This window comes from Dendropsophus ebraccatus, chromosome 2 (assembly GCF_027789765.1).
Source record: "Dendropsophus ebraccatus isolate aDenEbr1 chromosome 2, aDenEbr1.pat, whole genome shotgun sequence".
Taxonomy (NCBI): Eukaryota; Metazoa; Chordata; class Amphibia; order Anura; family Hylidae; genus Dendropsophus; species Dendropsophus ebraccatus.
In genome coordinates this window covers 158,979,311-159,123,489 of record NC_091455.1, presented here as the reverse complement: position 1 = coordinate 159,123,489, position 144,179 = coordinate 158,979,311, and the positions used below count along the sequence as shown (strand labels likewise).

The 144,179-nt window shown below is 43.5% G+C and overlaps 2 protein-coding genes across 4 annotated transcripts; one reads left to right on the top strand and one right to left on the bottom strand.

Moving 5' to 3' along the window:
• The first annotated feature begins 40,478 nt into the window (after positions 1-40,478).
• POMGNT2 (protein O-linked mannose N-acetylglucosaminyltransferase 2 (beta 1,4-)) lies at positions 40,479-61,007 on the top strand. Of its 3 annotated transcripts, none has more exons than XM_069960391.1 (2): positions 40,479-40,599; positions 58,888-61,007. In XM_069960391.1, the coding sequence occupies exon 2, from the start codon at positions 58,952-58,954 to the stop codon at positions 60,686-60,688; it is 1,737 nt and encodes a 578-aa protein (XP_069816492.1). In that variant the 5' UTR covers positions 40,479-40,599; positions 58,888-58,951; the 3' UTR covers positions 60,689-61,007. The 3 variants fall into 3 exon arrangements, with proteins under 3 accessions (XP_069816492.1, XP_069816490.1, XP_069816491.1); XM_069960389.1 differs by lacking the exon at positions 40,479-40,599 and adding an exon at positions 57,201-57,285; XM_069960390.1 differs by lacking the exon at positions 40,479-40,599 and adding an exon at positions 57,374-57,416.
• Positions 61,008-70,912: 9,905 nt separating this feature from the next.
• Positions 70,913-117,464, bottom strand: GASK1A (golgi associated kinase 1A). Its single transcript, XM_069960388.1, has 5 exons — positions 117,117-117,464; positions 104,064-105,461; positions 75,755-75,877; positions 75,101-75,204; positions 70,913-72,361 (listed from the first exon to the last, which is right to left on the bottom strand). The coding sequence occupies exons 1-5, from the start codon at positions 117,117-117,119 to the stop codon at positions 72,157-72,159; spliced, it is 1,833 nt and encodes a 610-aa protein (XP_069816489.1). The 5' UTR covers positions 117,120-117,464; the 3' UTR covers positions 70,913-72,156.
• Between the last annotated feature and the right edge of the window lie 26,715 nt (positions 117,465-144,179).

The following is a 144,179-nucleotide window of genomic DNA, read 5'->3' as shown; positions in this document are numbered from 1 at the left end:
AAAAAAAAAGTACAATTTTTTAAATTTGCAGATCCATAAAACTACAGGCCGTGTGAATAGTCTATTTAAAAGCAATGGGCCCTAAATTTGTCTGTAATCCACAATTACCGACAAAATATTGTATTATATAATAGTGGGAGTCCCTCTTTAAATTAATAAAAGTGAAAAAAAAATAAAAAAAAATCTTTATCCATTAAAAATCCAAATCACCCACCTTTTCCCAGAAATAAAACGTGATCCCTGATACAGTGCCATAGGTGGAAAAACAGGTCAAATCTTGGCGAAGCTTTTTTTTTTTTTATAGGTTTTATTTATTATTTTTTTTATAAGAAAAACAAAACAAAACTACCCAAGTTTCGATCCCTGTATTCGTTATGACATGTATCATAAATTTAGTATGTCATCATGTAGTGAGGAAATTTGTGAAAAAGCATTTTTGCCCTATAAATATTTTTTCTGGCTTTGTAATATAATACATGGTAAATAAAATAAAAGGTACAGTACAACAAAAATGTTATGGGTCTTAGAAGGCGTGGAGGAAAGAAACATATGTGTATACGAGTGGTTGTAAATGAGTTAATAACTCAAAAAAATTTTTATGAACTTATTTTACAATTTATTTATTTTTTTAAATGTGTTTCAGCTAAATCTCTTACTGATTGCATGGTTTTCATTTTAAACCACAGTCACTACTGGACAACTGTGAAACAAGAAAAACATTGCCCTCTTCAGGTATTTTGTAGAATTACAATAACAAACATTTATAAAAGCATTTTATTACAATTGAGCACAGAAATTGAGGACATGTAGAGAGAAATCTGCCAAAGAAGATGAAGTAATATAATCCATTAATAGACAAATACAGTACATTGAGGGACCTGCCATAGGGATGTTTTTACCTTTTTGCAGATTATGGGGTTAATTACCTTTATTCAGGATAAGGATTTCAAGACATAAAACAAATCTTATGTAAACATGAGCCCACCTAATAACATACGCTCACTAAGAATACAGTGAGTCACAAATAAAACAGCAAGAGGGGCTATAAGACCATGTTTTCCCTGAAAATAAGACGCTCTCCTAAAATAAGACACCCCAACTAACCTACCAGCTAGCCTAAAGTAAGGCATCCCCCCCCCCCCCAAGTAGGGCCAACTGTTGGCATTCGCTGCCACCCAGGACTCAGCTAATCCCCTCGTGGACCTTCACAGCCGGTGGCATAGGCAGCCTGGTCCATGGGCCCCTTTGTCCTCTGCACGTCCTGATGCACAACGCCACGTGTGCCGCCGCCTGTCCTGCTGGGGTATATGAGCATAGTATAGATTAAAAAAAATTTAAATGATGACATGGGAAGTTTGTTTATTTTAACTTTTTTAACTTTTACTTGCCAATTATAGAGAGTGGCTCATAGAGGCAGCTACATAATCTGGATCTAAGGATCCTATTAGATCTCTTTTATAGCGGTAGGTTTTTCTAACAAGGTACACTTTTGCTGGGTTTACACGGAGGGATAATTCGCCCAATCGTACGATTAACGATTTCTAAGTAACGATTTTTCTTTTATAACGATTAGCGTTTAGATGGAACGATATATGGTACAGAAAATTTTTTTCCGATCGTTTTGCGATCGCTTAAGCCTATCTCGCACATAGGAAAAATCAGTGAACGACTGTTTACACGGAACGATCAACGAATTTTTTGCAAACGACGAACGATGAATCAAGAACCTGTTAAAAGATCAAAATGAACAATTTCTCGCTCGTCGTTCGATCGTTCGCTGCGTTTACACGTACGATTATCGTTCAAATTCGATCATTATCGTGCTAATTCGCACAATAATCGTTCCGTGTAAACCCAGCATTAGGGTCCATTTACACAGAAAGATTATCTGACAGATTATCTGCCAAAGATTTGAAGCCAAAGCTAGAAACCTACTATAAACAGAGATCAGGTCATAAAGGAAAGCCTTAGAGTTTTCCTCTTTTCAAATCCATCCCTGGCTTTGGCTTCTTTGGCAAATAATCTGTCAGATAATCTTTCTGTGTAAATGTAAATGTCCCATGGTATTTAAAAAGCCGTAGAATTTTTCAATTTACAATAAATGTGGTTTTTTTTCTTTTGCATTTACAGTACATTTAGTGCATAGTCTTCATAATTTGCAGTACACAGCCTTTGGCTACTTGCTATGCAGTTTGATCAAGGTTGGACTATTTACAATAAGCCAAATATCTTGTTACACATACATCGGTTTCTGCCGCAAGTAAGATACTATGATTTTGTGGTAGGCTGTGTGGTGATAATAATATATCTTAGAAGGACACTCTCCTGCAAGCTGGCAGACAGAGATAAATTAATATTTCAGAACAAAATTAACATTTTAATTGATCCAGAGGAGATGTAGCTTTTCTACTCTCAGAGATTACTGCACAAGCCAAATGAGAAAAAAAAAAATCACAGGCAAAAATAAACATGGGGTTACAATGTGAAGGGGATGGATTAATCACATCTGCAGATACTGTCTTCCTGTTAGTGAAGCAACAATTTAGGCTGATAATTAAAGAGCAAAGCCCCAAGATATACTTTTATTTCTAATACTGCAGCAACAATAGTCTAGACAAACGACCAGTCTCAAGGCATTTTACAATTTCAAGGAAAGCTATTGGCAAGAAGAGAGCAGGTTACTGTGATAGGAATGCAAAATAAGATAGAGGAACAAATAACTCTGCCATTAAGAAGAAAACTAGTGTACTCAATCTGAATAGACCAGAAAAGAGAGAGATTTGGGACATTGACAAATGATCTTCACAGATGATACTTGTATGTTGAATTCTTTATAGATCATAGGAATCAACAATTTGTATTTTTCAAAAATCCCCATCATGCCTGAACAGCCAAAGCTTTAGATTTATAACATCTGGAGGTCCTGAGTTTGACAAGTGTGAAGTAGATCCATGCGTTAATGAGAAGTGTGCTTTTATAAGGATATGTTCGCACACAGAGTTTCATTATAATAATAATATTTATTTGTATAGCGCCAACAGATTCCGCAGCGCATTCATTGCGTTAACACACTAAGGGTGCCTTCACACCTACCGGATCCGCAGCGGGTCTCACTTCTGCGGATTCGTAGCGAGAACCGCTGCGGATCCAGTACCATTCACCCCTATGATAGCACATACTCGCAGCGGGATTGACATCCCGCTGTAAATATGTGCTTTAACCCCCTGCTGTCCGCAGCCCCGCCGTCACATCCCCCATCCCCGGCCGTATCAGCCCATCCCCGCCCGCATCCCCCTATCCCCGGCCACATCCTGCAGCCCGCCGCCGCCCGCATCCCCCCTCCCCGCCCACATCCCCCATGCCCGGCCGCATTCCCCCATCCCCGGCCGCATCCTGCAGCCTGCCGCCGAGAGCATACATTACCTGCTTAGTGGCACGGCTGCAGTGAGGCTCCCGGCTCCGGTCCCGCTAAGCTGATCTGAACGGGACCGGAGCCGGCAGCCTCACTGCAGCTGCGCCGCCGAGCAGGTACTGTATGCACTCGGCGGCGGGCTGCAGGATGCGGTCGGGATGGGGGGATGTGGGCTGCCGGGTTAAAGCACATATTCACAGCGGGATATCAATCCCGCTGCGAGTATGTGCTATCATAGGGGTGAATTGATACTGGATCCGCAGAAGTGAGATCCGCTGCGGATCCGGTAGGTGTGAAGGCACCCTACGGTTGGACGGCAATGACGCTTGGACGGCAATGACATACTTATTTACTGCAATAAAGTGATGCAGCACTCCAATAAAATGATTCATTACTGCAATTAAATAATGCAGTAATGCAATATGAATGCATGTATCAACACCGCCTAAAGGATGTCTCTTTATTGAAGTGATCAATGGGGGGTCTCAGCACACAAAACCATACCAATTCAAAACTTTGGACAAACCACTATGACATAGTATTAAGAGACAGCATCCGTCAGTGTAAATCCTTGGTGAAATTTATTTATATACACAAAAATTCAACCCCAGCAGGGTCTTTATTAAAGTTTGATAAAGATCCTGCTGCAGTCAAAATGTTGCTCATGTGTATATGGCTTTACCAAGGATTTACATTAAGTGATACTGTTTGAATTCCTTTATACTATGTTCTATGGCCTCCTGTTGGGATTGAAGGCTTGGAAGCGTACCTGTTGGACACTGTGACATGTCTGAACACCTGTTGGTATATCACTATGACATGTCAAAAGTTCAATAAAACGATTGCGCATTGTAAATATGGAGTAAATATGACCTTTTCATTACTTCTTTTCTGTTTGGATTAGTTAACAAAATACATCAATTCTGGTGTTAGGGTGTGTTCACACTGAGTAAAATAGGCAGAATTCTGCCTGTGTTGGTGTGTCATAGCATCTCTATGGGAGAGCAAGTGCTCCTCCGCTCTCTGCTCACAGAAGTGACATGTCACTTCTTTGAGCGGAGAGCGGCGGCAGCGGAGGAGCGCGCGCTCTCCCATAGAGATGCTAAGACACACCAAGACAGGCGGAATTCCGCCTATTTTACTCAGTGTGAACATACCCTTACTATTTTTTTACAGAATTCCCCATGCTGGATAAATAATGAGATATCTTTAAAGTTCAGGTCATTGTGGACGTGGCAATATCAATGCTGGCAGGTGTGGTGTGATTATTTAAAGAAAATGTACTCCTAGTACATTGTTTTTATTTCTTTTAACTTGAACAGACTGGCGCCGACACGGGGAAACTAGTGCTGCAGTGCTTTTTTTGAACTGCCGCCTGGTTTCCACACACAGCGCTGGTCTATTACCGAGCACCGACCAACATGAAGCACTGGGGGCGGGACCGCCGGCCCCCAAAGTGGCAAAACACCCTTCCCTCTGTAAACTGTCTAGACCTGAACAATCGGCACTCCCACTGCCTAAAGAAGTAGGATGCAGTCCTAGGGAGTCCTGGAAAACATGGATACAGCCAAAGGCGTGCCTTTCACGGAGAGAACAAATTATTAAAAAATACCAGATCAGATGAAAATAGAAAAACAGCTATGTATTTGATATAGCAATAATTCACTGGAAAAGTGGACTTACTCCACTTTGGGGGAAAAGCTAGTATTCGCTATCCTATCACCCTCCCAGACTCCTATAGATAGTATACAGCCAAACCGGTATGGGTCTAAACAATAGTGTGGTGTTCCACTGCGGGTGTTCCTATCCTTAAACCCCTCATAAAAGTCTGTACTTGTTTGTGGTCTTATTGCAGCAGTTGTATTACCAAAGATGACCACTAGATGTCGCTGTATGGCTGTATAACTAAGGTCCAGAAGTATCTCAAGGCTTATTTCTTGTCCAGTAGGATCACTCCTTTCTTCTTATCCTATCCTCTCTTTCTTTTCCTCTTTTCTATTGCACCCTTTCCACCCAACCACAGCGCTCCACACACGCTGATTAGGAAGTTAGTCCCTTCGATGAGGGAGGAGTTTTTAGCCAAGCTTTTGTGGAGAAAGGACACAGCTTAGATAGCTTTCCACCATGGTTCTACCTCGGCCCTGGCCCTCTGCCAGGTCCCCTCCTTCTTCTTCAAGTATTCTTCTATGCACTCCGACATCCCAGTAGAGCACATTACTACTTGGGTTGAGACTCTCACGGCACTCTCCTCTCTACTACCTCGGTACAACTTTATCAACTGTATTACATCCTACTCAGCACTTCTCATACATATCTGATGGTTCTTTGTACGTGTATTTATTGGAACTGTATCAAGTGTATTTCAAGATATGTTGTATTACCTACTTCACATTTTTTAAAAAATAAACCAAGTCAATGTTATCACCTGAGTCTGTGATTACTCGCTACCACCTGCACAGCACTTACACCGCAACCTTGGGACATTTCCCCTTTCTGTGGGTGGCTGGTCCTACCACCATTCGGGAGGGTTACTACAGTGGCGGATTAAATGTACCCTGGGCCCCGGGCTGTCCACTCAACCTGCCCCCCCCGGTCAATCCGCCCACATTACAATCCACTACTGCCCCCCCCATGCTGTCCCCAATAAACATAATGTTTGGTCCCTTGCTGCACAGAGGATGTCAGGAGAGGAGGGGGCTGATTTTATAGAGGAGGTCACAGCAGCACAGAGGATGTCAGGAGAGCAGATTGCTGATCTTATAGGAGAGGTCACAGCAGCACAGAGGATGTCAGGAGGAGGGTGCTGATCTTATAGGGGAGGTCGCAGGGTCCCAGCAGCACAGAGGATGTCAGGAAAGAAGGGTGCTGATCTTATAGGGGAGGTCACAGCATCCCAGCAGCACAGAGGATGTCAGGAGAGGAGGTTGCTGATCCTTTAGGGGAGGTCACAGCAGCACAGAGGATTTCAGGAGAGGAGGGTGCTAATCCTATAGGAGAGGTCCCAGCAGCACAGAGGATGTCAGGAGAGGAGGGTGCTGATATATATGGGAGGTCACAGCAGCACAGAGGATGTCAGGAGAGGAGGGTGCTGATCTATAGGGGAGGTCACAGCAGCACAGAGGATGTCAGGGGAGGAGGGTGCTGATCTATAGAAGAGGTCCGAGCAGCACAGAGAATGTCAGGAGAGGAGGGTGCTGATCTATAGGAGAGGTCCGAGCAGCACAGAGAATTTCATGAGAGGAGGGTGCTGATGTTATAGGGGAGGTCACAGCAGCACAGAGGATGTCAGGAGAGGAGGGTGCTGATCTATAGGGGAGGTCACAGCAGCACAGAGGATGTCAGGAGAAGAGGGTGCTAATCCTATAGGAGATGGTCCCCCTCTCCCCCCTTATAGATGGTCCCCCTCTGCCCCCCCCTATAGATGGTCCCCCTTTTCCTTCTCCCCCCTCCCTTATAGATGGTCCCCCTCTTCCCCCCCTTATAGATGGTCCCCCTCTCCCCCCTCCCTTATAGATGGTCCCCCTCTCCCCCCTCCCTTATAGATGGTCCCCCTCTCCCCCCCCCCTTATAGATGGTCCCCTTCTCCCCCCTCCCTTATAGATGGTCCCCCTCTGCCCCCTTATAGATGGTCCCCCTTTTCCTTCTCCCCCCTCCCTTATAGATGGTCCCCCTCTTCCCCCCTTATAGATGGTACCCCTCTCCCATCCCCTTATAGATGGTCCCCCTCTGCCCCCCTTTTAGATGGTCCCCCTCTGCCCCCCTTATAGATGGTCCCCTTCTTCCCTCTGCCCCCCTTATAGATGGTCCCCCTCTGCCCCCCCTTATAGATGGTCCCCTCTGCCCCCCCCATATAGATGGTCCCCCTCTGCCCCCCCCTTATAGATGGGCCCCCTCTCCCCCCTCTTATAGATGGTCCCCCTCTGACCCCCCTTATAGATGGTTCCCATCTTGCCCCTCCCCCTGTGCACAGCAGATAACACAAAAAAAAACAAAAAACAGAACACAACTCACCTGCCATCTGTTCCCCAGTCGAGCCTTTCGCCTCCTGGTCTGTCCCCGGCTGATGCGCGGCTGCCGGGGGTGTCCCGTCCTATCCCCAGCAGCGCGCGCATCAGAGAGATCCCGTGCACCTGTGGCTGTGAATTCCGGCGCACGCTGCCGGGGATAGGACGGGACACCCCCGACAGCCGCGCATCAGCCGGGGGACAGTACAAGAGACACTCAGTGGCGGATTATAATGTGGGCGGCGTGGCATGGGCCCCCCCAGAGCCTTGGGCCCCGGGCGGCTGCCCAAACCGTCCATATTATAATCCGCAACTGGGTTACTAAACCCCTTTGGACACCTGTGACATAATCGCAAGGGACCCTGCAGCAACCCAACAGGACACCGACCACAGGGGAGAAGTGCACAACCAGCCTTACTACTTAAAAGCAAGCATGCCATCACAACTGTGTGCCCACCTGGCACTGGCGTCACGTGACAAATCCAAAGGTCCGGCTGTATCCCGGTCATCCACCACAGTAGTGGCGTCACACTTCCATCTAGCAAGTGACCGGCCGTCCTACCGCTACAACATCATCCGGGGGCATACCATAATAGCAACACCTTTATAAAGCTAAATGATCAACAAACATGTATATCCATACAGGAATACTTACAGATCTGGACCCCGGCACTTATGTATCGCGGGTTGGATCGGAAGTTACCTATTTGTTGAATCTATGCGTTCCATCTATATCCAGTGCTTTGAACCAACTCTGTCTGGCCCTTGAGAACCAGCTGCTGCTCACACCAGGCTTATGCCTTTTAGTAAAGCCAGCTAGCCTTGTGCTTCTCACATTTACAATTTCTTCAGAGCAGGTGTAGATTTTTGCATGGTTTACCCCTTTAACCACTTTTACTTCAACAAAGTTCAAAATTCTTACATGCCGCCAAATAACGATCTCCAATCTTTTATAGTTGGGACTAGGGCCTTATTCACACGTTCAGTGTTTTTTATTTTTATTTTTTGGCTCATTTATTCTTCCTGTTATCCACCCATACAATCCGCTAAAAATTATGGACTGTTCACTCATCTGTACCTAATTTACGGATTGTACAGAGAGAGTCTGAAAGGGGATCTGCACTAGGACATGTCCTTTTTAACCCCTTCAAGACAGAGCCCTTTGATGCACAAAAGTCCGGGTCAAAGAGCCATAGCCCTTTTATTTCTCCACCTACAGGGCTGGTTGGGGTGTCATTTTTTGCGCCATGATCTCTAGTTTTTATTAATATCATATTGGTGTAACAGAAAAATTTTGATTGCTTTTTAAAAAAAAAAAATTATATATATAATTTAATAAAATCAGCAATCCTGGAGCAATTTTCTGTTTACGCCATTCACCGTGCAGGAACAATAATTTTATATTTGAATAGATCGGACAATTCCGCACACTACGATATGTAATATGTTCATTTATTTATGTTATTTTTATTTTTATAATGGGCAAGGGGGACTTTTATTGGGAGGGGGTTATAAGGTTTTTTTAATACTTTTAAAACTTTTTACTACACTTTTTTTACACTTTTATTTACTGTAAAAGATGCAATCATTAGATTGCATATACTGATCTATGCTATGCCATCTGGGAAAGCAGGGAATCAGTATTACAGGAATCGGTATTACCGGGGTTAGCGATACCTGGCAATAATGACAATTCCTGTAATAGTTAGTATTTAATTAATAAAACAAAGTTTTGTTCTAAAGTTATTTTCGTTGTTCGGTAGCTTAATTAAAACGAATCCATGCTTTTGCAATTAAATATACTGTTAAGAAAAAAATAAATATATAAATAAATATGTGTATTTATTTATTTACAGTATATTTAATTGCAAAAGTATGTATTCGTTTTAATTAAGCTATTGAACAACGAAAAGCACTTTATTAGAACGAAAATGTGTTTTATTAGTTAAATATTAACTACTACAGGAAGCTCTATTCCCGGCAATACATATTGCTAATAATACAGCTTAATGTATAAATTAATACTTTACTTTAATTAAAACAGCAAATGTTTCTTCTAATGATGCTATTTTTTTTTAATCATAATAGCAACATTAGAAGAAACATTTTGATATGTATGTCCGCTCAGCTTATTGGCTAAGCGGACATATAAAGAGCCAGTCCCATCACACTAAGCTCCGTGTGTCGGGGACCGGCGAAGAGAGAAGATAGAAGAAAGAAGATAGAAGACATGAGTGAGTAGAAGCTCTCCCGCCCCTGCACTGTACCCACCCCAGCAAGGAAGGGGAATCACTTAACCCCTTCCTTGCTGGTATGGGTGCAGTCTGACATCAGTCTGGCCCCCAAGGGGTTAAGTGTGGACCCTTACTTAACCCCCTGGGGGCCAGATTGTTCAGTATGGCACCCAAAGGGTTAAGGGGGGTGCAATGGTGTTACTAGGCTGCTGTTGCTTGGTTTTTAACCTGGCTGGTTATGAAAATAGGGGGAACCAAGCACCAGCAGCCTAGTAACACCATTGTTTTTGGCCCTCCCCAGCCTTAATATTACCAGCCTGCTGCCGCCCAGTCCAGGAGCGCCAATTTTGACGCTCCGGGACCACTGGCACCCGGCTCTTCCCAGTACCCCTGGTGAACAAAATAGAAAAGGACAAATTATAAAAGACAGAGAGGGACCAACATGCAAGGAGACCCTCACCTGATGAGGTTGTGCTGAATGAGAGGCACAACACTCGTAATGGCATATACAATGGACCGCAGCCACTCCCGCTATCCAAAGGAATGAATTGCACAAAAACACCTCCAACACCAACCAAGCACGGATCGTGGGGCGCAGGTCCAATAGAATAAGGATATGTAGTATAAAATATATTTATTGAGATTCGACGCGTTTCGGAACCGCACCGGTTCCTTTCTCAAGAGTCATAATAGTACACGCAAAAAAACACAGTTCATATAAAAGAGTTAGGGATATGACATCAGAATATAGGGGAGGAGGGAACACACCCACTTAGAACAGGTGGAGCAAATCTCTATTATTAAGACAAAAGTGTAACAATATATATAAAAATACACTGATAAAAACACTATATCTAGAGACATTATATACAAAAATAATTTAAATGAATAAAATGCATAAAACAAATTTATTTATTATACTTTAGTATTCTCTATTATTTCGTTTAAGCCACCTGGTGTCAAAGAACACATCCTAAAAATCCAGTAGGATTCCCTATTTATAAGTTGTTTATATCTATTTGGTGTAAATTCTGAAATTTCTTCCAGATTAGTGAGTCTTAAAGTGCTGGGGTCAGAGTTATGTTTGAGAAAATAATGTCAGAATAAAATATGTAACAGGGTGCCTTCACACCTACCGTATCGCAGCAGAAAATCCGCTGCGGATCCGCAGCAGATTTAACTAAATGAATGAACACAGCATCAAATCCGCACTTACAAATCTGCTGCGGATCCGCAGCGGATTTGTAAGTGCGTATTTAATGCTGTGTTCATTCATTTAGTTAAATCTGCTGCAGATCCGCAGCAGATTTTCTGCTGCGATACGGTAGGTGTGAAGGCACCCACAGGAAAGAATTTTTTATGTTAGTGCGATGTTTGTTCATGCGGGACCGCACAGTCTGAACTGTGCGGCCCACATATTATAGCTGACATGGACATTCTAAAAGGTAGATAACAAATTGAGAAGAACAGGAATATGTGTTATGAACATTAAAAATCTCCTTCGTCACTGATGACTTAAAATTTGGTGATGGAATAGTGGAGATCCAATTGCAACACAAACATTGCAACGTATGGTACTGATAGAATTCATGTTTGATCCCACACTGTCGATATTAGCAATAGTGTTACGAAGTTTACCAGGGGCTAAATTGCTGCGTAGAGTCTTAGTTCTACAAAAAATTACAGTAGGTTGTCTCGGGAGAATAGGTTTTAAAACTGGATCGCTTAAAACAATATTCCAATGTTTCATTAATATCTTTTTAATTTCCTGTGTGCCACAATTATACTCCGTAATTAGCGCTGCACTGAATTTATTGTGAGTGTCAGACTTTTGATGAGTTTTTTGTTTATTATTCATTTTATCTATAATCTCTTTTTGCGTTGTACTTTTATTTTTATTATAGACACTAGAAAGCAAACGTTTGGGATAACCTTTATTAGTAAAACGGTCATATAAAATTTTTGACTGTTCCTGGAAATCTGTATCTAGAGTACAATTCTTTCTAATACGTTGATACTGTCCATAGGGTACATTCTTAAGCCAATTGGGGAGATGGCAACTTGTAAAATCCAGGAAACTGTTAACATCTACCTTTTTGAAAAAAGTAGAAGTCTTAATATTATTAGACAGTACATCTTTGCTTATTATTAAATCTAAAAATTCTAAGCAGGTATCACCATAATTAAGAGTAAATTTAATACCCCACTTATTCCGATTTAAAAGTTGAACAAATAAAACCGCATCTTCTTTGGTCCCTGTCCACACCATAAAAAGATCGTCTATGTAACGACGGTAAAAAAATACAAACTGTTTGTACATGTCAGATACTGCAGACTGTGTGATGAGCTCTTCCTCAAAACGACCCATGAAAAGATTGGCAAAACTAGGGGAGAAACGAGAGCCCATCGCACAGCCTTTGATCTGACGGAAAATGTTATCACCAAAAGCAAAAGCATTGTGTTCTAAAATAAAACGCATACCACGTAAAATAAATGTGGATTGTGACAATGGTAAAGAAATATCATTAGATAAATAATAATGTGCCGATTTTAATCCCAGTTCAATATCAATATTAGAATAAAGCGCTGCTACATCTAATGAAATAAAAGCAAAATTTGTAGGTAAATGAAGAGACTGAAGTTCAGAAATGAGTTGCGTTGAATCTTTTAAAAACGACGGTAATTCACAGACATATTTTTGAAGAAATAAATCAATGTAGTGAGAAAGGTTGCTAGTGAGAGAGCCCACCCCCGAAATAATAGGTCTACCAGGTGGTTTACTTTCAAACTTGTGTACTTTTGGCAAATAATAAAAATAAGGAAAATTGGTATTAGTAACTAATAAAAAATCTTTTTAATTTTTATTGAGAAATCCTTCACTTATTGCCTCCTGTATCAAAGCATTGTAGGCAATGGTATACTCATGGGTAGGAATGCTATCAAACTCGATGTAGTATTCAGTATCTGAGAGTATTCTATGAGACTCTTCGAGGTAGTCAGATCTATTCAGTAAAACAGTCCCACCACCCTTATCAGCGGGACATATTATCAGTTGTTAATTGGATCTAAGGGTGTTTAAAGCTGTTCTTTCACCCCTAGTTAGATTATCCTTGTGACTACTATTATAAACAACACTATTGATATCTCTTAAATCATTGAGTACCAATGACTGGAAAGTCTCAATAAAATGACCTTTGCTTTGTAAAGGATAAAAGTTCGATTTATTTTTAACCGAGACATGTGAAAAGGTATCTAAAGGGACATCAGTATTAGAAGGTAACGGTATGTGGTTAGTACATTCTTTTAAACTAAAATGACGCTTGAGAGTTAACTTACGTATAAAATCATTAATATCTAAAAAAAAGTTTAAAATTATTAGGATATGATACCGGACAAAAAGATAAGCCCTTATTTAGTAGACTTATTTCATTTTGATTGAGGATATGAGAAGATAGATTAAATAATTTCATCGTACCTGGCGATTCAGTGGATGAAGATTTTAACACAGGTCTATTTTTCCTTTTTTGTCCTTTTTGTCTAATCCCTCCTCGGCAGCCTCTAGGTATGTTTTTCTTTTTCCTTTTCCTTCTGACTGTGGGAGTGATAATGGTTTCGGGATTTTCTGAAAGAAGTGTGAGATCTTCTGTGTCTGGCTGTTTGAGATGTGTGGAGCATGTAGTGCAGCCTCCACTAGTGCAGGTCGGGAGTCTAAAAATCTGATGTTGCTGAACAGTTTAGAGAAGAAAGAGTGGTTTCTGAGACATTATCCATCTCTTGCAATAGGGAGGTAGATGGAACCGGATTTTGTGAAGGTGTGCCATATACAGAGAACTCGAATACTGTATCTGTATCTGAAAGTATATCCGATCCTGAAATAGATGAGATCACAGGAACCTTAAGTGGATTTATAGTATTAATCACTGTGGGAAGGGATGGCTTGCCTATGTCTATCTGAGTGCATTCTAACTCTGTTTGAATAGAGGCAATGAATGGTTCTGTTGTAATGAGAGATGTGTTAGTATGCAAGGGAACAGTACTACGTATAGTGGTACACGGAGCCGATATATTGCTATTACGTGTGAATCGTGACCGTGAGAAAGGATGCATTGCATCTCCCTTAACCCTTTGGGTGCCATACTAAACAATCTAGCCCCCAGGGGGTTAAGTAAGGGTCCCCACCTAACCTTTTGGGGGCCAGACTGATGTCAGACTGCACCCATACCAGCAAGGAAGGGGTTAAGTGACCCCCTTCCTTGCTGGGATGGGTGTTGTGCAGGGGGGAGAGCTTCTACTCTACCTTTAATGTCTTCTATCTTCTCTCTTCTATCGTCTCTATTCTTTCTTCTATCTTCTCTCTTCGCTGGTCCCCGACACACTGAGCTTAGTGTGACGGGACCGGCTCTTTATATGTCTGCTCAGCCAATTAGCTATAACTCAGGTACGTAATTATGGATTTTAACTGTATTACAAAATGTGCAAATTAGGCCTCAGTGACAACAATATGTGTTTTCATTTATTTGATAAATGTCTCTTTCCAACATACAAATAAAAGAATTCTGCCTTTAAAATGTCTCAGGCTTAAAATCTGATATTGACTGGGAACAGAAGAATGTGAGAGATGTTAATAAGAAAAGGAGGTTATTGTGCAATGTAATTAAGGATCTATCTGAAATTACACAATCAAAGATTTCTAAGCACATCACATCAAGCAATCAAACTTGACGTAACCATTTTATTTACATAGCAGCTTGATTTTTTAAATGTATTTGTGATAGGTAGAAAAACTGTTGTTTAATATCAAATCCTCCTTATTACTTATATAATATAAAAATCTCCTTATTACTAGCTAGCCTGATCTCATATACAGCCATGCTCTAGCTGACAGAAAAGATTTACAAACTAGATTAATGCTTCCACCGATAAATGTCTCTATGTAATCCTTGTTTAGTACTCTGCCTATTATTTCATTGAATTCCTAGTATTTATTAGTATTTATTAGTGTTTAGCTCCCACTAAAGACTATCCCCAAATGGACATGCATGTGTCAGTAAGCTTCTTTGCCTTACTGGGGATCAGTCCCTCTGCCTTTTCCTTTAGCGGGTGACTGTCCTGACTGAAAAAATCCACGTCGTAGACTGGCTAAGCCAGGCCCACTTGGTCACTGCAGCAGGAACCTGTTAGATTGTGTTACGATCTGTTATGATCTGGTTACCCCACCTCTTGGGTTCAACACTGCATCCTAGCTAGTTAGCTCCTAGCATAGAAAAAGAGGTGTAGTCCCTGTTCAGGGCTCTGGCCTAAGCCAGGCCCGCTTTGTCACTGCAGCAGGAACGTGTTAGCTTGTGTCTGTCTCTCATACATACTAACTAAACACTGACTCCTAACAGGAAACCCCACCTTTTATAGGGTAGTGTGAAAGGAAGTAGGAAAGAGAGAGTGTAGTGTTGTACAGAGTGTCTGCTCCAATAAAAAATAGCTTAACCTTGCCACATAGACTGCAGCTGTGCACTGGAGGAGTGAGACATCTAGTGGCTGCAGTGGAGATCGCAGCTGAAAACACTTGGTGAGAAACCTGAAAGAATCACTTTACCTGGGAGGTATAAAGGTTAGAGAACCACTTGTGGTGGGATACTACATAATGAGCTAGTCAATGTTATTTACTTCATCTGTCTGTGGTTTTAGTTTTATGGTTCACTGATGTGTATAGAAGACATTTAACATAATTTCAATTGAGATATGGAACAAAACAAAGAGATAAAGTTTTTTTTTCAAGATTATTGTCCATTTAAGAAGTACAGTTAGATCATTAGACTTTATTATAACTGTGATTGCTTCCATTACACATTTGGCATGTAATCTACAGAAATCCAATATGGTCAATGTAATATTAAAGTAGACTGGCCATGGATTAGGTAGAGTGCTATCACCCTTCCTGTGCTTAAAGGACAACTCCCGCGCTAAGGAAAAAAAACAAAAAACAATCAGAAACCTAGCTTTTATACTTATCATCCCTCCTGAGCTGTCACTGTTTGGATTTCCCACTGTCTGTGTACCTTCTGATTTCTAGTCTTGTTCTTCATTTCTTCCTTGCTTCCTGGTTTCAGCTTCCCATGATGCACTTTGGCTGCTGTGACAAGCCAGCCCCCTGCTGTGACACCGCAAGTGCCTGCCCCTCCATTCACTACAACTCCCATCATACACTAAACATGACCCCCTCTCTGGCTCTCTTCAGTCAGGCTGCTATATACACACACTGAAGCTGCACACACATACTTTCACCTCACTGTAGTGTACATTCTGCAGGATTAGGTCAGGGCAGCAGGGGAGAGATAAGACTGGGTCTGTGTAGCTGACATGCCGGGAGTGAGGAGAAAGATAAGCAAGTGACATCACTCACTCACTGAGTCCACTCGGCAGCAGGAGGGAGTATGGGGGAGGGGGTCCTGTAGCTGGTTATGTGCCGGGAGTCAGTCACCAGTCATTATTGAGTTGCAGAATGACAGATGGCTTACAGTTGCTCAGCCAATGGGAGCTGAGCAAGCAGAGTCACCTGACCAGGCAGGGGAGGGGGAGGCTGGTGTGACAGGAGCTAGCCCAGCCCTCCTGCTGATGACTCATCGTCACTAGAAGGAGCTGAGAGAGCAGCCTGGTGACGACAGTAATTAGGTATGAAGGAGTTTCTTACACTTCCTGGTGGGGGGTGGAGGGGGGAAAAGACAGGGAAGGAGGACAGACAGGTGATTGAAGTATATTACAGTGTTATATAACTTTGTAATGTGCTTCAATTACTGGGAAAAAGTTTTTCATGGGAGTTGTCCTTTAACACCTTTCTTGTAGTCCTTGACAATGACGTTGGCCAGCTTTGTTGTACTTCTAACCATCTGTCTGGTTGTTTATGCACAATTATAGGTTTTGTGGTTGACATTTTTTTAAATGTGGCTTTTAATGCACCACTAGACAATGCACTCAATACCTTTATTATTTACCATAGGCCAATGTGCATTCCAGCCTTTCTTTTGTTGGAACTCATTATTTAGTATTACCACGAACAGTAAAAGTAGCTAAGGGTGTCTAATACCCTGTGGGCTGCAGTAGGAGCGACCCTCAATGCAACATCACAGTGTGGGGGGGGAGGGGGGATAAGGAGACTATGGCCCCAATCTAGGTAAGGAGAGGGGGCCCATGAAGGCCCGTCTAGATGATACTGTCCACTGAGAAACTAAATTGATTCTAGAGAAGAAGGAACACAGAGACACGTTTTATAAAGGTATATATTGATTGTGCTGTATCTAAGCTTGTGCATGGTGCTGAGAACAGCATGTAAAGTAAGAGGGGTGACAATATCAATTTGAATAGGTGGCGTCTCTCACCCAATTATACTGCTACTCTAGGTGCCACTGCAACGATTGTCAGATCTCCATTTCTGTGCTCTCCCTTCTCCACACCGGCAGTGCTCATCAGTTTTCTCCTTTGGGCCATGCCGTTTCCACCTTCAGAACTATTCTTGCTCTGTTATGTGATTGCCCTACAGCCAATAGTAACAGTGGTTCACACTCTCTTCTTCCTTCAAAGGGCTTTCACTCAATCTTCTCCAAATCTCACTTGTAATTTTAAATACCCCCGTAACTTGTAATCCTTCTTAGTTTTTACTACAATCGTCAGCAAAGTATACAGTAAGGTTCTCCGATGCTTTCTTTTACTTTTTTACCCATGATAATAACAAGCACACCAGCACATAGAACACATGGGTATTTTTACAATCTATTACTTCACCGTTGCATATATATATATATATTTTTTTTGAATGACTATTTATTTTTTTCCAAAATATAACAACTTCTAGAAATCTTAAGAATCTATCGCAAATTTTACGTCCCTCGTATAAATAAAACACCAACATTAAATCCCCTCCCACGCTGAGCAGGAAGGCCAAAAAAAAAAGAACTAAGTTAGAACATGTGCTTATTGCCCCCTGATACCCCCCCCCCCCCCCCGATAAAATTTTTCATATAATGTACAACACCTCCCCCACTGGACTCTACTTGGAGCTCTCGGTGATATCCAATTGCGAACCAACAGTAGTTTCACATAAAAAAGTACCTAAGTATCTTATTCTTCTTCTTGTTAGGAATCCTCAACGTGGTCGTATCTCCCAAGATGGCTAAGTAGGGAACTTCCGGTAATTCCATCCCCACTTCTTTCTTCAACTTATCATAAACATAGGACCATAATGGTGCCACCTCCCGACATTCCCACAATAAGTGGAGAAAACCTGCCCCCATTACCCCACAGCCTGGACAGCTATCTTCCACCCTTTTCTTAGTTTTCGCTAAAAAGACCGGGGTGTAATAGAGCTGATGAATTATGTTAAATTGTATTAATTGATGATTACCAGAGCCAGACACTTTTTGGATATTTTTGTAGATAATCAGCCATTCCTCCAACCCCACTCCCGCCATCTCCTTTCGCCATTTTTCTTGACTCTTAAAACACCACCATTCCCTTTACTAAGCCCACCATATAGGGTAGAGATGCACCTCTTCTTAATTTCTTGAGAGAACGAATTCCACTAATTAAGGGGTGCAGTTTAACCATCTGACCCTTATCCACTCTAGACCAGGAACCCAGGGCCCCCCTTAACCTTGCATATTCCATCCACGCACTCTCCGGAACCCTAAATTCCTTTTTCAAGACGTCCCAATTATAATTATAATTTCCCCACAGCGGGGCAAAGCCAAAAAGTCTATTCACTCCCAACACCTTTTTTACTGCTTCCCAAACTTTTATCAGACCGGTGGCCATATGCCAATCTTTACATCTATCTTGTTTTAATATACTTGCTTCAAGTTTCTGGAATATATCCCCACCATGGTCTCCCCCTACCTCTCCCACGTGGTCAAAAAACTTACTGTTACTATTTCATGAAAGCCAATATAATTGGGACGCCAAAAAATAAATCTTCACTTCCGGTAGACCCAATCCAACTCGATTCGAATCCCTCTGCACCCTATAATCAGAAAATAAACATGGTCTTAATCCTTTTGAAATAAATTTCTTTCCCAAAAATTGGGGCAGCACCAAACAAAAATAACAATTTTGGAAGAAAAATAGACTTAATTAATATTACCCTGTCCAGCCTAGACAATGGCAGTTTAAGCCAGATCTCAACTTTCTTTGACAGTTATTCTACCATTGGGCAAATATTAAGACGATTAAAATCCCCAATATTTTTAGATACTTTTATACCTAAGTACCTGAAGTTCTCACCTGGGCCTAGTTGTTTTAAGGAAGGAAAACTAAAATTAACACTAGGATTTAGGGGCATCAGTATAGATTTAGCCAAATTGATGGCCAAGCCTGACAACACACCCACTTCCCTAATCAGTTTCATTATTCTAGGAATAGCCACCGTCGGGTCCTTTAAAAACAGCAGAATTTCATCTGCGTACAGTGACACCCTGTCCCCTTCGCCCTCCGCCCCAAAGCCTAACACGCTAGGATCTTCTCTCAACTTTATAGCTAGAGGTTCAATACTAAGGGTGAAGAACAAAGGGGAGAGGGGACACCCTTGATGCGTACCCCTACCCAGGGGAAAAGCATCAGTGGATCTACCATTAATAAACAGAGAAGCCCGCGCCTCTCTATATAATAACTTAATCAGCCCCACAAATTTACAGCCAAAGCCAAACTGTCTCAGCACCTCCGAAAGGTATTCCCACTCCACCCTGTCAAACACCTTGGTAGCATCTAATGACAGGATGGAGTGGGAGCAAGGCTCCCTTGTCAACTCAATGTTCTCCCAGAGCCGTCTCAGGTTGTGCTTCGCCATACGACCCGGTATAAAACCACATTGCACTATATGCCCAACTACCCTACTGAGTCTACCTACTAAGACCTTCGCAAACAATTTTGCATCAGTATTTATGAGAGATATGGGCCTATATGCATCATACTCCAATTTGTCCTTTCCTGATTTAGGGATTAACACTATTGACGCTTCTACCATTGAATAGAATGCTCCAGTACTTTTTGTAGTGCGGGAAGTAGAGTTTCTCTGTGCTCTTTATAGATCCCAAATGGAATCCCATCACCCCCAGGAGAAAACTCCCCTTTGATGTGTCTAATGCTTGTACATGCTTATGTAGAGTGATGGGGCCTTCCAACATCTCCCTTTGGCTATCGCTAATCTTGGGCATTGTAACACCCCCCAAAGAGCCTAGTAAGCTCTTCTCTGCACTGGCCTACTTCAGATTTGTAAATCCCCGTAAAGTAGTTCCTAAACACCCTTGCAATCTCCTCTTCCCTATTTATAATCTGTCCCCTCTCCATCCTGATTGCCTCGATCGCCCTTTTACCCTCCTGATGTTTTATTATGGCCATTAATCCTCTATTAGGGGATCCTGACCCTACATACCTTCTAGCCCTTACAAAGGCCATCTGGTTCTTAACCTTTTCCAATAAGAATCTATCCTGTCCTTATTTAACCTATCTCGTGTCTCTAACGAACTAGATCTAATATATTCCTCCTCTACTTCCCCTAACTTCTCTTTTAATTCTAATTCCTTCTGCCTAAACCCTTTTTTAGTTCAAGAAATAACACAAAAATATAAACCCCTTATAGACCCTTTAAAGCGTCCCACACCACTTAAAGTGCCCCAGTTAATTTCCCAAATCTCTTTAACCTCAATTCTAATCTTCTCTTTATTCTCGATAAGACTTAACCAGTGCAGATTAATTCTAATTGAACGTGTTTGCTAAACCTTCCCTGTGCAAATTTTTATTAACAAAGGTGAATGATCTGAGAGACTACGCTTAAGATACTTAACACACTTAATTTTCCGTGCCATGTTCTCATTCACCAACCCCAAATCTATTCTAGACATTACACTACTGGATTTACTCCAACATGAAAATTCTTTTTTTTTACCGTATTTTCTCCCTCCAATAATCGTGTAGGCCCATCTCTCTCATCCACCTGGCAAGGAAGACCCAGAGGGCTTCTTCATAGGTTTCCTAAGCCTAAGTCTGTCCAACTTCTCATCAACCACAGTGTTGAAGTCCCCTGCCACTAAAACAGGGCAGTCTTGAAAATCCCTGTTCAAACCTGAACAGGGACTCCAACACTGTGGGATCAAAAGGGGGAGGAACATAAACAAATGCAAAAATACAAATACCCTCAACTTTACAGTGAAAAAAAAACATACTGGCCATCCTGGTCGATCTTCTCTTGCAGAACAAGCCAATTCAGGTTTTTATGAATCAAAACTGAGATACCGCGGGAGTAGTTAGTATAAACTGAGTGATATTGCTCTGACCACCCCAACCCATTTAATTTATAAACACTTTCTCTCACCAGGTGTGTTACCAGTAAGCAAACCACCCCTGGTAGGTAGTTCTTAACATAATTCATCACCCCCTGCCGCTTGTTTCTGTCATTAAGGCCTCTGACATTCCAGACTATGACATTAAGGGCCATTCACTACCAGTGTCCAAATAAACAAAAAAAAAAGCCACCCCCTTGCTCAGCAATTTCTTTCAAGGTACCAACCAGTTTCCTCCAATGATAGTTAAATAAATAAGTTAGTTGGTCAGGTAAATAGTTAACTGATTAGCCAATAAATAACTTTATCTTCTGCTCAAATAAACCAAAAATCTGGAAGCGGCATACAAAAGTTTCTGTCCCGGACTCCTCCGCGGGCTGCAAACACCTGTGCCGAGTCCCAGACCCTCTCTCACCGGGTCTGAGACACGGAACCTCTGCCTGCCGAGTGCTGGGCCCCTCTCCGCGGGACTTGCTCACTTAGACAGAGATTTTCACAGTCACTCCAACTAACTCCGGCCACCATTAGTAGGTTAGTATAAACAGTGCATGCACACGACACACTTTACCCTCTTGCAGCTTTACAGGGTCTTCAGTGTTTGCCATCCACAAACACCTCGTCCTGGTGCAGTCTCGGCTTCCCCTCTCACCAGGTCAGTGTCCTAGCACCTCCAGCTGTTGGCAGGCAAACCTCTCTGACTGGCCTCGCCACCTGGTCCTACTCATCAATCGGCACAACGTGCTCTCTGCAGCGTGTCTCAATGCCGCTCTGTCAGCCAATGTGCCGTCACAGCACTATAGCGAGTCCTCATCTTTACCTCAGGGCGTCTGGCCGCTTTACTCCACTCACAAATGCAGACGCTCCCAGCACTTTCACGCCACGTCCCCGCTGCAGCACCTTTGACGTGCCCCTCAGTAAACGCAGCTCCACATAGCCATAGCTTCTATGCTGGGGGTGTCCCTTCACGCGTAGTGGCACGGCTCCGACCCGCCAGGAGAGAACCCGCACTCCCCAAATCTTGGCCGACTCAGCTCAATTAGCCTTCCAACTCCACGCAGGGTTGGTCATAGTACGTATGACATGCGCAGGATCCTTCGGAGAGCAAACGGAAGAAGTGCACCTCAGCCTGACCTCATGCTCCTCCTCTCTGTACTAGCCAAACATGACTCCACCGTTCCATATATACATACAAGTAGCAAGTAATACCTCAACACCACAACATAATGACTACCAGTGGTGTCAAACTCAGTGCTCTCCAGCTGTTGTGAAACTCCAATTTACATCATGCATGGACAGCCAAAGCTTTAGCTGTCCAGCTAGAGAGCAGCAAGTTTCACACCTGTACCCTATACAGTCACTAAATAAAATCTATTATTTAACCCCTTCGTGTTCCATGACGTACCTCGTACATCATGACGGTGCGAGGGGGGTTCAGAGAGGGGTCCTGCTGGGATGTCCTGCTATCTGCAGCCAGGGAGCAACTCTATTAACAGACATGGGTCCCATTGCCACGCAGACTAATTAAGCATTTAAATGCAGCTGTTAGAGTTCAGTCTGTGTGTGTGAACTCGGCTGGAAGAATCAGAAGACGCCCGATTTCTCTATGACCTGTTCACACTTCTTGCTCTGCTGCCAGGGAGCCGACACCCAGTCTCATGCCTTTCTACTGACTCCTCTCTGGTGCTCGTGGGGTTAAGCCTTCAGGTGTTGAATTCTCCTGAGGCTTGCTCCTGTCTGAGTACAGGGGAGGGCTCCCTGGCTGCTATTGGTGTCTCATGCTGCTGTCAGACTCCTTGTTCCTATCAGGGGCTGGGGCGGGAGCTCTGGTAGCATTTAAGCTGGTGATTTACACCTTGTAGTTGCCAGTGTATGTTTGGTCTCCAGCGTATCTTATTGTGCTACTAGTTATTTGACATTTGGACTTGGACTTCGCCTCTGCCTCATCCTCTGTACTGCGTTACCTCTTGTGCTTGACCTTGGACCGGACTCTGTTTACCCTTTGTTTACTGATTTGGATTTTGACGTGACCTCCTGTTGCTGACTCGGACTGCCTGACCTGTTTGTATATACCTGTCTGTGTGTTCTTTTACCTCCCTGTATCCCTAGTTAAGCTAGGGACTGTTGCCCAGTTGCTGCCCTAGGGGTTAGCCTAGGGGGGCAAGCAGGTAGGGACAGGGGTTGCGGGTCGAGAGAATGGACTGCCATCTTCCCGGACCTCAGGACTCCCTGACAGCAGCTGTCAAACCTGACAGCTGCATTTAAATGCTGTGCAGCTGACGTCCCTGGTGTCTAGCGGTGTGCACAACCTATATCTGATATAGCCTATAGCTGATATCTTCTGCTATATGGTGACTGTATAAGGAAATAATTGTAATTGTACAGAGGATTTTATTCAGTAGCAGAGTGGTGACATTAATCAGTATGTGGTGGTAATATTTGTCCCTTGTAAACTGGTACAGTTTGTATTATTGGTCTTAGTATACTAGATCAGTAACAGTTTGGTGGTTCGTGGTCATGGTGTGGCAGTAATAGTTGCCCCATTGTATACTGATATTACTGGTAATATTGGGCTCCATATACTGGGGCAGTGTGACAATATGTATGGTAATAATGTATGGTAATTTTTTTCCTTATATACTTGTAATATTATCCGAATTATCCTAATATATAATTCATAACCATGTAACATAAGTGTACATATGCATGTGCGCATGAGTGACATCACTCGTGTGCAGCAATACTAGCAATACTAGGAGAGGGAGTGACCTCTTGTAGCCAGATGCTTCTGCCTCTAGCCACAACAGTGATTGGCAAAGTGGAGAGCCAATCACTCTTCAGCATTTAACTGTATGTGTGTCAGGACTGTGCCTTGCCACTTCTCGGTTCGGGCTGTGCGGCCGAGAAGGCGCTGAGTTGAGGTTTCTTTGCAGTTTCCTTAGTCCTGTCTGAACACAGGTGAACATAGGGTTGTTCAGCCCCACCCGTCTTGCTCACTGCTGCCTGGCAGCTTCAGGGTTAACCCTGCTGCTGTGCAGGTGAGCTGTGTAGAGGATCAGGGGCTGGTCCAATCTGCTGCTGGACTGAGTCCCTGTTCCTGCATAAATTGTATTCAGCTCCAGCACTCCTTGCTGGTTATTGCAGTTCTAAAGTCCTACTCAGCTTGTATGGTATCTCTCTCTGTGTTTGACCCTTGGCTTTCTCTGCTTGGACTATCCTTGTTTGCTGCCTGCCCTGAACCTTGTACCTGTATCTGGACTTTTCTCTTGCCTGTTGCTTTGTACTTCGCTGCCTGCTGTTGCTGACCCGGACTGTTGACTTTGATTGCATTGTGTTTGTCTGTCTGTTTTGTATTTGTGTTCCACCTAGCCAGTGCAGGGACTGCCGCCCAGTTGCTCGCCGCCATCTTAGGGCGGATAGTGGCAAGTAGGTAGAGGACAGTGAGCGGGGCTGAGCTTAGGGCTCACTGTCTCTGTGTGTCTGGTGTCACCGGTTCCTAACAATGTGCTTTCCAGAAACACATACAGTTAAATGGCTAGGCAAAGCACCCGGTGGCCAAAGAACAAGACTAGACCACGCTGCTGTGGTCTTCTCCCGTCTTCCGATGGGTACTGGTCTGAACACTCATACGTCATGGCGCCGTTAGGGGAGTTCAGAGAGGGGCTGCGCAACGACCCCCCTCTGAACCGCCGTGATCCTGCTATTAGCAGGCAATTGCCGCACCCGCTAATAAGGACACTCAAATGCAGCTGTCCGTGGTGGTCTAATGGGGGGATCCCACCTCTGCGATGCGATCGCGGAGGGGGATCCCTTTTCCTTACCCGGCCGGGGCTCAGCGTCGGAATCCTGGCTTGGTATTCTATAGATGTGGTCTGCAGCAGACCAAAGTAATAGAGCACCGATCCAATGGATCAATGCTCTATTATATATACAGCATTGATTTTCCCAGGGGGCTTCTAATTAATGTGAAAAAAAAAAATTTTAAGTGTTTTTATTAATAAAAAATCCCCTCCCCTAATAAAAGTCCAAATCACCCCCCTTTTCCAATTTAATAAATAAAAATAAATAAAAAAAAAAACATATTTGCTATCGCCACGTGCATAATCGCCTGAACTAGTAAATTATTACATTCCTGATCTCGCACGGTAAACAGTGTAAGCGCATAAACCTGCCAATATGCAATCTGCAATCTGTATGTGAAAAAATAGAAGCGCTATGGCCTTTTAAACACGAGAAAGAAAAGTGCAAAAAAAGAAAATTGGCTCAGACCTTAAGGGGTTAAAGATGTCACAAAAAGTGTTTTTTTTGTTTGTTTTTTTAACTGAACACTGTACATGAACCCAGCCTAAAACTTGTTTTCTATGTGGAAATTTAATTTTCAGTCTTTTAAGGATCAAGAAGGATACGTCTAGCTCATGGAATCAGATAGTGAACCTTAATACAAAGGATTACAGGCAGAGCAGATGGGTCAGACAGTTACTTGCATTGATTTTATTTTAAGCATCATGGAAATTCTGTTTATTCAACAATTAAACACTGCTGGGAATAATTAACTCTTTCACCATCTGTCAGAGGTATATCATCTGGGGGAGGGAGGGTGAACTGTACTTATGTACAGTTTCCCTTTAATGAGAAAATACTGTGCTATCTTTGAACTAAGAAGCAGTTTTCTTTTTTTGTTTACGTTGCCATATGCTGTATATTATCAGACTGTACAGTTTGCATACTGTAAAGTACTATTTTACATGTGTCTATCACAAGTTGTCCAGGCACTGCCTTGTCAGCTGGTGAAAGATTGTCTAAAATGTCATCCGTTCCTGTCTTAAAGGGGCTATCCAGCGCTACAAAAACATGGCCACTTTCCTCCCTCTCTTGTCTCCAGTTTGGGTGGGGTTTTGAAACTCAGTTCCATTGAAGTAAATGGAGCTTAATTGCAAACCACACCTGAACTGGAGACAACAGTAGGGGGAAAAGTGGCCATGTTTTTGTAGCGCTGGATAACCCCTTTAAGACCCTATTACACTGAACAATTATTGGCCTTACTTGGCCATTATACCAACTGTTCAGTTCAGTGTTGTAACGCCTGGAGTACTGGATCAACTGGACCATCACTAGCGATGGCACTAACCTCACCAGGGAGCGGAGTCTAAGGGGCCGCTGGTTTTCAGCAGAGCCCGCGGCAAGGCAGGATGGACTTGCTGCGGCAGGCGACCCCCAGGTCGCTACCCCTGGCTTGGTTGCTTGTGACGGCAGGTGAGGCGTGGCAGGAGCAGTAGGCAGGAGATGGTGCTGGCAGAGGTCTGTAGTCGTAACCGCAGGTGACAGGCTGAACACAGTAGCAATAGTGTAACAGAGGAGCAGGAACCAGGAACAAGGACTAGGGACCAGGTAGCGGACAGGAATCAGGAACAAGGACTAGGGAACAGGTAGCGGACAGGAATCAGGAACAACAGGGAGCTGGGCCAAACGCTATGGGAAGCATGTAGAGGCTCCAACACCTGTAGTGGGGCAGGGCTGGAATTTATAGGAAGTGATTAGTGCACCTTCCAATAAGGGGCGGACTGGCCCTTTAAATCTGAGACAGCCGGCGCGCGCGCCCTAGGAGGCGGGGACGCGCGCGCCGGCCGGCACAGCGGGTGACAGGAGCGGGGCGAGGTAAGGCGCCCCCCGGGGCCGAACTAGTAGCAGCGCCGGGTCCCTGTACATGGACCCCGGCAGCTGCATGGAGAGGTCGCGGCGGCGGTCCGGAGCACGGGACGCCGCCTCGGCCGTGACTAGTGTTCAGTGATAATCGTTCAGCTGATTGTTGACTTTGTTCAAAGTCAACAATCAGCTCACACAATCAGCTGCACAGTGTCGGCGGATTGTGGTCTTTCAACATGTTAAAAAATTAGCGATGGTCTGCAGTGCGTCCAGGGGCGGATTAACTTTACCATAGGCCCATGGCTGTTGCCCAAGCTTGGGCCCCCCCACCCAACTGTACCTATGGCAGCACTAGCACAGTGTTCATAGTACGGCATAGATAATGTCATGATGCACTGATTTGTGCAAAATTGTGGTAAAAAAAGCTGAGATTTTTTGCAAATCATGGCAGAAGTGTAGCCAGGAGACAATACACCTCTTAAAGAATAAGTCTTTTTGGGTGGCCATGGGCCCCCCAGGAGTTCAGGGCCCCGGGCTACCGCCCGAAAAGGACCTATTATAATCCGCTACTGAGTGCGTTACTCCATGTGACAGGAACAGCAGCAGCAGGTCAACGTTGATTTCAATGAGCCGTCACAATGATTTAAGGATCGTTAAGATGGCCCCTCTCTCTACTCCCCGCTCACGACAGTGTGTGTAATAGTAGAGTGCAGTGAGCAGGTTGGCGCTCGCTTCTGTAAAATATGGAGAGGTGTCATAGGGCCTTTAGTTGATGACATTGGGAACAGCTTTCCTCAATATAATTTAGCAGGATGCCCCGTGCATATATTGTAGGGATCTTCCCGGGGGATGGTGTGTTTGGACACAGTTCACATCAGACTTGGCGTTTATTTGCAGCATAAACAGTCCAGCAAACAGAAATACAGCAACACCGTGCTTTTAAGAACAAAAACAAACAAAAAGGTGTTGCTTGTCTGGGCGCTTACTAACAGGTTTCTTCACCTATCTGCGATGCCCTGACCCGTGAGGGTCACTTCGCAGTGCAGGTGTTGTGAGCAGGCAGGAACCGGGGCAGCTGCAGGGTATAGGATTGTCACAGTATAGGGCCTGAGGGTGGCACAGCTGAGGGACCAGTCTGCGGATTGCTACTGGGCATGCGATTCTTCGCTGTACCTAGTCAAGGCACCAGTAAACAGACACCAATGCCAGGGTTCAGTAACAGCGGTGGTTACACTTTTATTGTAACTGAGGTAACTGGTAGCAACAGTCTCTTCCGGATGCAACCGGGTATATAGCAGACTTGTAAAGACAGAGCTAAGGTGGTGCTACATAGGCTGAGGTGAAACGTGCCGGATGATGGGAGTAGTAGTGAGAGAGGAATAGAGGAGCTGGGTGGATTTAGAGTACTTGCGGTATTAATCTTGACTTGATGAGGAGATGAATAACAGATGAGAAGATACTCCAGGCACTTGAGCAGACGGACAGCCAGGATCTGTTACAGCAGAGCACCAGGTCCACTTTTCTGAAGGTGAAGAGAAACACACACACACACAACCTCCTTGCTTGGGAGCAGGGGCCGGAACTCACAGGGACAACCTATCCCCTTTGTGGCAGGGAATAGACACAGAACTTGTCTCCTGAAGGTGGAGGACAAGACTGAGGTAGAACAGGAAGTCAGGAACCATGGTTACAGGGCACAGTCACGTGATCCTCAGCCTTTGCATACCACTGCACAGAGTTAAACACATCTATATCATAAAAATCAAAGTCTGTCTGTCTGTCCTTCTGTCTGTCTGTCTGTCTGTCTGTCCTCTATAGACTTCCAAACGCCTGAACCGTTTGACCCCAAATTTGGCCCACAGATACATTGGGTGCCCGGGAAGGTTATTGCGAAGGTCCCGTCCCCGCCAGATGTACAGGAGGGGAGGGGGAGGGGAAAGAGAGGCGCCCCATAGAGATGAATGGGAAAATCTCCTCACTGCAAACACAGGTGATATAATTAGCTGCAGCAGACACGGCAGTTGGAGCCTTAGCAACCAATAGGATTACTGCTTTCATTTTCACAGGGAGCAATGGTTGCTAGGGAAGCTGCCTCACAACATCCACAGTAATAACTGGTAGACCCCCTACTCCATCTATACAGTACATGTATACAGGACCCCCTACTCCATCTATACAGTACATGTATATACAGGACCCCCTACTCCATCTATACAGGACCCCCTACTCCATCTATACAGTACATGTATATACAGGACCCCCTACTCCATCCATACAGTACATGTATATACAGGGCACAACAGGTATACCAAACTGTGACTGGGTAACACTGCTACACCAGACCTGACCAATACCACCATACTGTGCTGGATAACACTGTAATACCAGACCTGACCAATACCGCCATACTGTGACTGGATAACACTGCCAGACCTGACCAATACCGCCATACTGTGACTGGATAACACCTCCATACCAGACCTGACCAATACCGCCATACTGTGACTGGATAACAACTCCACACCAGACCTAACCAATACCGCCATACTGTGACTGGGTAACACCGCCACACCAGACCTGACCAATACCGCCATACTGTGACTGGATAACACTGCCACACCAGACCTGACCAATACCGCCATACTGTGACTGGATAACACTGCCAAACCAGACCTGACCAATACCGCCATACTGTGACTGGATAACACTGCCACACCATACCTGACCAATACCACCATACTGTGACTGGATAACACTGCCAAACCAGACCTGACCAATACCGCCATACTGTGACTGGATAACACTGTCATACCAGACCTGACCAATACCGCCATACTGTGACTGGATAACACTGTCATATAAGACCTGACCAATACCGCCATACTGTGAATGGATAACACTGTCATACCAGACCTGACCAATACCGCCATACTGTGACTGGGTAACACCGCCACACCAGTCCTGACCAATACCACCATACTATGACTGGATAACACCATCATATCAGACCTGACCAATACTGCCATACTGTGACAGGATAACACCGCTATACCAGACCTGACCAATACCACCATACCGTGACTGGATAACACCGCCACACCAGACCTGACCAATACCGCCATACTGTGACTGGATAACACCCCCATACCAGACATGACCAATACCGACACACTGTGACTGAATAACACTGCCATACGGGTAAATACAACCCTGCAGGTATACAGGACACTACAGGTATACAGGACCCCAAAACTATACACTACAAGTGCACGGGACCTCCACAAAACTATATACTACAGGTATACAGGACCCCAAACTTTACACTACAGGTATACAGGACCCCAAAACTATATACTACAGGTATACAGGACCTCCACCAACTATATACTTCAGGTATACAGGACCTCCACCAACTATATACTACAGGTATACAGGACCCCAAACTATACACTACAGGTATACAGGACCCCAAAACTATACACTACATGTATACAGGAACTCCACCAACTATATACTACAGGTATATAGGACCCCAAACTATACACTACAGGTATACAGGACCTACACCAACTCTATAATACAGGTATACAGCACCTTCACCAACTCTATACTACAAGTATACAGGACCCCAAATATACTACAGGTATACAGGAACTCCACCAGCTATATACTACAGGTATATAGGACCCCAAACTATACACTACAGGTATACAGGACCTCCATCAACTCTATACTATAGTTATACAGGACCCTCAAAACTATTTACTACAGGTATCCAGGACCCTCAAACTATAAACTACAGGTATACAAGACCTCCACTAACTATACATTACAGGTATACAGCAACAACTATATACTACAGGTATACAGGACCCCCGAACTATACAGTACAGGTATACAGGACCTCCCTCAACTATACACTTTAGGTATACAGCCCCCCCAACTATGCACTACAGATATGCGAGACCCCTAAAAACTATACATTGTGGGTATATAGAACCCCTCCAACTATGCACTACAGGTATACACTAATTCCACTGATTAACTCAGATGAAACAATACCTTTAGCTTGGCCTCCTGGGCACCTTAGAACAAATCTAATTAACACACTGACACTTTATACCCGGGCAGCGCCGGGTACATTTTCTAGTATACAATATACATGAACCTGAGAGTAATAGGGACTACATAGTCACAGTTGCAGTGCAAATAGTTTCCAGAACAGGCATGGCTGTAGAAGCAAAAATAAACTGACAGTGAGAAACAGACAGCGTGTTCTGGGACACTGCATATCTGATACTTGATCACAGTGCGTCTTTCACCTTGATATCGCAGGGTGTATGTTAGCTCCAGCAGTGGCTGCATTCGCAGCTTCCACCAAACACACAGGCTGATCACTCCTGGCTGAGAGCAACCACCAGCATACTGTGAGAGCCTTTCTTCTCTCAGGCTCATTAGGGTCAGAGCTCGCCTGATCCCAAAACCTGAACTGGATCGGGGGGAGGGAATGGCAGGTCCCACTACCAAACCTACCTGCCATTCCATGTAAATCCAGGCCCGGCAATAATAAATAATAACTCAGCAGCATAACACTGCTGAGCAACAGATCCATCCTGGACTCGCTATCTCACACTACGTATCAACCTAGGTGAGATGTACACCCCCTCGAACACCATGGGCCATTATGAGAACTTCTCCGAGCCACAAATCCACAGAATCTGCCAGACAGACATATTAGGCTCCTTATACTGGCAACATCCTCATCTCTATACACACTGCACATCTGTATTGGCCCCTTTACACCCTCATTTAGTTGGTAGTCCTAACACTATGTGAGCCCCTTATAGTATATGCCCCTCTGTGTATTCCCCCTTACAGATGCCCCCGTGTTAGCCCCTTATAAATTACCGCCCTGTGCTTTCCATCCCTCTCATAGATGGTCCCCCATGTTGCCCCCCCCCCCCCTTAACCCCTAGACGACCCAGGACGTAGAGTTACGTCATGGAAGTCTGTCACCAGACGACCCTGGACGTAACTGTACATCCTGGTTGTTTCTCCCGCTATGAAGCGCGCTCTCTGAGCTCTCTGGTACCTGTGCTGCCGGAGATAGGACTGAATGACAAGGGGGGGGGGGGGCCCTCGCGCGTCCCATCCTATCTCCGGCAGCACAGGTACCAGAGAGCTCAGAGTCCGCCCTCCGGCCTGTACTTCCGGCACAGACGCTCCGTGACCCGGAAGTACTAGCCCGGGCGGATGCTGAGTCCGTTACCAGTGCTGCCCCCAGGTACCAGGACACCCCCGGACCCCAAACAGCTGCAGCACCCGGGAGGCCTGCTCGGCCGCCGGGTGCTGCAGACTGTGTCAGCTCCGGAGGCCTGCGCCACGGGCCCCCTGATGCGGCGGGGCCCCGTAGCAGCCGCTACGGCTGCTACGGCGGTAGTTCCGCCCCTGAGTTTAGGCCAATTCTGTATTGCCTCAATTTTATTTAGCTGTGGTTTGATTAACCCTCTACCAATAATGTAGCCCAGGTATCTGGCCTCTTCTAAGGCTAATGCACACTTCTCCGCATTTATGGTTAACCCTGCCTCACTTATGGCATCTAACACTGCCTGGACCTTACAGAGGTGACTTTCCCAATCAGGGCTAAAAATGACCACATCATCGAGGTAGGCAGCGGAGTAATCACGATGTGGTCGCAGAATCAAGTCAACCTCTGAAAAGTGGCAGGGGCTCCATGTAACCCGAATGGCATCACTACATATTGAAAGAGCCCATCAGGGGTGGAGAATGCAGTCTTCTCTCTAGCCTCACGAGTAAGTGGGATCTGCCAGTAGCCCTTTGTGAGCTCGAGGGTGGTTATGTACCTGGCATTACCCATCCTTTCAATCAACTCATCTACCCTGGGCATGGGATAAGCGTCAAACTTTGAGATCTCATTTAACTTTCTGAAATCATTGGGCTTTTGTGATACCTCAAGGACTCCTAGGTCAAGCATACATTTTACCTCGGACGATACCGCCTCCCTACGTGCTTCTGGTATCCTATAGGGCTTGAGGTTTACTCTGCTTCTAGGCTTAGTTTCAATGTGATGATGAATGAGATGTGTACGCCCTGGAAGGTCAGAAAACTTGTCTTTATTTTTCTGCAAAAACTCCTTAGTCTCCTGCTTCTGTGACACTGATAGAGTATCACCAATCTTGACCGGAGGGGTTGGTTGTGACAAATTATTAACAGTGTTTGTCGCTACCAAGAATTCCCTATCTTTCCAGGGTTTGATCAAGTTTATGTGATAAACTTGGAAAGGCTTCCTTCTACCTGGTTGATGCGCCTTGTAGTTTACCCCACTGATCTTTTCTACAATTTCAATTTCTTGGCCACTTTGCCAAGAATTTACTTTCTACAGTGGGAACAAGTATGAGGACCCGGTCACCTGGGTTGAACGTTCTGATTCTTGCAGAACGGTTGTAAATTCTACTTTGGCCCTCTTGCGCCCTCTGGAGGTGTTCCTTTACTAGGGGCATTACAGTGGCTATACGGTCCTGCATTTGTGCTACATGCTCTATAACACTCTTGTATGGGGTGGACTCGCTTTTCCAGGTCTCTTTTGCAATATCCAACAAACCCCTAGGGCGACGACCATAGACCAACTCGAAGGGACGCTGTGGACGCTTGGGGCACTTCCCTAATAGCAAACATCAGGTAAAGTAGTAAGTGATCCCAATCACAACCATCTTTTTCCACCACTTTCTTTAACATGTGTTTCAGGGTTTTATTAAACCTCTCCACTAGAGATGAGTGAACCTGGAGCATGCTCGAGTCGATCCGAACCCGAACTTTCGGCATTTGATTAGCGGTGGCTGCTTAACTTGGATAAAGCCCTAAGGCTATGTGGAAATCATGGATATAGTCATTGGCTGTATCCATGTTTTCCAGACAACCTTAGAGCTTTTTCCAAGTTCAGCAGCCCCAGCTAATCAAATACCGAATGTTCGGGTTCAGATCGACTCAAACCCGAACCCGGTTCGCTCATCTCTACTCTCCACTAATCCGTCTGTCTGGGGATGATATACAGAGGTACGTAGGTGTGAGATTTTAAACAGTTTGCATAGATCCTTCATCACCTTTGACATAAACGGGGTACCTTGGTCGGTCAAGATTTCTTTGGGGATCCCCACCCTGGAAAACATATAAAACAACTCATGTGCAATTGTTTTAGACATAGTGTTTCTTAAGGGCACAGCCTCAGGATAGCGGGTCGCATAATCTAAGACAACCAAAATGTACAGGTGTCCCCTTGCCGACTTTACAATGGTACCCACTAAGTCCATTGCAATGCAGTCAAAAGGTACCTCTATGATGGGGAGCAAAACCAAAGGACTGGAAAAATGTGACATTGGGGAGCTGAGCTGACATGTGGGGCACGACTCACAGTATTTTTTTATTTTATCATAAATCGCAGGCCAATAAAACCTCTGGAGGACTCTCTCCTGCGTTTTACCCGTCCCCAAGTGGCCCCCAAGAACATGATTATGGGCCATGTCCAGTACCTGACGCCTGTACGGCTTAGGAACCAGAAGCTGTTCCACAACCTCGTCATTAATCTTAGTGACTCTATAATAGAGAGCGTTAGTCACAGAAAAATGTGGAAATCTTTTTTCAGCATGTGGTTCCTGAGGTACCCCATTCATAACAGCAACCTGCTCTCTCGCATTTTCGAGAGTTGGGTCCTGCAACTGTGCAGTACCAAAATTATCCCTAGACACCTCTAAGTCTGGAACATTCTGCTCAGTGGGAGCAGCCTCTTCCTCACCAGCCAGGACCTGCAAAGGAAAAGCATCATTTTCATCTTGTACATTTTTATCATTTACAGTGGGTAATGCAATAGACCTAGGGGTATCCTCACTCCTTTCGGGGGATTTTCTTTTTCCCCATAGAGCCCGGAACAAGGGAAAAATCACGCCCCAATATCACATTATGCATGAGGTTCTTAACCACACCCACTTCATATTGTACAGCGCCTAGTTCAGTCCCGACATTAGCCAGTATTATAGGGTACACTTTTGTATCACCATGTATGCACACCACACTCATATGTTTGTTTGACACAAAGTCCCCAGCCACCAGATTTGCATGCACCAAGGTGACAAGGCTTCCTGAGTCCAGCAACGCCTTAACAGGGAAGTCATTGACAGTAATGTTGCAGACTTGCAGTTCAGTCTCTAGTCCAGGGACTGCAACACATGATGGTTCCGCATATAGCGACTGACGCCGGCTAGCGTCACACTCCATGGGCTCACTGGTAAGGGGACAATGGGCAGACATATGTCCCGTCTCATGGCATCTCCAGCGCTGGATATGGCCTGCTCTCCTTGGCAGGGAGTCTTTTTTAGGGCCACTTAGCCACCTGGGACCATCACCAGTCTTTTGCCCCTGAGACACCTCCTGAGCGCTCTTCCCTCTATCAGCACCCCTCCACACTCCCCCAATACATCTCTTACCAGCTGCCGGCACAGATCTGGCACTCCGGGGAGGTGAAGGTGCTGCAGGAACATCACGGAGGTAGTCCTCAGTCGCCTGGAACCTCTCCACAAGGTTGACAAGTTCGTCGACATTCTTAGGGTCGCCCAAGCGTTGCAGATCAGCAGGAAGTGCTCGAAGGTAGCGATCCATCACCACCCTCTCTAGGATCTGTGCAGGAGTAGAGGTGTTTGGCTCCAACCATTTTCTTGCCAGATGAATCAGGTCATACATCTGGGACCTCGCTGATTTGTCCAGACTGTAGCTCCAGTTGCGGACCCTCCGGGCACGGACAGCAGCAGTGACTCCTAGTCTGGCAAGTATCTCTGCTCTTAGCCGAGGATAGTCCTGGACCTCTTCCTAACTGAGGTCATAGTAGGCCTTTTGAGGTTCGCCTGTTAAATAGGGAGCAATGCCTTCTGCCCACTCAGTGGATGGTAACTTTTTTCGCTCAGCCACATGCTCAAAGACAGTTAAGTAGGCCTCAACATCGTCATCAGCAGTCATCTTTTGCAGCGCACGCTGCACAGCTCTTCTCACAGACAAAGTCTCTGGAGCGGCTGCTGCCACCGGCTGTGGATTAGCACCTGCAGGCGCCTCTTGCTTTGCTATCAGGAGCTCAATAAGTTTCTGTTGTTGAGCCATTGCCTGTTCATGGCGCAGGTTAGCGTCTGTCAGAGCCTGTTGTTGCAGCCTATTAGCCTGCTCATGGCGCAGGTTAGCGTCTGTCAGAGCCTGTTGTTGCAGCCTATTAGCCTGCTGCTGTTGCAAACTCACTTGCATTAACTGCTTCAACATCTCCTCCATGTTGCTTGGCTGTTTTTGGAGTGAAGCAGCAGCCTTCACCCAGGACATAAGCAGCTGTAGCCAAGTTGATGCACACCGTTGCCCCTAGCAACCGTTTTGCCCGCTCCGCAGCACCAATTGTAGGGATCTTCCCGGGGGATGGTGTGTTTGGACACAGTTCACATCAGACTTGGACTTATAAAAGAACAGCTTGGCCTTTATTTGCAGCATAAACAGTCCAGCAAACAGAAATACAGCAACACTGTGCTAAAAGAACAAAAACAAACAAAAAGATCTTGCCCGTTTGGGCGCTTACTAACAGGTTTCTTCACCTATCTGACACTTGATCACAGGGCGTCTTTCACCGGGATACCGCAGGGTGTATGTTAGCTCCAGCAATGGCTGCATTCGCAGCTTCCACCAAACACACAGGCTGATCACTCCTGGCTGAGAGCAACCACCAGCATACTGTGAGAGCTTTTCTTCTCTCAGGCTCATTAGGGTCAGAGCTCACCTGATCCCAAAACCCGAACTGGATCGGGGGGAGGGAATGACTGCATTCTGGCTGCAGCCGGAAGTAAACGAGTGCCTATCTCATGGATCTCTGCAGCATATCTATGCTGCAGAGATCTCTATGAGAGATCAATGCACTTATACTAGAAGTCCCCTAGGGGGGCTTCTAGTATAAGTGTAAAAGTAAAAAAAAAAGTGTTGTTAATAGTAAAAAGCCCCCTCCCCTAATAAAAGTCTGAATCACCCCCCTTTTCTAAGGTTGTCTGGAAAACATGGATACAGCCAATGACTATATCCATGTTTTCCAGATAGTTATTTTATGTGTCATTGCAATATTCTGCATTTTCTGACAAAAAAAAGACCACCTTGTCTATCACCTTGCTCCTATATTATTTCCTTTAATATCCTCTTAGGAGAGATATATGTTTCTTCCAGGCTGGTTTACATTCAGTTACTATAGACTTACCTACCGCATCTGCTGGAAGTTTGTTCCAAGGATGTACTACTCTTTCAGTTAAGTAATATTTTCTCATGTTGCATCTCCACCACTGCTGGATATGTTTTACACCTCAATGTAGCTTTAGTCTTCAATGTGGGAAGATATTTTATGCTGCATTGAGGTGTTTATTGGGAGATTATAAGGGAATATTTTGTGGGGCATTGTTGTATTTGGTGCTGCTTGAGGGGTGTTTTGTATTGCACTGTGGTATCTGGTCCTTCTGGGGGTATCTGGTATTTGCTGCTATGTGTAATATGGAGACTGTCCACTAAAAAATATGGATGTATGCAGCAGGCAGGCTAAAGAGTAATGCCACGTTTACACGGAACGATTATCGGGCGAATTTTCGCGATAACGATCGAATTCGAACAATAATCGTACGTGTAAACGCGGCGAACGATTGAACGACGAGCGAGAAATCGTTCATTTTGATCTTTTAACATGTTCTTAAATTGTCGTTCGTAAAAATTCGCCGATCGTTCCGTGTAAACAGTCGTCGCGCGATAGTCTGGCCGCCCGCCGCCCGCACACAGGATGTCAGGAGAGGAGGGTGCTGGTCTATAGGGGAGGTCACAGCAGCACAGAGGATGTCAGGAGAGGAGGGTGCTGGTCTATAGGGGAGGTCACAGCAGCACAGAGGATGTCAGGAGAGGAGGTGCTGATCTATAGGGGAGGTCCGAGCAGCACAGAGGATGTCAGGAGAGGAGGGGGCTGATCTTATAGGGGAGGTCCCAGCAGCACAGAGGATGTGAGGAGAAGAGGGTGCTGATCTATAGGGGAGGTCACAGCAGCACAGAGGATGTCAGGAGAGGAGGGTGCTGATCTATAGGGGGGGTCTGAGCAGCACAAAGGATGTCAGGAGAGGAGGGTGCTGATCTATAGGGGAGGTCCGAGCAGCACAGAGGATGTCAGGAGAGGAGGTGCTGATCTATAGGGGAGGTCCGAGCAGCACAGAGGATGTCAGGAGAGGAGGGGGCTGATCTTATAGGGGAGGTCCCAGCAGCACAGAGGATGTCAGGAGAAGAGGGTGCTGATCTATAGGGGAGGTCACAGCAGCACAGAGGATGTCAGGAGAGGAGGGTGCTGATCTATAGGGGGGGTCCGAGCAGCACAAAGGATGTCAGGAGAGGAGGGTGCTGATCTATAGGGGAGGTCCGAGCAGCACAGAGGATGTCAGGAGAAGAGGGTGCTGATCTTATAGGGGAGGTCCCAGCAGCACAGAGGATGTCAGGAGAAGAGGGTGCTGATCTATAGGGGAGGTCACAGCAGCACAGAGGATGTCAGGAGAGGAGGGTGCTGATCTATAGGGGAGGTCCGAGCAGCACAGAGGATGTCAGGAGAGGAGGCTGCTAATCCTATAGGAGATGGTCCCCCCCTTATAGATGGTCCCCCTCTGCCCCCCTTACAGATGGTCCCCCTCTTTCCCCCCTTTATAGATGGTCCCCCTCTTTCCCCCTCTATAGATTGTCCTCCTCTTTCCCCCCTTATAGATGGTGCCCCTCTTTCTTCCTCTATAGATGGTCCCCCTCTTTCCCCCCTTTATAGATGGTCCCCCTCTTTCCCCCTCTATAGATTGTCCCCCTCTTTCCCCTTTATAGATGGTCCCCCTCTATAGATGGCCCCCCTCTTTCCCCTTTATAGATGGTCCCCCTCTTTCCCCCCTTTATAAATGGTCCCCCTTTTTCCCTCCTTTATAGATGGTCTCCCTCTTTCTTCCTCTATAGATGGTCCCCCTCTTTCCCCCCCTTATAGATGGTCCCTCTCTGCCCCCCTTATAGATGGTCCCCCTCTTTCCCCCCTTTATAGATGGTCCCCCTCTTTCCCCCTCTATAGATGGTCCCCCTCTTCCCTCTCCCCCCTTATAGATGGTCCCCCTCTTTCCCCCCCTTATAGATGGTCCCCCTCTGCCCCCCTTATAGATGGTCCCCCTCTTTCCCCCCTTTATAGATGGTCCCCTCTTTCCCCCTCTATAGATGGTCCCCCTCTTCCCTCTCCCCCCTTATAGATGGTCCCCCTCTTCCCTCTCCCCCCTTATAGATGGTCCCCCTCTTTCCCCCCCTTATAGATGGTCCCCCTCTTTCCCCCTCTATAGATGGTCCCCCTCTTTCCCTCTTTATAGATGGTCCCCTCTCTTCTCCCCTTTATAGATGCCCCCCCCAGTCAGTAAAAAACACAAAAATAACAAAATACAACTCATCTACCCTGCGTTCCCCCGTTGATCCTCTCTCCTTCTGCAATCTCCGGCTGATGCGCGGCTGCTGGGGGTGTCCCGTCCTATCCCCGGCAGTGCGCGCATCACGCAGCTCCTAGTGCCGCCTGGGCCCTGACTTTCGGTACACAGAGCGTCTCTAACGTGTGCTCCCAGTACCGGAAGTCAGGGCCCCAGTCGTACAGGGAGCTGTGTGATGCGCGCGCTGCCGGGGATAGGACGGGACACCTCCGAAGGCATGCATCAGTCGGAGACTCTTGTGACCGCAAGCAAAACAATGCTTGCGGTCACAAGAGTGCAGTGGCGAGGGGAAGGGGGCCTCCCGGGCGGCATTATAATGTGGGCGGCGTTGCATGGGCCCCCCCGGAGCCTCGGGCCCTGGGTGGCCGCCCAAACCGCCTACATTATAATCCGCCACCGGGTGGCTTATGGTCAGCAATACTAGGCTCCTAACCAGAAATCTGACCAGGTATATGATGAAGCTTGGATGGGTTTCCATTTGATAATAGGGTTTTCTCCTACACTAAAAAAACATACTGATGGCTTCCTAATAAATGAACGCCTTCATTGTGTCTCAGGGAAATTAGTTTATAATGCCCACCAGGGACAGTGGCTAATATTAGCGAGTGCAGGATATATTATTATTATTATTATTATTATTTATTTATTTATTTATAGAGCGTACTTAATTCCAGAGGACAGGGGTAACAAACAAGAACATTACAAGATCAAAACACATTACATGAAGGCAGATGGCAGACTGATACATGGGGAAGAGGAACCTGCCTGCGAGGGCTTACAATCTATAAGATATTGGGGCTGTATGAACAATGTTAATTATGAAATACAAATGAATGGCTATTCTCTACACAGCTCTTGATTAACTACTTGACACATCTATTCCACCTTGAGACTGTCAATATTATATTTGGAAAGAGGGTTTTAATATGTCATTTGCCTCCCTTGTCTCCGATGTTCTATGCTCTACGTCTCTCCTTCCAGTGTCTTTTTGCCTTTCCTTGTTCCTTGGAGATTTTCAGGAGCACTGCAGCAAACCATCGCTCATGCAACGGTGACCTCTGGGAAGCTAACAAATTGAGGTGAGCCAGCCTGAGCAATAAGACATCAGTGACAGACCGAGCATGCCCAGAACTAGGAAGGGGGTAGAGCTGCAAATGACAGCTCAGTCTGCAGATGGTGCACTGAAAACAGCTATTATCATATGAATGAAACAGGCTTGCTGAAATGTCATTATGATTCGCCCATCACACTTAAGAAAATAGGATCCTTTTCGTCCATTTTTCGGAGCAAACATCAGGCAGGTGGACTTCGATTGCCCTGTGTTTTCTACTGTCCTCTGCAATGTAAGCTATATCTGCCTGCTAGTGGTGATCTCCTATCCTCGCCAGCCTCAGAACCTCCAGCCTGCAGCTACACTGAAGCCCTAAACAGTATGGTCTCATGGTGAGTATGCCACTGATAGCTTGTATTTCTTTATATTCATGGGTATATAATCCATAATAATCATTGTTACATGGTGAAGGCTGTATCATAAAACAAGGTGTTACAATCCTACACCTCATTTACTAAGGGGTTGCATAATTGTATGGATCACTGCACATGGCTAGAAACCTTTCCTTAACATAGCACTAGAGGTGACATCTAAGGCCGTATAGAGGAATATCTATCTTTATGTTTAGCATGACTACATTGTCAGAAGTTCTACAAAAATAACCTGCAGATTGTGGAAGTAACCTGAATAAATTGTCTGCTCAGACGTGTTTCATCGTAAGGCCAATTATGTGAAAAAATTACACAATATTACACATATTAATGATGAAAAATGTATGAGGTAATATAGTGGGGTCTGCCAAGGGCAGGGAAGTGGTAATTTAGTCTAAAATGCACCATATGTTTGTTCCAAAGGTATTAAAGAGGTTTTTGTTAGTTTTTTTGACTCTTCAGGCAGCATTTGTTAATTTTCATAATGTCAGAAATATCAGTCATAACTAGTTTTATATGCATATTATTCACATGTTACTCTTTTTATTTTAAGGGGTACTCCGGGAAAATAGGGGTGGTGTAAACCTAACAATCAAGTGATAGTACCTGTCCCAGTGCCCCCGCACCGCCACCACTCACTGTCACCTGCCGGTTTCCTATATCTCCCTTTTCCTGGGTTGTCACAACACCACAGGAACTACCCACGCAGTCAGTCAGTGACTGCAGATGTGTGCTGCTTCAGTCACTGCGCGGTGGTGCTGGGGGACACTGGGATGGGTAATGGTGCATTTACACAGGCAGATTTATCTGACAGATTTTTGAAGCCAAAGCCAGGAACAGGCCATAAACAGGGAACGGGTCATAAAGAAAAGACTGAGATTTCTCCTCTTTTCAAATCCATTCCTGGCTTTGGCTTCCAAAATCTGTCAGATAAATCTGTCTGTGTAAACACACCATTAGTATAACTAATTATGTTCCCACCACCCCCTGCCCTACCTGTTGTTTTTTTTCCCCTTAAGTTCTTTTTCTTAAGTACAGGTTATACATGTTAAACACATTCGTGACATTTTCCCTGATGTCTAGAAGTACATTACTCCAAAACCCTTATTTTAATCTACTAGGGAAAGTAAAATATGTTTTAAGTGCCATTACTGAGTTAAAATTAAATGGGTTATTTAGGATAAGAAAAACTGCTTTCAAACTGTTGTGGGACAACTAAGGATAGTTGTTGTCCTGTTTTGAATATCATGGATATTCCCTTTAAATACAGTAGAATTCTTTTAATCAGGCATTGTTTTTGAAGTGAACCAATCACCTCCCTGGAGTGTGAACTGGCCCCAAGGCAGTGTCCAGCAGGGCAGCAATTTGAAGGGAAAAAAAAAAATCTTTAATCCCCAGTCCCGGCATCTGGGCATTGGGATGGAGCCACAGTGGCAAGTAGAGATGTTGTCTCTGCCTTCTTCTCAGCCCCCCAGGTTTAATTTGTACCTTGAGCACTGGACACTTAATACAAAGGGCGCTCAGGCTGCCAATCAAGTGGGATTGGCTGTGATAAGGGCAGATGGACTACATGACGCTGCGGCTCCGCCCCAATACCTAGATATTGGGATATGGGACTAAGGATTAAAAAAAAAATTAAATCACTGCCCTGCCTAAGACTAACGGGCACAGCATCAGAGAGCTGTGCCCAGCAGCTATAATGTACTGGGGTTTGTTCACTCTCCAGGGAGGTGATTGGTTACCTTTAAGGATATCTATTAGGCCCTATGGACAACATAGTGGGGGTTCCTAACAAAGTATTTTACTCAGGGCTGTGATATACACAGCCCTATCATATGTTACAGGGATGGGGCCCTGCTGCCTTCCAGCTTTTGCAAAACTACAATTCCCATCATACCAGGACAGCCTAAGTGTTGGCTGTTCAGGTGTCATGGGAATTGAGCTTTTTCAATAGCTGGAAGGCCTCAGGTTCCCCGTCCTAGATATATTACATTGTTGGTCATTGTTTTGAATGGCTGCCATGCAACACTGCAAATTCCTTGTGGAGACCATTGCAGGAAAACTATTAAACTGGCTGCAGCATTTCCCAATGATTGCCAGGGGTTACTGACTTTGTGCTGCCAATGTTAACCTGGCAAGTTTCAAATTTAAAACAATGTATGGCAGACTGAAAATCTGTTACACACCACTCAGCTCTGTTATTATTGCCATGCATATTGTCCTATGAATGCGATGAATATGTAACATTTTATTAGCTGCTCAGCATAGCTCTATATTATGCTGCTCAAAGAACAAAAGCATTGACGATTCATTCTGGATGGAAATGATAACATAGTTGTATCTTCAGCTAAGAACAGGACTGCAAGTTATTTGGGTGGGCTCCATCTTGATCCATAGTTACATAGGTAGTATGGTTGAAAAAAGACATGTCAATCAAGTTCAACCAAGGAGGGGATGGACGAGAGGAAGGGGGATAAATTCTACATTCTATAAATCTCTCCCTTTAGACAACTAGAATACAGATAGTCCACGGCACTCCAGTAAACTTCAAAAAGGTAGTGGTGTTTATTTCATAACAACTTAGTGCCTAACATCAGACACGACGTTTCGGTGGCATCGCGTCTGATGTTATGCACTAAGTTATTATGAAATAAACACCACTACCTTTTTGAAGTTTACTGGAGTGCTGTGGACTTCTATACTGGAGTGCTGTGGACTTCTATTCTATATGCAAGAGCCTACCAAGGCTGAACCGCTGGCACCACAAGAACTAGCAGTGCTGCTTTGCTTTCTACACTGTATCTTTTAGACAACCTCATTCACAGCCAAAGGTAAAACTGTGCCTACTCTGAAATGGCAAAGCTATTCGCTTTTAAAGGAGAAGTCCGGCCAAAATGTATTTTTTATATGTTATTACTGATGGAAAGTTATACAATTTTCCAATGTACATTAATTATGGGAAATGCTCAAATACTGCTATTTCCCTTAATTTAGTGTATCAGGAAGTGTTAGAATTATCTCTGAAGCAGTGATGTCACGACGAATGATGTAATTCCTATGGAGTGTCCAACAGGGGGCGCACTATATATAGAAGTCAATGAGTACCATTGACTTCTATATATAGTGCGCCCCTGCTGGACACTCCATTGGAATTACAATGGATGTGTATGTAAATGTAATATACAGTGTTTTTGATTGCTTACATTTATGAAATACTTTGGGGAGCAAGTGTCTTTGCTCCCCAAAGTATTCCATAAATGTAAGCAATCAGTACATAACAGTAAGCCCGCCGAACGCAAGCAATCAAAAACACTGTATATTATATTTACATACACATCCATTGTAATTCCAATGGAGTGTCCAGCAGGGGCGCACTATATATAGAAGTCAATGGTACTCATTGACTTCTATGTATAGTGCGCCCCCTGCTGGACACTCCATTGAAATTACACCATTCGTCGTGACGTCACTGCTTCAGAGATAATTCTAACACTTCCTGATACACTAAATTAAGGGAAATAGCAGTATATGAGCATTTCCCATAATTAATGTACATTAGAAAATTGTATAACTTTCTATCAGTAATAACATATAAAAAATACATTTTGGCCAGACTTCTCCTTTAAGTTCGGGCAGGATGAAACTACTGATAGGTTCTCTTTAATAAGATATCTCCTAAATGTATATCTCCTCAGTCTAGTAAAAAAGAATTCTGCAGATCTGTGCCGTTAACCATTTTTGGACTATGAGACTTTTCTGAGTATACTGTATACAATTCAGTGCTTGATTTGGGCAAGCTAAAGGAGTACTCTGGAAAAAAGTGTTTAAATCAACTGGTGTCAGAAAGATATACAGATTAGTAAATTACTTCTATTTAAAAAAAAAAAAAAAAAAGAGGCATTCCAGCTTGAGGTTTTAATAAATCTACCCCATAACTGTATAGAGAAAGAGGCTAACACACAGATTCCAACTGTGAGAACAACCAAACATTCTAGCTTTGCTGAAAAGAGCCGCTATGGCAGGAGCTGAGCAAGAAATCTCCAAGCTCCAACAGAAGTGGGGTAGTGTGTCACAGTTCCGAAAAAAATGGAGCTGCTCCTTGCCTGAAATAGAGGCAAAGTGCTATGGTGGTGCCAAGAATAGCCACTCAGCTGAAAGGAGATAAGCAGAGGTCCTGATGCAGCAGTCTCTACACCGTGCAGACAGGAAAGCCAAGTACTTGGCACGTGTAAAGGGAAAATAGAAAGTTAAAAATAATTTAAGCAACAAAAACACCAGATGCAAACATAAGGATCTGAAAAACCCATCTGTCTAATATCCACAGAGGATAGAAAAAAGACACTAGGGTGTAGGCTGCCCTTATATAAAGGAGGGGAGTAAGGTAATTAGCTAGTTACAATAACTAGTTACTGAATCAAATGCTATAAATATAAATACAGTGGTACCTTGGTTGAAGAGTAACTTGGATTGAGTGTTTTGGTTTAAGAGCTCACAGTTTTTCAAAATTGTGACTTGGTTTAACCCCTTAAGGACAGAGCCAATTTCGATTTTTGCGTTTTCGTTTTTTCCTCCTTGTGCTTAAAAGGCCATAGCACTTGCATTTTTCCACCTAGAGACCCGCATGAGCCCTTATTTTTTGCGTCACTAATTGTACTTTGCAATTACAGGCTGAATTTTTGCATAAAGTACACTGTGAAACCAGAAAAAAATTCAAAGTGTGGTGAAATTGAAAAAAAACAACGCATTTTGTTTATTTGGGGGAAATGTGTTTTTACGCCATTCGCCCTGGGGTAAAACTGACTTGTTATGCATGTTCCTCAAGTCGTTACGATTACAACGATATATAACATGTATAACTTATATTGTATCTGATGGCCTGTTAAAAATTCAAACCATTGTCAACAAATATACGTTCCTTAAAATCGCTCCATTCCCAGGCTTATAACGCTTTTATCCTTTGGTCTATGGGTCTGTGTCAGGTGTCATTTTTTGCGCCATGATGTGATCTTTCTATCGGTACCTTGATTGCGCATATCCGACTTTTTGATCGCTTTTTATTACAATTTTTCTGGATTTGATGTGACCAAAAATGCACAATTTTGCACTTTGGGATTTTTTCGCGATGACGCCGTTTACCGTGCAAGATCAGGAATGTGATTAATTAATAGTTCAGGTGATTACGCACGCGGCGATAGCAAACATGTTTATTTATTTATTTGTTTACTTTTATTAATAACCTGGGAAAAGGGGGGTGATTCAGACTTTTATTAGGGGAGGGGGCTTTTTACTATTAACAACACTTTTTTTTTTTACTTTTACACATATACTAGAAGCCCCCCTAGGGGACTTCTAGTATATACACTTTGATCTCTCATAGAGATCTCTGCAGCATAGATATGCTGCAGAGATCCATGAGATAGGCACTCGTTTACTTCCGGCTGCTGCAGCCGGAAGTAAACGAGTGCCGAGCCGGGGACGGCGCCATCTTGGATAACATCCCGGAGGAGGGATCTCCCCACTAGACACCAGGGATGACGCTGCGTCCGGTAATCGGATGCAGCTGTCAACTTTGACAGCTGCATCTGATTACTGTATTAGTGGGCACGGCGATCGGACCGTGCCCGCTAATCCCTGCGGTCCCGGGCTACAAGCGGCACCCGGGACCGCCGCGGCTCAGAGTGTGGCCGCCGTGCGGCCCCGCTCTGAACGTCCCTAACGGCATCAGGGCGTAAATATACGCCCTATGTCGTTAAGGGGTTAAGAGCATTGTTTTGGTTTAAGAGCTCCCTGTAATGGGTGTGTGTGTGTGTGGGGGGGGGGGGAGTTGCGGAGGAGAATCGTCTGCATAGCGGGGTCTACAGCACTGTACTCTGACAGAGGAAGTCTCGCTCACCTTCTAAATCATAGCAGATCCACTTCAGGCTGGGGCTTACATCAGGGGACAGGACTGTGGAGGTAATCTCTTCATAGCTGTAACCCTCTCTCCCCGGACAGAGAGCACTGCATGTATGCGCCCACATCTGTCCTGCTCATTCCTTCATGCTCCCTGCAATCTCTTTCAGTCCTGATTGGTCCATGCTGAACACACACCCCTTCTCCATTGCTGTCATGTGACCACACAGACCTATGACAGCAGCCCTGCTTCTCTATGCTAGCCTGTTGTACTACACTACTGCAGTATGGGGATCTGAAGTTCCACCCTGTATCTACAAACTGCTTCTGTATTTTCAGGTTTATGCAGTTACTATACATTATACTTCACATGCTGATTGTTATACTGTACAATAACTTATAATATCACATATTCAGCTGTTTATAAATGTTTGTTTCATTTGTTTTACATGTTATTCAGAATATAAAATCATTATTTTTGGGATGTGTGCATTTCTTATGGGAAAATTTGCATTGGTTTAAGATTTGGATTACAAGCATGGCCCCGGAACGAATTATTCTCGTAATCCAAGGCACCACTGTAAATGTAATGCAGGAGCAGGAGTGTCAAACACAATCACAGCCAATATTCTACTAACATGATCCATCCAAGCTTGTACAAAGTGCAGAATTTTTTTTCGTCCATAGTACAAAAAATATAACGTTTTGAACCAAGTGGAGGTCTTTATTAAACATGTGTGTAAATTTTAACTTAGCGTTCTGGAATTAAGGGCGCTTTATAAATAGACTATAATAATGTGTGATAAAGACCTCTGTGCAGGTTAAAGTGTTGCATCCACTTTATGGCGGAATAAATGTTTTCTTGCAACTATCCAAAAAAACTATGATAGATGTTCTTACTACAACGTTGGCTTAGTTTTGATACATGAGGCACAACATCTCCATGACAAATGAAAGCCAGAAGATTGGAGGAAATGCTGTCACAAAAAAATAGAGATATGTTTTATTGTGTATTCGATTATCTTTAAATATTTGGTGACACACTGCAACCATGGCTGCTGGTAATGATTCTGGCAAATCCAAAGCAATTTCTATCTCCCCCTCTTCAAGACCAGGACTGCAGTTTCCATTGGGTCGTATCCATCAGCTTATGAAAAACAGAACAACCAGCCATAAACTTGATGGTGGGAAAGCTGCTGTTTACACAGTGGCAATTCTGGAGTACCTTATTGCTAAGGTACTTTAATTGGCTATAAATGTTTCCAAAGATCTCCAAGGGGTATTCCACTCAAACATAACTTTTGATATGTTGCTGCCCATGGTGAGACTAACAATTCATTCCATACTATTATTATTATCTATTTAGTCTCCTTCCCCCAGATCTCAGCTGCAGCTTTCTGCTGAAAACACAAAAAAACGTGTATGAGCCATTCTGAGCCTCTCCCCCTCCTATCTGAGACAGATGATATAAACAAGTCCTTGGCAGGCTTTATCTGCAACATTGTAGCTTCTTTGTAATGCTGGGAGTATTAATCACAGTGAGTTCACAGCAACTTGACCTTAGAATAACCCTCCCAGCAGTGCAAAGAATCTACAATGTTACAGATAAAGCCAGTAATGGACTTGTTTACATAGGCAAGAACCATGACAAGGGGCATCCTCTGTGCCTAGAGGAAATAAGCTTAGAAAGAAGAAACATAGAAGAATGTCAGCAAAAAAGAGCACCTGGTCCATCTAGTCTGCCTTTATATTATTTACCTTATCTTTTTTTATTTAGGATAGCTAACTATTTATCCCAGGCATGTTTAAAGCGTACCTGTCATTACAAATGCCTGATACATGTCAAAAGTTCAGGCCCACTCTGATCAGACGACAAAGCTGGGGAGAATTCTCAGCTGGCTAGGGAGTGGATCGTGCTGCCAATATCTATCCACAGCTATATCTCCTGATCGGATTGGATCTCAGCAGTGAGACCCACCTTGATCACATGTCAAAAGTTATTTGTACTGATAGTGCCATTTAAATTTAGTTACTGTGCAACCACAGTGGCTGGAAGTTTGTTCCAAGTGTCCACTACCCTTTCAGTAAAGAATTTTTTTATATGTTGCTTCTAATCTTTCCCTTAACTAACCTCAGAGTAATATTCTTGTGTTCAATTTCCCTTTGAAAAACTCCTACCTCCTAAACCTTATTTAGGCCTTTAACATATTTAAAGGGTTTTCTCATTTCACCCCTTTCCCTTTTTTCCTCCAGACTTCTTTAATGTAAGAGCAGTGAGACTATGAAAATTCTTTCCCACATGATGTTGTGATGGCTGACTTAACCCCTTAAGGACCACAGGCATACATTTACGCCCCCACTGCTTGTGCCTTAATGCAGGATGGCGTAACTGAACTTTATTTTGCGAGATTAGTAATGTGATCATTTAATATTGCAGACAATGCTGCATGCCGTGATACCAAATATGTTTATTATTTTTTTGTTTACTTTTTTGAGGTGATTTAGACTTTTATTATGGGATGGATTTATTTGTAATCAAGGTCAAGGCATTGCTCATAGAGATCAATGCAGTACCTAGCAGAGGCTTTGGGCTGTCTTAACAGTGGATGGGCTTCCCACGATCATATTGTGGGAAGCCAATTCCACCTCTGAACCCCCACTGACATGCATTTATAGTGTTTAAAGTGGCATTCCCCTCAAAAGTTAAAAAAATGAAATGCCCTCAAATCTTGCTAGTCTTACTCACCAAGTCCCTTTGAGTATTTTGAGCCATCTCCCGCCTTTCTAGCTGCTGCTGTTCCCGAGGTTTTTTTTTTTCTAAAAGCCGACTATATCCAATATGGCGGCAGACAGGAAACTATGTTAACCAACATGCAGTGCTTCTCACTGCTTGCTTGGACCTGTAACCACATCACTATATATCAGGTCACAGAGTTTTTGATTTGAACCAATAGCAGCTTGCTGGGACCTGTAGTTTTACACAATATATCAGGTCACAGAGCTTCTGTAGAACTACAGGCCCCAGCAAGCTGCTATCCATCCAAATCAGAAACTCTGTGACCTAATATATTGTGATGTGGACAGATAGCAGCTTGCTGGGACCTGGTTCAAATCAGAAACTCTGTGACCTGATATATAGTGATGTGGTTACAGGTCCCAGCAAGCAGTGAGAAGCACTGCATGCTGGGAAATGTCGTTTCCTGGTCGCCGCCATATTGGATATAGTCGGCTTTTAGGAAAAAAACTTTCACATCACAATATATCAGGTCACAGATGTTGATGGATATCAGGATCACGGAGGTCGGCCGGGAAGAGGCAGCAGGGTTGGGGGGGGGGGGGTGTCTCAGTTGCGATCGCTGGCAAAGTATAATTATGCCCCAGGGGTGGGGAACTGGAACGAGTCAGCGGCACAGGAGCGACCAGGTGGTGGCTGACGGGGGAGCGCAGTATATGTTTGCCCTGGTGCGGGTGAGCGGCGGCGGCGTTGTGCGGCAAGATGAGCAGCCAAGATGGGGCTGACAGCGGGATTAGGGGGTGCAGGAGCGATCATGGGAGTGAATTATAAGTATGCCCCAGAACGGGGGACTGGTGCAGGCGAGCGGCGCACGCGGGGCGACCGGCTTCTGGTTGCAGCACAGAGCACAGGATCGGCTGACAGGAGCGAGCACCGGGAGTGAACTACATGTAAGCCTGGAGACTGGTGCGGAGTGGCGGTGCCGCCAGCATCGGGTGAGTTATGGGGGGCGGGGGGGGGGGGGGGCGGCTGGCGGCCAGCATCAGGCGAAATGGAGGGGGGGGGAGGTTGGGGGGGTTGAGGTGCCGCTGGCTATGCGCTATGTGTGGAGACAGGAGTGTCCAGGATTGCTGACAGCTGTTGTGCCCCAGCAGCAGAAGGAGGGCAGTGCCATCTGCAGGGGGAGGGGTGGCTCTGCCTTCAGAGAGGGAGACATTGAACAACAACAGCATCTGTCACTGTCTCAGTGTCCTCCCTCACTTCAGTTTGGTGGGTTAGAAGCATTAACCCGGCCCATTGAAGAGACGGAGGGCATGTGATTCCGACACGGAGGCCAGGAGCAGGGAGTGGTGTCGGGTTGGACTGAAACTTGATGATTCTATGCATTTGGTGGGGGTGAAGGCTTCTAGATAACAGCAAAACTGTGCAGAATCCATAATAACTTTATATTGGAAAGACGGAAAGCTATGGGTGGGTAACGTTTTAATTAGGGATGGTACGAACCGAACCCTCGGTAATGATTCCCGCTGTCTGCCCGCTCCGTGCAGCGGGCGGATCCAGCGGGAGGACCGCCTGGAAAACTGGGATACAGCCATAGCCATAGGCTGTATCCCAGTTTTCCAGGCGGTCCTCCCTCTGGATCCGCCCGCTGCACGGAGTGGGCAGACAGCGGGAATCCGATGCCGAGCGTTCGGGTTCATCCGAACCCGAACCTTGGCGGGTTCGGACCATCCCTAGTTTTAATACAAAAATAATTTGGGGGGGAATACCCCTTTAAGGTATTTAAACAGTTAAAATAGCAGGCAATGCAGCTTACTCCGAGCCAGCTATTAGCTGCAGCCATCGGCTGCTGATAGCAGTCTGGAGACGCTGGGTATAGAGAGGGCTTAAAGGAAATCTAGGTCAAAAAATCACTAGGTTTATTCCACTTTAAATGAGGTCAGCATAAACTAGTGACAGAAATGCTAAACAAATCGGTGTATTACTAAGACATCATTCTGTTCAGCCGTTCTCCTAATATGCAGGAGAATAGGATTCTTGCCACACAGGGGTAGAAACATCAAATCTCAGTCCAACCCGACACCACTCCTTGCTCCTGGCCTCCGTATCGGAATCACATTCTCCCGCCCTCCAGCTGCTGATTGACAGTTGACTGCTTATACACAACATGGATAGATAACTGCCAATCATCAGCTGGTGATTGGAGTTTTCTGCTTCATTAAAATATGGTAGTCTACTGGGCTCTTTGCATCTTCTGCACAGAAAAATGTCAGTGATACAACATTCTGTTCAGCTTTTCTGTCACTAGTTTATAATAACTTGAGATAGGACAGCCTAATTCTACTGACAGAGTCTCTTTAACTCGTGAGCCCACTGTATACCCCCTTAGCGACACCACAACATACCTGTATGTTGTGGTGCGGGTAGGGGTTAAAAGGTGTTTACCCAGAATCATCACTTATTTACTATATAGTTGATTAAAGGGTTTTCCTAGCAAACATGACTGATAGCCTAAGACAAGGGTCCATCACTTTTAGCCTATAACTCTACTGTGCCGATCCAGAAGGCAAAAAGTCTCAAACATTATGTGTGGACGAATAACTGCACAGCGTCACTGTAAAATGGTTTCACCTGCACATGATGACGGGGAGTTTGAACCGCCCCCTATATCTTGGAAGGCTTACTTCCAAGACGTTGATTGTCAGTATGTGAGCTCTGGGTGTGTAAGGCTGATATAATTTCACCTGAGATGACTCCAGAATGAAAACGAAAAAACGTAAAGCTTATTCTCACGTCCCCTATTGGAGTGTTTCCCCGCCCAGCATGATGTATCAATATCATGCCAGGAGTAGGAAAACTGTTTGAATCTCCGCAGCACTGCAGTGACAAAGCCGCGCAGCTCTGTCAGTACAGTGCTGCAGAGATTCAAACAGTTTCCCCACATATATGATGTCAGATGGGGAAACACTCCATTGCAGGGCTTTCTCATCTATAGGGCCTGTAAAATACGGGACATGGGAATAAGCCCGTAGATTATAGCTGATCACAGGGGACAGAAAGAAGTCACCGTGTGATCAGATTATTGTTTAGGAACCCTTTTAACACACAGACACACAGGCTTTTTATCTAACCCATCCAGTAGGCCTCATTTACACATAATAGCTAAAATCTCTAAGGCCTTCTATGGCAACCATTATTTTTTTTAAAGTGTTGCTCTATAATCTTTCAGGTAACATTATCTAAATAATATAAAAAAAAATGACACATAACTTATCTGGATCCTACATTGCTTCTCATCCATATGGTTTTCTATGCTGCACATTTCTTATTTGGTATAATTTTAGAAGCAGCCATTTACTAGCAGCCTTGTTATATCATTTCCATTATCACATCTCACAAGCTGTGCACTTACTTGTTAATTTATTAATGCTTCCCAGCCAGCTGTCAGCCTAGAAATAATGGCTTCACATTGCTAGTATTGTATTATTTATCAGTCCACAGATCGTGACACTGGATATCCCTTACAATCTTTTACTTCAGTCCTTGCTGAGTAAAGAATGAGCCCATCTGGTCCACAGCTGTGTGCTGGCTGGAGCTTTTCTGAGGAGGAACTCACAACCATACCAAATGTAATAATTTTAGACCTTTTGCCAATACAGAGTAGTAAAAGCATCCAACCAAATGACTGTTGTAGAGCCAGGGGCAAAGCTAGGAAAGTGGGGGGCAATTTAGGGAGGGCATGTGCCCCAGGAGTAAGGATAAGTGGGTGGGGTATTGGCTAGCTCAACACTGTATTCCTTACCTGTAACACCACACAGCATGCTGTATTCTCTACCTGTAACACCACCCAGCACGCTGTACTCTCTACCTGTAACACCACACAGCATGCTGTATTCTCTACCTGTAACACCACACAGCACACTGTATTCTCTACCTGTAACACCACACAGCACTCTGTATTCTCTACCTGTAACACCACACAGCGCGCTGTATTCTCTACCTGTAACACCACACAGCACGCTGTATTCTCTACCTGTAACACCACACAGCATGCTGTATTCTCTACCTGTAACACCACACAGCATGCTGTATTCTCTACCTGTAACACCACCCAGCACGCTGTACTCTCTACCTGTAACACCACACAGCATGCTGTATTCTCTACCTGTAACACCACACAGCACACTGTATTCTCTACCTGTAACACCACACAGCACTCTGTATTCTCTACCTGTAACACCACACAGCACGCTGTTTTCTCTTCCTGTAACACCACACAGCGAGCTGTATTCTCTACCTGTAAAACCACACAGCACGCTGTATTCTCTACCTATAACACCACACAGCACTGTTACTACCTAAAATGCCAATATTGGAATGAAGAACTTTTTTATTTTTTTTTATTTTTATTTAATTTCTTTTATCTTTGAAGTTGAGCCCCACTTTATCCCATATTATCTTATATGGGAGGTTATGCTTCGTTTTTTGTCCAGGTGGGATTAACAGTGCCGCCACTGATCCTCTGTGCCATTTAGCATCATTTAATTGTATTACTGCATCATTTTTGTGAAGACGCTGCAGTACTACAATGACACTCCAGCATGTGTGAACACAGCCCTAATTTCACTGCAGACTTTTTCACAATCAATGAAGTTGCAGCACCTGCTTCTGGCTGGTCAGAGATGGTGAATCCCTCAGGGGATTGGAGGATCCAGCCAAGCCTCCTGTGACATCACTCCCTGCCCCCTGTCTGCATCATCAGCCTGTGCCTAGCAAATGCGGCCCTCTCCTTGCCTCAGCACAGAGGCAACCTATCCCCTGCGGCCGCCGCCAGCCCATTGATCGGATACTCTTGTGACCGCAAGCAGTATTTTGCTTGCGGTCACAAGAGTCAGTATTGGTGTCCCCGGGATTCCCAGGCAGCACACGCGCCAGGGAGCTGTGTGCGCCATGGCTGTTACTTCCGGGTCAGGGAGCACGTCGCTCCCTGTGCCGGAAGTAACAGCTCCGGCACACTCTGAGCTCCCTGGCGTGTGTGCTGCCCGTGAATCCCAGGGGCACCCACAGGGCGCCAGCATCAGCCGGGGGCCCGTCCAACACTGCAGAAGAAGAGAGGAGAAGAGAGCTGCGATGGGGGAGCAAGGTGTTAGGTGAGTTGTTTTTTTCTTAGTTTTTATCTGCTTGACAAGATAAGAGGGGCATGTATAAGGGGACAACACAGGGGCCATTTGCAAGGGGGGGTCATCTATATAGGGGACAACACAGTGGGGGCATCTACAAGGGGAGACAAAAGGGAGGCATCTATAAGGGGGACAACATAAGGGGGGCATGTATAAGGGGACAACACGGGGGGCAACACAGGGGGTCATCTATAAGGGGAAAACACGTAGGGGGCAACACGGGGGGGGTCATCTATAAGGGAACAACATAGGGGAGTCATCTACAAGGGGGGGAGCATCTATAAGGAATAAAACACAGGGGGCCATCTATGGAGGGGGCATCATAAGGGGTCATCTATATGGGGGACAACACAGGGGGGCATCTAAAAGAGGGGCAGAGGGGAACAACACAGGGGGCATCTGTAAGGGGGACTTCACAGAGGGGACCATCTATAAGGGGTAATACACATAGAGGGCCAGATGGGCAGTCTCTAAGGGACACTATACGGGGGGCATCTATAAGGGGGCAATCTGAAAGGCAAACTACACAGAGGGGGGGCTGTATACAATAGGGGATACACAGAGGGGACCATCTATAAGGGAGACATCAAAGGGGCCATCTTTAAGGGGGACTACACGTGGAGGGGCATCTACTATAGGGGGACTACACATAGGGGGGCTCTCAAGGAGATGCACATGGGACCATCTATATGGAAGACTGGGCAAGGGGCCATCTCTACACAGAGGGGGGCATATACTATAAGGGTACAAACCCACACACCGTATACGCAGCTTATTTACTGCTGCGATACGCAACAAATACGCAACAAACACGCAACAAATACGCAGCAGTTTAGATCTAAATAACTGGACACAGCATCAAATCTGCACCACCAAATCTGCTTCAAATCTGCTGCGTTTTTTCTGCGTATCTGCTGTGTATACGGTGTGTGGGTTTGTACCCTAAGGGGGGATCACATAGAGTCAGCCTACCCACTAATTTAGGGTGTAAAGGGGCCAATACAGATGTGCAGTTTGTAGAGAGATTAGGATGGTGCCAAGGTGAGGAGCCTAATATGTCTGTCTGGCAGATTCTGTGGATTCGTGGCTCCGAGAAGTTCTCATGATGGCCCAGGGCAGATGGAGAAGATGAAAATTAAACAACTCTGATCAGAGAAGACGCCCCCTGTGAGTCACCTGATGTAACTGCACTATAATGTAAATGGTGTACAGAACTTTGTAGAGCTGCGTCCACCTCTATATGGCTGTATGAGGTGATAGTGATCTGTGTACAGTGGATTTTATTCAGTAGCAGCGGTGGTGTTAGTCAGTATGTGGTGGTAATATCTATTACTTGTTATCTGGTACTGTGTTTTATTGGTCTTAGTATACTGGATTTGGTCAGTAACAATATGGTGCTGATGGTAGTGGTGTGGCGGTAATATTTCCCTGTTGTATACTGGTATTATTGGTCTCAGTACACACACACAGCTCTGCACCATCCATGCGCATCTCACACACAGCTCTGCATCACCCATGTGCATCTCACACACACAGCTCTGCACCATCCATGTGCATCTCTGTCTCTCTATCACACACAGCTCTACACCATCCATGTGCATCTTACACACACACACACACACACACACATACAAAATGCTCTGCAACATGTACATATCACACACAGTTCTGCACCATCCAGAGCATCTCACACACACAGCTCTGCACCATCCATGTGCATCTCACACACAGCTCTGCACCATCCATGTGCATTTCACACACAGCTCTGCACTATCCATGAGCATCACACACACAGCTCTGCACCATCCTTGTGCATATTCCACACACAGCTCTCCACCATCCATGAGCATCTCACACAGCTCTGCACTATCCATGAGAATCTCTCTCACACACACACACACACACACACACACACACACAGCTCTGCACTATCCATCAGCATCTCACACACACAGCTTGGCACTATCCATGTGCATCTCACACACACACAGCTCTGCACCATCCATGAGCATCACACACACACACAGCTCTGCACCATCTATGTGCATCTCACACACACACACACACACACACACACAGCTCTGCACCATCCATGTGCATCTCTCACACACACACACACACACACACACACAGCTCTGCACCATCCATGTGCATCTCACACACAGCTCTGCACCATCCATGAGCATCTCACACAGCTATGCACCATCCATGAGCATCTCACACACACACACACACACACACACACACAGCTCTGCACTATCCATCAGCATCTCACACACACACACACAGCTCTGCACTATCCATCAGCATCTCACACACACAGCTCTGCACCATCCATGAGCATCTCACACACAGCTCTGCACCATCCATGTGCATCTCACACACACAGCTCTGCTTCATCTACTCATCGCACAACTACGAGCTCTGAACTATGTGAGACATTTTACAAGCAGCCTCAGAACGTCCTTTCTTACCCGCGGGAACCAATCACAGCTCAGCTTTCACAGAATGAACTCATAAAATAAAAATAAAAAATAAGCTGTGATTGATTGCAGCGTCAGCAAAGGAAATTCTGTCTGTAGATTCTGACTGCCCTCTAGATCTTTACTAGAAGATTTATAAAGCACACTCATCCAGTAGCACGACTCCTACTAAACATGTGACAGGTCATGTGTCTATGACATCACCAAAGGTCCTTGAGCTCAGAGCACGCAAGTAAGTATCTGACGTCATCAAAGGTCCTTTTAGATAGTGGTGTCCACTGCAGTAGTCACTAGCATCATGTGGCATTCTCTTGATTATTTTCCACTTGACTTTGGGTGAAGGTGGCACCGTGCGCAGGTAACAGGAGGGTGTGCCATGCAAGGACACACTAGTAAATGAGTCTCACTGATTGGCTAAGTGGGTTGTGACATCACAAGATGGGGAGCCAGGCGGGGAACCATGAGCCGTGACACTGCATGTCAGACGCTGTATGTGAGAAAGTGCCTTCCTGGTTTCAATAAATAAAATCCTTAGATTGATAGAACATAAAATATATAAAATTCAATTATAAAAGTTTGAAAGATTTTTTTCAAGCTGGAGTTGGTAAATTTTTTCCGACTCCACAGCCCTGGTCCTCAGTTTGGCAGTGAGGCTACAATACTCAGGGAGTGCTACTGGTGTTCTATTTTACTGGTGTTGTTCTATTTACTCAGGACAATGCTGGAGTACTTCCAGCAATAGTTTGGTAATGCAAGGATGGTTCAGCAATTTTCAAAAGTCTTCTCACCAGCCACTTATCGGTGGTGTGCCAACACCCAGCACCCTGCCAGTCCAAGCTGCTTAGCACTTCACAATAAATGGGGTCTGAAATAGTCACAGAGGGGCGGGGGTTGACATATTACAGGAAGCATCCATCCTAAAGAAGTTTTCCTAATAAATACATATATTAATTAGAGATGAGCGAACCGGGTTCGGGTTCGAGTCCATCCGAACCCGAATGTTCGGTATTTGATTAGCTGGGGCTGCTGATCTTGGATAAAGCTCTAAGGTTGTCTGGAAAACATGGATACAGCCAATGACTATATCCATGTTTTCCACATAGCCATAGGGCTTTATCCAACTTCAGCAGCCACCGCTAATCAAATGCCGAAAGTTCGGGTTCGGATGGACTCGAGCATGCTCGAGGTTTGCTCATCTCTAATATTAATACATATATTTCTGGGTTATGTCACTCTTATTTTGTAGGAGTCTGGTAAGTAATCACCCCACCATCTGCTAAAATTAAAGGGCTGCACATTTTTTTGTCTGACTTTACTTGTAGGATTTTGTGTGGAGGCAAATAATTGACATAATTTCAAGACAAGCTTTTTTTTTAAGTTTCACCACAGCATTAGTATCCCCTGTGATATCATATACTTCATTAAGATGACGTTGCATTTATTTATTGGCCCATCAATCTCTGCAGAAAGGTATGGCATGTAAACTGTGAGGCCAGTAATTTGCTACAGCATCATGTAACTATGTATGAGATGCCATAGTAGCATAATGTGGGGGGTGTCTTTTCTCTCTCTTTTAGGTCACTTCCAAGTATGCAATTAACTCCCAGAATCCTCTTTCTGGATAAAGCCCACTGATGAAGAGTGTCACAGTCAACAGATTGTTTTAACAATCGGTGTCCCAACCCTATTAGGTGACCCCTTCCCCCTCCTCCAATCCGACATTTGTCAATATGACAGTAAAATAAAATGATTGAAACCGTTAAATTACTAAATGTTTATAGGACCAGCTACTTTATTATCTCTACAAATCCTGCTCCTTTTGTAAGAGGTCTTGGCAGTACCAGTCCATCTGCTGTAAGCGGATTTTTTTGTGAATCCCTGTTTTTACAATAAGGCACAATGCATAAGATGATACATATGCTCATTTAATTTATTGTATTTTGTTTTTGTTCTTTCTTAGGTTTCCTCTACTATGTTAAAGTTTAGGCTTTCTTTAGGATATCTTCACCCAGCACATATACAGAATGAACATATCCGCAGTGTTTAATGCTCTGCTTGTGTCTGTACTGGCTGCAGTGTTGTGGAAATATGTCAAGTTATGGGAACAGTTCACTATTATTGAGGAGGAGTTGGACCTTACACGTCAGTCCCAAGAGCTGTCTCAGGTACGCATAGACTATCAGGCTGCATTATATGCTCTTGTGGAAGATGGCACTAAAATGGTTTGTACAGGTAGGATGCATACAGATCGTGTCTGCCGCTTTGAATCGCTTTGCTATTCCACAGAGGCAGAGGAGTTTGTCTTTTTTCACAGCAACCAATCCTTCATGTTGCCGAGCTTGGGTTCTAGACGGTTCCAGCCTGCACTGCTTGACTTGTCTTCAGTAGATGACCACAATACGCAATATTTCAACTTTGTTGAGCTTCCAGCTGCTGCACTGAAGTTTATGCCCAAGCCTGTCTTTGTACCAGACGTTGCCCTCATAATGAACAGATTTAATCCAGATAACCTCATGCATGTCTTTCATGATGATCTTTTACCCATATACTACACTATGCAGCAGTTCCCAGACTTAGACCTGGACTCCCGTCTGTTCTTTATGGAGGGCTGGGGTGAAGGCTCGCACTTTGATCTGTACAAGCTTATGAGTAATAAGCAGCCTCTTTTCAAAGAGCAGTTAAAGACTTTGGGTAGGCTACTCTGTTTCACCAAGTCTTATGTTGGGTTAACAAAAATCACAACATGGTATCAGTATGGCTTTGTCCAACCACAGGGCCCAAAGGCAAATATATTGGTTTCTGGCAATGAAATAAGGCACTTTTCAAAATTTGTATTGGGAAAACTAAACATCAGCTCTGATGAAAGTACTACGGAAGACTATATAGTTCTTTTCAGCCGTACATTGAATCGACTTATTGTAAATGAGGCCGAATTGCTCCTGGCTCTTGCTCAGGAATTTCAGATGAAAACAATCACTGTCTCTTTAGAAGACCACTCTTTTGCAGATATCGTACGACTTATCAGCAATGCTTCCATGCTTGTCAGCATGCATGGGGCACAGTTAGTTTTGTCTCTATTTCTGCCTAAAGGGGCTGCTGTGGTAGAACTTTTTCCTTATGGCATAAACCCAGAACATTACACACCATACAAAACTCTGGCAACTCTTCCAGGCATGGAACTCCAGTATGTTGCTTGGCAAAACAAAGATATGGCAAATACAATCACATACCCTGAGAGGCCATGGGAACAAGGTGGCATTATCCATTTAGACACCAGTGAGCAAGAACGTATAAAGAAAAGCAAGGAAGTGCCGCGCCACCTTTGCTGCCGCAATCCAGAGTGGCTTTTCCGTATTTACCAGGACACAAAGGTTGACGTATCTTCTCTTATTCAAGTCATAAGAAGTGTTGTTAAAACTAAGCCCGGTTCTAGGAAGCAGAAGTGGGCAAATGGATTATATCCTGGGAAGGTAAGAGAATCCAGATGCCAGGCGTCTTCCTCTGAAGAAAGTGTAACAAAGCTGTCTGTGTCTTGGCAGATTCCTTGGAATCTCAAGTATTTGAAAGTAAGAGATGTGAAATATGAGGTTTGGATACAGGAACAAGGAGAAAATACGTATATGCCTTATATATTATCCTACCAGAACCACACATTTTCTGAGAACATTAAACCATCAACAACCTATTTAGTGTGGATCCGATGCATATTCAACAAAACCCTACTCGGACCATTTGCAGATGTCTTGGTGTGCAAAACATAACATAAAACTTTTTCTTTACAATTTTGTCCATCCATTACTGAGCAAGTTTTGGATTTACTGTAACAGTAAAAGAGAGAATTACAGTTCAGGTTTTCTATGTTCTGAATTGTTTCTTTTGTACATGTTAAGTTATGTCTGGTAAGTCTACAGCGCCTACCTTAATAATTGAGAGATTTGGATGAGGGATATTGTTATTGTGAAAAATTACTAGATTTGCACCATGTATAGATCTTGATCATAATATATTGTTTTCTAGAGACTTGTTCTGAGTGTGCATTTGTTATGTGGATAATAAAGTACATTTCATTATATATTTATTTTTAGGTAAGAAATTGTAAGTGTATGTTCACATTTGGACATTATTATACATTTTATATATAGATTTGTAAACTTGTAAATACGTTGCTTCCCTTTTCTTGCACTGGTCATAAGTAGTGTTGAGCGGGCTTGCTGAACTGATGGGGTTTAGCAAGTCCTCCGAGCCTTAACATGCAGCATTTTTCTCCTGTAGGCTGGAGAAGTTGGATGCCGCCCTAGGGCTGCCAGGAAGACATGGATACAGCCTATGGCTTTTCCAGGACTCCCTAGGACGGCATCTAACTTTTCCAGCTGCCAGGAAACAAATGCCATGTGTTTGGGTTTGCAAAATGTTGCTGAACCTGAGCAGTTTGGCAGGTTTGCTTACCACTAGTCATAAGGTCTGGGTGCTGGAAACAAAAATAAGCCATACTCGCCCACCCTGATCCCCTACTGCTGTTCCAATGGGTAAGTGGGCATTTCCTGCACAAATGAAACATCATAGGAATAAGCAAAGACCAGCAGGGACTGGGTGCTTTTGGAACACCAGCGGGGGAATGGGGCTTTTTTTTTCTTTTTTGTTTGTTTTTACAGCAGTCACAGTCAAAGGAAGACTTTTATATCCAGAATACAGTGTACAGGTTACTGTAGAGGTACGGTATAAAGATGAAACCTAGAATAAAAATCACCAAAGCAGTCTCTGTGCCAATATTGAGGAATAGTGAGGAATGTATTCAGCACATAAACTGTGAAGCTGTGTCCGTAGGCGAACATATGTGATAAACAGTGTTTTCTTTTAATGTGCATCTGGTTTCAAATGGCTGTAATGAATCCACATTCTAGTTCCTTTATTACAGCCACAATATCTGGATATCCTAAAGTTCGTCTTAGCTGAACTATCTCTTTAGCTTAGGCTAAAACCTACAATAACTCTGCCGCCACTGCACCACACTGTGACCAGCTGCTCCCCTCACCTTGGAGATTGTAAGCCCTTAAAGGCTGGGTCATCACTTCCTATGTACCAGTCTGTCACTTAATTAAATCATTTTTTTTTTCTTGATTATGTTACATTTTCTATGTTAACCCCTTATAATGTACAGTGCTCTAAAATAAAGGATGCTTTGAAAATAAAAAGAACTATACAGAGCCCAAGTTGTTCTAAGCTCGGTACAACAGAACCAGTATTGTAGTCGTATTAGAGATGCTAAAATGTGGCCACCTTACAGCCATATGAAACTGGCCTAATTGGAAATCTGTTACATTTTTATCATGTGATAATTTTCCCAATGAATAGGTTCATTTGAATGTTCTTTATTACTTGACATGACAATATTTTAGCAATTATTGCTGTTCATGTGTTCATTTTATTTTTGATGAAATAGGTGAGTTCTTGTAATTATTATTTATCAGTTACAAAAATTCTTAGACTATTACATAGTAGTTGATTGAATATTGCATGTTGTTTTCATTTATAAATGGGATGTCCCTTTCTTTTGTCAGAATTGCTGAAAGTCCAGTTATATGCATGGTACAGTACTCTGTGATGGTTGAATGACTCTGATTTACAGTAGGGGCAGTTTTCTATTTATTTTACTAGTTACTAGTATTAGTACTAGTTTACTAGTATCTATTTTTCTATGTTAAAGTGAATTTAATTACCACAAGCTTGTCCAGTTAGGGACCTGCAGACACAGCTCACCTCCTTCACTGCATCCACAAAGACCTCCGCACAGGTGACACAGCATGCCTAGAAGTCTCTCTTGTGAATAAAATCCCCTCCAGTTTATTGTTGTGTCAGTGGAGCTTGCTGTAAAGCATATCTGCTATAAATTGGCACTGTCATGTATGCTTTAGTATGGTCTGAAATGTTCCAGGGCCTTGATTTTTAGTTTTCCTAGTCAAATATTTTAACATTAATGAACATTCCTCAACATCATTGTACAACTCTTAAAGGCAAGCATTACACGCCAGTGTTTATATGCAGGGCAGTATTATGCACTAAATTTATTTAGAGGCACAGCCCTCTTAGTAAATTAGGCACATTAGTGTAAAATCTAAAAGGTCACACTTTTCTACACAAAATCGCCTTTTAATGTTAAGCATTCAAGTCTTATAGAAGGAATCTGTCAGCTGTAATTCACATTCCAAACTGCTGACACTGTTAGTTGTTAGGAAAAGGAGACTTATGGTACCTTTCATAAATCTGTCTGTGCTTCCTGAATGTATAAAAATGTTTTTACTTAATGGCATAGGGAGTTCCAAAGGCTTTCCAAGCAACCGAACTGCTGGAAATTTCCTCTCTCCCCCCTGCCTACTTGATTGACACCTAGGAGCAGTCCTAAGCAGGGTCAGGTGTGGGAGGAGGGAGTGAGGAGGTGTTACAGCTTGCTGCACTTTAGCCTCTTTGACACTTTTTACTATATAAATATAAGCATTTTTCTAAAGGCCCTATTACACGGAACGTCCCGTGTTATAGAAAGGAACGATCAATCAATAGCGGGCGCAGAAAACCCTGTCAGTGCACACTATGCTCGCTCCATAGTGTGCAGTGGAGAGTTCAGATGTGAGCGCGCATAGATGCGCCCGCATCAGAACTCTGCTGCTGCAAAGATCATCCGACCCGTACTGCAGTACCGGCCGGGATGATCTTTTCAGAGACCGGCCATTCTGTGACCCGGCCATTCTCTCACGCAGTCTGCACATGGCCTAAGTGTGACCTTGCCAGTCCACAAGTCATCCAGGCAACTTTCCCTGTATTACAGTGCTCTGAGATGTAGGTTCCAGAAGCAAAAAGTGTCAACCTCAGTCAAATGCTTCTCATTAAAAAGTTCCCTGTAGTAGTAGTGATGTCACTAGCCTGCAGAACTAGAAGTTAATCAGCCTGTAAAAGTGACAGCAGTCAGCTGAGGAGCGGTAAAATGCCTGAGGGTTATGTGTGGCAGATAACAGGAAACATCTGTGTTGGATGTGTCCAGATCACAAGCAGTGTATACTTGCTATCTGTACTGCTTGGGATTTGGCTTTCCAGTCCTCCGGCTGTATCTTCAGGTCCCACCTCCTCCAGAATGATTGACTGGAGAGCCAGTTCACAAGCAGCGCAGATTGTAAATAAAGACTGTTTGTGATCTGGACACTGACAACACAGATATATACATACCCGTTTATATTTGTTTTGCCATGTAAAGGCACTGCATACAAGCGCCAATCTCACTGACCAAGGGTTGTTTGCTGCCTTCGCAGCCAACAAATCTATAGGTCTAAATGGAGCTAAAGCCATCACCTTAAACAACAAACAACCCAGCATGGATCCAATACTCCCCTAAAAATAACCCTGCTGCCAGCAACCATGTAAACACTTAAAAATACATATCATACACTTAGCATGGGAGCCTTAGTGGTACCATGAACTTGCCCTTGTACTGTATGTAATTCTCTGCATACATTGTATGCATTGTCACTAACTTTTCATTCTTAGACTAGACGCACACTGCATTTCCGGCCCACGCCGGTCTATATTTCGGGAACCTATGAAGAAAGGGTGCTGAAGTTCGCCGTACATGTAGCCTGTGGCTGACAGCCCCATTGAATTTAATGGGCAGGGTGGCATTTTGTGACTGTTCTGTCCATTTCCTGGACGTATAATTTTTTTTGTAGGGTTTAAAAGCATAGCCTTCCACGGTTTTAACGATAATGACTTCCTGCCCATTCAAGTCAATGCTTTTATTTGTATAGCACACGCAAATTCCGCAGCACTTTGCATAGTTTTGCCAATTATTGCTACCTGACCCCAATAGAGCTCACAATCTAAATTCACGTATCTGTATGTTTTGGGTGTGGGAGGAAACCCACGTAAACATGGAGAGAACATACAAACTCTTTGCAGATGTTGCCCTTGGTGGGATTTGATGTTTAGCCCAGTGTGGGGCCAAAAACACAATGTGAACTGGTAAATAAGGTCTTTTCCCAATCTAATGTCTGATAGCAGCAACAGTGACAACGCTAGTTGTTGCGAATGATCAATGATGCCTCCCAACGCCTCGCAGAAGGGCTACATGTTTCCCCTAATAGGCCAAAATGAGCGCTCAAGTAGAAGCTCCCACCTTCATATTCCTGTGGGCATGGCACTGGGGTTAGTCTAGCATAAGAATGCATCAGGGGATGTGGCCTACATCTAAGGGCCTCCCCACCAATAGAGGTTCAGAGGAACACTACTAAGGGCAGGAGGCCACTTTTTTTGGCCAGTTATTGGAATGGCAGCCTTTTCTGATGATCTGTCATAATCTCCAGCACTTCTCATCAAGGTAAGACATAAGGTAAGAGAATGTTTCCTTTCTTTTTTCTATATTTATCTATACCTTCCTTCATGCCAACATCCAATTCAGGGACTTTTCTCTCCCACTCTCATCCCCCTTCTCGTCCGTGGAGGCCTTAGCCATTTGGTTATCCAATTTACTACATACTGTGTACGTCCTTAGCTCCAGAATTAGATTGCAGCAAAAAGACAACAAAGACAAACAAAGGTGCAGAGGAGAGAGACTTAAAGGGGTAGTGCGGCGGTATTTACAGAATAACAACTTTGTAATGTATGTTATGTCTGTGAATGGCCCCCTTCCCTGTGTCCCACCACCCCCACCCGTGTACCCGGAAGTGTGGTGCACTATACATTATCTGTCACGTGCCGACCCCCGTCTTCGATCTTCAGTCAGTGACGTCTTCTTCGGCCGGCGAACAGCTCCGACTGTTCCGAATGCCGGACACCCTCTGCAGCGTCATCCGATGCTCAGCCGCGATTGGCTGAGCATAACTGTGCTCAGCCAATCGCGACTGAGCATCGGATGACGCTGCAGAGGGTGGCCAGCATTCGGAACAGTCGGAGCTGTTCGCCGGACGGCTGAATAAGACATCACTGACTGAAGATCGGAGACGGGGTCGGCACGTGACGGGTAATGTATAGCGCACCACACTTCTGGGTACACGGGTGGGGGTGGTGGGACACGGGGAAGGGGGCCATTCACAGACATAACATACATTACAAAGTTTTATAACTTTGTAATGTGTGTTATTCTGTGAATAATTCTTTACCGCCGCACTACCCCTTTAAGGCCCTATTACACAAAGTGATTAATTGCCTTGTATAATAGAAGACAACGATCAGCCGATCACCGATCACGATGCTGCTGTTGCTCCATGCAATAGGAGCAGCAGCAGAAGGCCACTGCTATCTTCCATGGGCTGCCGAGATGATCCAGCGATCACCCGGGTAGCCCAACACCTACCCCCCCCCCCCCCTCATTTCCTACCTGCTCGCTGGGGGCTTTACTGCACAGGCTCATACCCCACTCTCAATTAAGTGGCACATTCACATTAAAAACTACGGTACGTATTAAAATATATACATTTGTCAGCCTGCCTTCCGTACTTCAAAATGACTCCATGGTTCAATTTGCCAAAATCTGAAAATGGTTCTGTGTGGTTGATTTTGTGCTGGCATTCAAGTATAACCAAAAAAACAGAAGGTGCAACAGCAACCGACAGGGGCTTACCGTGTATACTGCTCCCAGCGTACACATGGTAAACACCTGCTCTGTAGATATTAAAAAGTGAGGGTCTTAGCAAACTATTTGATCAAACAGAGTGTACCATGTCACCACGTTAAGGCGTCCTCGAGACATAGTCCCTACTCTAGCATTTTCACACTAGCAATGGCCTCTCCTGGGCTGAATAAGCCTACAACTGGGCAGATAGAAGCCAAAGGATCTCTTTTTATAGCACCCTTGGGACATGGGTGGAGTGCAAGCCAACAGGAGGTATTCAAGTATAACCCATGGCACGTGAGCTACTTCTCGTTATATTGAATTAGAAGCTTGTAGATGGCTGCCACCTTCCTGATTTTTATTTAAACAAACTTCCCACAGTTGCTAAACAAAGGTCATGATGACTAATATCAGAAGTAATGTCACCCTTCATAATAAATGGCTTGGGAACTCCACCACAATTAATGTAATACATCTGTTTATGCAGCAATAGCTGAAGACACAAGATGGCCTTCTTGTACCCCCCAGTCATTGTATTTAATCCTTTGTTCCTTCAGCAGCTTTAAGGCCCTATTCCACGGGTCGTTTAGAGGAGCAATATCGTTCGTATTCGGCCGATAACGGCCACTACGAACGATATTTGTCCCGTGGAATAGAGTGCAACGATAAGCCGACATCGTTCATGTCGGCTGATCGTTGCAGTCGCTTGTTTTTCAACATGTTGAAAAACAAGCGACTGATATAGCAGCGATCTGCTGCCGTCGCTCCGTTGAATAGGACCGTCGGCAGCAGATGCTGCTATATCCTATGGGCTGCCCGGACGATCAGCGATCCCCCGGGCAGCCCCCCCAGCAGCTCCCCGCCGCCCCTCCCGCACTCACCCGCTCGCTGACGCCGCGTTGAATAGCTGCGGCAGCGAGCGGGGAACGAGGAGCAAACGAGCGCTAATAGCGCTCGTTTGCTCCTCCAAACGACTCGTGGAATAGGGGCATTAGATCCTGTGTCCTTCATAATTCAGGCTGACAGTAACTACTGTACATAGCTTGCAGGCATCATGTAGTATATGTATGCTGTAATCACAGTATTCCTTAAACCCACTTCATGCTGCGATGATTTCAGAGCCTTCTTGTAGACAGTCCAGCAAAGCTGTTTATTTAATGCTGGAGCTTTACACATCTGCTGCAATAGCTAGAATGTTCTGCTAATCTCCAATAGACCTGTAGTAAGGATCAGAGGAGCAGGATAGCCAGTGCTAAAAGATCTGCTCAGATTAAAGCAGGGTTGGAAATTATAAAGAGGGGAATCCCCCCACACTACTAATTCTGTCCATGTGGGATAGGTGAAGTGCCTGATCACAGAGTCCTTACATTTTATTACATTTTGTGTAATATTGACAAACTTATGGAATAGGGAAGCAATAGAAAAAAGTTGGCATCATGGTGGCCATGATGCTGTTTTGGTTTACATATTATTTTAAGGCACATAATTTAATAGCACAAATCACTACTAATAACCCATGCAGGGGGAGGTTATAGGTGAACTATCAGCAGGTTAGACAAATCTGGCATGGCATGGATGGATGCCTGCCTTGGTAAGCCCTTGTCATGTCGCAATACTCGCAACCCAGTTAGACTTGACATAAAAGGGGCCACCCTGGTGTTTCCCTATTTATGTTTCAATAGTCACAACCGAGTGCATGTACACCATATCACACGCTACTAAGGAAGGTTATTTGAAGGAGCAGAGGCAAAATTAAGATCTCCAATCCATATTATTTTGGCAGACAGCTTGTCAGGACTGTGCGCTGGCGCTCCTTGGTTTAGGCTGTGCAGCCGAGAAGGGGCTGAGTTGGTGCAGTTCCAGAACCCTATCTGAACACAGGTCTATTTTAGGTTTGTTCAACCCCACCTGTCTTGCTTGTTGTGCCTTGGCAGCTTGAGGGTTAACCTGCTGCTGTGCAGGTGAGCTGTGTGGAGGACCAATCAGCTGCTGGACTGAGTTCCTGATCCTCCAAAATAATGAGTAAGCCCAGCAGTGCTGGCTATTGGTGTTCTTTGCTGGGCTAGCTTGCTGTAACTTGTAGTACTCTAACCTTTTGCTCGTTTTCTGACCCTTGGCTTGTTTTCTGACTTCCCAGTTTCGCCGCCTGCTTTGACCGTATTGCCTGACCCTTGACCATACGACTGCTTCCATTTTTGTACCAAAGTTGCCTGCCGTTACTGACCCGGACTGTTCACCACGCTTTATTGTGTTTGTCTGTGCTCTGTGTTCCACTTACACCAGTGCAGGGACTGCCTTCATGGTTGTCCGCAGCCGCCTAGGGCTGACTGAAGCAAGTAGGCAGGGGCAGAGGGTGGGAACATCCAGGGCTCACTGTCTGTCTATATCTGTCTGACTTTTTTTCGAACATGGTATTACTGGGACCATATTACAGACACTGTCAAGTGCAAAGCTCTCTCTCTTAGCTCAATGAGGTGGCTTGGTCTTCCTTCCACAGCCCCCCTCCCCCTTATTTTCTCCCTTCTTTTCTATCTGCCATCCCCTTCTACTCCTTATTTCACCTTTCCTTTTAATTGGGTTGGGCTCCCTCCCTTTTGATTGTACTGTTAATTTTACTCCTCATTTCAAATGTTACAATGATTTCTGCATCACTACCCCTGCCTCCTAGGCACCTGTTGTAATGTTTTTTTTTTATGTAATAAATACAGAACTTATTTAAAAAAAAAAAACATATAGACTCCCTTGGCAAATGCAAAAACATATAATGTGAGGTCCACAGCAGGAGAGGTTTACTATGGGGATTGGCTGCTGCTCTGGACAGTTCCTGTCGCGGACAGAGATGTCAGCACTGTAAAACACCACATCCTGCAGGACATACAGCAGCTGATAAGTAAGGGAAGGCTTCAGATTTTTAATTAGAAGTAAATTACAAATCTCTATATTTTTCAGAAACCAATTGATTTGAAAGAAAAAGATTTTCACTGGATGACCCCTTTAAATTGTCTGGACATGTGCAGTGTTGGTGGGCTGTCCTTTCTTAAAGTTCAGATACTTATCCAGTGTGTGACTGGCGTTCCTTTGGCCAGCCATTGGACCTGATCCTGGGGACCACCAATTAAGAACCAGTGAGAAATGACATGCTGACACTAGCATAGTGCTACAACACCACCTACGAGGACTGCCAGTAGTCTTACTTTTTAACTGTACACTTCCTATCTGCAGTATTCTATCACCATCTACTGGCCAATGTTAGTTACTGCACACCTACATGTATTCTAAATGTAGTGACTATACCATTGTGTCTCTTTCCTGCATTTTTAAATGGAAATTTACAGCAAAGCTTGTCTTCCTTACCACTACCATCTAACTGTAACTGGGCTTCAGTCTCTATGCAACGCTCTCCTGCACCCCCTATGTAGTAGGAGTACTTGTGAGATGACCCCCAACTGATATGAACTGGGGCACCCCTAATCTCTGGCACCCCTTTTCAGACTTTCCCTCAATGACCACCATAAGATGAAACACAAAAGCAATAGACCTTAATATGACCCTACTTTGGGAATCAGGCAGCGGATTGAAAAAAGGACCCCACCATCACAATAGCAGTGGCACCAAAAAAACTTGTATGAAAAGCTTAATATGTGCATTAAAGAGATGAATTCACTTTAAAGGCAGTTAATGAAAATTTCTTAGTTTGCTAGGAAAATGAGACTCATTAAAAGAAAAAAAAAAGCTTAATTTTTATTTGTACAACAAATATACATTTTAATAACTTTTGATGTAAAGAAGTGGTTGTAAAAATGTTGCATAATTGTAACTATTTGCCGTTAAAATGTCCACAAATTCTGTGCTTACCCTAAAGTGTTACTTTCATTTAAAAAAAAAACTTTTCATAGAGATGTCAACAATTTAAGTGATGTATAGGTCAGGCACGTGAAACTCTGGCAGCGGGCCAAATCTAGCCTGCAGGGCTATAATTTTTGGCCCACAGAGGAAATCAATTGATTTTCTAGCGCTGATAATTATAATATGGGCGGTCTGGATGGGGGAGTAGCAAACTACCATGTGGCTCAAAAAGGGGTGGAATAGTTACTATGTGCGGCATTAATTGGAAGAGTAGCTACTATGTGGGGGCACTACTGGGGGAACTGACAACTATATGGGGCATTGTTGAAGGGGACTGACTACCATTTGGGCCACACTACTATATGGGGCACTATTGAGGGAGGCAGACTACTATATAGGGCACTCTTGGGGTCTGTCCACACGTACAGACTCGCAGCGTAAATCTGAACGACCGCTGCGTGTATATAATTCTGCCGGCTCCTGTCCCGCTGTGTCTGTATATATTACCTGTCCTCGCTGCATGGGGTCCCGCTGTCCTGCTCTTCCACCCAGCCAATCAGTGGCTGCGGCTGGGCAACACATTGATTGGCCGCCGGGAGAGCAGGACGCCGGGACCCCGTGCAGGAGACAGGTAATGTATATACAGGCACAGCGGGGCAGGAGCCGAAGGGGTTAAGGGGCCGGCAGAATTACTCGTTCAGACCGCTGCGAGTATGTAGTGACAGGGAACTGCCAGGACCTGACAGACTCGCAGCAAGATTTACACTGCGAGTCTATACGTGTGAACTGACCCTTAAGGGGGATTTACTACTATATGGGGCATTATTGAGGGGTCTGACTACTATTTGAGACACTATTGAGGGGGGGCTGACTACTGAATGAGACACTAATATGGGATTACCTATTGCGTGGGGGAATTAATGGGGTAACTACTGTGTGGGGTCAACTACGTTATAGGGCAATTTTAGGGGGTACTTACTGCATGGGCTATAGAAGGGGGCATTTTTACCATTTTGAGCACATGCACATATGTGGGTAGGAGGTGTTATAAAAGTTCAATGCCTAAAATGAATTACAGATATGACACGGCGGGCAAGTTCTGTGGACAGCCCTGGGCCCATGGTACAAAAAAAGTAGAAGAGAAAAACATAAATTTTTACTATTATAAATTGTCAGTTTTTTTAAAGTTATATAATTCTGCAAAAAACAACAACCTGTGAAAACAGCCTCAGCGTGGAAAACTAAAGGCTGAACTACGTGTAAGGTAACATCAGCTCAATTTGTATATGGCCTATTCTATGCTTTTGAAGTTATAGTAGCAATGGTAGGCCTTTTAGATGCGGTATAATAGTATAGGATCTTATTCACATAGCAATATTTTGGTCATTATTGTGCATGGGTATTTATATGCCAAAACAAAGACTATAACTGTAAGTATACTGGAAATATGAGCATCTTTTAAGAAGAAGTAGTGTATATGGGGAAAACTGGAAATTCCCCTCTTTTACTGGTACGATTTCAAGTGGGATTAATTTTCCCTTTTTCTCCACAGCATATCCACTTTTATCTTGTTATATTCCAATACTATATACAGAATTAGCATTCTCCTATGACATGGGCCTCTCTCCACAGATATGGTTGTGAATACTACAGTATATTATAATATAAGCTTGTCTATGTTATGTAGACTTTATACAGTAGTTACATTTTTCATGTGGTCCTTTCATTTTTTTTCTTTTCATATGTAATGAAGTTTTCACCTTTTTCCATTTCTAAAGAGTGGGCAGTTAGTTATAGATGAGAAATAAGCGGTATACTGTGTTTTTCTATGTAGTTCAGAAGTATCTGCCCTCTCGTGTCAATCGTTTCAACTAATTTCTTTACTCCATGTAACCCTCCTTGGCTGTTCCAAAATATATCGTCCATCTCCAGTGACTTTAGCAGCATGGTCTGTAAACATCCCGACCTCAGAACTTTTACCGCAGATTCAGGAAACCTAAGAGAATACAATAATCAAAATTTAGAGGTTGCAAAAAAATGTCAAAGATTCTAACATAGCATAAGTAATCTACTTATCCACACCACAACTGAAAAAAGTTTACCCAAGCCCCAGCCTGTTATACAACTATAACATGCTCAGGGAGTGTTCACACATTCCGGTTTTTATTGCAGTTATTGAATGTAAAGCAGGGAATGTGTCATAATCGTAGGATACATAAGAAGAAAAGACTGAGACTTCTCTGCTCAGAGCCAATCCTGGCTTCAATAATTCAGCAGCTACCTTTTTCAGCTGATTTATCATGTGCGATTTTTTTTTTTTTTTTTTTTTTTTTTTGTGCAAAAAAATCGCAGCAGCAGTATTCCACTGCTACCCCAGCGTATTTTTATGCTAAACTTTTTTAGTAAAAAAATTCGCAAGATTTATCAAAAAATTTTGAGCAGGGAAAGCAAGAATATGCACAGTGTGAAATAACTGACTCCTGTGCAATAAAATTGAGCAGATGATACATTCCCCCAAAATGTTCACATATAGACACATACAAAGTGGAAAAAAAATACATCACTTGCTAACCTGCTTCACACATCCATGTGGAGGGGGAAAAAACAATCTGATGCTGCATACATTAGTCACCCATCTTGGTGTTAAAGGGCTTTTTCAGGCAAAACTAACTAGTATGTCCATAGGAGAGTTCATTAGTCACTGATCAGCAGGGTGCTGACACTCAGAACCCCGCCAATCAGTTGTTCAGCACCCGCACTACACTGGGTTGGAATCGCCAAATGAACAGGGCCTAAAAATACAGACTGGCACTGACAAGTGCCTCTTTCTGCCCAATTGCCACTAATTTCCCCCTTGGTGCACTTACGTTTAGTGCCTACTTGCCATTTGCCATTTGTTGCCCGATAAGCAATAAATAGAAAATGGGTCATGACCCGTCTTGATTGGAGCACAAAACATTGCACAAACACTGGACACAGAAGACGGTATATAAAAAAAAAAAAAAGTACTGTATAGACTTTATTATTAAAGCAATGTGTTAACAAAAATTTACTTTACTTTCCAGAAGTACTTTATTGCACTTCTGACTGTAATTTTTCTTATTTCATGTTTGTCCATTGTTATGGGCGCTGGCATCTTGCCTGAGCTGTTTTTGACAAACCACACTTATGGAGGCCACGAAAACACTCTTTGGCCTCTATTCGGATAATGAGGATCTATGACTATACATAGAGTATGCGCCAAAAACCTATCACAGTGCAAATCTAAACATGTGCACCCAAGTGTAGTATGAAGAGAGCCTTATTATAGCTCTGTTCACACCACATCTTTGAATCCTGTTAAAATCCTGTACTGCTTCTTATCCAAGATTAGACGACACCTCTTGAGCAGCCATATCCCATATGCTTTACAGCAATCCTCATGGACAATAGTCAGAGTCTGTCCACTTGGGATGAATGTACTAACAGAGTGTGCCTTGTGACCTGTGAAGAGGTCATTCCACAGGGAGCTGCTCTTGCTATCTACTGGTGCCACATGTGGCTATAATGCTGTACGGCAGCCTCCTCTCCTCACTACAGACAGAACAGGAAGTCTCAGCTTAGTTTTAGACCCAGTGGCGAGAATGAAAACTGCAAGATTTAAAGATTCTTTTATAATATAAATAGAAAAATTAAAAATTTTAATAAAATCACCAAAAATACTTAAAAAAATATGTTTAATGTAAAAACAATATTTAAACAATAAGTCATTTTCTGATGACACATTCCATTTAGTGAGTGTTAATTAGTGCTATTTTGCCACAAATTTGCTGTAAAATAGCAATCTTTTTGCTGAGTTTTTGATGCAATTGTGCCAAAAATATTGATTATTTTATCATGAATTGAGCAATTTGTGTCAAAATAGCGCTATTTAAAAACACATTAAGGCTGGGTTCACACTACGTATATTTCAGTCAGTATTGTGGTCCTCATATTGCAACCAAAACCAGGAATGGATTAAAAACACAGAAAGGCTCTGTTCACACAATGTTGTAATTGAGTGGATGGCCGCCATTTAATGGCAAATATTTGCTGTTATTTTAAAACAACGACTTATATTAAAATAATGGCAGTTATTTACTGTTATATGGCGGCCATCCACTCAATTTCACCATTGTGTAACAGATCCTTTCTGTGTTTTTAATCCACTCCTGGTTTTGGTTGCAATATGAGGACCACAATACTGACTGAAATATACGTAGTGTGAACCCAGCCTAAATGTGAGAATTTAAGAAGCAAATTAACAACAGGGGTCCTTATACTTTAATTGAATTCCATCATATTGATTTATTGTTTACAGGTTCAATAATGGCTATAAATAAAACTGGGATATGGCTGCTCAAGAGGTATTTTCTAATCTTGGAAAAGAAGCAGTACAGGATTTTAACAGGATTCAAAGATGTGGTGTGAACAGAGCTATAATAAGGCTCTCTTTATACTGCACTTGGGTGCACATGTTTAGATTTGAACCGTGATAGTTTTTGGCGCATACTCTATGTATAGTCATAGATTCTCATTATCCCAATAGAGGCCAAAGAGTGTTCTCGTGGCCTCCATAAGTGTGGTTTGTTGTTGTTCTTTTTACTGTATAGGAAAGTGTAGCAGATTCCTATGTAATGGGTCACTGCTCCAAACATGGTGTGTACAAAAGATAATAACACAAAAGAAATCAAAATAAATTTCACTGCTACCTTACCCATCAATCCCTTGCAAAAGCCTAAAGTTCAGATTATCATCAGGATGATTAGGCCTCCCCGCATTATCAATGTAAACTAAGTGAGAAGGGTCACTATGACGAATCTAAAAAAAAGAAAAGAATGAGAGAGCAGTAATGAGTAATATATTGAGTAATACATTTAAAGGGGTTATCCAGCTCTACAAAAACATGGACACTTTTCCCCCTCTTGTCTCCAGTTCAGGTGTGGTTTTCAATTGAGCTCCATTTACATCAATGAAACTGAGTTTCAAACCCCACCCAAACTGGGGACAATAGTGGTGCAAAAGTGGCCATGTTTTTGTAGCACTAGATAACCCCTTTTAAATATTCGAGAATTACTTTATATATGAGGGTGTTATTTAGCCATTTAATGTTGGTTTTATATGAGCACCTTTGGTACTGTGTAGGCACTGTACCACATACCATGTAACATGTACCGTATAGCCAGAGCAGGGCATGGTTACTCATGGCAGCAAACAGATTTTTAGCAACTGTATGAAAAAGTTAATTGGCCAAGCTGTGACACAGTTATTTGGGCACCATATCGTATGGCGCTTGTAATGAGCCTATACCAATGGCAGTGCATTGCTGGCGATGATCAGAGCATACACAGTGGGAATTATTAACACCTACCAGAATATGTACTAAAACAAGTTCATGCTGGTTGCGACACTTGTCATGCAGCAGCTCCTCTACACAAGACTCTGTTGGTTCAGGGTTAAAACCGCAACAGTATCTGTCTAGTCGATCCTGAACCTAAACAAAAGACACATTGACAAGAACCAGTTAGTAGAGATCTTCATGTAAGTAAGACCTTGATGTCAATAAAAGTGGCCATACACTTTAGACAAAAGATAGCTATACCTGCCAACAGTCTAAAATGTATGGCAGCCTGCCAATTCTCCCACCACAGATGATGGCAGAGGAGAGAAGGGTCACATAGAGAGACGAGCTTGCTCAAGTCTGATCGTTCACCATTTGAATACCAGTGGCTGAAGAAATTTAGGCCTCACTTAGAGGGACATATACTTAGAGATGAAACATGTGACTTCTATGGTGCCGTGTAACACAGATACAATAAGCCAAGCTGATTTTGGTCTCACTTTGTGAAGTATAGAAAAACAGTCACCTAACTGCTTGCATATAAACTGCTACTGATTGATCCTATTATCACTTTTTGGCGGTCAGTTTTTTATCATCCGTTACCTTGTAGTTATTAGAATGGGATGATTCTTGTATTAATAGCACTAGGTATTTATGTGTTAAATAGGGTACAGAAGTTATTAAAGGGGTACTCTGAAGGATTGTTTTTAAATCAACTGGTGTCAGAAAGTTATGCAGATTTGTAAATTACTTATGTGTAAAAATCTCAAGCCTTCTGTGTATGCTCAAGAGGAAGTCATGTATTCTTTCCAGTTTGACACAGTGCCCCCTGCTGCCACCTCTGTTCATGCCAGGAGCTGTCCAGAGCAATAGAGGTTATGCTATATGTGACTGCTCTGGACAGTTCTTGATATAGATATAGGTGGCAGCAGAGAGTACCGTGAATGGAAAGAATACACCACTTCCTGCAGGACATATAGCAGCCGATAAGTTTTCAGTTTTTTAAACAGAAGTAACTGGAGTACTGCTCTAAAGGGAACAAATCATTCCAATTTTGGCTAAAAAAAGTAAAAATACATTATAAGGCTATGTTCACATGCTGTACAAACAGCCATTCCGCCGTGAATGGCCAGTATTTAACACTATCTACAGCCGGAATGAATAAATGATTATAAATCATGGCGGAATGGCTGTTGTTTGAACAGCTAGTGAACATAGCCTAACACTTAATGCAATGTCTCCTTACATATATTCTAATGCATTTCACATGCTCTGCTTTTTGCCTAAAACATACTTTAATCTTTTCCCGCACTGTATGCAAATTACCGTTTACTAGTCATCGTGGCGGTGTTTTCTTTGAAACTAGTCACGGCTGGGGGAAATGAATTGTCCACAATCAAATTTATTACCTAAAATTGGGATGATTGGTTCCCTTTAGTGGAGCTCACATACTATTCAAAGCATTATAGCCTTCTGCTCCGCCTCTGACTTGTACAGAAAAGTGACAGATGCACTTTAACATCACAGGACCAGCAAGGTTTTACAATCATCACTGGAAGAGCAGCTAACAGCATGTTCAGTTTATTCTCTAGTTCCATTTATATTTAATAATGTGGAATCCAGTAGATTTCTGGCTTGATACATGTCATACACTGGTACAGCTTGGCAGCTTGGGCACTGCAGTTGTTACAGGACTACAAATTCTATCAATTTCTTATGACAGTCAAGCTGTGACTTAACCCTCAGCTAGAGCTACATGTATACCTAACATGGAGAGAATGGACATGCCATGTGCACACTATGGGGGTATTTTGCAATCCTCTGTGCCAGTTTTTTGGCTTACTATCAGGTCCGATTCTGGGGTCTGTGTCGCCTGAGGCAAACGTCAGGCCCCTGGGTGTTCCAGGGACGTGGGCCCGGTAGTGTATGTTCCGGAGGGGCCGGCAGGCGGCCCTACAACTGATAATCTGGGCATTTGCCCGGTCCGCCAGATTATCAGTCCGGGCATGATTATGCCGCCCCCTGCAAGACCGCAAAATCTACCGCCTGAGGCGGAATACTCATTCCGCCTCATGGCAGAAGCGGGCCTGCTTACTATGAAGGGGTGGAGCCTCTCATTGCCCAGAAAATTTAGTATAATTAATTCTGGATATCTGGCGCAAATTATAGCTGAAATGTACTTCAGCTCCTAGCTGGCATAGGTTTCAGTCCGTGGCGCACAGACAGCCATAGATGCACCAAATTTATTATAAGCCATAAATTTCTTAATAGATATGTAGCAACTACTCCAAAACGGATACAGTTGCACAACTAAGCAAGAAGATAAGCACATTAGAGTCTCTAGTTGGAGAAACAGACGCCTCACAGGTCCCCAACTGGCATCTTCATTAAATAGTACCCGCAAAACACCAGTGTCAACATCTACAGTGAAGAGGCGGCTGCGGGATTTTGGGCTTCAGGGCAGAGTGGCAAAGAAAAAGCCATATCTGAGACTGGCCAATAGAAGAAAAAGATTAAGATGGGCAAAAGAACACAGACATTGGACAGAGGAAGACTGGAAAAAAGTGTTGTGGACGGATGAATCCAAGTTTGAGGTGTTTGGATCATAAAGAAGAACGTTTGTGAGACGCAGAACAAATGAAAAGATGCTGGAAGAATGCCTGACGCCATCTGTTAAGCATGGTGGAGGTAATGTGATGGTCTGGGTTTGCTTTGATGCTGGTAAGGTGGGAGATTTGTTCAGGGTAAAAGGGATTCTGAATAAGGAAGGCTATCACTCAATTTTGCAACGCCATGCCATACCCAGTGGACAGCGCTTGATTGGAGCCAATTTCATCCTACAACAGTACAATGACCCTAAACACACCTCCAAATTGTGCAAGAACTATTTACAGCAGAAGCAGGCAGCTGGTATTCTATCGGTAATGGAGTGGCCAGCGCAGTCACCAGATCTGAACCCCATTGAGCTGTTGTGGGAGCAGCTTGACCGTATGGTACGCCAGAAGTGCCCATCCAACCAATCCAACTTGTGGGAGCTGCTTCTAGAAGCGTGGGGTGCAATTTCTCCAGCTTACCTCAACAGATTAATAGCTAGAATGCCAAAGGTGTGCAATGCTGTAATTGCTGCAAAAGGTGGATTCTTTGATGAAAGCAAAGATTGATGTAAAAACAATGTTATTTCAAATACGAATCATTATTTCTAACCTTGTCAATGTCTTGACTCTATTTTCTATTCATTTCACAACATATGGTGGTGAATAAGTGTGACTTTTCATGGAAAACACAAAATTGTTTGGGTGACCCCAAACTTTTGAACGGTAGTGTGTATATAAATATATATATGTATACACACACACACATATATATATATATATATATATATATATATATATATATATATATATATATATATAAATGTTATATACCATCAGTGAAGGGACAACATGGGCCCCCCTGTGCTTACTGCGTACACAAGGGGTGGGGGGGAGGGGCAAATTGAATCTTTGCCCCGGGTGCAGGAGAGCCTAGCTACACCTCTGGGAAAACATGGACACATGTTACAGTATGTTTACAGTATGCAAGTCTTGGTGTGAACAAAGGTCTAATTACCTGAACTGACAGCATCATAGTGATCAGTTTGGGTCATCAGTCCTGCAGTCAGGCTGGGACTTGTGGCTGCAATATGCTCTTTGTGAAGCCATCCTCAGGCTGAACTTACAAGTTACCGCCACAGGGTGGCACTATGCCATGCAGACAAAAACCTCACAGCAAAACCTTACATAGTCACACAGTGACTAAAATGACTAATGTTCCAACCATCTGGTGAGTGCCACTCTACATTTCTTCTATGTGGATTTATGAAAACCTTACATGGTTTACTGTGAACTGCTTGCATGGTTTGCAGCAACTTTGGCTGTGGACGCAACACCTCCATGTTACTGCAAGTGCTTGTACACAGCCATAGGCTTTGCTCACACAACGTAGCAATGACAGCTGTCATTAATGATCATGAGCATTAATAACAGCCGTGGTTGTACGTTGTGTGAACATAGCCTAATGATGTTAGCTCCTTGAGAGATATTATGCTGATATATACTAATACCTGAATTAGATGGCTTGTAAACAGGGTCTTAGTTCTAGGCAGTCACATCCTGGGCCCTGCTGCCAGATGGAGCTAAATGGCACACTTCCACATGAGACAACACTATTGTTGTGACATGGTAGGTTGGGGGCTCTGTTACAAATTCCTTTGGAAGATACTAGTACTTGACCCATAATGGTTAGATGCCCAGATACAGGTTTTGCTCAGGGGCTTCAGGTTACAATCTGTTTCTTCAATCTTCATGACTAACATCCTATCTAACAATAAAAAGGATTTCCCCCCATTGTCTTCTATATAGGAAAGCACTTCTTAGTACCTGGAAACTAATGCATGAGCCTAAATATGAATATACATATACATTAATATACATATATAAGAATATACATATACATTAATAATACACTAATTGCCAAAAATGTTTTTTTTTAATTGCTGGGAAACCTGTCACACCAGCTGTCATATAAAAAGAAAAAAGGAAAAAAAAGGCTGTCAGAGTCTATGGTAGGGCTGGGCAATAAATTTTCCCATGGGGCCACATGAGGAATTGGAATGGTTTTCGAGGGCCAGACCAATATATTCTGAGTACAAAACCACTGTGACACGTGTATACATCATGCCAAGAACAGGATGCCAATGTATATATAGCAGTATATACACGGTGAAGTATAAAGTATAAACTATAGCAGTATATACACAGAGTGGAGTTAATGGCATTGTATACACAAGGGCATAGTACACAGCAGTAATATACAGTAGGGGCAATATAAAGGCGTATATAGGGATATAAACACATAGTGGTCTTCCTGCCTCCTACACAAATATGTGGCCCTGATCTGGACAAACACATCTTTTTCTACATCCCCGTCATCTCCGTCTCCTCAGGGTTATTATCCGCGAAAAATTACATAGGGGGTCCTGAAGGCGTCACCTCACAGACAGGGGATTTCTGGAGACTGTGTGACGTGATGAAGAGCGTCAGTGGTACCGGCAGGGCAGTGAGACAGATGCTCTGACTCGGGCCAGTCAGAGCTAGTAAAAAAAGCCAGATGTGGACCGTGGCCATACAATGCCCTGGTCTGGCCTATTGGGTAGTGTATCCCTGGGTGTGATATCATTGACTGCTATATATACTTTTACGATGCACTTAAAGACAATTTGCTGAGTTGACAGACTTTGAGAGGAGGCACATCACTGAACTGATAAAGGCAGGATGGTAATTTCGAAAAAATTGACCACCACCTAGGCCATTGTGACAAAGCTGTTGGGATGTTTGGAGCAGTAGTTGTGCAAGGCTGACATGCACAATCAGAATCAGAGAGATTTATAACGTGCAAATTATTAGTTATAGCCAAACTAGTTCTTACTAGATATTGGAAAACTACTACTTGTCCTTCTATAGAAGAAGTAAAAAACAGCATGAAATTGTGCTATTCCTATGAAGATTGGTTCTAACTTATCTACTAAATTTTATAAAAACTGGGATCTTTGGAGGAATTTTTACGAAACATATAGTATCATCTCATTATCACCTCCATTAGTGATATAACTTCGCTTTTGATTACTTCATCTTTCTCTCATCTATACAAAATTATATAATGTGCTTTTTATTCACAATTTTAAAACATATGAGTCCTATATATTCCACGCAGCTCTGCTACTTTTCAACTTTAATTCTGCTCTGATCTTGCTCCGAAATTTTCTGTTTTCCTTTTGTTTGTTTGTTTGTTACATAGTTACATAGTTAATACGGTTGAAAAAAGACACATGTCCATCAAGTTCAACCAAGGAGGGGATGGATACAGGGAAGGGGGAGGGGTGATATGTTCTATACATATGCATCTATATTATTTTGGTCTAAGAACTTGTCTAGCCCTATTTTGAAGCCCTCTACTGTTTTTGCTGTGACCAGATCCTGTGGTAGACTGTTCCACAGATTCACAGTTCTCATGGTAAAGAAGGCTTGTCGCCTCCGGAGATTGAACCTTTTTTTCTCCAGGCGGAGGCAGTGCCCTCTTGTCCTTTGAGGGGGTTTTACCTGGAACATCTTTTCCCCATATCTCTTGTAGGGGCCATTTATATATTTAAATAAGTTAATCATATCTCCCCTTAAACGTCTCTTCTCCAGACTAAACAAATGTAATTCTTTTAATCTCTCCTCATAACTAAGATGCTCCATTCCCCTTATTAGTTTAGTTGCCCGTCTTTGTACCCTCTCCAGCTCTAGAACATCCTTTTTATGAATCGGGTTCCAAAACTGGACGGCATACTCCAGATGAGGCCGCACCAAAGCTTTATAAAGCGGTAATATTATATCCCTGTCCCGAGAGTCCATGCCTGTTTTAATGCATGACAATATCCTACTGGCCTTAGAAGCAGCTGACTGACATTGTGTACTGTTCTGTAGTCTATTATCTACAAGTACACCCAGATCCTTCTCCATCAGTGACTCTCCCAGAGTAACTCCCCCCAGGACATATGATGCATGCGGGTTATTAGTACCCAGGTGCATAACTTTACATTTATCCACATTGAACCTCATTTGCCAAGTGGACGCCCAAACACTCAGAGTGTCTAAGTCATCCTGTTTGTTTGTTTGTTTTCCTTTTGTTAGACGTTATTAGGTCTGTTACTTTTCTTTCTTATGTTATGTGAGTTCTCCTTGTATTGATAAATACTTTTCTGGATTCAGGTTATTACAGAATGCCCTGGAGATTGTTTGATCGACATTGCCTTTTGTTTTATACTGTCTTAAACACAATCAGAATACAGTTTCCTTGTCCACCATCCAGACACAGGTGGCACCTTCATTACACTGTCTCTGCCTGGACCATTTCCAGGTGCTTAGCAGAGGGACATTTGGTGGCACGGCCCCCATTTCGTGTCCTGCCATTGACAACCAGCCACCATTGCCTTCATTTGCAGTGAAGGAGAAACCTGGACTGCTACAATTTTGTTTGTGATCCTATGATGGTTGGGTTTAAAGTGACTCTGTACCCACAATCTGACCCCCCCAAACCACTTGTACCTTCAGAGTTGCTTTTAATCCAAGATCTGTCCTGGGGTCCGTTCGGCAGGTGATGCAGTTATTGTCCTTGCAGCCCCGTGCCCAACGGCCGGGGCTTAGAATATCTGTGCCCTAACTTTGCACCACCCCTCCGTCCCTCCTCCCTACCCTCTTAATCATTAGGAATGCCACTGGACCTTTGGGCACAGGGCTGTAAGTTTAAAAGTAGTTTTTTATGACAATAACTGCATCACCTGCCAAACAGACTCCAGGACAGATCTTGGATTAAAAGCAGCTATCTGAAGGTACAAGCAGTTTGGGGGGGGGGGGGGGGAAGGGGAGTCAGATTGTGGGTACAGAGTCGCTTTGGAGTATGGAGGCCCTGTGGAAACCACTTCTGCCTTAGCTGTAGACTGACACTCTGCACCAACTGCTGGTGTGATGATCTGATGAGCCATTGTATATAATGGTCACCTCAGGTAATGATATAAAACAAACTAACAGTGCGATGTGTTGCCTCTAATGGCCAGGCTTCCAACTAGCATTCTTAGCAAGGTAAAGCTCATCCACACACAGCATTTTTCACAGGAATGTCTGTTTTCCCCAATGAATGTACCCTTTTTCTCTAATATTGTAAACACTTGCATATATTATTGTTACTTTTTTTTGTCAATGAGTGTAATAAAAACAACATAAACATCCTTCCAGCCCCCATTTCTTGTGACACCAATTATAATTTGCAATGACAGACTTAATATGCTGCAAAACAAGAAAAAAATAATTTGTGCAGTGACATTGAAAAAAATGCAATTCTTTTTATTTTGGGAGGTTTTGTGTTTATGCTGTTCGCCCCATTGCCGAAAGTGGCATGTTATCCATGTTCCTTTTAGTTAGTACGATTACACTGATATGTAACTTGTATAACTTTTATTTTATTTGATGTCTTTTAAAAATTAAAAAAAGTTGCTCTTTTATGATCCTTTTAACGCTTTTATCCTTTGGTCCCGGGACCGGCTCCAGGAGCGGGACTTGCCAGAAAGGGTAAGTATCCGGGGGCTGCACCGGGGGGGTCGGGCAGGTTCTGTGCCCCTGTCCCCAGTGACCGGTTCCCTTTAGTACAGCACTGATCGATTAGATCAGTGCTGTATTACTCTAGTCTGCTGCAGCCCAGATATACAGATTATGAGCCAGTATCAGCATTAGTGCAACGCTGAGGCCAGACCTAGTAAGAGATCCCTCCCACTAGAATTCTAAAAAGCCAATTAGCCGGGAGCGGCTAATACACTCTGTCCCCAGCTGCAGAAAGGGCCCACACTGTGAGCCTTCTCTGCTTCCCCTTAACAGCGGCAGGACGAGCATACTCATCCTGAGGTTAAGACAGGCCAATCTTAAATTAGGCCCCAACCCCATTCTCCCCACTGAATCTACTAAGAGGGTAAATCCAGCAGGACCTGCACCTGCTGCACAAAATCTAAGAAGGTGTAGATTTCTGCCACGATTTACGCCTGCTAGCTAGTTTTTATTATTTGCAACAACGCTAAATTATTTCATGTGAGTGGATACATTTAGTGCAATATTGCCCCCGGCTGCAATCAACACAATTGCTGATTTTTGGTCACATCAAATCCGGAAAAATTGTAATAAAAAGTGATGAAAAAGTCGCATAAACACAAACAAGATACGGGTAGAAAGTACAGATCAAGGAGCAAAAAAAATTACAGCTCATACTGCCACATAGATCAAACAAATAAAAGCATTACAAGAATGGTAATAAAGCAAGACCTGAAAAATGTCACATGAAAAGGGAACCCTTAGAGGAAATTGTGATTGGAATTTCAGCTGCTGGCACCCGCTTGTATAGCTGTGCCCTACACTTGTGTTTGATAAATATTCACACATACACATATGTGAAAAAAAAACATTGATTGTATGACAAACAGACGTCTCTATAATTACCTAATCGTAAACACAAATATAGCGAAATCACAACTTTACACAATGCACATGTGAAGTCAGCACATTGAGACCATAAGCTTTTCAAAGGCTAGATGCTGAAGTGTTGCCACGTCTCTAGTCATCACTCAGGAACCCCTTCCCTTTCATCTTGAATGACTGTTAAGTCAGTCCATAATATGATATCACAGCTATTCAGCACTGTCCAAAGTTAACATACAGAACTAACTTTACTCTAACAGACTCTCTTTAAAATTAAAGGTACTCGGTCACCTCCAAAAAAACCCTGGTAGACTTAAAGGGGTTATCCAGCTCTACAAAAACATGACCACTTTCTTCCAGAAACAGCCCCACTCTTGTCTCCAGCCTGGGCGGGGTTTTGCTGCTCAGTTCCATTGAAGTGAATGGAGCTTAATTGCAAACCACATCTGAACTGGAGACAAGAGTCGTGTTGTCTCTGAAAGAAAGTGGCCGTTTTTTTGTAGCACTGGATAACCCCTTTAAGTTATTAGTAGATTATACATCAGTAGAGTAGCAATGCTTATTCTATATCTGCAATTTTTATCTTTCTATGTTCTTGCATTCCTTTGCTATAAGCCTACAAATGAATAAGCCCAAGTAGTCCTCTCCATTATATTCTTGAGCTGAGTAGTTCTCTCTATGTATCAACATGCCCAGTTTGTAGGCTTATAACGGTGAAATACAAAGGAAGAGAAAGCTACAAATTACAGATTTAGAATCCACATCCTTTATCCTACTTACACATGACTTTAGTTTAGGGTCTTGAGGAGGATGGGCTGGAGTCCTTTTAAATAGGCGGGCTTTTGGAAAGAGAGAGGCAGGACTAAAGACTAAAAAAAAAAAAGTGTACTTTTTAATGTTTTGAACAGTATACTTTACATTTCAATACATCTGTAATACATTTCAATCGGAAAAAAAATCTTACACGCTGATATACTATTTTTGGGGGGTATAAAAAAGTGTGAGGGGTGGGAGAAATGTAACATTTTGAGCGTGTATCACAAAAACTACTGATAAATGTAGTTTCATAGCAGGAAGAGAGATGGAGCAGGCAGAAAACTGCATCAGAAGTGCGGGACTACTGTAAAACCACATGAAGAATGTCAGGGGGAAACATAGGTAAGAACTTTGCATTGTTTGGATTTTTCTAAGGCTGCCTGGAGTTCCCCTTTAATAGAACTGCCTGATCCAGTCTTATCTATATATAGGTGTCACTTTTCACTGTAAGGCCATGTTTACATGGCGTAAGAGACTGGCCGTTCCGTGACCCCGCAGTGACTGCAGTACCGGCCGGATGATCTTTCGTCCCACAAAGTTCTGATGCGGGCGCATCCGTGTGCGCCCGCATCAGAACTCCCCACAGCACACAATCAAGCAAGCGGCCGGAGCCGCTCGCTTTATTGTGTGAACTGACAGAGCTTTCTGCGACCGCTATTCACCGAATAGCAGCCGCAAAAAACTGACACGTCAGCGCTGTGAGAGACCCCGGCCGGAGCGTATACTATGTGTATACGCTCTGGCCAGGATCCCATACAAAACTAAGCAACGTAGCTTTTCGTAAAAAGCTTTTACGAAAACTTACGTTGTGTGAACATAGCCTAACCCTGCATGTGATGATTAGGATGGCACTGCTGGAAACTGATGTATAACAGAAAGTATCCGCTTAGTTTTAGGCTTAGTGATCACAGTAAACACAAACTTAAACATAGTAAAATGTAAAATGAGAAAAACTCTGAAAATTAAAGTGGCATTGTCATTATAACTTTTAAAATCGAAACAGGTTTTTTATTTTAGTTCTCATTCTTAAAAACAAGGCTATACTTACTTGTATCCAGGTCCAGGTCATGAAGGCAGCTTTTTAGTCTTGTACTGGTTAAAAAAAAAGACTAAATGCAGGAAGTCCCGGCCAGTACAGAGAGTCATGGCCTAATATAATGACCGAGACTTTGTGCATTTGGTCTGTTTTTATTTTCAACCAGCCCAAAACTAAAAAGCTTCCTTCAGGAGACTGGACCCTGGATACAAGTAAGTATAGCCTTGTTTTAAAGCATAATGACTAAAAAAATAAATAAATAATGAATGCAAATTGCAAACTTGCTGTTGATCTACTAAATCTACTGTTGATTTAGATTTTGAAAGTTTAAACGTCAGTAAAACTAAGTAGTCCAATGTCAGATTATAAGATTTTAAAGCGACTCTGTAGCCACAATCTGACCCCCCCCCCCCCCCAAACCACTTGTACCTTTGGATAGCTGTCTTTAATCCGAGATCTGTCCTGCGGTCCGTTCGGCAGGTGATGCAGTTATTGTCCTAAAAAAATACTTTTAAACTTGAAGCCCGTGCCAAACGGGAGTATCTGAGCCCTAACTTTGCACAACCTCTCTGTCCCTCCTCCCCAGCCACTTCATCATCAGGAATGCTCTAGGCAGATTGCCTCCTATTCCCCACCTGTGTCCGCCCAGCACATGGGCTGGATCGTTAAGGACCTGCAATGTTCAGCATGGAGAAAATGTTTCAGTGGCATTCCTAGTGCTGAAGAGGGTGGGGAGGGGGGTGGGGGGTGGTGCAAAGTTAGGGCACAGATGCTCCCGTTTGGCACGGGCTTCAAGTTTAAAAGTATATTTTTTAGGACAATAACTGCATCACCTGCCGAACGGACCGCAGGACAGATCTTGGATTAAAAGCAGCTATCTAAAGGTACAAGTGGTTTGGGGGGGTCAGATTGTGGGTACATTGTCGCTTTAAGTTCTACCATTAAAGATATACCATAAGTATCCTTGAAATGTTGGGGTCCTAGGTTCAAATCCCACCAAAGACAACAAGGAGTTTGTATGTTCCCCCTGTGTTTGCATGGTTTTTCTATAGGTATTCCCTTCCTCCCACACCCAAAACATACAGATAGGTGAATTTAGATTGTGAGCCCTAATGGGTACAGGGAACAAAATTGGCAAAGCTATGTGAAGTGCTGCAGAATCAGTTGGTGCTATATAAATAAAAAATTATTATATCTAACAGGTTTTTGCACAGTGGCAAAGGCTGTTCATCGTTATTAATGTTGACACTGTCCAATGTATAACTAGAATCAATGGACATTCACCGATGATTGAGTACCACTTTTTAGTAATTGAAATTCTAGCTTATGGTGCATTTACACGGAGTGATAATTCGCCCAATCGAACGATTAACGATTTCGAAGTAACGATGTGTCTTTTATAATGATCAGCGTTTAGATGGAACGATATACCGTTTGAAAAAATCGTTATTGCGATCGTTTTAAGATCGCTTAAGCCCATCTCACACATGAGCGATCTGCGAATTTTTAGTGAACGATCAACGATGATTTGAGAACTTGTTGAAAGATCAAAATGGGCGATTTATTGTTCATCACTTGATCGTTCGCTGTGTTTACACGGAACGATTATCACACAAATGCGATTGTTATCGTGAAAATTCGGACGATAATCGTTCTGTGTAAACGCACCATTAGTCTGACCACTTGATGGTACTACTCTAGGCTGTGCAGTATATGTTTGCCAGGCTTGGTTAATTAACAAGGCAGTGCTGAGAATTATTCTTTAAAATATTCCCCTTCCAGCTGTGATTTCTGGAGATATGGCAAGAATGTGCTGATATAAATACATCACACTTTCCTGAAACATGACCAAGGTTCTCACTGACAGAATGGAGGATTGTGAAAAGGAGTAAATGAAAATGCATTTCCAGAATCAACAGTTAAAAAAAAAAAAAACTGAACCTTGAGCAACGTGTCATGTTTTAGATTTATGTAGGGTCAATAAAATCTTTGATCTTTTTTTCTAGTTAGGAATTAAAGGAGAAGTCCAGCTGTTTTGTCCATGAGGGGCAAGGGGGAATTTGATAACAAGTACGAACTTACCTCTCCCCTTGATCACATTGAGACCGGCCTCTGGACCCCCACTAGGCTCTGGGATCTCCTTCTTTGACACGCCACAATATGGCTGTGACACGGGCAGGATGCCACTCCAGTCACTGATTTGCTAAGCTTCCTTTCCATCAGCCAGGACAGGCATTTTCCCCCCCGAGTCATGATGTCATCACAACTCGGAGGGAAAACACCTTCTGACAGGGGTCCCAGGGCCAGTCCCACCGCTCACCACAGGCATAGGGAGAGGTAGGTTCAGTAGTGGATTATAATAGGGGCGTTTCGGGCGGCAGCCCATGACCACCCAAAAAGTCTTATACATTCAGTTGTGTACTGTCTCCTGGCTACACTTCCGCCATGATTTGCAAAAATCTGTTTTTTTATGGAAATTTTGCACAAATCAGGACATCATGACATTATCTGTCCTGTACTATGAACGCCAGGCTAGTGCCGCCATAGTTACAGTGGGATGGGGGGGCCAAGGCTTGGTGAACAGCCCGGGGCCTATGGTAAAGTTAATCTGCCCCTGGGTAGGTTCGTACTTGTTATCAAATTGCCAGCTGCCGGCTTTCCCAAACTCCTGAATAGCTACAAGCTGGAATGCTTCCTCTCCCCCCCCCCCTCCCTGCTTGAATGACACCTGAAGGCTGAGGCACAAGCAGGTTCAGGTTTCAAACATGAATTGCAACTGACGGATTCCCTTTAAGGGTGCCTTTACACCTACCGGATCCGCAGCAGATCTCATGATGCGGATTAGCAGCGAGATCCGCTGTGGATCCAGTCCCATTCATTTCTATAGAGCACATACTCGCAGCGGGATTGACATCCAGCTTTGAGTATGTGCTTTAACCCCCTGTTGCCCGCAGCCCTGCCGCACTGGAGCCGGGAGCCTGACATGCAGCCGCGTCGCCAGAGCAGGTAAAGTATGATCTCGGCGGCGGGCTGCGGGCGCCAGGGGGTTAAAGCATATACTCAAAGCGGGATGTCAATCCCGCTGCGAGTATGTGCTCTATAGAAATTAATGGGACTGGATCTGCAGCGGATCCGCTGTGGATCCGGTAGGTGTGAAGGCACCCTTAAACAGCACACTTGTACTCCTTTACAGGTACGTGTGTGATATATATACACTCACCGGCCACTTTATTAGGTACACCTGTCCAACTGCACGTTACCACTTAATTTCTAATCAGCCAATCACATGGCGGCAACTCAGTGCATTTAGGCATGTAGACATGGTCAAGACAATCTCCTGCAGTTCAAACCGAGCATCAGTATGGGGAAGAAAGGTGATTTGAGTGCCTTTGAACGTGGCATGGTTGTTGGTGCCAGAAGGGCTGGTCTGAGTATTTCAGAAACTGCTGATCTACTGGGAATTTCACGCACAACCATCTCTAGGGTTTACAGAGAATGGTCCGAAAAAGAAAAAACATCCAGTGAGCGGCAGTTCTGTGGGCGGAAATGCCTTGTTGATGCCAGAGGTCAGAGGAGAATGGGCAGACTGGTTCGAGCTGATAGAAAGGCAACAGAAGAGCATCTCTGAACGCACAGTACGTCCAACTTTGAGGCAGATGGGCTACGGCAGCAGAAGACCACACCGGGTGCCACTCCTTTCAGCTAAGAACAGGAAACTGAGGCTACAATTTGCACAAGCTCATCGAAATTGGACAGTAGAAGATTGGAAAAATGTTGCCTGGTCTGATGAGTCTCGATTTCTGCTTCGACATTCGGATGGTAGGGTCAGAATTTGGCGTCAACAACATAAAAGCATGGATCCATCCTGCCTTGTATCAACGGTTCAGGCTGGTGGTGGTGGTGTCATGGTGTGGGAAATATTTTCTTGGCACTCTTTTGGGCCCCTTGGTACCAATTGAGCATCGTTGCAACGCCACAGCCTACCTGAGTATTGTTGCTGACCATGTCCATCCCTTTATGACCACAATGTACCCAACATCTGATGGCTACTTTCAGCAGGATAATGCGCCATGACATAAAGCTAGAATCATCTCAGACTGGTTTCTTGAACATGGCAATGAGTTCACTGTACTCAAATGGCCTCCACAGTCACCAGATCTCAATCCAATAGAGCATCTTTGGGATGTGGTGGAACGGGAGATTCGCATCATGGATGTGCAGCCGACAAATCTGCGGCAACTGTGTGATGCCATCATGTCAATATGGACCAAAATCTCTGAGGAATGCTTCCAGCACCTTGTTGTATCTATGCCACGAAGAATTGAGGCAGTTCTGAAGGCAAAAGGGGGTCCAACCCGTTACTAGCATGGTGTACCTAATAAAGTGGCCGGTGAGTGTATATATATATATATGTGTGTGTGTGTGTGTGTATTAAGGCCCTATTCCACCAACAGATCTGACAACAGATTATCTGCCAAAGATTTGAAGCCAAACCCAGGAGCAGACTATAAACAGAGATCAGGTCATAAAGGAAAGACTGGATTTCTCCTCTTTTCAAATCCACTCCTGGGTTTGGCTTAAAATCTTTGGCAGATTATCTGTCGTCAGATCTCTTGGTGAAATAGGGCCTTAACATCAGAAGCTATGCAAACAGTGTAGATCACAGGGCTACACCATTTGCGCCACTCCCATCATTGGGAGTTATGCAAATCGTGTACCTTCCGCGCTTCAGCTGTTTTCAATTTCCACAAACAGACCCAAGGAGGTTTGTTTCACAAAAGATAATTTTTTCAGATATATCTAAACCAAAGTGCACAAAATGATGGAATATCACAATACTTGGGGTATAATAGACAGGAGTTAGATAGCTTCTAGGGCGATATAGTAAATGTATTAATAGACATCCATTTCTCAAATAGAGAGATATTTAAAGGGAACCTGTCACCCCCCGTGCCGGGGTGACAGGCTCCTGACCCCCCGTTAGAGCCCCCTATACTTACCTAATCCCGCCGAGGCCCGCTTCTGGAGATGGTCGGGTGATGAAGATCTCAGCCGCTGCAGCCCGGCGTGCGCGCTGAGAGATGAGTCCAACGCTCATAGAGAATGACGGAGCGCTGGACTCTCCTGTCATTCTCTATGGGTGTTGGACTCATCTCTCAGCGCACGCGCCGGGCTTCAGCGGCTGAGATCTTCATCACCCGACCACCTCCAGAAGCGGGACCCGGCGGGATTAGGTGAGTATAGGGGGCTCTAACGGGGGGGTCGGGAGCCTGTCACCCCGGCACGGGGGGTGACAGGTTCCCTTTAAGGAGCAAAGAGGGACAGAGGGAATGATTACTTTAAGGGTGCCTTCACACCTACCGGATCCAGAGCGGATCTCACTTCTGCGGATTTGAAGCGAGAACCGCTGCGGATCCGGTATCAATTCACCCCTATGATAGCACATATTCGCAGCGGGATTGACATCCCGCTGTGAATATGTGCTTTAGCTCCCTGGTGCCCGCAGCCCCGCCGTCGCATCCCCCCATCAGCCCAGCCTGCCGCCGCCCGCATCCCGACGCCGAGAGCATACAGTACCTGCTCGGCGGCGCGGCTGCAGTGAGGCAGCCGGCTCCGGTCCCGCTCAGATCAGGGGATGGGGGATGCGACGGCGGGGCTGCGGGCACCAGGGAGTTAAAGCACATATTCACAGCGGGATGTCAATCCCACTGCGAATATGTGCTATCATAGGGGTGAATTGATACTGAATCCGCAGCGGTTCTCGCTTCGAATCCGCAGAAGTGAGATCCGCTGTGGATCCGGTAGGTGTGAAGGCACCCTAAAAAGTATAAAAAGCACTAATACGTTTTCAGTGCCAAGCTTTAAAGGTAATAAACAGCACCAGAACCAACCACCATCATGGCCCAGAATACTTTCTTGGAGTTTTCAAAGCTGCAGCGGCATTTTTCTTGGCATGGATTTTAACCTTTTGTAATGCATTAAAAATTGGTAAGAATAGAAAATATTAGAAAATTGAAAGACTTCTTTTTTTAATATGTATGTTACCAGTAGAATTTCATATCCATGTACAGTACTTTTATTACAGAGTACACATGGTAATTGCACTTAATTGAAGGCAGAAAATCTGTTCCTTTCTAGGAAGTCTGACCTGCGAGAAGCTTCAGTGTATGCTGAGGACGCTCTAAGAATGGATCTTTGACAGTGTTGGCTGCAACATACAGACCAGGAAATAAATGTGGCTTAGTGGGACAGGTCTGGACAAAAGATACTTGCTTCTCTGCTCAGTTTGTATTTAAAGAGTGGTCGAGAAGCAAATAGAGTCTGCTGGTTTAGGAAGGCTGCCATGGTTTAGACCAGTGGGTACACACAGACTGTGTGTTCAGCAAGAGAATCTCCCATAGCATTTACATTGCTAAATTTTACAGCTTCATGGTAAATGATTATCATATATACAGCGGTTCTCTGAAAATTGTATATGTTCTACAATACAGTGTTGTACAGTAAAACGTTGTACAATAACAGGGATAAGGCTCTGGTGATTTTTTTATTTGGGGGAAATAAATTACAGTTTTACACATAGACAAGATCACTCTTTTGCTACATAGATATATGTATGTAGCTACAGCGTTGTCTATGGACATTCTGCAAATGCAGAATAGTTCAATTAGGATGGCACATTTAGTTAAGAAAATAAAATAAAATTGGTGCATACAAAGTCCATAGTGTATTTATCTCACTGCCATTTATTTTATGTTCTCCTCTTGGCAGACTGTTTTTACTGGGGTTTTAAACACAGATCAGACAAGCATTGTAATAGAGATTTCTAAATGGTCGAATGCTACAGATTTACCTTTTTATTGTTCATATATTTATTCATATATATGGACACTTTAAAGTCCCTGTCATTTAGAAAAAAAAATTGCCTGTCAGACAGACCACTCTGTATTCAGACCCTGACTGATTTCTAGACATTGGTGGGAGATCCATGTTTCACTTTCTGGCTAGCCACAGTTTCTGTCCATCTGTATTGAGCAGGCTCAACTATACTGTAAGTGTATGGAGCCCATCCAACGCAGCTGGATGGAGATCCCTGACAGCCAGGAAATGAAGTGCATTACCTCATGCATCTCTCTCCGATATCTAAAGATCAGTCAGGATCTACTTTTTTGTTTATACATCAACTTCTGTTGATTAGCAGCAGTCAGAGGTATATAGTACCATCGCTCGCTAGGCAAAGACTGCAGCGTACACAGCAATAGTGACAGCCTCCCCACAGGTACTGCATATTCTAATAGGAATCTACAGTACATTGGGAGGCCTTGGTCTGGATCAGTAGAGCTGTGTGGCAGTGCTGAATCAGAGCAGAGGGGCTGGGAACTGCAGGGTTTAGACAGCCCAGCAGTTCCCAATACAAACATTGGTGGCAGTAGAGGGGCCCTTGTCAGGGCCGTATTTACCACTAGGCACCCGTGGTCCGGTGCTTGGGGCAGCACCAGGGAGCAGGGTGAAGGAAACAACTTTTCTTTGAACTTTTCTTTAAATTTAATCTGTTGTTTTTTTCGGGTAAGGCAGTGTTCAGGTTTGGTGTGGCGGTGTTAAATGTGACGCCTGGAGTTATTACCTACCAATCCTGTGGTGAGAATTCCTTCAGACAATATGCAGACTGCTCTAATCATTGATTCAATGTGGAAATGTGTTTATGTTTTAAGCTGTTAAAAACCATGAAAAACGTGATTCAGACAATATTTCTAGAGAAATGCATGTATCCGAAACCATGCTCCCATTTCTTCCCCAATAGCCATGTGCAGTTACCATGAGTAGTGGCCATATGCCTATTGGTTACCGTATGAGTGTCGGGTTTCTGCTGCATGAGGTGACGACGTACAGTAATTGTGGGAATGCGGACTAAGAATGATCAAATGATGATGCTACTTGGTGAGTGAAGATGGGGCGTCTTCAGGTTTAGTGCCTAGGGCAGCAGCAGCTGTTGATACAGCTCTGGCCCTTGTCACCTCTTACTGCTGCCACTCCAACGGAAGTTGGTATACAAACAAAAAGTATACATTTATTTCATGAAGTTATATTACAATATTAAAGCATTGTATTAAAAAAAGAGTACCCCTTTAAGATTGAAATACCAGTTACAACCTATGAACATTGATATTTTTGCCCTACATTTAAAGCCATTAGCCCATCTGTGATTTTCATGCAGAAAAGTTAGAAAGTAGTTCTGAGCGACAGTGAATAACATCTGGGGTGAAGCTTTGAAGAGCAGAAAGTTGGAATGCTATGTTATAAAGTCGGCTAAAAGAGTAATCCAGCCCTACCCTTGGGATTGGAGCTTCAAAAGAAGCATAATCTTTACCTCAACTCTGAAGATATTCGTAAGAATCATCCAGAGGGAAATGCTCCAATAAATGATTACCATGTGCTCAGTGTTTGTTGTCAGACGTACTTAGCAGAATACTTATCCAGCACTTTCCCTAGCAGTAACATGAATGAAACATTTGGAAGCTATATATAGTGAAGAAACAGAATTTACAAATGTTTGGGAAATATAAAGTATGATATAATGCAAAGTGTATCTGGATGATGGAAAAATTAGTACTATACAAAACTGATACCTGTCATGCATATTTTACAGATTTGGAGGGAATTCATCAATCAGTCTAATGCTAAGTTTACACAAGGCGATTATTGGCCCGATCGTACGATTAACGATTTAGAAGTAACGATTTTTTTTTTTTAACGATCAGCGTTTAGACGGTACAATATATCGTACAGAAAATTCGCTATGCGATCGTTTTGCGAACGCTTAAGCCTATCTCACACATAGGTAAAATCAGTGAACGACTGTTTACACGGAACGATCGGCGAATTTTTTGCGATCGGCGAACGACGATTTCTGAACATGTTAAAAGATCAAAATGAACGATTTTTCGATCGTTCGCCGCGTTTACACGTACGATTATCGTTCGAATTCGGTCGTTATCGCGAAAATTCGCCTGATAATTGTTTCGTGTAAACGTAGCATTAGAGCGGCTTCAGACTACGGAATTCTCGCGGATAAATTCCGCGGAATTCCATCGCCTGTACACGCTCACAGACGTGCGCCTTTTTGCCGGCTCCATAGACACCATTCTATGAGCCGGCTGAATCTGCATTCCGACAAAAAAATTGACATGTCAGTTCTTTCGGCGGAATGCGGAATCAGCCGGCCCATAGAATGGTGTCTATAGAGCCGGCGGAAAGGCACGCGTCCGTGAGCACGTACAGCCGGCTGAATTCCGCGGAGTTTATCTGCGAGAATTCCGTAGTGTGAACCCACCCTTATAGTTGTGATGTGCGCACATTTTGGCTTTGTTCACATTGCGTAGGAGACCGGCCGTTCCGGTCTCTGCAAAGATCATCCCAGCTGGTACTTAAGTACCGGCTGGATGATCTTTCCAGATGCAGTGTTCAGATGCGGGCGCAGAAGCCGCTCGCTTCATTGTGTGAACGGACATGGGTTTCTACGATGTGTATACGCTCCGGCCGGAATCCCATAAAAGAACATGAAGCGTGGTTACCGATGGCAACAACGGACGTACTTTTACATAGTGTGAACATAGCTTTTGGGTGCATAAAATATTGTTAATGAACTTTGACAATTTTTGCTTGTTTATACCTGTCCCAGAATATAGCCTTTCCCAGAGCATAGCCGTGAGTGGTGCAGAGATAATAGCCATACCCAGGCCCAGAGGCGTAGCTAGCATTTCCTGCACCCAGGGCAAACATTCAGTTTTGCGCCCATCCTTCTTAATTATTTGTTGTGACAGTGCCCGTTTATAGCGACACAGCTCCTATCATAGCCAAAACTACTGTGTAACCCAACGGTGTAGTAGTTTAGGGGAGGTGACTGAAGACACCCTCTACATTATAATGTTCATTATAATGTTCATCATTCAGCAGCCAGATAGTAATCAATGTTACAACTGCTGCAGGGGGTGGGGCCTGTGCAGCAATGACATCACAGATGGGGAGGGGCTAAGTTGCACTAGGGGCGGAGCGATGTGGCACATAGGGTGTGAGGCCCCGCCCACATATATAAATCCACAGGTGATAAAAAAAACTATTCTATGAGGGGGGTATTCTATAGGGGGGGATGCACAGGGGGGCTATTCTATAAGGGGGGATGCACAGGGGGGCTATTCTACATAGTGGGGATGCACCGGGGGGCTATTCTATAAGGGGAGGATGCACCGGGGGGCTATTCTATATGGGGGATGCAGGGGAGCTATTCTATATGAGGAGATGCACAGGGGGGGCTATTCTATATGGGGGGATGCACGGGGGGCTATTCTATATGGGGGGATGCACAGGGGGGGCTATTCTATATGGGGGGATGCACAGGGGGGCTATTCTATATGGGGAGATGCACAGGGGGGCTATTCTATATGGGGGGATGCACAGGGGGGCTATTCTATATGGAGAGATGCACAGGGGGGGCTATTCTATATGGGGGGATGCACAGGGGGGCTATTCTATATGGGGAGATGCACAGGGGGGGCTATTCTTTATGGGGAGATGCCCAGGGGGGCTATTCTATATGGGGAGATGCACATGGGGGGCTATTCTATATGGGGGGGATGCACGGGGGGGCTATTCTATATGGGGAGATGCACGGGGGGGCTATTCTATATGGACAGATGCACAGGGGGGGTATTCTGTATGGGGGGATGCACCGGGGGGGCTATTCTATATGGGGGATGCAGGGGGGGCTATTCTATATGGGAGGATACATGGGGGGCTATTCTATATAAGGGATGCACAGGGGGGCTATTCTATATGGGGAGATGCATGGGGGCTATTCTATATGGGGGGATGCACAGGGGGGCTATTCTATATGGACAGATGCACAGGGGGGGTATTCTGTATGGGGGGATGCACGGGGGGGCTATTCTATATGGGGGGATGCACGGGGGGGCTATTCTATATGGGGGATGCACAGGGGGGCTATTCTATATGGGGAGATGCACAGGGGGCTATTCTATATGGGGAGATGCATGGGGGCTATTCTATATGGGGGGATGCACAGGGGGGCTAATCTATATGGGGGGATGCAGGGGGAGCTATTCTATATGGGGGGATGCACAGGGGGGCTATTCTATATGGGGGGATGCAGGAGGGGCTATTCTATATGGGGAATGCAGTGGGGTATTCTATTTCTTTTTCCCCACATGGGGCTGCACAGCACAAGGTTAGGGGGAGGGGGATGCGGGGACTTGATCTTGGGTGGGGGGGCCTAGTCCACAGCTGTGCCCGGGGGTCCATAGTTTTGTTAAGACGGCCCTGCAGAGCATATATATATATATATATATATATATATATATATATATATATATATATACATACATTCAGTACATAATACACACACATATGGACACACAATACAAACATGCATATATACATACTGTACACACACAGCACATCAGGGGCTAGCTGATGAATTTTAACCTGGGGGGCAAGCATACAGCAGTGGCCCATGAATCACAGCAAATAACTAGGGTACATTCGTATGTACCTAATCCGCTATGGATTTGATGTTGCAGATTTTAGGTATTTAAATTGAATAAATCGGCTGCTTCAAGTCTGCAATCTATTCAGTAAGTGTAAACAGATCATTAAGGAGAATTTGTGAGGTCCATACCAGGTATAGGACTGCAGATCCTGGCAGACTGGTTGGGGGGGAGACATGTGTGACTGGAGCTTTTTGTAAATGTTTAATATTATCTGATGGGTCTAGCATGTAACTACAGGCTACCACAGTAATCAGAACTGTAAATACACACACACACACACACACACACATATATATCTATATTTAATGTTTAAGTAGATAAGACAATTTTCTATGCATGATAAAACCTCTACACTATAACTGAGCACATCCAAAATATTACTAATACCACTATACTGTTACTGAATACAATCCTCTATAAACACAAACATTACCAATAATACCAGAATACACAGGAAAGATAATACTGTCACACCAGGACCACTAACCATACCGTACAGTGACTGGATCATACAACTACACTGTCTACTATATCCACTATATAAACACCAATATTCTCCCTAAGTGACAATATTGAACAAACTTGATCATAGTGCAGTTACATCCAGTGACTTACAGGAGGCGTCTTCCCTTTAAGAATTGCTAGTGATGTATTTTATTTTTTTTTTCTTCTCCATCTGGCTCCGGCTATCAAGAAGATTTCTCCTGGTGACGCCTCTACTTCACAGGATCTGCAAACATTTTAGGCTCCTTGCTCCACAATCATCCTCATCTCTATAGAAAGTCCCCATGTAATACTCCACACAGTAACAGTGCCCCCAGTATTCCCCCATATAAGCAGTTATGCCCAATACGTGCCTCCAAACCTCCAAATAGTAGACAGGCTGCTCTGTGTCCATGTATGGTATACAAGCCTCCTGAGTGCCACCTTACAGTATAGACCCCTCTGAATATATGGATTACGAGCATAATTCGTTCCAGGACTGTGCTTGTTATCCAAATCCACTCTTAAACCAAAGCAAATTTTCCCCTAAGAAATCATAGAAATGCAGACAATTGGTTCCACAACCCAAAAATAATGATTTATTATTCTGAATAACATGTAAAATTAATGAAACAAACATTCAGAAACAGCAAATTATGTGATATTATAAGTTACTGTACAGAAATGGAAAGGATGGGAAACACAAGGGATGACAGAGACTGCAGGGAGCATGAAGGAATGAGCAGGACATATGTGGGCATAGTATAGCAGCACTCTCTGTCTGGAGAGAGTGGGGTTACAGCTATGAAGAGATTACCTCCACAGTCCTGTCCCCTGATGTAAGCCCCAGCCTGAAGTGGATCTGCTATGATTTGGAAGATGAGGGAGACTTCCTGGGTCAGAGTACAATGCTGGAGACCCCGCTATGCAGACCAGGCCCCTCCCCCACTCTTGCTCCCACCCAGCACAAGGGAGCTGTTAAACCAAAGCAATGCTCTTAAATCAAGTCACAATTTTTAAAAACTATGAGCTCTTAAACCAAAATGCTCTAAAACCAAGTTACTCTTAAACCAAGGTACCACTGTATATCTAGTGCTAAAGGGAATTCCACTATAGTAACCCCCTCCCCCATACATTATCCCTCTGAAGTAACCCCCTCCCCCATATAGTATCCCCTGCAGAAGCCCCCCCACACACACACACAAATAGTATCCCTCTGTAGTAACCCCCCTCCCCAAATATTATCCCTCTGTAGTAACCCCCTCCCCATACAGTATCCATCTGTAGTAACCCCTTTCCCCTATATATTATCCCTCTGTAGTAACCCCCACCCCATATATTATCCCTCTGTAGTAACCCTCCCCCCATACATTATCCCTCTATAGCATCCCCCCATGTATTATTCCCCTGTAGCAGCCTCCCCATACAGTAAGCCCCTGTAGTAGCCCCCCATACAGTATGCCCCTGTAGGAGCCCCCTATACATTATGCCCCTGTAGTAGCCCACCCATACATTATGCCTCTGTAGTAGTCTCCCCCATACATTATGCCCCATGTAGTAGCCTCCCCCATACATTTTGCCCCCTGTAGTAGCCCCCCATACAGTATGCCCCTGTAGGAGCCCTCTATACATTATGCCCCTGTAGTAGCCCACCCATACATTATGCCCCTGTAGTAGCCCACCCATACATTATGCCTCTGTAGTAGTCCCCCCATACATTATGCCCCCTGTAGTAGCCTCCCCCATACATTTTGCCCCTGTAGTAGCCCACCCATACATTATGCCTCTGTAGTAGTCTCCCCCATACATTATGCCCCCTGTAGTAGCCTCCCCCATACATTATGCCCCCTGTAGTAGCCTCCCATACATTATGCCCCTGTAGTAGCCCCCCATACATTATGCCTCTGTAGTAGTCTCCCCCATACATTATGCCCCTGTAGTAGCCCCCCATACATTATACCCCTGTAGTAGTCTCCCCCATACATTATGCCCCTGTAGTAGCCTCCCCATACATTATGCCCCTGTAGTAGCCTCCCCCATACAGTATGCCCCTGTAGTAGCCGTCCCCCATACATTATGCCCCTGTAGTAGCCTCCCCCAAACAGTATGCCCCTGTAGTAGCCCTCCTCCATACAGTATGCCCCTGTAGTAGCCCCCCCCCCCATACAGTATGCCCCTGTAGTAGCCCTCCTTTTCTCTGACATTTGGCAGCCCCCTCATCTGTCAATCTGTAAAGTCCTCCCCCCACCAAACGCCCGCCCGCCGCCAGGATACACCTGCCAGGAACATCTTTTACAGTGCTGTGTAACACACACTCACCTAGTCCGGTGTACTGCCCTGATATCCCGTCTTTGTCCCAGCTCTGTAGGCCACAGGTGACAACACTTGCATGCCAGAGGGCTGGGGGAAGGAGCGGCCTCTTGTGGCCGGAGGTATATTGCTGCCTCCGTCCACAAGATTGAATGGCAGGGCCAGGAGACAGCGTCGGCGGCGGCGCAGGGGTTAAAGGGTCCGGATCCCATGCAGGCAGCGGATCCGCTGCGTGTATGGGACCCATTGAGATTCACAGTACAGGATCCGCAGCTGATTTCACTGCAAACTCGCAGCATGAAAATCAGCTTCGGATCCGGTAGGTGTGAACGCACCCTAAGGCTGGGTTCACACTACGTATATTTCAGTCAGTATTGTGGTCCTCATATTGCAACAAAAACCAGGAGTGGATTAAAAACACAGAAAGGATCTGTTCTAATTGAGTGGATGGCCGCCATTTAATGGCAAATATTTGCTGTTATTTTAAAACAACGGCTGTTATATTGAAATAATGGCAGTTATTTACTGTTATATGGCGGCCATCCACTCAATTTCAACATTGTGTGGACAGAGCCTTTCTGTGTTTTCAATCCACTCCTGGTTTTGGTTGCAATATGAGGACCACAATACTGACTGAAATATACGTAGTGTGAACCCAGCCTAAAACAGTAAGTCATTAAAAGTCTAAATACTTTGAACTTGGTTCAATTTACCTTTTTAGCCGTGCCTCCCTGTTAGGCACTCTGAGCTGTCTGTCATATTTATAGCTGGTTGTCTAGGTTCCCAACCACCTCGCTGTGTTTTCAGTGGTGGCCGGATTGAGAAGTCACTGTTATGAAGAGAGGGGTGGTCAGGGATCTTGCAACACTCAAGGCTCACAATTCTGCTGGGCAAAACAATCAATAGCTCTGGAGGTGATCGTCCTACACAGGGCCGGCGTCAGCACCCGGCTAAGTAGGGCAAATGCCGGGGCCCCCAGCTCCTCTAGGGGCCCACTCCCGTTTGTTACTACATTTTTTTTGTTAGTAAAAAAAGAAAAAAAAGTGTAGTAACAAAGGGGACTGGGCCCCTAGAGGCCGCATGTGACAGTTAGGGGCCACGCCGATCCATACTGGGGCCCCCGAGCACCTGTCTTCCATCACAAATCTTCCCTACAGCCGAGTAGGAAAGAGGACCTTTGAGTCTGAAGGACCTTTGATGATGTCACGGGTCATGTGATCGGACACATGACCTGACAGAGGGCAGCAGGTAGGCTCTGCAAACTAAGTGTCCTGTATGTGCTGGTTCTTCTACTTGTTTTGTGTATAGAGGTCCTGCTGTAATATCTATCTATCTATCTATTTCCCTATCTCCTATCTATCTATCTATTTCCCTATCTCCTATCTATAATATGAACATGGTGAGACCTCTAGTTCTCCTATATTCAGGCCCTGCAGTGATATACAGTGTGTGTGTGTGTGTGTGTATATATATATATATATATATATATATATATATATATATATATACACACACTGTATATCACTGCAGGGCCTGTATATAGGAGAACTAGAGGTCTCACCATGTTCGTATTATAAATATATATATATATATATATATATATATATATATATATATATATATAATGCTGGTGCTGCTAGTTCTCTAGTATACAGCTCCTGCTCTGTGTGTGTGTATGTATATACACACACACACACAAACACACACAGAAGGAGCTGTATACTAGAGAACTAGCAGCACCAGCATGATATATATATATATAATCCTGTGACGGGGTCTGACTCCTCCAGAGTCCTGACTACTGCAGAGATCAGGAGATACAGGAGGAGAAAGATATGCAGCAGCCGCATGTTTCTTCTGCTGCAAATCTTTCCTCGCCTGTCTCTCCATGATTTGCTCCTCAAAGGGGCCCGCCGAGGCTCTGTCGCCCAAGGGCCCACAAAAAGCTGGAGCCGGCCCTGGTCCTACACCCAAAAGCAGTAAGTGAAATCAGGCCAGGAACATAAAATGGGGTATGTTTTGCAGCTGATAATACCCTTTTGAGAAGTGAATAATTTCCAAGGTTGAACAACAAGGCATAACAAGACTTTTAAAAACACCTAAAATAAAATTCCGTGCACCAATCTATTCTCATGTTTTCTTTTTCTCTGTAATTTGTATGTGGTTGAGCACCTGGTCTCCTGCTGTGGGTAGTAGTTGTTTGATTTTGCTGATCAGTACTTATTTGTGGTGATAGTCGGGCCATGTAAAAATGCCTTTGCCGGCTTAGGGCTCGGCCACACTAGCGTTTTTACATGAAACGGACGGATCCGTTCATTTTTTGTAAACGGATAGCCAAAGACGGATTTGCTTACGGATGTCAACGGATGCAAACGGATAGCCAAAAATGTTAGTGTATCCGTTTATTTTAGTAAAATCAGCGGAAGCTTGCCATCCATTTGCTTCCGTTGTCATCCGTTTGTAATTACGTTTGTGTCCGTTTTTCACTGGGGGGGGGGGGGGTTCAGCTCCTCCCCTTCCTTCCCAGAAGAACTTCCTGTCTTCTCTCCCCTTCTGCGCATGCGGATTAACCTTCTGTTTCGATCTGTCACCATTGACTATCATTATAAAAAAAAACGGATTGCATTGATCCGTTTAAGTTCCGTTTTTGAAAACAGCAAAAAAAAATACTGCAAACATAAAAACAGAAACTAGAATGGACTGCATGCTAACGGAGCAGTATTTGGTCAAACGGAGCACAATAATATATCATTAAAACCTATGGGGATTATAACGGATCCGACAATTTCCGTTTCACTTTCTCTAAAACGGAAAATGATGACGGAATGGTGCCGGAAGGACGAACACTAATGTGAATGTAGCCTTACCCTTTTCTTACATTGCACCATATGTCTCTCATATATTGTATGAGGCAGCTTCTAAAATACACCATGTCCCCTTCCAAGTTACTCCGTGCATAGGCCATCAATACATTTTCTATGAAAAATCTATTTGATATAAACTGCTTATTTTCAGCACACTGTGTTAGTAAAATCACTAATATTACAAACTGATAGGTTACTTGTATACAGATATAATAAAAAATACCATACCTGCAGAAGAAAATCAAACAAAGCCAATTTAGACCATTCTGTATGCTTAATGCCAACACATGGTGCTGTATCAATGGAAGTAAGGGAGTCCTCCATGCCACACCTATGCTTTAACATACGTTGATATTCTAGCCAGCCCACGACATGGGAATTCTGGTCATTGTTGGTATCATTTAAATGTTTGATGTCAGGTGCCCACCACACTATTGGCCTTGGGGCGCCATTGGTATATTTGTATGGTAATAAATTGTTTGTAAATAATCGGGCCACCGCTGGAAGGCTGCGATTCAGCCCAAGGACCCTATCCAAATGGAAGGCTAGAACTTCATATAAATCACTGGGTCTTTTAATTAATCCACATAAGCCTTGTTTGCAGTGATTCTTATGATGACATGTTCCATCCATATGGCTGAGGCAAAGACCAACTTTAAGAACCTGTCCATGGGCAGGGATTCTTGATTTTGCTATAATTTCCCCCTCAGAGAGCAACTTCATTTTTCGCAAATCATCTGCTGTAAACCAAGGAGGAGGGGTTTCAGTCAATCTATCTCCCTTAAGATGACGTGGCTTCGATTTTTCAGACTGGAATTGTATGCAGTCTGAGATTAAACGATTTTTATAGTTTACAGAAGAACCCTGGAAATGAGCCCTTTTATTACTCAAGCTCTTCCTGGCTCTTTCCCCATTCCTTGCAGTATGTGCTCCAGGCAAAGCTGAAAAGCTACCTAATGGAAACACATGTTCATCTGTTTTCTGGTGTTGTAGTTCTGCTATTGAATAGTTTTTCAGCAGGGTTTGGATTCGAGCTTTGGAATTTTCCAATTTATTGTTTTTAACTAAAATAGGTTTGGGGAGAACGATGTCATTTTTTTCCTGATTCTGATGATCCTTGCCTGCAAGGATTTCTACTTGACCTGAATAATTCTGTATAACTTTGTTTATATGGGCTACCAATATATGGTTCTTTGGTTTATGTCCTGTGGCATTGCTTGCAGCAAGTAAATGTATTTTGCCCGCAGACTTCTTCTCTTTGGTTTCATAAGGATTATTTTTCCATCCTTCCTTCTTGCTGAACTGACCTAAATCACTTTTTTCCTTACAGCTGCGGCTGGAGTTCAGAAATGATTGCACATCTACCCTGTAACTCTCCAGACCAGACTCCCAGCTTTTGTGGTCGGCACTTTGGATTATGCCAGGACTGGAGTCTGTAGTGTTGGCCCATAGTCTCTTGTGTCGTTCTACTTTTCTGTGTTGCATAGGTTTATGGTCCGTAACTCCATTTCTGTCAGTGGGCAACGCAGGGAAACTGTTTATTAGCACCAGAGAGAAGATGAACAAAAGGCAGAAGCCAACAAATGGTCTTCTCTTCAAGCGCATCCTCAGCCATAACTTCAGGGCCTACAGTAAGGAATAAAGTTATAACAGTATTAAAATAAATATTTTGCACAGTAACACTACCTGTATAAATTACCACATAGATACTGAACAAATTATATAAATGTTTATATCTATGTTTACTGCGTGATCTGGTTCTCATTTTAAAGGAAATCTGTCCGCTTTACATATGCACAGAACTGCAGATATGTCCAAATAGCAGATAGGGTGGTAAAACAAATGATACCTGACTTTTAGCTCATGATAGTTTGCAAACTTATAAGATCATGTTTTCCTTCCAAGCTCAAGTGTCATAGAGGCAAAGAATAGTAGATGCTTGGAACAAACTTCCAGCAGATGTGGTTGGTAAATCTACAATAACTGAATTTAAACCTGCCTGGGATAAACATATATCTAAGATAATAAGAAGGAAAATACTAAAAGGGCAGACTAGATGGAACTGTGTTGTTATTTTTCTGCCAACAGTCTTCTATGTTTCTATGTCCGATGTTATTAATGTACAGGGTTTTGTACTAAGTCCTTGTTTTTGGTTTTGTCCTTGTTTTTGATCACTGGAATTGGAATTCCCCTTTAACTCTTTTTGTGCTTTAGAATGCTAAGCATATTATTTGCATTTACTATTGGCATTATCATGAAGTATCATAAGCTAATACTTGTTTAACTTTCATACTATCAGGGACGGATTGGCCCCATGTTGTGGGCAGATCCAAATTTCCAGAAGAAGGAAATTTAATTATGCAGCATTATTATTATTACCATTGTCTGCTTTAGAATGTGTTCACACCTCCACTGTACACTCTCAAAGGTGGCTTTTGCACAACAGTATTTCAGTGAAACATATGAGTTGAAAAGCTGCTGGCAGATTCATTAAACTGACTGAAAAGCAGGTACTTAGTGATATATGTTTTTTTTTACTAGATGCAACTTATGGAATAGCGCAGCCTTCTGCAATATTTATTGTGGAGAATAAACACACATCCCCCAGGTTCACTCCAAACAGAGGTATTTCTAGCCTTCATACGGTCTATCTGTTACTGTATACATTGGGAGAAATATCATAGTGTGAAAATCTCCTTAAGGCCCCGTTCCCACTGAGCAAAGCTAGCGGAATTCCGCGACGGAATTGTCCGCCGCGGAATGCCGTTAGCCTCCCGCTCATAATGGGACTCTATGGGAGGCGCGCGCTGCTGCTCTATACGCGCTGAAGAATGAACATGTTCATTCTTCAGCGCGGACAGGGCAGGAGCGCGCGCCTCCCATAGAGTCCCATTATGTGCGGGAGGCTAACGGCATTCCGCGGCGGACAATTCCGTCGCGGAATTCCGCTAGCTTTGCTCAGTGGGAACGGGGCCTAACAGTTTCCACTCTGGACAGAATAGTGCAGCATGCTGAACTATTGTGTCCAAGCTCCTTGTACCTCTTCATATTGTATTGTATTCCTATTGTAATGTATTCCATAGAACTGGTGCAGCTCGGGTGAAGTCCTGGAGATGGGAGTGAGAGTTGCGGATCAAGGTAAATGTTAGTCTTAAGTCATTAGAGGAGCGTAAGGCACGGGTAGGATGGTAGATGGAGATGAGGGAGGAGATGTATGGAGGTGCAGCACTGTAGAGCGCTTTGTGGGTGAGCAGGAGGAGTTTGTATTGTATCCTGTGCTTAATAGGAAGCCAGTGTAGCGACTGGCACAGGGGAGAGGCATCGGTATAGCGGCTGGACAGGGAGATGAGCCTGGCTGCTGCATTGAGAATGGACTGGAGAGAGGAGAGTTTAGAGGAAGGCCGATTAGTAAGGAATTGCAGTAGTCTAGATGGGAATGAATCAGATTCGACCATAAGGAAGGGACAGATTTTAGAGATGTTTTTTAGATGCAGATTACAGGAACGTGAATAGGGATTGAATATGAGGAGCGAAGGACAGATCCGAGTCAAACATAACCCCAAGGCAGCGGGCTTGCTGAGTCGGGGTTATAGTTGCACCACAGACAGAGATGTCGATGTCAGGTGGAGGTCGGTTAGCAGAGGGAGGGAATACAAGAAGCTCAGTTTTAGCAAGGTTGAGTTAGGAATAGGGAGGACATAACGTAAGAGATGGCAGACAGACAGTTACTGGTGTTCTGTATCAGCGCAGAGATTAGTGATGGGTGGCTGAAGTTTGGGTTTAAGGAGAGAGTTGAGGGTATCAAAGAGGCGTTTTGGGTTATGGAATAGAGAAGAGATCAGAGTGGTAAAGTAAGATTGCTTAGCAGAGTGAAGAGCAGAGTAGTACCTTCTAAGCATGAATTTAAAATGTAGAAGGTTGGCTGTTGTCTTGGATTTCCTCCACAGACATTCAGCACACCTAGAACACCGTCTAAGAAAACGAGTTCTGGATGTGTGCCAGGGTTGTGGCCATCTGTGTCGGGCTGTTTGGGGTATGGGGGCGTGCAAGTTTGTTTAGGGTGGTTTTAAGGGTGTCGTGGTATTGTTTGGCAGCCAGATTAGGACAGGAGAGGGAAGAGATGGGGGGCAATGATGACTGTACAGTGTCTAAGAATTGTTGGGTGTCTATAGCACTTAAAGGGGTTGTCCGGCGATAAAAAATTATTCACAGAATAACACACATTACAAAGTTATACAACTTTGTAATGTATGTTATGTCTGTGAATGGCCCCCTTCCCCGTGTTTCCCCCCACCCACGCTAGACCCGGAAGTGTGGTGCATTATACTCACCGCATCTCGTGTCGTCCACGGTCTCCGATCCTCAGCAGTGACGTCTTCTTCGGGAGGCCGGCGGATCTTCCCGAGTGCCGGCCACCCTCTGCAGCGTCATCCGAAGCTCACAGCATAACTGTGCTCAGCCAATCGCGGCTGAGCAGCTGATGACGTGGCCGCGGTCGGCACGTGACAGGTAATGTATAGCGCACCACACTTCCGGGTACACGGGTGGGGGTGGGGGGACACGGGGAAGGGGGCCATTCACAGACATAACATACATTACAAAGTTGTATAACTTTGTAATGTGTGTTATTCTGTGAATAATTTTTTATCGCCGGACAACCCCTTTAAGTTCCTGTAAGTGAGTGAGGTCGGGGTGTCAAGAGGAGGACGAGAATTTGTTATCATAAAGGAGAGGAAGTTGTAGTCTGAGAGCTCAGTCGTAAGTTAGTAAAGTGGGAAACTGGGCAAGGTCTGGAGAAGACCAGGTCCAAGGTATTCCCACCCTTGTGGGTTGGAGAGTCAGAATGCTGAGAGAGGCCAAGGGAGGAGGTTAGAGAAAGAAACTGAGCGGCTGATGGAGAGATTGGATTGTTAATTGGGATGTTAAAATCACCCATGATTAGAGCAGGAATATCGGAAGATAGAAAGTAAGGAAGCCAGGTAGAGAAGTGATCAAGAAACTTAGTAGGTGAACCAGGAGAGCGGTAGATGACTGCAATCTCTAGGTATAGCCAGGAGACGTATATAGTGCTTTACTTCCCAGCTCAGGTTTTGCTCCCTAGCCCTATAATAGAGCCAATCTCCAGTAAATAGATAGACTGAGTAGGGAACTTTCCACTTCTGTGTGATATGTCAAAGGTTTTTAAAATGACAGAAATGGAAGGGTAAAGCAAAGACTGGATTATTTTATACAATACATGAACAAATCAAAACCTATCCTATAGTAACAATACTATATCTTAAATTAACATGAAAACATGAGTGACTGACATTTCTACATCAGCCATCCAGCCATCATCATATGTTGGATCTAATGTATATATTTACATATAAAACAGTGTTTGTTTAACTGGTTGCCCTCTACGGTGAGAAATCTCAGCTTCTGAAGCCTTGCACTTTTTAGATATTTTTCCAATAACATGTCAGTTTGGTCACTACTGTGTTTATTAAGACTTTAAAAAAGCCTTCTGAAAATAAACCAATATACCAGTTTACAAGAGCAAGTCCAAACCTCAGCACCCACAAGGGAGAAGGCACCATGCTAGGACACTACAGGGGGTAAGGGTAAGATATCTTAAGAAAATTTTTTATTTTTATATCTGAGAAAAATTTAAGATATAACTCTGCATTATATTTACATGTATTTATGTGTGTGTGTGTGTGTGTGTATAATATATATATATATATATATATATATATATATATATATATATATGGTTAGCTATAGGGAATGCAGAGAAAGCAGTGAGACCCATGGTATCTGATGTGACCCTGTATTTAAAAAAGCCATTTCCCTGCATGTAAATCATGCTCTCTGCATATACTAAGCCAGCAGAGAAAGATTCAACTCTGTAGGATTGTGGATGTAGCTCTCGGCTATAATACATGTTGAAACATAGAACCCGTACATGATAAGTTATGCAAAGTTTTAAGTGTTTTGAACAAGTTGTCAACGATTCCTAAAGTAGTCATTCGGAATAAAATCACACAAAGAACCCAAAAGTGAATACATATAACACAAAATGATCATCATCCCATTGGATCAGAGGTTCCACTAAGACCCTCCTTTCACTAATGGGTAGAGTAAAATGATCACACTTAAAATAGGAAAATATAACTGAGGGGTGGGGGAGGGGGAGCTAACTAGAGACACTAAATACACACAATTCTACTGTTTTGTCTGCACAGAAAATCTAACAGAGCAGGCATCACTGATGGCTAAAACATTTGCTGAGGAAAAGACAGTATCAGGTTTCCACAAAGGCATCCAGGAGCTCAGCTGTGAAGTCTGTTAGTTCACGTCTCCAAAGTAATTGACCTGGAAAGCACGTTCATGAAATGCTATACTTCGCCTGAACAGGAAATTGAAAAATTTACAATAACTTGGCTCGTTTTTTTTTTCTTTTTGCACGTTCTTAGATACGTGGTTTCAACCTAGCCGCTCAGATAAGTTCCAGGAGAATTCCATTGTTAATGCACTTCATATTAGATATATTGTATAAGGTGCATCTAAATCTTAAGTATAACTTACAATTATAGGGGTTGCAACAAGTCCAAATCTTTTTCACATCATAAAACAAGGCTGCTACAACAGTTCTATTATAAATCCCTCCCCCGCTGTATTTTTGCCCTTTGCTTGCTTCCCAGAGACACCACTTTAGCTTCAGAGCAGGTTTCTGCACTGACAGGTGTGTACACAGTTTATTATTTTCTTTTACACAGTCATCAGCTGTCAGCCAAGCATCGCTACTACACATAGCCATGCATGACCGGTTGCCGTAATTTTTAGGTCAGGACCAAAAGGCACGATTAGCCAATGATCATTGTCATTGTCTGATGTCTCTATTACACGGCGTGATAATCGGCCTGATTTGGCCGATTATCACTCTGTGTAATTGGGCCTTTAGGCACACGTGAAACCAGCCTATTAGGCTGGAAACACACAAAGCTTTTTTTGGGGGGGAGGGGGGGGGGGCTGGGGCGGGGGCTTCTGCCACTGCAGTTTTGTGCCAAAATCAGAGGTTGCTTCCAACAAAGAAAGAGTACAAGCCCTCCCTCCCTATATTTTTTTCTATCCCATTTGAATCCACTTCTGGCTTTGGCATAAAAACTGCAGTGTGTGTTTCCAGCCTTACATGTTAATTTTTACAACTTTATTACAGACACAAGTCCTGGCCTGACCACAGGTGTGATGACCTGAACTCACATCTGTCAGTTCTGGTTATCACAAATGTGGTCAAGCAGATGCAAAAATGCACATGTAAAAGGTTCATGTAAAACTGACCTTATGCTGATCTTATTCTTATGAGATTTTGTTAGAGGTCATTTAAAGCGTAACTGTCATATTTTTTTTTATTGCAGAAATCAGTAGTATAAGCGATTTTAAGAAACTCTGTAATAGGTTTCATCAGCCAAAAAAGCCTCCTTCTGTACTCAAGAAGCAATCTCCCAGCCTCCCCCCCTGACTTCTTATCTGTGCATTATCAGGCAAACACGTCTTCATTACAGAGAAGCCAGTGAAGACGGGTTCTGCTCTCTCCATTGTAAGCCTATGAAGGGGGGAAGGGGTGACATGAAGGTCAGCTGTTTGTAGACTCCCTGGGCACCTAAACCGCAGGATTCTGGGGTCAGAAATGTCAGTGCTTATCTATGAACTTACTGAGAGAAGATTGCAGGGTGTTGTGCTGTGCAGAAATCCTCCGTGCTCAGTCACTCCTAACAGCCCCTCCCCTCTCCATAGCCACATAATGGAGACAGAAATCCTGCTTCATTTGATGTGAGGGGGGAGGCTGGGAGATTGCTTTTTCAGTCCAGAAGGAAACTCTTTTGGTTTATAAAACCTATTACAGAGTTTCTTAAAATCGCTTGAACTGTTGATATTTAATGTTTTCAAAAAAATGGCCCTGAAATGACAGTTACGCTTTAAGCATTAGAGATTTCATAATTTGGGACTTTTATCAATGCATGCTGGATCATTGGGTGGCACACAGCCAGAAGTAGTCATATCCCTATACACAGAATTCAGAAGGCCTTCAGACACTTTCACCTTTTTCACATTTAGTTTTGTTGTAGCCTTGTTCATCACTTAAAGGGGTATTCCCCCCAATAGCTAAAAAAATGAAATGCTCCCAAACTTAGCTGGTCTTACTCACCAAGTCCCCCTGAGTATTTTGAGCCATCTCCCATCTTTCTAGCTGCTTCCGTTCCATAGTTACAAGTTTTTTGTTTTTTTTTTAAAACGAACTATATCCAACATGGTGCCGGCCAGAAAACTACATCTCCCATCATGCAATGCTTATGTCTGATTGGTACATGATGTAGCAGAGCTGATATGCACAAGATATTGCAAAGTTGAGTGAGTGGCATGAGCGATATAGCAGAGCCGGATGACTGATATAGCAGAGCCGGATGATTGATATAGCAGAGCCGGATGAGTGATATAGCAGAGCCGGATGAGTGATATAGCAGAGCCGGATGAGTGATATAGCAGAGCCGGATGAGTGATATAGCAGAGCCGGATGAGTGATGTAACAGAGCCGGATTAGTGATGTAACAGAGCCGGATGAGTGATGTAACAGAGCCGGATAAGTGATATAGCAGAGCCAAATGATTGATATAGCAGAGCCGGATGAGTGATGTAACCGAGCCGGATGATTGATATAGCAGAGCCGGATGAGTGATGTAACAGAGCCGGATGAGTGATGTAACAGAGCCGGATGAGTGATGTAACAGAGCCGGATGAGTGATATAGCAGAGCCGGATGAATGATATAGCAGAGCCGAATGATTGATATAGCAGAGCCGAATGAGTGATGTAACCGAGCCGGATGATTGATATAGCAGAGCTGAGTGGTTGTGATGAGTAATATAGCAGAGCCAAGTGGTTGTGATGAGTGATATAGCAAAGCCGAGTGGTTGTGATGAGTGATATAGCAGAGCCGAGTGGTTGTAATGAGTGATATAGCAGAGGCGGATGAGTGATATGCCAGAGCCGCCTGGGGGGGAGATTTTAAGAATATGGTCTGCTTTTAGACAATATCTGCCAGAGACTGGTACAGTGGGGTTGAATGCACTGACTGAGAGGAGAGGGGGGACGCAGCTGGTGAGGTGGGGGGGGGGGGTTCTGTGTGTTCATTATTAGTGGGTGCCTCCGCTGCAGATGCTTGTGGCTCGGGGGGTGCCGCCGATGACCTGGTGATTCCGGGGGTGGGACGCTGCCGCCGGTGCCCCCCGCTGTAGCTGCTGGTGGTTCCGGGGGGGCGCTGCCGATGTCCTGGTGAGTCCTGGGGGGGGGGGGGGGTTGTAGCCGCCGCCGGTGACCTGGGAAGTCCCGAAGTGAACCCCGGTGGGAGGGGTGGGGGTGCCGCCGCTGAGTGGGGGGGCGGGCAGGGGTTCACGGAGCTACTGGTGACCTGGTGAGTCCCGGGGGGGGGGCCGCTGATGATGATGGGTACCGAAGGGGGGCTCCTTCGACGGCCTGGCCCTGATGGCGGTGGCTCTCTGCACCGATCAAGGGGACTGTTTGTGGGGGCCACAGGTGAGCTCAGGGGCGGGGGGCACAAAGGTGACCTGGGGGGGGGAGAGAGTCGGGAGACACTGATCAGCAACTGTCAGTGTCCTCACTCACCTCAGTGGGCTGGGTTACAAGCACTAGCCCGGCCCATTGAAGAGACTGAGGACACGTGATGTCTCGGAGGGAGCGGGCCAGGAGCAGGGAGCGTGTGGGGTTGGACTGAGAGTTGATGATTCTAAGCAATCCGTGGGGTTGGGTGCATCTAGATAACAGCAAAACGGTGCAGAATCCATAACAACTTTATATTGGAAAGATGAAAAGCTACGGGTGGACAACGTATTAATGCAAAAAAAAAAAAATTGGGGGGGGGGATACCCCTTTAATACCCCATATTGAGAATATCAAAACTGAATTTTAGAAATCTTTGCAACTAAAATGTTGCATTAACATAAGTATTTACACCTTTTGTTATGGCACTTAAGATTTAGCTCTGGGGGGCTCTTAATGTTCCTGATAATCTTTAAGATGTTTCCAAACCTTTATTGGAGTCAAGCTCATGACTGGACAAAATTTTGAAAGACACCCCTGTCTACTTAAGGTCTTACAGCTGACAATGCATATCTGAGCAAAACCAAACAAATGAAGAGGAAGGAATTGCCTGTACAGCTTAAGGCTATGTTCACACTAGGTAAGAGACCGGCCGTTCCGTGACCCGGTTCCTGGCCGGATCATCTCGGATGATCTTTCCGGCCGCAGAGCTCTGATGCGGGCGCATCAGAGCTTCCCATAGCCCACAGTGTGTGAACTGACAGGTCTTTCTGCGGCTGGAATTCAGTGAACTGACCTGTTAGTTTTTTCCGGCGCCGCATGGGATCCTGGTCGGAGCGTATACGATGTGTGTACGCTCCGTCCGGGATCCCATTACAAATTAGGCTATGTTACACACCGCAAAACTACGGCCGTAGTTCTGCGGCGAGGACTATGGTCGTAGTTTTACGTAGTGTGAACATAGCCTAAAACAGAATTGTTGAGAGGCGCAGATTTGAAGAAGGGTACAGAAAAGTTCTGCTGCACTGAAAGTATCCAAGAGCACAGTGACCTCGATAAGGGCAAGTTCACAAGGAGTAAAAGAGGCGGAATTCCAGAGTTCTGTCGCGGAGTTCCGCCTCTTTTACTCTGTGTGAACTGGCCCTTGTTGTTAAATTAAAGATGTTTGGAACAACCGGGACTCTTCTTAGAGCTGGCTGCCCCAGCAAACTATGTAATTGAGGGAAAAGCCTTCATAAGAAAATTTACCAAAAATGGCAGGGGTGTAGCTACAGGTTCCGCTACTTATGAAACAGGAAGTAGGAGCACAATGGTGAGGCTGAAGGCAAAAGAAGGAGCAGAGGGACCAGATGTACAGCATAGGAGTGATGCCATTTACATGGGACTGCAAGGTCAAAGAGGCTGATGGTAGATTAAGTGGTGTTATTTACATGAAGCTGTATATTAGAAGGGCCGAGGAGATATTTTTTCATGGATCTATATGATGGAGGCGGCTGAGGAGAGTGATGTTAGGCTATGTTTACATCACATTTTACGAGTTAACAGCAGAGTTCCCAATAGATCAGTAGAGTTTAATGTACCCAAAGCATCAATTGCAATTGCAATCAATGTTATATTCTCCGAGACTCAAAAGCATAGACTGTGCTGTTGAGTCCCACAAAATCAACTTATATGTTATAGAAACATGTTGGTTTTCCACCAGCAAGGGTCTATGAGCTGGAGCCCTGACATATTACTTAAATGAAGGGGTATTTGTTGTTTTTTGATAATTAACATTGTGCGTCCATAACATACATGCCTGACAGATGGGGTTCCCACTGGAAGAACTGGATTCTTTACTATCAGAAAAACCTAAAAAGGCCTTTGAAAAAAAACTAAAACATATAAATAAGAAAAACAACAGTACAGAAGAATGCAGGTTGTAGCTGAGGACAGTGGCCCTGGGGAGCACACCACATCTCTGATCTTTACTTTCTGTCTCGACACACACAATGGGCCTAATTTACGAACAATGCATCAATTTTAAGCCGTTATGCTGTGGGTTTTTTATGCCATATTCATAGATGTGGCGCACTTCCTTAGCAAATCTTAGTGGCTTTTCACAGGACAAAATTAAAGCCCAACCATCCCGCCACACTAGAAGTGGTTTTTAGAATCGAAAACCTGTTTGCTTAATAAAGCTGTCGGTTGTGGCGGGTTTTAAGGGACACACCCATGACATACCCACATGTCCAATTTTAGTTTTTTTTTTCTCACAAAAATGGAGGGTTTGTAAGGTTTTTGAAAAAATTGCGGTGCACAACTTTAGTAAAGTCTCTTTTTTGTATTTTTTTATATTTTTTTTTATTTACTCTCTTGTAAATTATTATGGGGGCTCCCATCATGCCTGAGTTATTCTGGGTGTGCTCAGTGACCTCTATAGAGGTAATTCTACTGGGAGGAGGGATACTGAGTTTGGAGCAACAGCCGATACCTCTGTTATCTATATAGGGGTGTCACTTTTCTCTGTATTGACTTGATAAGGGGGGCACTGCTGGAAAATAATCTGTACAGAAGAGGAAGTCTCAGCTTAGTTTTAGGCCTAGTGGTCAGAGTAGAAACTGTAATATTTCAGGTTTTTAAAATATTGAAAGTAAAATGGAACATTACTACATCACCAAATAACAGAAAAACATGATTTAAAGGGAATCCCATTAAACATTTGTGCAAAGAAAGGAGGGTAAGTGTTGTATCGTGTAGGTGTGAAAAGCTGATATAAACCTATTTACAAAGGCTCAAAGCTGTACTGCTGCAATAGACTAGATGCTGACTTATTTACTGGCAGTAGATTTGGTGCAGAAATTTATGCAACTTAACATCCATTCCATATGTCTGAATGCAGTAGCTTTTGCAGCACATGAAGCACATGCATGGATTTCTTAAAGCCCCATATAGATGAATTATGCTACGTTTACACGGAAGATTATTGCGCGATTTTCCACAATAACGATCAAATTCTAATGATAATCGTACGTGTAAACGCAGCGAACAATCAAGGGATGAGCGAGAAATCGTTCATTTTGATCTTTGAACATGTTCTCAAATCGTCGTTGGTAGTTCGCAAAAAATTCGCAGATCATTCCATGTAAAGAGTCGTTCACCGATTTAACCTATGTGCGAGATAGGCTTAAGCGATCACAAAACGATTTTTCCGTACAATATATCGTTACGTCTAAACACTGATCGTTATAAAAAAAAATCGTTACTTTGAAATCGTTAATCGTACGATCGGGCGAATTATTGCGTTTGCTGCGTTTACACGTACGATTATTGTTCGAATTCGATCGTTATCGTGCAAATTCGAACGGTAAATCGTTCCGTGTAAAACCACCAGAAAGCTCTGGCTGTCCAGCCATGATGGGAATTAATAGTAGTTTTGCAACAGCCAGAGTCTGATACCCCTGCGATCAAACCTCACAAAATGACTTTCAGGGATGGTAAGAAAAATCTCAAAATACAACTACAAAATACAATACAAGAAAGTAATTACTAAAAGGGCAGACTAGATAGATCAAGAGGTGTTTTTCTGCCAACAATGCTCTTTGTTCCATATAGTTTTTACAATTGTACTATGTAATAATGCATAGCATCTGCACAGTAGAAATCATACTAATAATGTGACCACAGTCTAAGCCATCCATACCATGTTTTATAAAGCAGCAGAGATGATTGTGCAGCCATCCAGAGCAGTCCTGTCCTCCTGTGGACCTCTTTTCCATAGGCATTCAGTGCTTCAGCCTCTTATTCCTTAGGATCCCACTACTTCACAGCATGGTATCAGGTTTACATAGTCTCTGCTCAGCTCCGACAAGGCTCTGTCTGCAGTCTCTCTTTAAATACTATCCAGATGTTTTTAAATCCACAGATGTATCTATCCTTTCTTGTCCTTAGTTTGCATTAAAATGTGTAGACACCATAGTGCAAGCTACTGTGTGATATAAATCAGCCGTCAGCCTTATATCCCCCTCCTCACACTATGAGATTCCCATCTGGCTAAGTAAGTGAGTGAGTGTCCAAGTGTGCAGAATCTGGAGAAGTTCAGCCAACTTTTGTGTCACTCACAGAGAAAGCTGCAGCCAGCTCAGACCAGACTGACTGCTAACAGGAGGAGAGGGTGGGATTAAGGTGAGGCAGAGGAGGGGGTGGCTGATGTTTCAAAGGGGCTTAGCAGAGTGAAAGAGGAGAGGCTGATTTATTTGATATTCTTTCTTCACAATAAGAGTCCCAATATTTCATAGTAAAAAAGTTTGCGGGGAGAAGAATGCAAAATGCATTTTATATTTACAAAATAATGACATTTCCCAAGGTTAATTATATTCTAATAAGCATATATAGTTAAAAACTGTAACATAAAGTAGTGTCTTATAGTTGCTTGCATAGGAAACTAGTTTCTATTAAACATTTACAGCAGCTGTAGATGATATTTCACCACCAATAGGTCTTTCTGAAAAGCATAGCCAGCGTACTTTTGTGTATATAAACCAAGTAAGGGAACACAGCCTGCTAGCTTTTAATGGGAAACAAAGGCAGAAATATAGACAGCCAGTGGTGCCCCTAGATTATGAATCGTCTGAATATTAGCACTGGCGTAACACAATTGGTTTGGTTATTAATAAAGAATGTTTTGCCTTATTGTTTCCAATATGTCTGTTTACACAGGAAGTTCCAAATGCAAGAAGATCAGATGTCAGAAGATCTTTGCTAATGTACAGGGCTGACTTTCTAAGATCTAAAGGATGAGGCAGACTGGAGATACATTACACGCACAGTTGAAGATTATACTATACACTTTCATTTGTATTATTTAATCTACATCACAAATTGGTCTTAAGTTTAAGGATGGCCTATAGACAGCCCCCCCAAATTGAGATGTTACTATTATGAAAGTGCTTAGGGTATCCAGATTACACACCTTTTTACACTTTCTTGATACACCATATCATTCCCCAGATTTGTGGGTTTATAATTCGACAATTTTGTTAAGAGATGGGTGTGAACTTAATTTTAATAATGGGAGTGAATATCAGGTCATGAGTGTGATTACACATTCAGGGGTGTGTATGACTAAGGGCCCTATTACACCAACAGATTATCTGACAGATTTTATTTTTCTAACTAAAGCCAGGAACAGACTATAAACAGAAAACAGCTAATAAAAGGGAAGACTGAGATTTCTCATCTTTTCAAATCCATTCCTGGCTTTGGCTTAAAAAAAATTTGTCAGATAATCTGTTGGTGTAATAGGGCCCTAATACACACCCCTTGACTGTATAATCACTTCTATCACCTGATATTCCCCCCTTTATAAAAATGAAGTTTGCCCATGTGACTATTAACTGAATTAACTTAGAAACATTAATACTCCTGTGAGGAGTATGGAATATTGTTTGACTTATTAGCTGTATAGGATCAGTTCTTCTGCCCAGGAAGCATCCCTCCACAAGGGGCCCAGCTTCCCAGAGGCCTCACAGCCCCTAAAGCCGCTATCACACAGGGCGACGAAGAGGAGCAAGTGAGCGCTGTCAGTGCTTACCTGCTCCTTGTTCCCCACTTGCTGCTGGCGCTATTACACGCATTGGAAGCGAGTGGGTAAGAGCTAGGGGGGCCGCGGGTAGTTGTGTGTGTGTGTGTGTGGGGGGGGGGTGCCCAGGTGATCGCTTGATCATCCGGGCAGCCCATAGCAGATTGCGGCAGTCGGCTGCCGCCACTCCTATTTCACGGAGCGACGGCAGCATATTACTGCTATCTAGGTCAACATGTTAAAAGACAACGACAGACAACAATCAATCGACATCGTTCATGTTGGCTGATCGTTGTCTTCTATTACACAAGACAATTATTACAGCCGATAACCATTTCATGTAGTAGGGCCTTAAGTTTAAAATCTCCCACTCTAGAAGACACCGAGCCCTGATAGTAGAACCTCCTGGATTATTAGGTCATTGTGTAATGCAGGTTAATTTACAACTGGTGTTTTAGCTTTCCTTAGAATATGGTAAGGGTGCCCTCACACAGCAATTTTGTTTGGCGTTTTTTACTCCCCTAAAAAAGTCACAAAAAATGCCAATGTGGAGCATGGCTTTTTTCTTCACATGGTTGCGTTTTTTTCTGGATAGGCTATGGGGGTTTTTAGTGGAGCTAAAGAATTCCATTGAAGTCTATGGGAGAAAACCGCCAAACCCTCAGTAGCTGCGTTTTGAAGAAACTGACACAGAGCTGCAAAAACACTAGAGAGGAGAGAAAAACACCATATGTAAGGCAAATCATAAACTTCCATTGACTCCCAGCTAATGTCTGGCTACTGGCGTTTTTGTGAAGGCAGCCTAATTTAATGTTATAGGGGCGGACACAGACTGCAGAGGGCCACTGTGCAAAATATGTGCCAGGGCCGTCTTAACCATGCCACTAACCTTTTACTTCATGTAAGTAATTACAATGCTATTAAATCCAGTGACTCACAGGTGACGCTTTCTCTGATTGGAGTTGTTTACTTTTTTTTTCTTCTCTATCTGGCCCAGGCCATCAGGAAGACTTCTCCTGACCATGAATCCTGTCCTGATGATCTTAATTAATCCCTCCTGATGAAAAGAGTAAGAGAAAGTGAGAAAAAGGATTATACAGAGCTTGTGGGAAGGTGTACATGAACCCCATGGTGTCACCTATAGAGAAAAGCCAACCTTGAGCACACTCAGGTTTGTCCAGGCTCTCTGCTTTTTATTGGTAATGGCTGAAGACATTGGATGCAGCCCTAGGGAGTCCTGGAAAACATGGATACAACCATAGGCTGTATTAATGTTTTCCAAGCAGCCTTAAGGCTGCATCCAACTTTTTCAGCTGCTGGGACTTGGCAGATGAACCCAGGTGTGCTCGAGGTTTACTCATTTCTATAGGTTAAACTATGGGTCTAATGTATACCTCCCCACGTGCTCTTTATAATCCTCTTTCTCACTTTCTCTTCCTCTTTTCACGAGGAGAGACTAAATAAGTGGTATAGCCTCAACTAATCTAGAGTTAAGCTTTACTAGCAAAAAGGGAAAAAACTGAGCACTATTCTGACTTCCTTAAGAGCCTTTTATTCAGGCTGAGTAACACTCCTGCGACCGATAAACAGCCCATGTAAAATGACAGGGATCAGCTAAGAACTGGAAAAACGCCCGATCCTCAGCTGATCATCTGTTTAGAGCGATTTATCGGCCGCAAATCTTCTTGTGTAAACAGGGGATGTGAGGACGATAATGATAAAGGCAAACTGACAGCACGGATATCCATATAGCTGTGCTGTCAAGTTTGCAGATCACACAGCAATGCATACTTACCTAGTGCGCTGCTACTGTCATACGCCATCCTCTTCTTTGGCTCTCCCGTCCAGCCGCTGCATCTTCAGGCCCCTGCCTCCTTGACAATGATTCATAGTCAGAGCAGGGGGAGCCTGAAAACACAGCAGCTGGATGAGAGAGACAGAAAAAAGGGAGGCCAGAACATAGCAGCAGCACAATAGGTAAGTATGCAACTGCTGACTGATCTGGAAAATGACAGCACGGATGTATGTATATCTGTGCTGTCAGTATCCATAGCTCCACAAATAATACATGAATTGATTTCTCCTGTAAGGGCACTGAAAATTAACGTTGATCTTGCTGACCAGCAATCATTTGTGGCAGCTGTGGCTTAGAAATCAGCTAATGAAAAAGGACCTACTCTACTGTGGACTAACTTCCTCTTCCTTAAGGCCTAATTTACATGTCAATATTTTTCATCCGTTTTCCCGGACCAGGAAAAACGCAATCCATTACAACCCATTATTTTCATACCAAAGAAACAGCTATGCCAAATTCATAAACCATAGCACACCGAGTAATGTAATAAATAAAAGTACTTTATTATAACAGGTACAATGTTAGATATTGATGATCCCACAAGCTTAAAAACAATTAAAATGTATAGCACACAAGGGGGTACCCGGTATAGTACCACCCACAATGGCACCCCAATCTAAGTAAATCACACACCCTGTACAAATAAAGTGCACGTGCAATGCATAAATAATCAATAATAAATCTAGTTTACACCAACAGTCCACAATACTGATAAATATTGGCACTATAAAAGTAATAACCTAATAAATAAAGAGACTGTATTGAGAACAACCAAATAGAAAATCAATTCAAGTGATAAATGATATAAACACTGTAAACAGTGACACCTAATAAATAAAGAGACCGTATTCAAAAAGCAGTAGGGTGAAAATCAAATCAGGATAGTAAGATACCACCATAAATACACAAGCAACAGGGTTGTGATGGGGTGTCAGAGAAAGAGAGCCCCACGCGTTCCGTCCGCCCAACCGGACTTCCTCAGGGGTACTGTACATAGGTTAGGGACCATTATTTATACAAAAAATATCAAATAATTAAGTATATCATACAAATAATTATTGGAAATACCTGTGTACCGGGAGCTGCCCATTGCTCCATGCTGGCTCCAAGATGGCGCCGATAGCGTGACCCATGCGTTAGTGCACATGTCCGGTTCATTGTGGTCACATGACCGCGTCTGTCTGACTCTAAGCCACATGACCGCAATCGTCTGACATAGAGTCACATGATCGCTATAACCCATTTTGGTTACATGACCGCGTCTATCTATTTCTAAGTCACATGACCGCGATCGTCTGACGTAAAGTCACATGATCGCTATAGCTCATTGCATTTACAGGATCCATCAAAAACAAGTCTTACATGATTATATTGGATGTTATTGCACATAAACACACTTCATTATAGTTATGGAGAACATATGTACTCATGAGGCAATCCTCACTAATATCCATAGTGTCGCATTTACAAGAGCCATCAAAAACAAGTCTTACATGATTATATTGGATGTTATTACTCTCAAACACACTTCATTGTAGTTATGGAAAACATATGTACTCATGAGACAATCATCACTGATATCCATAATGCCGCAAGTCTGCGCATGCATTAAAATTCTCGTAACATAGACCACTAAACACCATCATATTTAATACCGTTGGTGTGCGACGGGCATGTTTAATCCTAATATAAATGTTAGTTATATACAGTTCCATTGTTACGCCGAACTTTATGCGCGCACCAGTGTCAAGGCATGTATAATCCAATTATTCACTAAATATGCGGAAGCGCCGGCGTTTATGCGCGCACCAGTAACAAAGTATATATAATCCAATTATTCACTAAATTTGCGCAAGCGCCGGCGTTTAAAATATCCAATACAAGCTATTAGTATTAATGTCGCATATATTGTATGATAATAGGTATAAGAAAGTATAAACACTCCAATACATATATGATCCTATTAGTTCCCCCCCAAAAAAACACACATAATCAAACGGGGAGACATCATGGAGTATGTGTTACTCCATAATATCACCCCATAATCACTCTGTAATTCTATGGGTCATGTATAAGATCATAAAGCAGTCACCTATTAGCACCTAAAGTCAGACTGAGCATGGGCAGCTCCCCAAATAAATTCATAGTAGAAAAAAATGTAACAAAAAAATCATATATATTTACACATATGTACAGCTATTTACTAATGAAACCTGCACCTAGAGTGCACAGCGAGGCTACGAATGAAGCAAAAACATATATAGGTAAAATAAACCAACGTTTCAAATGGTGGATGTAAGGAGTTGAAAGTCTGTCTGTTAGATGAATAAACATTTTCAAGCAAATCCTTCCTTGTCTTTCTTCTTAATAACAGTAGAACTCAGTTCACATAGTCCAAATTTATTGTAGTATATATGTGTTAATTTCTTAGGAATAGGTTCTCAAAAGCCGAGGAACATCCAGTGGTCATCTTAAATCCAAAATCCAAAAGAAGAAGGAGGGGGGGGGGGGGGGGTTAGGAAACAAAGCAACAGTGGAGTCCGCAGGGTCGAGACATGTATGTCAAGTGCGCATAATCATGAGGCCGTTGGTACAGTGTATCTAAAAGAGAAACACGTGTAGACAACCCTACTGCTTTTTGAATACGGTCTCTTTATTTATTAGGTGTCACTGTTTACAGTGTTTATATCATTTATCACTTGAATTGATTTTCTATTTGGTTGTTCTCAATACAGTCTCTTTATTTATTAGGTTATTACTTTTATAGTGCCAATATTTATCAGTATTGTGGACTGTTGGTGTAAACTAGATTTATTATTGATTATTTATGCATTGCACGTGCACTTTATTTGTACAGGGTGTGTGATTTACTTAGATTGCGGTGCCATTGTGGGTGGTACTATACCGGGTACCCCCTTGTGTGCTATACATTTTAATTGTTTTTAAGCTTGTGGGATCATCAATATCTAACATTGTACCTGTTATAATAAAGTACTTTTATTTATTACATTACTCGGTGTGCTATGGTTTATGAATTTGGCATAGCTGTTTCTTTGGTATGAAAATAATGGGTTGTAATGGATTGCGTTTTTCCTGGTCCGGGAAAACGGATGAAAAATATTGACATGTAAATTAGGCCTTAAGGAAGAGGAAGTTGAAGTTAGTCCACAGTAGAGTAGGTCCTTTTTCATTAGCTGATTTCTAAGCCACAGCTGCCACAAATGATTGCTGGTCAGCAAGATCAACGTTAATTTTCAGTGCCCTTACAGGAGAAATCAATTCATGTATTATTTGTGGAGCTATGGATACTGACAGCACAGATATACATACATCCGTGCTGTCATTTTCCAGATCAGTCAGCAGTTGCATACTTACCTATTGTGCTGCTGCTATGTTCTGGCCTCCCTTTTTTCTGTCTCTCTCATCCAGCTGCTGTGTTTTCAGGCTCCCCCTGCTCTGACTATGAATCATTGTCAAGGAGGCAGGGGCCTGAAGATGCAGCGGCTGGACGGGAGAGCCAAAGAAGAGGATGGCGTATGACAGTAGCAGCGCACTAGGTAAGTATGCATTGCTGTGTGATCTGCAAACTTGACAGCACAGCTATATGGATATCCGTGCTGTCAGTTTGCCTTTATCATTATCGTCCTCACATCCCCTGTTTACACAAGAAGATTTGCGGCCGATAAATCGCTCTAAACAGATGATCAGCTGAGGATCGGGCGTTTTTTCCAGTTCTTAGCTGATCCCTGTCATTTTACATGGGCTGTTTATCGGTCGCAGGAGTGTTACTCAGCCTGAATAAAAGGCTCTTAAGGAAGTCAGAATAGTGCTCAGTTTTTTCCCTTTTTGCTAGTAAAGCTTAACTCTAGATTAGTTGAGGCTATACCACTTATTTAGTCTCTCCTCGTGAAAAGAGGAAGAGAAAGTGAGAAAGAGGATTATAAAGAGCACGTGGGGAGGTATACATTAGACCCATAGTTTAACCTATAGAAATGAGTAAACCTCGAGCACACCTGGGTTCATCTGCCAAGTCCCAGCAGCTGAAAAAGTTGGATGCAGCCTTAAGGCTGCTTGGAAAACATTAATACAGCCTATGGTTGTATCCATGTTTTCCAGGACTCCCTAGGGCTGCATCCAATGTCTTCAGCCATTACCAATAAAAAGCAGAGAGCCTGGACAAACCTGAGTGTGCTCAAGGTTGGCTTTTCTCTATAGGTGACACCATGGGGTTCATGTACACCTTCCCACAAGCTCTGTATAATCCTTTTTCTCACTTTCTCTTACTCTTTTCATCAGGAGGGATTAATTAAGATCATCAGGACAGGATTCATGGTCAGGAGAAGTCTTCCTGATGGCCTGGGCCAGATAGAGAAGAAAAAAAAAGTAAACAACTCCAATCAGAGAAAGCGTCACCTGTGAGTCACTGGATTTAATAGCATTGTAATTACTTATATGAAGTAAAAGGTTAGTGGCATGGTTAAGACGGCCCAGGCACATATTTTGCACAGTGGCCCTCTGCAGTCTGTGTCCGCCCCTATAACATTAAATTAGGCTGCCTTCACAAAAACGCCAGTGGCCAGACATTAGCTGGGAGTCAATGGAAGTTTATGATTTGCCTTACATATGGTGTTTTTCTCTCCTCTCTAGTGTTTTTGCAGCTCTGTGTCAGTTTCTTCAAAACGCAGCTACTGAGGGTTTGGCGGTTTTCTCCCATAGACTTCAATGGAATTCTTTAGCTCCACTAAAAACCCCCATAGCCTATCCAGAAAAAAACGCAACCATGTGAAGAAAAAAGCCATGCTCCACATTGGCATTTTTTGTGACTTTTTTAGGGGAGTAAAAAACGCCAAACAAAATTGCTGTGTGAGGGCACCCTTACCATATTCTAAGGAAAGCTAAAACACCAGTTGTAAATTAACCTGCATTACACAATGACCTAATAATCCAGGAGGTTCTACTATCAGGGCTCGGTGTCTTCTAGAGTGGGAGATTTTAAACTTAAGGCCCTACTACATGAAATGGTTATCGGCTGTAATAATTGTCTTGTGTAATAGAAGACAACGATCAGCCAACATGAACGATGTCGATTGATTGTTGTCTGTCGTTGTCTTTTAACATGTTGACCTAGATAGCAGTAATATGCTGCCGTCGCTCCGTGAAATAGGAGTGGCGGCAGCCGACTGCCGCAATCTGCTATGGGCTGCCCGGATGATCAAGTGATCACCTGGGCACCCCCCCCCCCACACACACACACACACACAGCTCCCCGCGGCCCCCCTAGCTCTTACCCACTCGCTTCCAATGCGTGTAATAGCGCCAGCAGCAAGTGGGGAACAAGGAGCAGGTAAGCACTGACAGCGCTCACTTGCTCCTCTTCGTCGCCCTGTGTGATAGCGGCTTTAGGGGCTGTGAGGCCTCTGGGAAGCTGGGCCCCTTGTGGAGGGATGCTTCCTGGGCAGAAGAACTGATCCTATACAGCTAATAAGTCAAACAATATATCATACTCCTCACAGGAGTATTAATGTTTCTAAGTTAATTCAGTTAATAGTCACATGGGCGAACTTCATTTTTATAAAGGGGGGAATATCAGGTGATAGAAGTGATTATACAGTCAAGGGGTGTGTATTAGGGCCCTATTACACCAACAGATTATCTGACAAATTTTTTTTAAGCGAAAGCCAGGAATGGATTTGAAAAGAGGAGAAATTTCAGTCTTCCCTTTTATTAGCTGTTTTCTGTTTATAGTCTGTTCCTGGCTTTAGTTAGAAAAATAAAATCTGTCAGATAATCTGTTGGTGTAATAGAGCCCTTAGGGTGGTATTACACGAAGCGATTTTTTTCAATTAACGATTAATGATAAACGATCTCCAACGATCGCAATAGCGGTTGCCTAATAATCGTTCGTTTTACTACACGGAAAGATTATCGGTTATATTGGAGCAACAAAATTCAAGAACACTCCCCTTTCAATTTGCGAATGAACAGGGAACGGCTAACGACATCTTATTCAAACGAACGATGTGCGAACGATGTGTAAAAGACAAACGATAAAAATAGATCCAAAACCTATTAAACGACCAACGACCAATCGTTCGTCGTTTAATCGTTGTCTACTATTACACTTAAAGATAATCGTTCAAATACGACCGATTGAACGATTATTCGAACGATAATCGCTTCGTGTAATACCACCCTTAGTCATACACACCCCTGAATGTGTAATCACACTCATGACCTGATATTCACTCCCATTATTAAAATTAAGTTCACACCCATCTCTTAACAAAATTGTCGAATTATAAACCCACAAATCTGGGGAATGATATGGTGTATCAAGAAACACTGTTTACAGTGTTTATATCATTTATCACTTTAATTGATTTTCTATTTGGTTGTTCTCAATACAGTCTCTTTATTTATTAGGTTATTACTTTTATAGTGCCAATATTTATCAGTATTGTGGACTGTTGGTGTAAACTAGATTTATTATTGATTATTTATGCATTGCACGTGCACTTTATTTGTACAGGGTGTGTGATTTACTTAGATTGGGGTGCCATTGTGGGTGGTACTATACCGGGTACCCCCTTGTGTGCTATACATTTTAATTGTTTTTAAGCTTGTGGGATCATCAATATCTAACATTGTACCTGTTATAATAAAGTACTTTTATTTATTACATTACTCGGTGTGCTATGGTTTATGAATTTGGCATAGCTGCTTCTTTGGTATAATTATATTGGTTTATATGCTTACCATTTAGCACCCATTATTGTTATTATTATTTTTATTGAGTTGTGCATGTCCAACACCTTTGTTCAACCCATTATTTTCAATGGTGCTATTCATACATGCAGTTTTTTTGCGGATCCGAAATCCGTGACAAAAAAATGGACATGTTAAAATACGGTCCGTAATTACGGAACGAACACCTCATAGAAGTCTATGGAGAGCACAAAATTTGCGGAGAGTACATTGCAATCCGCAAAACCATCCATATCACGGATCCGTTTTTTTGTGACATCACCAAGCTCCTCCTGCCAGAAATATCTTGCCTGATAGAAATGACTGTAGAATGACCCCCAGATGACCAGGTGACCTTTTTTGGGGGGTTGGGACAGCAAATGTCATCATTTTTGCCATCCCCTTTTTTCTTCACCACCGTTTTTTTGCGGATTTGCAAAAAACGGATACAAATACGGAACACAATATGGATGCAAAACAGATGTTTTTTTGCGGATTGCGGATGAAAAATAGAGGATCCAGATTTTCATCCAGGAAACCATACTGACAAGTGAATAAGGCCTAAGAGGTGCATTACTAGAACTAGCTCTTTCCATTTCTGGATGGTTCTATGTATAGTTCATATCCTGGAATGAACATAGTTACCTTATGACCAGGGCCGGTTTTAGACTAGATGTGGCACTGGGCAAAGTTGAAGGTGGGGCCCCAAATGCTGAAATATTTTAGCAACAATTTAAGGTCCCTATACATTTGACTCTTTTGTTGGTGGTACCTGTTGCTCCTGGTGGGTTCGGCCATCAGTGTAAGGTGTATGGGATCTCTGGACAGTCCTCTGACAGATGATATTAGTGGACATAAGGGGTCGAGCTTGATGGAAAATCAGCGCCCAACCTCTTTGTTCTCAGAGAGATAAGCCGGCATCAGATCTGTATGGCTATGGCTTTCCCCTCTCATAGAGAACACAGGAACACTCAGATGTGCCAAATTTCTGTGTATGGGGAGGACGGGACCGGATGGGAGAGATAATTGTCAGCTGAAGGATTTTTCAGCCAGCAGTTATTGGAAGTGTACGGCCACTTTTAAGGCCGTATTACACGGCCTGATATTCCGCAGAAGCGAGCGCCAATCTGGTAGAATGGAGCTCGCTTAGAGAGCCTACTACATGGCTCTTTTATGATGCAGCAAAAGCTATGGAGTAGATTTATCAAACTGATGAAAAGAAGAATTGGCTCAGTTGCCCCTAGCAACCAATCAGATTCCACCTACTTAGAATGTGAGTAATGAAAGGTGGAATCTGATTGGTTGCTAGGGGCAACTGAGCCAGTTTCACTTTACACCATGTTTGATAAATCTCCCCCTATGTGTATATATACAGTATATCATTAGTGATGTGTGTGCAATCCTTGCTGTATATAGTAAACAATATAGTAAACAATAAAGATATATACTACCTGATCATGTTCCCCGGTGTCCTCTCAGAGCGATAGCGTCCTGATTCAGACAATTTTCGCTCCATGTATTAGGGCCCTTACTCAGTTCAGAAGGTTACATGCCGGGACTGCCGCTATATGCCAGGACTGCCGCTACATGTCAGGACTGCCGCTACATTATGGGTCTGCCACTACATGTCAGGACTGCCCCTACATGCCAGGACTGCCGCTACATGTCAGGACTGCCGCTACATTATGGGACTGCCACTACATGTCAGGACTGCCGCTACATGTCAGGACTGCCGCTACATTCTGGGACTGCCGCTACATTCTGGGACTGCCGCTACATTATGGGACTGCCGCTACATTATGGGACTGCCCCTACATGCCGGGACTGCCGCTACATTCTGGGACTGCTGCTACATTCTGGGACTGCCGCTACATTCTGGGACTGCCACTACATGCCGGGACTGCCACTACATGCCAGGACTGCCGCTAGTGGTGTAAACACAAGAACTATTTATATGAATTGCATTAAAAAAATAAAATAAAAAAATCACTATAATCAGGACCAAATATTACCTCCATACCGTTATTGAAGAAAACACACTATATATAGGCCAATATTACCACCATAAAGTGACCGCCCCATAATGACTTTATATACACTATATACAGACCAATATTACCGCCATAGAGTGACCACCGCATGACTCTTTATACACTATATACAAACCAATATTAACGCTATAGACTGACCACTGTATAATGAATGACTCTATATACACTGTATACAGACCAATATTATGTGTCTGTAACTCTATGGCTGTACTTTTGGTCTGTATATAGTGTATATATAGAGTCATTATGTGGTGGTCATTGTATGGCGGCAATATTGGTCTGTATATAGTATCATTATGTGGTAGTCAATCTATGGCAGTAATGACTATATATACACACTATATACCGACCAATATTAATGCCAAAGAGTGACCACCGCATAATGACACTTTATACAGACCAATATTATTGCCAAAGAGTGACCACCGCATAATGGCTCTATATACAGACCAATATTACCGCCATAGACTGACCACCACATAATAACGCTATATACAGACCAATATTACTGCCATACAGTGACCACCACATAACTCTATATACACACTATATACAGACCAATATTACCGCCATAGAGTGACCGCCACATAACTCTATATACACACTATATACAGACCAATATTACCGCCATAGATTGACCACTGCATAATGACTCTGTATCCAGACCAATATTATGTGGCGATCACTCTATGGCTGTACTATTGGTCTGTATATAGTGTATATAGTCATTATGTGGTGGTCACTGTATGGCGGTAATATTATTCTGTATATAGTGTCATTATGTGGTAGTCAGACTATATATACACTATATACAGAGCAATATTAATGCCAAAGAGTGACCACTGCATAATGACTCTATATACAGACCAATATTACCGCCATACAGTGACCACCACCTAAGGACTGAATACCACCTTATTTTTTTTTCTCACCGTATTGCCTTATATACATAGGAGCTGCAGCCAATCAGCGGCCTCAGTGGTCACCTGCAGCAATAACATAGGACTGATGAGGCCAGAGAATGGCTGCAGCTCCTATATACAGTCTATTCACCTCAACACTTGGAGTCAGCAGTGCTTATATACACACACACACACCATTATATATATATATATATATATATATATATATACACACACACACACACACACACACCCCATTATATATATATATATATATATATATATATATACACACACACACACACCATTATATATATATATATATATATATATATATATATATATACACACACCATTATATATATATATATATACACACACACACACCATTTTATATATATATATATATATATATATATATATATATATATATATATATACAGTATATACACACACACACCTATATATATATATATATATATATATATATATATATATATATATATATATATATATACAGTGGTACCTCGGTTTTCGAACATAATTGGTTCTGGAAGGCTGTTCCATAACCGAGCAGTTCGGAAACCGAGCTGTAAGTTCCCATACGGAACAATGTAAATGTGATTAATTGGTTTTTACACTCCGTGGGTCAGGTGCAGAGCACCCGGCCCACAGAGTGCAAAAACACTCCACATCCCCCGGGACGGCAGGGGCTGGTGGGGAGAGACAGGAGGACAGCGCTGGGAGCCGGCTTCTTTACAGCCTGTCCCCGCAGTGAGAGGCAGGAGCGGGCGGCTATTTAAACTTGCCGCCGTGCTCCTGCTCCAATCTGCTGCGGGGGACACCCTGTAAAGAAGTGGGGAATCCCATCATAATGATGGGTTTCCCCACTTCTTTACACGGTGTCCCCGGCAGCTGAGAGGAGCAGGAGCACGGCGGCAAGTTTAAATAGCCGCCCGCTCCTGCCTCTCACTGCGGGGACAGGCTGTAAAGAAGCCGGCTCCCAGCGCTGTCCTCCTGTCTCTCCCCACCAGCCCCCGCCGTCCCGGGGCGCTTCCGATAAACTTACCCAGCCTGTACACCCCTATAGACTGCGGCGCGCCCGCAGCCCCGCTCACCAGCTTCTTGCTTTGCTGCTCCCCGCCGCCTCTGCAGGGTAAGAGAGAGTCTGCAGAGGCGGCGGGGAGCAGCGGGAGCAAGAAGCTGGTGAGCGGGGCTGCGGGCGCGCCGCAGTCTATAGGGGTGTACAGCGCTCCGGGCTGGCGGGGGGGCGGAGGGGCTGGTGGGGAGAGACAGGAGGACAGCGCTGGGAGACGGCTTCTTTACAGCCTGTCCCCGCAGTGAGAGGCAGGAGCGGGCGGCTATTTAAACTTGCCGCCGTGCTCCTGCTCCTCTCAGCTGCCGGGGACACCCTGTAAAGAAGTGGGGAATCCCATCATTATGATGGGATTCCCCACTTCTTTACAGGGTGTCCCCCGCAGCTGATTGGAGCAGGAGCACGGCGGCAAGTTTAAATAGCCGCCCGCTCCTGCCTCTCAGTGTTCCGAACACCTCTAACTGTCAGCTGAACATCAGTTCAGCTGACAGTTATCCCCCTGGTTTTGTTCGGATACCGAGCAATGTTCGGATACCGAGCAAAACTTCAGGGGGAAATTTAGTTCGAAAACCGAATTGTTCGAACTCCGAGGTGTTCGGAAACCAAGGTTTTACTGTATCTGTCGGGACGATGGAGGAGAGGGCTGCCGGGTGAGGATGACAGGCTGCTGCTGCAAGGTACATGAGGGAGATTCACCACTACACCCAGCATGCTAGAGGGGGTAAGTATACTGTACATGTAGTGTGTAATGTGTATGAATGTAAGTGTATAATGGATGAATGTAGTGTGTGTTACATGTCCTGTGTATGGACTGGATGGTTTGGATCTGTATAATGTGTTTTCATGGATGTGTGTGTGTATGTATATATATATAAATATATATATATATATATATATATATATATATATATATATATATATAAATCAAAAATATCCCACGGCACTAGAGGTGAGGGAGGGTGCCCGCTCTTCACCGCCCGATTCAAGGCGGAACAATATAGAATCCAAAAATGTAGCGGCACATCCAATCGTGAATCAAGTGAAATTTATTTGCTCATAAAAAGTACAGCAACGTTTCAGTCCATACTATATGGACCTTTCTCAAGCCATAGTGAACACACTAACACAGCAAAATCTTATATACATGTGTGAATAGATCAATAAAGTGACGACACAGACATCAATTAGTGAAAAAGACATGTTGAAAAACATATGTTACAAGTGAGTACATGAAATAACGTAGTAATTATGAGGATAAATATCCATAAGTATAGAGTGTACAATTAAAGTGTATACAGTGCATATATTTAGATGATAAAAGTTAATTAACCATTAAGGAACACCTGGTGAGCGATATCCATCATCCAATAGTTTCCAACGTGTAGACAGCATGGAGACACACCTCTAGTGTGGAAGTACTGGTGGAACGCAAATCAATATGGACGCAACTGAGTGCGTGTCAGTATGACTGCGCATGTGCGGGACCAAGTCTCGCGATGAAACGGACATAGACGCAGAGCCCAAAACATAAAGTGAACTAAACCAATAAATAAAATGAAATAAAGAAAAGACCTGCTATCCGCAATAGGTCTGTATTCAAGGGATCTAAAATTCTATATTAAACTGGCCGCAATGGGTCTGTATTCAAATGAAGGCACAAGGTCGTGGCGGTGACACTCACACCATATTCGGGGTAAAACGCACAGTGTGAACCAACACTATCTGATAGATGATGCAACTCCAATTAACACAGGGGAGAGACAAGGATCCAACGTTAGACCCTCAATCTCAACAGCAGACACCAACGGCTAGTCGGGTATGGTTAAATATCCGTAAGCTATGGTACCACTACCCCCGTGGGGGCACCACTAGGTCAAGATAGGAAGAGGAATCCCCAGTGTGGGTCTCCAGCCACTGTGCCAAAAACATAAGAAAATAAAATGAATCAAAGTAAAATACAAAATAAGAAAAACACAAAATAAAATTAACACGAAACGAGAAAGACACAAAAACAGGGCAAAAACTGCATCAGTCCGATATATTCTTGGTGGCTCCACAGTAGTCTACGTGCTGGTGTTACGGACGACGTCTGATCAACTCCACAGGTGTCCTTACAAAAGGCTTGAAGTAAGAATCTACAATGTAAGAAAATAAGAAGATAAATAAAAGTAAATGAATACAGCATTAAATAATGAATATTGTGATAATATACAAAGTGTGTTCAAAAAGACAATCTACTCAGTAAGGAAAGCGATAGCACCATGTACGGTTCTTATACCAGGACACGACCTGTGTGTCCTCTTTATAAACAATATTTGGGCAATATCTTATAATCCACATTGAGTCCATGTGGTTTTAATGTATTGAGTCTGGAAATCCATTGCAACTCCAGACGCTTTAGCATAACGTGTCTGTCTCCACCTCGTGTAAGGGGGGGTACTTGATCAATGATCATACATCTTAAGTCACGTTCTGAATGGTTGGCTAAAGAAGAAAACCAACAAACAATAACCATGGACACAGAAAACACCGTGGTAAATATTTCTTCTTTTCCGTTATCTGCTATACACATTGAGTTACTGAGCAAAGGATTATCCTTTTGCCCAGATACAGCTATTAACTGGTTTAATCTTGAGCTAGACTTGTTTCAATTTTTTCGTAGACTAAGGCTGGGTTCACACGCTGTAACTGTGCGGCTGTATTTTTTATGCGGCTGTAAATGTGCGGGTGAAACTACTGCCGTGGGAAAAAATAGACATGCGGCTCAAAACATACGGTCATTTACTTGGAAATCTGGTTCAACTAAAAATAACAAATAAAATCTTAAGAAAGTGATGGAAACACCTCTGGATGCATCTGGGAAAGCAGGGAAACAGTTTACATGAATTGCTATTACCGGGGTTTGCGATCCTCTGCACTATAGCCGATGTCTCTCATGGTTAATATATTGAATTAATAAAACACATTTTCTGTCTAATAAAGTCCCTTTTATTGTTCAATAATTAAATGTAAACGATTCCATCATTTTGCAATTAAATATACTGTTAAAATAAATATATATATAAATAAATGTATATTTATATATATATTTATTTTTTGACAGTATATTGAATTGCACAATGATGGATTCGTTAGAATTAAATTATTGAACAAAGAAACTGTATTTATTTAAACGAAAATGTGTTTTCTTAATAAATATTAATTAGTACAGGAAGCTCTATAAGCCGTTAATTCATATTCCCGGCAATAGAGCATTCTGTACTAATCATCACTTTACTTTACTCAAAACATCAAATGTTTCTTCTAATTATGTTGTGACAATAACATTATTAGAAGAAACATTTAGAATTATATGTGCGCTCAGCTGATTGGCTGTTCGGCTGAGCGCACATATAATAAGCCGGTCCGCAGTACAGTGACTTCATTGTGCTGCGGACCAGTGAAGAGGACACATCGGGGTGAGTATAGAGCTCTCCCCAATCCCTCCCCAGCACTGCACCCCTCCCAGCAAGGAAGGGGGGTCAGTTAACCCCTTCCTTGCTGGGATGGGTGCAGTCTGACATCAGTCTGGCCCCCCGGGGGTTAAGGGGGATGCAATACATCCTCCCTTAACCCCTTGGGGGTCAGACTGTAAGCAGCGATCTGTAAAGATGCTGCATACTGTAAGGAGCACAACACCGCTCACAATGATGGGTGTTGTGCTCCTGTTTGTGTTTTTTTTTGTGTGTTTCTCCCTTTTTGTTTTTCAGATATCGGTATCCTGGGGATTACGTCGGATTCCATGGACTACGTCGATGACCAGCGGTTGTTCTTTGAATTTTTTAAATAAAATGGTCAATGAGGGGTGTGGGGGTGTTTTTATTTGAATAAAAAAAATTTTAAACTTGTGTCTTGTCTTTATTTCTTTACTTTTTAGACTTAGTAGTGGAAGCCGTCTAATAGACGGAATCCATTACTAAGTTGGGGCCTAGTGTTAGCCGGTATAAAATGGCTAACACTAACCCCCTATTATTACCCCAGTACCCAATGCCACCAGGGGTACTGGGAAGAGCCGGGTGCCAGTGGTCCCGGAGCGTCAAAATTGGCGCTCCTGGACCGGGCGGCAGCAGGCTGGTAAGATTTAGGCTGGGGAGGGCCTAAACCAATGGCTCTTCCCACCCTGGTGTTACCAGGCTGCTGTCGTTTGGTTTTTAACCCGGCTGGTTATAAAAATAGGGGGGACCCTATGCGTTTTTTTTTAATTATTTATTTATTTATTTAAAAAAAAAACGCATAGGGTCCCCCCTATTTTTATAACCAGCCGGGTTAAAAACCAAACGACAGCAGCCTGGTAACACCAGGGTGGGAAGAGCCATTGGTTTAGGCCCTCCCCAGCCTAAATATTACCAGCCTGCTGCCGCCCGGTCCAGGAGCGCCAATTTTGACGCTCCGGGACCACTGGCACCCGGCTCTTCCCAGTACCCCTGGTGGCATTGGGTACTGGGGTAATAATAGGGGGTTAGTGTTAGCCATTTTATACCAGCTAACACTAGGCCCCAACTTAGTAATGGATTCCGTCTATTAGACGGCTTCCACTACTAAGTCTAAAAAGTAAAGAAATAAAGACAAGACACAAGTTTAAAAAATTTTTTATTCAAATAAAAACACCCCCACACCCCTCATTGACCATTTTATTTAAAAAATTCAAAGAACAACCGCTGGTCATCGACGTAGTCCATGGAATCCGACATAATCCCCAGGATACCGATATCTGAAAAACAAAAAGGGAGAAACACACAAAAAAACACAAACAGGAGCACAACACCCATCATTGTGAGCGGTGTTGTGCTCCTTACAGTATGCAGCATCTTTACAGATCGCTGCTTACAGTCTGACCCCCAAGGGGTTAAGGGAGGATGTATTGCATCCCCCTTAACCCCCGGGGGGCCAGACTGATGTCAGACTGCACCCATCCCAGCAAGGAAGGGGTTAACTGACCCCCCCTTCCTTGCTGGGAGGGGTGCAGTGCTGGGGAGGGGGTGGGGAGAGCTCTATACTCACCCCGATGTGTCCTCTTCGCTGGTCCGCAGCACAATGAAGTGACTGTACTGCGGACCGGCTCATTATATGTGCGCTCAGCCGAACAGCCAATCAGCTGAGCGCACATATAATTCTAAATGTTTCTTCTAATAATGTTATTGTCATAACATAATTAGAAGAAACATTTGATGTTTTCATTAAAGTAAAGTGATGATTAGTACAGAATGCTCTATTGCCGGCATATGAATTACCGGCTTATAGAGCTTCCTGTACTAATTAATATTTAATGAATAAAACACATTTTCTTGGAAATAAATTCAGTTTCGTTGGTCAATAATTTAATTCTAACGAATCCATCATTGTGCAATTCAATATACTGTCAAAAAATAAATATATAGATAAATATACATTTATTTATATATCTATTTTTTTTAACAGTATATTTAATTGCAAAATGATGGATTCGTTAGAAATAAATTATTGATCAACGAAAGTGTCTTGATTACAAATAAAATGTCTTTGATTAATTTAATATATTAACTATTAGAGGCATCGGCATTCGGCATCATTGCCGGCTATTTTTGAAGTACTCCGTACGGACCGCCTGTCAATCCACGGCCGCATGTCCAGCCGCAAACAATGGTCTTGTTCATTTTTTACGGGTCCGTTTACGATAGGGCCGTAGATTCAGAGATAGTGTGCACTGTGCAGCCGCATATCCTATACTTCCCAGCATACACACGAACCATCAAAAATACCGCCGCACAATTACAGCCGCACATACAGCCGCACTCTTACAATGTGTGAACCGAGCCTTAAGCTGCATATTTGGAGTAAATCTGTACCTAGTAGTGTTTCTGAGGTTAAACGTACTGAACTTGAGTTGCATAACTTTGATTTGTATAACAAGAGTGATTTTGTACCTATGATTACCCCACATGCCATTGAAGCATATATAGATCTGGTAAAAAAGGATATTGCAGAATTGAGGGCTCATACACCTGAGGGATACATAAAAAAACCTAATATCACCCAATCTCAACATGCGGCTTTGAAGGAATTGGCGGAGAATGTTCATGTCACTGTTAAACCCGCTGACAAAGGGGGCGCAATAGTGATAATGGACACCTCCTCTTATGTTACTGAAGCTTACAGACAACTAGACGATACTAACGTATATCGTAGACTTCCAGGGGATCCATCTGACATTTTTAGAAAACGGTTTAGAGATGTCATAGATAATGCCTTTTCCGCCCTTATTATAGACAAAAAATTGCATGAATTCTTGTGGATTGACAATCCTAAGATTCCACGACTGTATTTGTTGCCAAAGATCCTAAAAGATCTAAACAATCCCCCGGGACGTCCTATCGTCTCTGGTAGGGACTCATTTTTGAGTCATGCTTCGATCTTTGTGGACAAAGTACTTCAACCTAGAGTTATTTCTATGAAATCTTATCTCAGAGATACCACAGACTTTTTGACCAAGATCCGTAATGTCAACATTCCCAACGATGTCATTTTAGCTACCCTAGATGTCACAAGTTTATATACATCGATTAAACATGCTAAGGGCCTTGCAGTCATTCGCAAGATACTTATGAATCTGAACTATTCACAGGAATGTCAAGCATTTATATTACAACTGGTGGAATTGATTTTGACTTGCAATTTCTTTATCTTTGACAGACAATTTTTCTTGCAAACAATGGGATCGGCGATGGGGTCTAATATGGCCCCATCGTATGCAAATTTGTATATGGAGTCACTTGAGGAGGCGTCCATCTATGTGTCCCACCATGCCCGACACCTTTTGGGCTGGTGGAGATACATAGATGACGTCTTCCTCATTTGGTCCGGAAATGAGACGGAATTACTACAATTTACTTCCTTCCTAAACAATATTGACCCGGACATTGAATTTTCTTTGAATTTTTCTAAATCTGTGGTACAATTCCTTGATACAGAGGTGTACATTCAGGATCACAAACTACACACTAAACTTTACTCCAAAGCCACGGATAGAAACACATTACTTAGATTTGAATCTAACCATCCTCCCCAAATGATCAACAGCCTACCCAAAAGTCAATTTTTGAGGGCTAGACGTATTGTTAGTGAGCCTAAATATGTGACATCTACACTCACCACAATATCTTCTAAATTTTTACAACGTGGTTACCCTAATAGATTGATTCAGCAACATATGCAAGATACAATTGCCATTGACAGGGAAAATCTTCTTATCAAAAAACATACACCATCGAAAACTAATAGAATTCCATTGGTCACTACATATAATTCCACCTGTTCACAAATTGCCAACATCATCAATAAACACTGGCCGGTTATTCGAAACAGTTATCCGTCCATTCCACAATTTCAAGAAAGACCACTTATGTCGTATCGCAGATCCAATAATCTCAGAGATTACCTAGTAAAAACTGAAGTACCCATCAGTAATGTCCCACGGGACACTTTCCTTGGAAAGAAAATCGTGGGATGTTTTCCATGTCACAATTGCATTAATTGCAGACATATACAGAAAGGCTCTACATTTACTCACCCGATTACGGGTAAAAGTTATGAAATTAGACGTTTCTTGACATGTTGCTCTGACTGGATCGTTTATTTATTATGGTGTCCCTGTCATCTCCTATATGTAGGTGAAACCACCTATGATGCACGTACTCGTCTTACACAACACCGGTACACTATTAGAAAATGTCGCCTGGACCTTCCGGTCCCTAAACACTTTACTGAAGCCAACCATTCAGAACGTGACTTAAGATGTATGATCATTGATCAAGTACCCCCCCTTACACGAGGTGGAGACAGACACGTTATGCTAAAGCGTCTGGAGTTGCAATGGATTTCCAGACTCAATACATTAAAACCACATGGACTCAATGTGGATTATAAGATATTGCCCAAATATTGTTTATAAAGAGGACACACAGGTCGTGTCCTGGTATAAGAACCGTACATGGTGCTATCGCTTTCCTTACTGAGTAGATTGTCTTTTTGAACACACTTTGTATATTATCACAATATTCATTATTTAATGCTGTATTCATTTACTTTTATTTATCTTATTTTCTTACATTGTAGATTCTTACTTCAAGCCTTTTGTAAGGACACCTGTGGAGTTGATCAGACGTCGTCCGTAACACCAGCACGTAGACTACTGTGGAGCCACCAAGAATATATCGGACTGATGCAGTTTTTGCCCTGTTTTTGTGTCTTTCTCGTTTCGTGTTAATTTTATTTTGTGTTTTTCTTATTTTGTATTTTACTTTGATTCATTTTATTTTCTTATGTTTTTGGCACAGTGGCTGGAGACCCACACTGGGGATTCCTCTTCCTATCTTGACCTAGTGGTGCCCCCACGGGGGTAGTGGTACCATAGCTTACGGATATTTAACCATACCCGACTAGCCGTTGGTGTCTGCTGTTGAGATTGAGGGTCTAACGTTGGATCCTTGTCTCTCCCCTGTGTTAATTGGAGTTGCATCATCTATCAGATAGTGTTGGTTCACACTGTGCGTTTTACCCCGAATATGGTGTGAGTGTCACCGCCACGACCTTGTGCCTTCATTTGAATACAGACCCATTGCGGCCAGTTTAATATAGAATTTTAGATCCCTTGAATACAGACCTATTGCGGATAGCAGGTCTTTTCTTTATTTCATTTTATTTATTGGTTTAGTTCACTTTATGTTTTGGGCTCTGCGTCTATGTCCGTTTCATCGCGAGACTTGGTCCCGCACATGCGCAGTCATACTGACACGCACTCAGTTGCGTCCATATTGATTTGCGTTCCACCAGTACTTCCACACTAGAGGTGTGTCTCCATGCTGTCTACACGTTGGAAACTATTGGATGATGGATATCGCTCACCAGGTGTTCCTTAATGGTTAATTAACTTTTATCATCTAAATATATGCACTGTATACACTTTAATTGTACACTCTATACTTATGGATATTTATCCTCATAATTACTACGTTATTTCATGTACTCACTTGTAACATATGTTTTTCAACATGTCTTTTTCACTAATTGATGTCTGTGTCGTCACTTTATTGATCTATTCACACATGTATATAAGATTTTGCTGTGTTAGTGTGTTCACTATGGCTTGAGAAAGGTCCATATAGTATGGACTGAAACGTTGCTGTACTTTTTATGAGCAAATAAATTTCACTTGATTCACGATTGGATGTGCCGCTACATTTTTGGATTCTATATATATATATATATATATATATATATATATAATGGTGTGTGTGTATATATATATATATATAAATATATATAAATATATATATATATAATGGTGTGTGTGTGTATATATATATATATATATATATACACACACACACACACACCATTATATATATATATATATATATATATATATACACACACACACACACCATTATATATATATATATATATATACACACACACCATTATATATATATATATATATATATATATATATATATATATATATATATACACACACCATTATATATATATATATATATATATATATATATATATATATATATATACACACACACATCCATGAAAACACATTATACAGATCCAAACCATCCAGTCCATACACAGGACATGTAACACACACTACATTCATCCATTATACACTTACATTCATACACATTACACACTACATGTACAGTATACTTACCCCCTCTAGCATGCTGGGTGTAGTGGTGAATCTCCCTCATGTACCTTGCAGCAGCAGCCTGTCATCCTCACCCGGCAGCCCTCTCCTCCATCGTCCCGACAGCTCCACACCAGAGGAGGAAGTCACGTGCAGAGAGGAGCTGGAGGGAGGGGGAGCTACACACACGGAGCAGACACCGAGCCCAACGTCCTGCAGCCTCTGCGTGACCCCTGATGGCAGCAGCCAGGGATCATTCACAGACGCTGCAGGACGCTCTCCTACTGGAACTGCGGTAGGGGGCCCCTGGGGGATGGGGGCCCCTGGGGGATGGGGGCCCTCGGCATTTGCCCTGCTTGCCCCCCCCAAACGTCGGCCCTGCTTATGACTATGCATGTATACGTGTGGCAGTTGGGAGGATGATCTGTCGGCTGACAACAATCTACAGTGTATGAACAGCCGTCCTGTGTTTTTGTCTACTAAACTTTTAATTCTCTTTTATTACCGTATACTGTACACTTTGATATATGTGAAACTACAAGCACTACAAAATGCCAATATCTGGATCTGTATTATTGCAAATGGTCATCCTAAATCACCAAATATGCTCAAAATATACTAAGTACGTTTTTGTTTCCAGTTAACATTCCCAAATGGAATAGTTTCTAAACATAATAACAATGCTTTCTTTGTAATAACTAGTACAGAGACCACCCATAAACATGATCTCTCTTTATATGCAGCGAGCTATTGATACATAATGTAATGTTTGGCTCAGAACCACTAACATCCACCCATACAAACTATTTGTACATGAACCTGTTTACTGCATAAAGCCACGTTTATCATTTATTCTCTACAAATACAGATTTTTTTTTTTTTTGTAGAAATTGATTCCACTGTCCCTTGAAGAAAACCATATACTTGCTTCCAAAACAACCCCCATGTGGTTGATTTCACAGAACCTAACCTGACAGGTGGGCGCTCGCTTCCTTCTTAATATCAGGCAGTGTTATACGGCCCTAAGGCTGTGTTGTCACATACCTAGGAATGCATAAAGCATATACCCTCCCATGTATTTACCAATTAATGGCAGCAACATTATACCACTGCTGGTGACCACATAGGGTCGCAGCCGCATGCGTTCCTAGGTACGTGAGAAAGTGGCCTTAGGGTAGCTTCACACACACCGTATCGCAGTGAATTTTCTGCTGCGATAGGCAGATTTGATGTAAATAACTGAATACAGCATCAAATCTGCTGCAGATCTGCTGCGCATCGGTCGTGTGTGTTAGCACCCTTAAAGGAGACCTGTCACCCCCCCGTGCCGGGGTGACAGGCTCCCGAGCATCGGACTCCCCATTCATTCTCTATGAGCGTCGGACTCCTGTGAGCGCGCGCACCGGGCTTCGGGGGCTCATATCTCCGTAACCCGACCGGATCAGGAAGCGGGACCCGGTGGGATCAGGTGAGTATAGGGGGCTGTAACGGGGGGTCGGGAGCCTGTCACCCCGGCACTGGGGGTGACAGGCCCTCTTTAAGGAGATTTTGGCAGAGATTCCCTTACAAAAAGTCTAGAAGTTAGGGGTAGTCTAAAAATGCTAAAGAATATCTTCAGATATGTCTAACCTGCTGATTTCCTTTTATGTTGCAAGTGTCTCTTTCGTAGGTTTTAGATAGAAGACTTGCAGAGTAGATAGAGGGCTACCAGGGTGACATTAAAGGGGTTATCCAGCACTACAAAAACATGGCGACTTTCCCCCTACTGTTGTCTCCAGTTTGGGTGGGGTTTTGAAGCTCAGTTCCATTGAAGTAAATGGAGCTTAATTGCAAATCACACCTGAACTGGAGACAACAGTAGGGGGAAAAGTGGCCATGTTTTTGTAGCGCTGGATAACCTCTTTAAGGCTTGAGAATTGAAAAGAATGCCCATACTCACGGTATGGAAAATACCTGCTGGAAGAGTGCCAGATCTAGGACCAAACACAAGAGGTCTGGCCAGTACAGAGTGTTGTCCATCAATTTAATGACTGCCTTCTCTGTGAGCAGATGACCTGGGAAACACGAGACACTCTAAGAAGAGGCAGTTTTTATGGTTTCTTCAACATGGGGTGGGAACCCTTGTGATTAATAATAAACACAGCAATAATACTGACTGCTGGAGAATATCTTCGGATTTAGACTTTATGTGAACTTATACAGCAGCAGCATAGCAAGAGGAGCCAGGATAGAGGGAAACACCTTCCAATACAGAGCTTATGTGCTAAATGATCATAGGATTAAACTCAAAAACTCAAAACTCATGAATAGCTGCTGCAGAAACTCTGAGAGCAGACCTGTCAATTACCTAATAAATACTACTGAAGTGCAAAATGGGGGTGGGTACAATATATAGGGGAAACATCGCTCATGTGTAATGGGATAGGTGGTCTTACAACTGAGGACCAGAGCTCAGCATAAATAGCAGATGCTGCATAGCTGTCTTAATCTTGTGCTGGTTTAAATAAAAAAAAAAAGGTTAAACAAATGAAGTCCTGGCCAGTACAGAGTGTCACATCTTAATGCATCCATGGGACTTCCTGTGTTTAGACTCCATCACAGGAAGTGATGAGTTTTCCATGATAACTAAAAAAATAAAATGAATGTAAATTGAAAATTTGCTTTATATTACATCTACCATTGATTTAGGTTTTGAAGATTATGACAGGTACACTTTATATTACATATTTCTGCAACAAATCTGCTGCATGTGAACTTACCTTGGGCATGTGAAATCTATGGGCTAAAACCCCCCAATGAAATAATCATTTACTGTAGCTAAATAA

Coding starts and splice junctions, on each gene's coding strand:
- POMGNT2 (XM_069960391.1), top strand. CDS start 58,952: ATGAACATATCCGCAGTGTTTAATGCTCTGCTTGTGTCTGTACTGGCT.
- GASK1A (XM_069960388.1), bottom strand. Junction 75,205..75,754: donor TTGTTTTAGTACATATTCTG/GTAGGTGTTAAT, acceptor TCTTTTTTTTAG/ATTCGTCATAGTGACCCTTC. Junction 72,362..75,100: donor CTTTTGCAAGGGATTGATGG/GTAAGGTAGCAG, acceptor GTATTCTCTTAG/GTTTCCTGAATCTGCGGTAA.